The sequence below is a fragment of the Branchiostoma belcheri genome, unplaced genomic scaffold (assembly GCF_001625305.1).
Source record: "Branchiostoma belcheri isolate BF01 breed outbred unplaced genomic scaffold, Haploidv18h27 scaffold19, whole genome shotgun sequence".
NCBI lineage: Eukaryota > Metazoa > Chordata > Leptocardii > Amphioxiformes > Branchiostomatidae > Branchiostoma > Branchiostoma belcheri.
The window spans coordinates 2,302,549-2,446,727 of NW_017803379.1; the positions used below are offsets into that span (position 1 = coordinate 2,302,549).

The 144,179-nt window shown below is 42.6% G+C and overlaps 4 protein-coding genes across 7 annotated transcripts in view; 3 read left to right on the forward strand and 1 right to left on the reverse strand.

The window, feature by feature from the left end:
• Positions 1-16,362, forward strand: part of LOC109468014 (emopamil-binding protein-like) — a 63,765-nt gene extending 47,403 nt beyond the window's left edge. Inside the window, exon 4 of the mRNA XM_019766217.1 lies at positions 15,335-16,362. Coding sequence (XP_019621776.1) covers positions 15,335-15,598 — 264 coding nt within the window. The 3' untranslated portion in view covers positions 15,599-16,362. The remainder of the gene's footprint in view (positions 1-15,334) is intronic.
• A 25,889-nt stretch (positions 16,363-42,251) lies between these two features.
• LOC109467873 (protocadherin Fat 1-like) lies at positions 42,252-104,705 on the forward strand. 3 transcript variants are annotated; one of them, XM_019765980.1, is made up of 28 exons: positions 42,252-42,544; positions 44,787-48,139; positions 51,658-51,972; positions 62,244-62,305; positions 70,579-70,893; positions 71,295-71,514; positions 71,798-71,934; positions 74,027-74,237; positions 74,367-74,642; positions 79,293-80,788; positions 80,963-81,140; positions 86,193-86,414; positions 86,822-87,760; positions 87,875-88,089; positions 88,207-88,354; positions 88,479-89,554; positions 90,065-90,218; positions 90,524-90,757; positions 91,672-92,058; positions 93,829-94,043; positions 94,351-94,488; positions 94,674-94,817; positions 95,847-97,008; positions 97,281-97,441; positions 97,597-99,010; positions 99,311-99,454; positions 101,401-101,489; positions 102,553-102,652. In XM_019765980.1, exons 2-27 carry the CDS (start codon positions 44,830-44,832, stop codon positions 101,475-101,477), a joined length of 13,350 nt encoding a protein of 4,449 aa, XP_019621539.1. In that variant the 5' UTR covers positions 42,252-42,544; positions 44,787-44,829; the 3' UTR covers positions 101,478-101,489; positions 102,553-102,652. The 3 variants fall into 3 exon arrangements, with proteins under 3 accessions (XP_019621539.1, XP_019621538.1, XP_019621537.1); XM_019765978.1 differs by lacking the exon at positions 101,401-101,489 and having other exon boundaries at positions 42,253-42,544; positions 102,553-104,705; XM_019765979.1 differs by lacking the exons at positions 99,311-99,454; positions 101,401-101,489 and having other exon boundaries at positions 102,553-104,705.
• Positions 104,706-115,934: 11,229 nt separating this feature from the next.
• LOC109467987 (transcription initiation factor TFIID subunit 1-like) lies at positions 115,935-135,838 on the reverse strand. Of its 2 annotated transcripts, XM_019766172.1 has the most exons (40): positions 135,536-135,838; positions 135,237-135,360; positions 134,617-134,724; positions 133,964-134,412; positions 133,556-133,738; positions 133,054-133,233; positions 132,370-132,718; positions 132,097-132,162; positions 131,871-131,971; positions 131,476-131,661; positions 131,002-131,034; positions 129,994-130,116; positions 129,508-129,681; positions 128,783-128,956; positions 128,430-128,620; positions 127,927-128,041; positions 127,494-127,635; positions 127,161-127,291; positions 126,815-126,895; positions 126,550-126,672; positions 126,132-126,302; positions 125,436-125,587; positions 125,059-125,182; positions 124,710-124,786; positions 124,480-124,585; positions 123,937-124,073; positions 123,662-123,721; positions 123,366-123,468; positions 122,954-123,162; positions 122,452-122,569; positions 121,916-122,107; positions 121,096-121,180; positions 120,590-120,780; positions 120,179-120,271; positions 119,694-119,846; positions 119,165-119,290; positions 118,514-118,721; positions 118,059-118,175; positions 117,698-117,787; positions 115,936-117,386 (listed from the first exon to the last, which is right to left on the reverse strand). In XM_019766172.1, exons 1-40 carry the CDS (start codon positions 135,650-135,652, stop codon positions 117,025-117,027), a joined length of 6,024 nt encoding a protein of 2,007 aa, XP_019621731.1. In that variant the 5' UTR covers positions 135,653-135,838; the 3' UTR covers positions 115,936-117,024. The 2 variants fall into 2 exon arrangements, with proteins under 2 accessions (XP_019621732.1, XP_019621731.1); XM_019766173.1 differs by lacking the exon at positions 131,002-131,034 and having other exon boundaries at positions 115,935-117,386.
• Positions 135,839-136,056: 218 nt separating this feature from the next.
• Positions 136,057-137,548, forward strand: LOC109468032 (anaphase-promoting complex subunit 15-like). Its single transcript, XM_019766243.1, has 3 exons — positions 136,057-136,455; positions 136,712-136,771; positions 137,039-137,548. Exons 1-3 carry the CDS (start codon positions 136,336-136,338, stop codon positions 137,189-137,191), a joined length of 333 nt encoding a protein of 110 aa, XP_019621802.1. The 5' UTR covers positions 136,057-136,335; the 3' UTR covers positions 137,192-137,548.
• Positions 137,549-144,179: the final 6,631 nt, after the last annotated feature.

A 144,179-nucleotide genomic window follows, 5' to 3' on the forward strand; every position in this document is an offset into this window, starting at 1 on the left:
TCTGAGAATAATACAGTAGAAGTAATACAGGTCTACTTGCATATTGTACTTGTCATTGATCATGAGATGTTAGGAGAATTATCTTTTTCTGACCTTTTTCTTACTTGGGATTCTTTGGAATTTTCTGAGGTTGTTGTTGCTCATTGCAAGCCCTCTCAGGTATTATACTAGTTGTCTTGTGGATTAACCTTGTAACGTTATATAATGAGCAAGAGAGACTCTGCTATGTGAAGGTCTACCATAGCTGTCAAGTAACTTTCAATACAGACATATCTTGCACAACCATTTTACTTACCTGGAGTCATGCATAGCTCAGACTAGAATCCAGTGACAATGCCAACTATAGGGTATAAATGTCAACTGATAACTCTGGTTCCTGTGAATGTTTTCAAGATTCCTCTGGGGGCACTGAGGACTGATCCTTTGGTATGGACATTGGCCTGAGCTTGGCAGCTACCAATATCCACCATCGGAATTCTGCAATTTTCAATTAGTCTATTTTTCTGGGTGTTTGCTTTGGGATTTAGGTATAATCCCATGCCAAGGGTTATTAAATGAGCGGATGTATGAGCACCAAAGGTTATCAGAACTCCTCATCTCAAAAGTCAGTTTGGATTCCATCTGTTCTTAAGTCACAGATTAACCGATGTGCACCTGATACAGGTACAGCTTTCTCCACCATCTGTGTTTTGAAGCTGAGGTCTGTTAACGAACTGTGTAAAAGACAACAAAATGGTTTATGTGAATCATGTATAGACTCTTGGGATCTTGGGCTAGCTCATTACTGAATTTTAACAGGATTAGTGCCACACAAATATTTGGCTGAGTACGGGACCACCCAACAGAGATCCTATTATCATCAGTGGCTTAAAAATTGGTGCATTTTTCCTCCATATAATACGATATGACTTGTTAGATATTGGTGATAGGTTAATGTTACCTAATGTTAACACATACTACATCAATATCCACTTGTGATCTACTGGACATGGGATAATAGCAACAAGGTTTGAATGTCAAAACACAAAAACAGTGAAAGTTTATTTACAGATGACATTAAGAGTGTGTTCTGGCCTGTTTAACCTTTATATGACCTTTCTCTGATACGTTTCCAACAGACTCTGAGGAGCACGTTCTTGTAGGTTGCCATAGTTCATGACCTTGGCATTTTCAAGGTCGGCATCTGGTGTATGGAACATTTGTTTTTACGATGTCACCATCTTTCCCTTGAGAAAAAGACTGTTGAGTCCCTCAAGTCCTGACCTGTTTTTAGTGTGCTGCAAGATAACAATGTACAAACTGTAACCCCCTCCCTACCTCTGTTTGGTATCAGTCTTCTAGAAGATAATCTACATGTTAAGTTTTACCAGTAGAATTGTAAAACTATAAGACGCAACAACAACATAAACCAATATGAGATAACATCAAGTAATTTCATGTACTCTGTTCCAAAAATATTTTGGTAAGATGAAACTCAACAAATTTTGGAAGATTTCTAAATGTAGGGCAAGTAAATTTAAGAGGAGATTTCCTGGGAATCCCAGGATTTTGCCAGACTAAGCCATGTGGAGGCCCAATTATCATCCCATCAGCCCCTATCAGCCTGAGCCTGCTGCATGTTTGCTTTGCCACTGGTTGTTGTTGTAACCTGGGTGGAGAAGTCCCAGCTCACCCCAGCTTTCAATTAAACCATGTCAAGCCTCCTCTGGAACAACCCTCCTGGACAAAATGCTGGGAGTGGGTAAACTGTTCTGCTGTAAAATAGAATTGGGAAAGAATTTACTGTGAGGTATGAATGAGTTACTATAGCAATGATTTTGATAGCCTACAAGACAGTTAGTTTAGAATGGTCTTAATTGCAGTCAAAATGCATCTGTTCGCAAGAACCCATTAAGCATAAACTATCAACCCACAGAACTCAATGAAGTCTCTTCCAAAGTTTCTCAGCTTGTAATTTTCATGAATTTGCAACTTTACTCTCAATTTTTTCTTCTGAAATTGCACTATACTATGTTCATATTAAAAACGATTACAGCAAAGCCTTCAAGGATATGGAAATTCAATTAAGAAACCCCCAGAGGAGGATGTAAAGCCACTTGAGACATGGTAGGAGGCCTGTAGTGTGTAGAACAGGTGTAATATGTACTCCAGGCCAGGTAAAGTCTTCTCTCTGTCCATTTCAAGGAGTCTCAATGAGCTTGTCAACCTTGGATAAGGAACTGTTTTCTTTGGAAATTAGACAGCCCATTGAAATTTGATCCACACCAAGGACTTACTGAAGCAGTTTGTCTGTGTGAAGTAGACTTGTAAATCAAGTTAAGATTGTAACATACTGTACTCTACTGAATGCATTCAATTATTGGAAACCATATACTTCTACTGTGTGCACTTAAGCTTGTCAATGGTAGCCACATGCTGTATTTGTTGTAGACCATTGAAACTAATGCTCACACATGTAGCATGATCATGACAAAACATACTTCTAAGTTGATACTTCGATATTCGGATGTATTTTCCCTAGCTCCCTCCCTGTTAATTTAACCAGACTGCTACCATTTGTCTAGTTATGGATTACCCATTACAGTTTTACCTTGACATTTTAAAAGGGGAATCTCCAAAACGTGATAGGTTTTTTCCAACCCCCAGGGCTCATCACAGACCAATAGCATGACAGTGAGTGGGATGATATACTTGGCAGAAAACCAGCAAAGCATATACAGAAACAAAGGCAGGCTTGTGCCAAGTCTTTACAGAGGTTGTGATCGGTTCATAAACACCCTTTGTTCAAAGTTACAGGTGGAAATCCCATTCCAGTTAAGTGCAAAATTCAAAAGGTACAATGATATGACTTCTTTTAACATACATTGCCGGAGGGGTTTATTGACAACATGCAGCTACATCCTATGAGACATAATAGATTTGCCTGTTGAAGGTTTTCAGGTCTGTGACTCTGAAAAGTCCAAGGTTTTCTGTTTTTTCCGCATCAGGTGAAGGCCATTGAGCTAAGTTCATTGGAGTTGAAAGGATTTTGGAAAATCGGGTTCGTTAGAAGTTGGAGGCCATTTACAGGAAGCTTTGTCTGCAGTTTAAAATAGGTTCTGTATGTTTTTTACAGTTCAGTAGTGTTTACTAAATAGTGTGACGGTCGTGTGTTTTTCAGAGTGATGTTACTGTTCTCAGAAATTAGAGCTGTGAGAGTTTCAATAATGTTTTTGTCCTTATTTTCTGATGAAAAAAGATTTGAAAGATAGTGAACCAAATTTAAGACAACTTTTGATAAGACATTTTTAGTTTTTTTCGACTATGTACATTGTACATTGTACATAGTCGAAGGAACTAAAACATTTCAATATACCAACATCTATCCCATGGATGAACAGTCCTTAAAAAATTAAGACTTTATCCAAGTTAATTTTGTGTAAGGAATTTTGAAAGGCCTTTTTGTAATTAACTGATTCCTCAGATGAAATTATCATGTTCACCTGAGTGACCTAGTCACATGGGTGGTCCAGTTGTTTGACGAAAGGTGTAACTGTGTCTCTGAGACCATCTTCTCATACCTCTTTCTATCATAAGTAGTAAGGATAGAAACTTTTGAGAAAAACAATTGCACACATTTTTCTCTAGTATGCTTAAATGTTAGTATGTTTTCATCTCTTTGTAGCTTTTATTGCAGATTTTCTTTGGCCTACACTTGTTAAGCAGTAAGTAAGGTGGTAAAAAAGCATTTTATTGAAAGAAGTTCTCCCCCTTCTCTACCCCTTTTTCTGAGATGCTTGGTTCACCAGAGCCTTGCCTGTCTCTCAACAGTCACACCTCTACCATTAGCACACTGTTTTTCTTTCCATCCAATTAGATAACAATACATTTCAGGTGGACAATGACAGTCTTTAGCCACAGTAAGGCCACCATTCTTACCTGTTTAGACTATCCTTGTCTATGTGTAATTTGGATGAAAAGATTTTGACAAGTTGTTCAATGATCCACGGAGCAACAAGACAACACGGTACTTTCCTTAAAACAACTTTCCTTGAGAAAAGACGTCATCCTTACTTTCAGTACCATAGTATCTGTGTGAAACATTGTGCAGGCAAGACAAAACTGTCATGAAAGTCAGAGAAAAATTGCAAACATGAATTCAAATAACGAAATATCCTAGTAGTATATATAATGTTATATAAGTTACAATTGCATCTGTGGGCCATGGGGTGGGGGACATTTGGTACACGTCAGTTTTTGTCATTCTGTTTGTATTTACATACATATTTGTTTGCTGTCAAGTGGTGCTGGCAAAATAAGTTGGTCAACTTAAGTACAGTGCTGCTTGTATGGTTGCTATTTTGAAAAAAAAATCTGTTATATTCTTTTGTACTAGCAAGGCCTAGTGATGCCTTCACATCCTTTTACTTCCAACAGCCCAAACTTTCCTTTTCCCATCTCGTAATCTTCGCCAAAGATCAGCACAATCACCAGATGGTCTCAGCCCATTGGTCAGAGCTGTCCACCTGTGCTGAGATTAATGACTCAGGTGATCCATGATACCCCATTCTTCTCTCGGCACCTACACGCTGCCTTTGTGCCCAGTCTACCTGTGTGGAAAACCTTCACAACCATGGCTGTCCCTAATCAGTGTCCCTATCTCTGTACAAACACAGTTTGAAAAGTTGTCACAGTCTGGGTGGGCTGGTGCTTTATTGTAAGAACTACGGTGAGGCAGTAGTTGCCAAGCAAGCATCAAGCAGTCTTCCAGTGAGGAAAAGATTAACATTTTGGAAGAGTAGATGATTGTTGAGGGTGTAAAACAGAAGTTTGGGGTTGATTGTGCAAATGTTTAGTTTGATTTATGTCCGTTTTGTTTGTTTATCTGTTGATGCTCTGTCTGTACCTGTTTGTTTATTATGTGTGTAGCTCAAACTGAATGTAAGTAGTTCTCCCATTACGCATTTGTCATCCATTTTGGTATGTAACAATATAGTACTAGAGTATTCAAGGTCATTTAGGAAATTATCTATATGGAAACTTACATGTAGCTACAGAGTATTACAAGTAATACTTGTATTCTTTTTATTCTGCTGTTTTTCTTGTCCAATGTGGGCTGCTGCTAATAAAGCTATAACAGTAAGCAGCCTGAGTAATTTTGATGATCCTGTTTTCTATCATAGCGCCCAGTGTAATCCCAGTGCTATTATGTAAAATGACTGATGGTGTGTGCGTATGGAGGTCAAATGTCATGCCCGGTATCGACGCATACATTTAACCACTTAATTTGTTTCTCCCTCAGAAACATTCAATATTTATCCAGTAATATTAATAGCATCATCATCCAATTCCTCGGGGACCTTTGATTCGATGTTGGCGATCAAGCCTTTCAAAGCCTCACACTACATGACAAATGCATTTCACTCAGGCACATTAGGGCCTGCCTCTCTGCACCTTGTCAAAAGGGGGCGGACTGAATATTACATCTCATGGCCTAATTCCACCAGCCATTTCAATGGGAAGGAAGCCCGGGCAGATTTTGTATCGGGGTGGACACGGTCAATCTGTAAAACACGCAGGTTTCCACGGTAACGGCACCTTTAGGAGTGATTTGTGTAATCCACCTGGCTTCCATCTCGGGATTAGACTATTAATGGTCCTCCTGAGGAAAGTGGTGAACCCTTGATGTGTACATGTGTGTTAGAGGTTAGGTGTATTAGGGCACTTCCCAAATACGGCTCAAAATAACCACCTGCTATTTGCAGGATAAAAAAATTCAGATTGCAGAAACACTAGAAATTGCAATTTGACATTTAATACAAATGTAAATACAGGCTCAATGTTATGAAGCACTTATTGCAGAATATCATTTAGTACTTACAATAGCTCATCAGTATATAACTATTACTGTTTATAAATGTGTTGTATTGTAAACCACTGCATAGACAAGGATTTTCAATTCACCTTGTTGGAAAGATTATTTTTACTTTCACTTGTATTTTATTGAGCTGTAGGTGCCCTATCAAAAGTGACTCTATCTATCTACTGGTGAAAAACTGGCATTGTCTTAGTCTGAGAAAGGAATTTAAAGCTCAGTGGTCTGAGACAACATTATCTATCAATGGTATAGATAATAGATGTTAGCGTCTTGCATGTAATATCATCTGTTAGAAAGTCCTTCTGGTAGCAAGTAAAGTTAGGCAGAGTTAGCTTTCTAAGAGCTGTGTGTGTTTTATGACATCATTGTAGATGGGAAGGGAAGGGAAGGGTAGTGTTAGAAATATCTCCCCAAGCATTAGCATGCCAATTTAAAATCATTCACCACTTCTCACAAATATCTTCACGATTCTGTGAAATGCAAGTCTCAATCCCAATATATTTTGGGCCTGCAGCCAGATCAAAAGTACAATGTCGTCATCTGTTATGATTTATCAACAACAATCTTGTTACAGTTGTCAGTATAGATGAGACATGTAAGATTATGCTGCACAAATCATGCCCATGTATCAAGAATTTTGGAAGGCCTGTACCATATAATCCACAGCGACTGACTTTTCAATAGCTGTATGACGTTAGACTCTCGCTTTGGCAAGCTTTCCTTGAATGTGAATGATATCATCATGGAAAATCTCCTGCTCGTGCAGTTACGTTGTCAGTGAATGATGTATTGCTGTATCAGGCAGTGTTAAAGAGAAGCTGTCATCTGCCTGTATTTGGGCTCTGCAGTATCCTGAATTCTGGTGATAGTAAAAGTGTGCACTGGAAGGTCATAAGTAAATCAGCTATTCAACTCATAGTTTGAAATATTAGTCACTGGCAACACTGTCAATTTAAAATGGGAAAACTTGTGAGTGGGCGTGTCAGCAAAAGAGATGTTGCAATATCAAAATACATGTGGCTGAAGTTTTTTGCAGACCATATACACATTTGATAAGTGTTGATAGTTCTTGATTCTGTTTTGGGGAAGGATATATTCATGTTTGACTTTCTTACTAAGTGTTGTAAAAGATTATCTTTCAAAACAAATGAATATTAAAGTGGGATGTATTATTAAACATTTATATTTTCTATATATGCCACCATACTACTCCATTGATATTCTATACACCAAACACACACATGTTCACTCATGTAAAGCTGCTACATACTTGCTTGTGTACTTTCTTATACAATCATAGTCAGTAAATTTCCCTAGTTGGACAGATAGATTGCGCACATCCATGTCCAATGGCCCCTGCAATACTTGTAGGTCACCAAGTTAATTTGATCACAGTCCATTGTCTTGATATACTCCCTGATAATGACTAGTTTAAAAATTAGACTATTTCACCAAAGTTGACAAGCAATAGATAACGACCACCTCCACCCAATCTTCTAAATCAAGTGGCTATAGAATTTGGCCATAGCTGATCGATTCAAATGACCATAGGGGTCAAAAGAACTGGGAGAAAACCATTAACCATTGCAAAGGTCAGCTCTTATAGACACTGAAGTATAGGGCACTTCATCACAAGGTGGTGATGGCCTATTTTTAGCTGTGCCCTCCACCTGTAAGCACATGTAACACAAACGCTACAAATTTACCTTGAATTCATGGCAGTCATGCAGCTACTGTATGGTTCATGATTGATTGTTTATATCGTAACAGACTTCAGATCTGTTTCCTGGTTCAGCCAGCCTCAAAGTGTTGTACATATGTACATCACCACAACAGGTAACATGTGTACTCAGCTACTGTGCAATAAACTCTTTTGACAGGTGACTGGGCTTTTTCAATTGAATAACTTGTTTGATAAATGTTGAAATGAAGCGATCGGTAACAGTACTATATCTGAGACATGTACACAAAAAGGTTGCTAAAAAATCATTTTCATAAAAAGAAATTTAACTCAAAAAGCAAACTAGGAAAAGAATTGGAACAATCTGTTGACCTTTTATGGAGAAAAGATTCAACCCATTTTTATTCTCCGCCCCAGATCTTTTTGGTCTGTTCCTAATATAATGTATCATGAGCAGACACCTGTTAGTATAATATTAGAGATACTTGCTTCGTATCGCAGATGCATCCTTGCAGGTTGCAACCAACACTTAAACAATTTATCCTCATGCTCACTTAGCTTGTTTCCATCTGTTTTTCTAAAAAATACAAAATTTTGCTCTAACAACCTATCTTTAGACTCATCCTCCCAGCCATCCTGACCTTTGAAAAACCCTCTGTAAGGGGGATCTCTCTCAAACATATGCTCTGCGCCGCCCTCTCCTGTTTCACACAAACTTCCACCGAGCTCCCTTCATGGAGATATCCAATATAAAAGTTGATGGACTTCCTGCGGCCGTTGTTACCGCGCCGACCCCGTGACCCCACGGGCCACGGGCAGTTGCTCCAAGATGGAGCTGCAAACACAATGGCGATGTGCTATTGATTGGACGGCGCAGCCCCTTGTTTGCCAGGATTAACTCCAACCAGGAATCCAATAATTGGAATGATGCTATATCGGCATGCCCAGGAAGTGGTATTGCCACCCATATTGATATTGAGACGGCCCATGTTGTCGGGATAGATCACCACTGAGGAGGGATTAGCTCCGGTGTTGACAGTCGACTGTCAGGCCTTGATACATCGCAACTGTATTTGTCAAGTTTTGCAAAACTACAAAACATCAGTAATTGCTGAGTCAGACATTGACAGGGAAAGCCTGCCCATCAGATAGGCCCGTCCTACTGACATCTCTGATTATGTGCATGTACTAATGTACTAGTACTCTGAAAGTACATTAGGACACATGTTGATGTACAATGTACTAGTACTGCACTGTGTGGGTATGAAATGTAGGTAAACATTGATTTTGGGTGTGGAAGGGGGAGGCTGCCCACCATCCATCCATACTATGGTACATAATACTATGTGTCAGAAGAAGTCAGACCAAAGGACAAACAGTACCCAGTATAGGGGGTCCTCAACTCTCTTCTAGATATGCCTTAGCCTGTGTACCATACATGTAGGCATACATGTATGGTACACAGCATAATATCCAGCCTAGTTAATGTGGTCCTGGTCCTCTACTCAATGGTTGCTACCCTGACACCTGTTAAACACAAGGGAGTACAGAAGCGTAAACCGGAGGGTACCCTGGCTGATTTATGCTCATGTTATTAATGAGGAAAAAAATGTTATTTTTCATGCAGATTTGAATGGAGTCTACAAATGAATGTGTTAGGTACAAAAGTCACCAATCCAGTCTTCAGTGTTGTGAGGGATTGATGTCATCCATTACATGTCCTAGGCTCAGAAACTTAAGATGTATCTTCCACATGCTGTATAGAATACTGATGATACTGGTATGAAAAAGAAAACATACAGGGTTGCCAGGAGAGTTTAGCCTAGTACTATCAATATAACTCACACCTGCTAAAGTCCTGCCACAAGCACTCTATATACCAGTTAACTTTGTACCGTAAGTAATCCCCGATCTGAGGGAAGGAAACGTTGGCTTACTTTGTTGGGGCTTGACAAATGGACCAGTAACACCACGTATCTATTACCTATGTCTCACTAGATGAGGACCCGGAGCTGTGCCATATATCTCTTTCAGCGCCTTTTGACCTTCAGAGCTTGTGGTGTTCAAACAGATGACATTATGTATGTAACCTGACCTAACGTCGTGTTTGACGTCTCGGGTTTGTGTCAGAGATTCATGGCTCGTCCTCCATCTTTTCTCTACCCTTTCTTGAAGAAGTGAAGTTGGACCTGTGTGTTGTTACAGCATAAATAGTGTACCTGAGCCTATAACCATCAGAAACTTCAAGGCCAGATGCAAAAATAAACACCTGTTGTCCTGATTGTTAAAAACAGAAAACCCAACAGACTTTCCGACTGTCTCATTTCTACTTTTCTTTATTTTGTCTATTGTATTGCTATTGTATAGATAGACATGTTATGATAAACAGCGAGCAGATTATTATTGGAATGAGCAGAGCACTTTGGACTAATCTCTCTGGCTGTTCACAGCTTAGAGGTACATATCCAATATTTTGTCAAAAACTTCTCTGTTACATAGCGGATCATAATGACCCCCAGCGGGGGTCTTCACGCTTCGTTAGAAATGGAAAAATCTCAGGATTTATTCCAAAGATCTCAATATTTTAGACAAAATCTTGAGATCTTATGAGACAATCTTGAGATTTTTCATGACAATCTCAAAATCTTTCAGAAAATCTTAAGATGAAAATGAAAGGTCTCAAGATCTTTCCAAGTTGTTTTCAAAGCATCTTGAGATTTTTTCATAGCATCTCGAGATGCTTTAAAAATCTCAAGATTACTTAATAAATCATGAGATCTTTAAAAAAATCTTGATATTTTTTAAAGCATCTCGAGATGCTATGGAAAAATCTCAAGATGGTTTTAAAATATCTTGGAAGATCTTGAGACCATTCGTTTTCATCTTAAGATTTTCTGAAAGATCTTGAGATTGTCTCATAAGATCTCAAGATTTTGTCTAAAGTATTGAGATCTTTGGAATAAATCCTGAGATTTTTCCATTTTTAACGAAGCGTGAAGACCCCCGCTGGGGGTCATTATGATCCGCTATGTAACAGAGAAGTTTTTGACAAAATATTGGATATGTACCTCTAAGCTGTGAACAGCCAGAGAGATTAGTCCAAAGTGCTCTGCTCATTCCAATAATAATCTGCTCGCTGTTGATAGTTTGTATATGTTTTTCGTGTCAGTGGCCCTAGTAGCCGTTGCCAGCCTTGTTGCTGCCTGGCTGCTGGCTATGTTATGCCTTGTTGCATCTTCAATAAAGTAAAGTTAAGTAAAGCGATGATTTTTAATCTCCTTGAGTAAAGCAATCCTGTTTAAAACTTCCATGCCGTTTTGTAGATTGTCACCTTTCCCCCAAACTTGGCTGAGTGGCTGACGTTGGCCAAGTTGTACCTCTAAGAAGTTTCTGTCCGACTGCGACAGAGTGTAATCTTGAAGTGGAAGTATTGAATGGACTGTCCTTGGGAATACACGTGAAAGTAATGCTGTCCTTGGATAGGCTTTCTGCAGGGAAACGGAATTAAGCGCATGCAATCCGGCAGAAGCGCCTGGAAGTGTTAGCGGGGGAAGGTCAAGTTGCTGAATTTGACAGGTGTGCACTCAGTGATTGCTCACTTGACCTTTCCCTTCATCCTGCTTCCCAGGCGTCTTTCACACAAGTAGGTGGGCAGGGAAGCTGTCAGAGTTATCCCCATATCCTGGCTATGATCACTGATATACTGTATATTATGGGTACGACATAAGTCCTCAGAGACTCTGATTGCAGGCAGCTTCAATCTGATGACTGATTTTCATCTCAGGAATCTTTCAGAAAAATAGTTTGCAGAAAAGTTGATGAAACTTTTTATCTTGCACAAGCAGTATGTGTGGGGCAGGGAATGCTGTTGCTAAGATCTGATAAATTATGTATAATGACACGAAAGTTTCAAGAAAATTCCATAAAACTCATTGCAGGTAGTTTATGATGTGTAAAATACCAGAAGATATAACCTTGATTATACGTTCTGCTATACCAAGAATAAATTGACAGAATATATGCACGTAGAAGATCCTGGGAGACATGTAATTATTGTAATGTAACCATTAGTTGTATCAAAGTGCATCTGTGATGATGTTTATTAATACACAACACAGGTTCTGAAGACAATAACAAGTTTATGGCAGCAGCAATAAAAAGGTGGAAGGAAACAAACAATGTTCACCTGTACATCACTCAAACATAAATGCTCCCAACAGGAATATTGCCATCTGTTACACCATGCACTGCTAAACACGTTTCACTCCAATTTGCGCTGTTTATCTCGGTTCAATTTATGCCATTTATGAGCTCTATTCTAAGCAGCAGTACTTCAGAGCTTGTCAGCCTCTACTTTTCAAAGTGCCATCACGGCGGCTTCGGATTGACGTCTTCACAATTATCAGCTTTTCGGCTTACCGCCACATGTGTGTGTCTGCTAATGACATGGAATATGTCAGTCAGCAGGAGAGAATCCTCTCATCATCAGATCAGAACTTCCGTTTGTTAACCACGTAGGCACACATCCTCTGTATGGGGGTAGACCGTTTGATGAGGGGAGAGGAGATGGATTATGAAACTTGACCCAAGTCTCCTTGTAGGCAATATGTCAGCTGACGAAAAGTAGTGGATGCTACTAGAAACGTCTGACAGTTTTCAAAAGCCTATTCAGTTGCTCAAGTAACAATTTCCTTGTGAAAAGTAGGGGATGCAACTTGAAACGTGACAGTTTTCAAAAACTATCCAGTTGCTTGAGTAACAATTTCCTTGTGTATCTCATTACCTGGATGTCTAATATTCATTGACCAATACGTCAGCTGTTCTGAGTTTACACTGGTAAATCTGTCACTAAATATGAGAATGTTAGCCTGTGATAGTAACTGGTATGTACAGGCCTCCTGTATGGTGACAAATGGTGATTCCCCTAGATCAAACGTAAGGGCATGCCATCACTGGGATATTCAAGTTGAAAATGACAGCAATGTTGGTTTCACTTTGGTCGTAAATTGACACGCACCAGCTTCAATTACCTCTGATAAACTGTATAATCAACCTGAATACTGAAGACTCGTTGGGGTTTCGAGTTCTAAAGGCTGCTGGCCACATTCCAAAAGCAGTTTGCATCCGAAAGTGTCTCGCTTTGTAGCCACCTGCAGGAAAATGGGAAATAGGAAAACGTCGCAACAGGCGGTGAATTGAAAGTGTTCAGAATCTTGCAGCGGAATTTGTTTGCCAACTTTTTTTGACTGAAATCTGAAGAGACACTGGGTGATGCTTAAACATGCATAGAATGTTTGAAGACCCCAGTCGTAAGCTGTGCACTAAGCCCTATATTTAAGAGTCACGCAAGGCTGCCAGCTCTAACACTGTTGTGTCTGGGGACATCACTCTTTGAGGAAATGCTGATCGCTGATGGAATTGTTGTCCGCATTATAGTGAAGGGATGAATGGAGACATTTTGAACTAATGGGTAATTTCCTTTTAATATTGCATGGCCTGGTAACCCTGCCTAGACCTTTGCCAGCTAAGCAATAATTCCTATTCCTTAACTTCTTACAGGTTCTTAGATCTAAAGATACCACAGAAACGTGTTCAGAAATTTATCTTTAAGACTGTTTCAATGCAGATGGATATCTCTTGTGATATGCAGTTACATCATGTAGCACATTCGTTTGGGGAGCAAATTGCATTTTGAGCCATTGGGCATGAATCATTCACCGATTGAATGTCACACAAGTGTACAGCATCAATTTATAACAAGAGATAATGGCAGATTCTGACATCTATGACAAAGACAGGACCTTAACCTGTGAGGTCTACTGAAACAATAGGCCATCGGTAAGGGATGGGAACAGATGGCTCATTTGGTAGCTAATTTGGCAGGCGGTCAGTTGGGAGGGGGGCAGGCTAATTACATTGGGTCCACTCCAATTGCACAGACCGACTTGTCAATATTACCATCCCACAAACATTGATTTTGGGTAAATACCAGAACTTTATCCAGATTGTAATACGCTCCAAGAACTTCTATACGATTTGATATCATCATGTTATCAAATCATAGGTGAGCGAATCTGCTTATCTCTAGTTTCTTGAATACCATATGCATTTAATATTGATTGCCCAAAAATATGACATTATTGGGAGTGGATGTCATAAAGTTTATGCTTTTCCTATTGTTAAGTTAATAAGAAAAAAAGGAAAATGCTGATGCCTCGACTTTAACTTCCTAAAGCACAGCTGATGTGACTTTTGGCAGCAGTTTTGCATTTACATTACGTTTACATTTGTCTTAAAACATACTAGTAATAATTTTTAACATTGTCCATTGTATTTTCATTGTATCGGAATTCAGCAGGGAATTTCTAAATTATACGTGCCACTGTTTTGATTCCCATGTATTCTTGTGGGAGGACATTCAAATAAATGAAAGTTATTGAAAGAAATTGCTCTTAATAAAGTTTCCTGGGTGACGAAACAACAGGTTTGTCTCATCTCCTTTTCCCATCTGGGATGAAAAGTACCCCTCTATGCAGGCGGGATAAAAATCAATATCTAAACACAGGTTTGTTGGAGGGGAGAGACAGAATCAGGCCATGTACCACTCCCCGCCCCACACTTCATTTACCCCAGTCCTCCTCATTATCATTGGTCACCTGGAGCAGGGCTGGAAATACTCAAAGACTTAGAGGTTTAAAAGCTCTCTTCAACCTTGCATATGTCCTTAGCGACAATTGAGGCCGTGCAGCTATTTCTGATGGCTACCTGCATCTTACGTGCACTGGTCCAAGAGTATATGTGGATTTTTATTTACTGCATGGGCTGCTAACACATTTGTAGTTTAAAGAAATAAAGGCAATGGTTTCTGTATTTGATATGATGCATACTTCTTAAAGTCTGAATGGTGCAGGTAAAATTTGTCTGGTGCAGGTAATTGCGAATATTACCTGCACCAGTGCATGTATGCAGAAAAAGTATTTTGAGCCCATTGGACGGAATATGATTGTCCAATATGAGATATGTTTCCTGGATTTTGATAGCAACAAGCACATCATATATCAGCACAGGTTGTCTCTGCTGTCAATATTCTTGTAGAGGCAGGATTTTGCCACCAGAAGTTGCTTGTTGTCTTCTGGGAGGTGCTTCTTATAATAGTGATGGATGCAACTGTAGGCTTCTTTCTTTCTTATTCTAATCCATACTGAGAAATATCAGCATAGTCTTTACATGTGTTGTGAAGTTGATGTAATAAGAAGCTATGTTGTGAAATTGCTGTAAGAAGAATAATTAGAAGTGAGAAAAATCCATCTCTAACGACTACATGAGGTGGTATGATAAATGGACAGCCTTTACCGGAAGGAAGAAAGCTGCTGAGCTGGACAATTCTCCAGACAATGCCTGCAAGATTGCCTCCTGTCATACCGACCCTCACTAAATCAATAAGGAATGACGGATGACTGTTGTGATGCCACTGATTTCCTACTGGTGTCCATCTATCAGTGTTTATAACCAGAATCAGACGTTCCATCTTGCTCATCTGTCAGGAGATTTCCACATGCTTGGTGGCATTTTGGTTCTTCCGGTTAAACCATGGGTTGGTATAGGAATTTAGGGAGTTTTTTTTTAAGCTTTGATGTGTTTTGTTAAAATAAGCTTTTATTACATATCGGTTCTTCTCATTCATATTGCAAGTGACAAAAAAAATATATTTCATTACGAAATCTCAAGATTTATTGTCAAGTCATGAAAATTTTATTGATTATATAATCGTTTTCCCTTCACTCTGTCTTCTGCAGAATTCCAAGTCATCCAGCCGCACCGTCCTGGCTACTCTGGTGGTTCAAACCATGACGTTCTGGAAGACGGTTCTATACCTGCTCATGTACGTCCCCCCTATGAGCGATGTCGCCATGTTAGGGACCACCAACTGGCTGGAGCTGGTTTTCCTCTTCATCATTCCCAATGGCCTCTGGGTGCTCATCCCGGGAGCTACCATGTGGGAGATGTGGGGGAGGGTAGCATCACAGGGAAAAACCTCCCAAGGAAAGAAAGGGAAATAGTATAAACAAGGAGGTTCCTGGTACAAAACTCATCATTTTTACATCTTTTACCTTTGAGAAAAATTTAATCACATGATTGTTTTTAAACAGGTTATCATCATGTTTTGGTAAACTGTGTATCAGTAAAGCTACTGGTAATCCTGTAATACACCACACATAAAATTTGGTTTTAGATTACCACTGGTAAATATCTTTTGCAACTTGTTTGAAATACTTGCCTAGTAGATAAATTTCAGTGTGACTTTTGCAATACTATAAGAAAAGTATGCTTTAAATTTTTCATACCTGGGATAAAATGAAATAAATAGAAATGCAGCTTACGAAAATTCTTTGAAAACATTCCATTGCATAATAGATCAGGTATTACTATCAGGGCAGCAGGACAATCCATTTTGTTGATGAAATATTTTATGAGTGAAAATTTATAATACCAGGAAATTGCAGACAGTTGGCATGCCACCAGCCTTTGGCTTTATTACTTACATTTCACATCTCAACTGATGCCAAATATTTCTAGTGCCAATCTAGATTTATATATAAGAGTAATAATAAAACTATATATATAATACACTACATCAAGGACTTAAATTTTTCCTGTACAAGTTAATGACACTTTTAAGAGGGACAGTGTGATTTGCAGTGATACAAACGTCAGTTGGCACACTAGTTATATTAATCATAGACAGGTGCACTGTAGATGTCATTATCAAATCCTCCAGCAAGGTGGACGTGAATAATTCAATAAATGACAGTACAGGACTACAGCTTTGTCTCCAATCAATTCCTGTGAAAGACCAAAGTCAGTGGCAGTTCAGACTAATGAAAATGTGGCAAGGGACATCTGAGGTATATTCAAGGCCAAGCAGTGTATCTGAAGAATCCTCTTGATTTTCCATGAAATGTCTTAATTCAGATCCGAAGCCTCATGTAAAGTGTACACGGAATGTTTTTATATCATTTTAAATTGATATAGCGAAATTTGTGCAAGATGAGTTATATTTTCCATTCTTCCAGAACTCTTATAAACAAATGTAAAGTTAAACATGTGTTTTGTGTATGCACTATGCACTGACTTTTCACAATTTCCGGTCATTGCCTCAGAGCCCCTCCCACAAAACTGTGGTTAGAAATAAAAATGATGACCAAAGGCAATCTATTTTAAGCAGCTTACCTTTTATTGCCAAGAGTTAGCCCTGGCGGGTGTGTATGAGTTACAACCTTTGAGGCCATTGCTGAACTTCTATTTGCCAATCAATAATTCACAAGGATCAGACTGGGACTAATAATTGATGTTATAAGCTATAACAATAAAGATCAAGTGTCGCAAAGGATTGGAAATGTTTGGTCATCAAATATTCCATCACAGATTTTATAACTCGGCATTTGATACCGAGGGATATGGGGACATGGACATTTAGGCCGATTGGTCATTGCCATGGCAGAAGGACAGGGTACCTGGAGTCAAGGAATGGTCCATTTGAACTGGGGGGATTTCATGAAAACTAACATTTTTCCTAAGTCATGTTATGCATGATGAACATGATGAAGAAATTTTAGTGCTTCTTGAAGTAACTTCAAGAATAATTTGGTTTTCCCAGTTGATATGGTACCACACAGTTTATAAGCCATTTTCCACGCACAATATACTGATGATTTTGCATTGGGATCCTATCAGTTTCTTAAAGGTACACTGTAATTATCTAACACATTCTGGTCTACACATGTGACTAGATATATATTCCATTGAGCCAATACATATGTACCTGTTAACTGCGGCCATGTTATGTTTCTCTCCATAAATGTTTGGTTTGCTCAAGGAGGTTTAAAAGAGAACCTCCTTGGTTTGCTGGAATCCCTGTCACTGATCAGGTCCCTCCCACCCTTTCATTCACAAGTTCAGGGTGGGCTGAAACATTCCATCACACCGCCAGTCATGAAAAATAGATGGGGCTGGGCATGAATTTTTCAGGCCACACCATGCATGGTGGGATAGCTGACCTGAATGTCAGGGTGCTCTAAATGATGATGGAGGGTGATTTACATCCGACCATCTGTCTGTCTCTTGACCAGTCAAATGGATTGCGGAAAGACGCAAAAGCCCCCACCGCGGCCTTGTCCAATCAGCACTGTCCATATTGCATGCCTTCGAATTCTCTGAAGGCAGGGAACAGGATGCTGGTCTAAAAATAGCAATCTTTACTTCAAACATGTTGGAATTTTTCCATTTGTAGGTGTGTGCGTCAATCAGCAAAATCAGCTGTCCAATATGTCAATTTCTTTTCCAGGAAGAAGACTCTTTTTCCACGAAACACTTAGAAAATTGGCAGGTGTTGGTAATGGCTAAGTCAGTGCTGCTGTAGTTAAATTCCTACCTGTCGCTCACTATGCGCATTTGTTACACCTGTGGTCATACCTGCTGTGAATGTGCTTCTAGCTTCTGTTCACGGCATTACTGTATCCTGGGTATTCCCTGTTCAGTCTTGCTATTTAATATAGGCTTCATTACATCAATAATATGCGGATGTTGCATTCTGCTTGTGTCTCTTATGGTTCTTGTACAAGTTGTTAAGTGAAAATATAATCCCTTCAGTTGACATGACGGTTACATAACATTTTCAAGAGGACTTGATAAACAAATTGAAGTACAGAAGCAAGCAATAACTTCTGCAAATCTCAGTCTGAAGGAGGTTACTGTATGTATCCCGAAAGGGGTAGAGTCAAAACAGTGGCACCTGTTGTTTACTTATAAACAGATTGGTGTAACAATTTGCATGATTGCTTCCTGCTGTCATGGCTAGCAAAAGGACTTACCATTTCTCCTACCACTCCAAATAAAACTAAAATCGTATTTCATAATAAAATGATGAATTGGTGACATTGAGGAAACTGTGACCCCATTCTTTATACCTTAGTTGTTGGCATGATTATAAGTTTTGTCGGTGGGAGTAATTATATTCTCATCAATATCCCAGGGAAAATGCAGTGACACGAGGGAGCACTATGACGTGACTCCCCGCTTCCAAATTATTTCCTAGTGCAGCTAATCAAGCAGGTATTATTTTCCTCAATCATGCTTTAGATTAATTGGATTTTGATGGCAGAAATCCCCAATTTTGCCAAGTTGATTCCATTTTGATTTTCCGACCACGCCATGTGCATCCAGGCTGCTAATGAAAATATCATTGTGTAATGATTAGTTTCAGAAGCAATTTATTATTAGGCAATCCATGCGGATTTATCCAACTACTAACCACTGAGTGGCAGTTGCATTTCAACCTGCACTCTGTCCTTAGGAATTTTCCATCTGTCTGTCTAGTTCCAGACGTGTTTGTTGTCCAAAGTGCAGTATGTTGCATATTTCTGTGAATAATGAATGTAGTCAACAAAAGCGTCAGCTCCCCATGGTTTTATTTTCCAGACTGGTTTATAGGAGTACTTTTACAACTGCTTGCCATAAACGATGTTACTGCAAAATGTCAGCAGCTAGAAGTAGTGTGTCTCTACATGTGGCATAAACATAAAGTGACTTTCTGATTGTAAAAGTTGCTTGCTGGCAATAAAATTGTGAGTTAGTCAGAGCGTTGTGTTGCAAGATTTGGTCATGCAGGTCTCATGTATGTAGTATTTGCTATGTAGCTGCCAAAATGATAAATCGCTCCTTCCTCTGAGACCTCAGAACTTGATGTTGAAATTGCCGTTGTTGCTCCGTCATAGTTGAATTCCCGTTTGTTAATCATACCCTTGAGAGAGGCTTAACCTACAAAAGACCTCCTTCAATTGAAAGTTGCTGGTTTGGGGCATGGCTGTGTTGCCTGTTGGGACTCTATAGAAGATCAATTATGTTTCTCCAAACTTAGAGGGTGATTTTTGAAAATCCTTGACCCAGATCAAAGTCTGATTGCACAGGACTCGACATGAAATAGCGTTTTCTAAGTGTGTTAAATGTTGCAGCATGCGAATCAGAAACCAATCTCGACCCTTCCAAGGATATAAATGGCACACAGAAGTGCAGTATTAATCAGGCAATGCCAAGTTAACTAAATGTCGGGAGTGTTGCTTAACATGGTGAATAGGGAAGTAACGAGGGTCAAATTGAACGGTGGAGGGTAGAATTGATGAATTCAGCTGACGTCATGTGATAATCCGCGCAACATTCACCAATCGATTCTCCTCCACACCATGTTCAAAATGGCGGAAAATAGGATTGTGACGTCATTCACCCTGTGCCCTCCATCTTGACCAAACATCCTGTTGAATATCACCATCTTTTTACCTCCATGATATCACCTCGCATTTTTTTGGTGGGAAAAGTTCATGTCTTGCCAGTTAGTGTTCGATTTCTTTTACATTTCTGTCATTGGATTTCTGTCATTGGCAAGGCCGTTTTCTATACCTATGTCTGCTAATCAGAACTCTGACATGATGAAGTTAAGGGTCAGTCAATTTCATAAACAAATGAACATTTCAATGCTCTTAGAAGCAGACTATAGGGTCGAGATCTCAAGGGATTCTGATGTTGCTTCTTCTATAAGAACGTCAGGAAAAAATCATTCAAAACTGGCGTGAAAACGATACTTATCTGTTGTTTTGTTGGGGTCTCAAATCGACAAGACTTTGGCACTCTGGAGATCAAACTGTGCCCGGATCCTGCTTGCCAACCAAGTCATGAATCACCCTGATTGTTGCTGATTGTGATAACAAATTTGTTAGAAGCTGCCGGTAACGTTGACTCTTATCTATTAGACCGGAGTCTACCGTTAATCATGACCAAAGAAGACGTAATTGCTTACATTGAGCCCGGATTAGGATCACACGTTCTTAAAACTCTGAAAACAGATGAACGCTGTCTTGAATACCAATCCATTTCGGTAGTCCTTCCGTCGGGTGAATCTTCTGAACAGCTTCTTGTGTTAGTGAGGAAATTTATCACCCATATGCCTCTTTATAGGTTATACACCCCCTGGCCTCCACCTCCCCGTCTCTATTTTGGTTTCTCCCTGAATTACCGCAAAAATTGAGATGTATAAAAGAATTCTGAATGGTGTCTATAGTGATGAAAAGAGCGGCCTTGCTTGTATGATAAGTCAATTGTTATTCTAACAACGGAAATGTTGAGAAGATAAGCATTGATCGTGTTATACATCTAACTAGATTTGTACAAAGAAACTGTCATTTCCTCGGATGCCTTTACGGATAACAAAGTTCAAGTGCAATGCCGTTTTTATTGATTTCACGCAGACGCGTCTGCTTCGCAATCAAAATCTTGTCACTCTTCCCTCTCACCAGCCAGACCTCATCGTGTATCCATTCCACATTTTATTGCGAACAAAGTTTTACTATCATGTAGTTTTGCACAGTAAAAGCTGGAGGCTTGAGTCGTGTTTCAAACCTCCGCCCACACACCGATGCGGGCCCACGGGCACAGCGGGCAACTATCCCGCACAGCATCTGTTGATCCGCGGTTTGTCGTGTGTCTCCTCCCACTAACAGCGAGCGCTAAACGGTGTGAATCCACACACCAGGCCTAACAAGTATTCATTAGACAACCTCTCCAAGACGATAGCGACTGGGGCAGCGATGTGTACCGACTTGCGCCTTTGATTGCACAGCAGTCGTGTCAGTCCCAAGAAAGTAGCCATCCGTTTTCAGCCCAGCCTTCCGGGCTGCCCATTTGTTGCTTATTTCAGCAATGCTTCCGAGAGTCAGGGACACCCAAAAAGCAAGCGTGGGCCGTCAGACCCGGCAGATAGGGACTGTTCGTCGGTACTCTACGTCTTTTGGGACATGTCTATATACCGTTAATGTGCTTCGTATCAGTACATTAAAAAGGGCGGTATTGCGGTAAATTACGGTGCATGGCTTTTCGTCACACACAATCCGAGGCGGAGTGACGATTTGCCGAACCTCTTTGGTTTCGTAGTTCTGCCATAAAATGATTGAGGATGGAGAGGCCGTATCTCCATCAACTTTTGGCATTTTGCTTACCCAGAACTTGTCTTATCTTTCGATTCTTCATGGCCGCGAAAATGATGTCACGCAGAAATTTAAACCCTTTGGGGTGGCCATTGGACACGCTCTGCACGGTACAGATAAACCCGCACCCAAGGCTATCGCCACGGTCCAGGCATATCAATGAACGGTTCGTTCGTCCGTTGGAAACGTTTTTTTCCTTGTTATGCAATCCTCTCATCACGTCTTAGTTTCCCGAATCCACCCGGACCATTCCACAAGGGCTATAATTTCATACATTTGATTGGAAACAGTCCAGGATGGCCATTGATGAGATTTGCTGACCTATAGCCCGACACTATCAGAATCGCATGCATCACAAACCAGTTTATTGGTCCACGGTAGCTTATCGATGCCTTGGTCTGGGTCCGCTTGATGGAGACGGTGGGTTCTGAGTGGAGACAAATGCTGGCCGTATCGTGGGAATGGGAGGGCATCGGGAAGGTCCTGATGAAATGAAAGTTCTTGTAGGGCCATTAGGTTGAATTCAGAGAGAGCGCGCCTAGCGCGATGCTGACTGATATGAGCATTAGTTTATATCTATCCAATATACAATTCTCACTCTGCAGGCGCCCTTTGTTTCTCCCGGTTCTCTGTCTTCCTCACATGCCGTAAACTCGTGGCGCGCAGTTCATTTGCCCCTACTGCACTGCTGGGTCTCCATTAGGATTTTCCCTGTAGAACATCAGAGGAAATGCCGTTTTAACCGTCCGCCAAGTCAACATCACGTCCACCGGCAGCGTGCGGGTTTTGGTCAGGGAGGAGGGCCCAGGCGTCCGCCTGCAAATTGGATTGAGTGGATTTAATCAATCCTGGCCGTTCAAGCAAGAAATTGGGATAAGATACTCGCGTTGCTACCCGTGAATACAGATAGGTAAAAGACCGTGGTGTGCCTGGCCGCTGTCCGGGTGTGTACACACGGGATGAGGTGTGTGGGCTGCACGGTTGTCATATGGTGTTTAGCACGGGGTGACAAAGAACTAATGGTCACGTACATGTATTAAGCGCGTAGCGGAGGAGCAGAGAAGACGCGGGCTACAAGACGTTCGGCAAGAACCTTTCAGTCAAGAAACTAAATGTGATCGTCTTATGTGATTGCACATTCAGTGTGGGAGGAGGTAGCATAACCACCAGCAGTGTCGCAGTGTGTCGCCCTGCTATATGTAGTTGTACCCACTCAAAAGAAATTTGTCGTCTGGTAGTCAGCTTGAAATACATTAGGATAGCCCCTATTACAGCCACGGTGTTACAGCATAACTTTCGAAGGGTTTCCACCGCCCAGCTGCGCGTGGTGACCATGCTCGCCCTGTGGTTAACAAGCTTACCTTCCGGGCAAAAGGGTTACATTCGGGTCTTAGGCTAAGCCTGCATAATTCGTACGTTAATGTCAGCGATCGCAGGTCTGTTCTGAAGGTCTGATACGTGATCGGCTTCCTGTTTAAGGTAATATTTCACCGTCTGAGTAGCCTCCAGATAGCAGGCTTCTGGACGGCTGGCAGATACCCGATGGAACCATAAAATAGCACGTGATAAACCAATGAAACTGCCAGTCATGAAGCCTGATATGGAGGCTACGTTCAGTGCGGGTGCCCTATGTTTGGTGTAGTGTACTGTAAGCGGCAGACTTTAGGGCCAAACCTGGGCATTCCAGTCGTATTGAAACAACCCAAGTCTCCAACACACCTGCCTAGTAAGTTTTATTTTGCTTGCCATCTTCGGCGCTGCCCAACGAATGTATAAAACTTCTTAATCAATACTCGCCAGTCAGCGAACTTAATTGCCTTATTAGAAGGCCAAATCACGCATTTCACTGTCTTTCAGAACTTCCTCTGAGTTGAAAACATCATTTAGCGCTTTGAAGTGGAACATGGCTGGCAAAGCCCGCGGGGACCCCCAAGCATCACACCTATCTGGCGTCACAAACTACTTGAATTAGTCATACCACCTGTAGGGTTCACTCTCTGCAGCTGCTTCTTCATCTCAGCAATGGGCAGACTCGCCAAAGACATTGGTCATTCCGACAGCATTTCGTCGGCAGTAGTAACAAATGACTATTACAGACAGTAGGTACTGTTGGATGTATCCATTACCTCAGAGCAATTGTAGTTCGTCGACACGTTTATCTTCACTTTCATTTTTCTGCAGAAACTCCTGACAGTACTAGATGAGGTGTTGGGTGATATTGATGAACACCGCAGATGGATCATTGTAGTAAAGAGTGGTAGTGTTGGTTGCCATATGGCCGGTGAAATGTAATCACTCCATAAAAACTTCACCAACTCAGCCTGAAACGTTCGTATTGGTGCAGACAGCAACATTTTCTCCTATTTTCTACGGATCAGTGTCGAATGTCACTTCTTTGTTCCGCAATGTAATGCTTCAAAATGCTCTTACAGGCAGCTTTTACGGCCGATTCGGGCTGACTCTATAATTCTAGTCCTTCTTACGTTGGGATTCCACGTTTCGCCGGTCTGTATTAACCCTACCTTTCCTTAGATTCCTCATCATTTTGATATTATGCCGGGAATCTCCCTGCACTTCATTAACTTCTATCCATAAACTTTAACTCAAAACCAATAAAAAGCTGAGCCGCTCCTAAGCCTGGAGGTGATGCACCGGTGAGCAGCAGACAATGGCGCCACTCCGTACTGCGGCAGTCTGCGGCGTACCTTAATTGCGTCTTGTTGTTCCGCTAGCCTGGCTCACAGGCTTTAGGAGCCGCGTGGAAGGGAGTACTGATAGCCAGGTGAGGTAGCCTCCAGGAGCAGGCTTTGGGAAGGCTATATGCTAGGCACACCTAGGTAGTTATCTCCCCCCCCCCAAAAAAAAAAGACATAGGAGATGATTTCTTCTCACCGCCAGGTAGCCTGCTTAGGACTTCGTGAGCGACACGTAGGGGTTTGTTGGCAGGCTTTGGGAGGGTTTTCAGAAAGCAGGGTAGTTTGCCTCAGCTGGCTTTAGAAGCGGTACAGGAGGGTTTTCCCTGATATCCTAGTCGTCTCCCGAACCCGAGCAGGCGGGTGGAAGGGCTTTTCTGATAGCAGACAACCTCCCGAGCAGCATTAGGAGCAGGTGAGTGGGTTTGTGGTGCTTTCGTTAAGCCTAAGCAGAGCAGTTTGCGCGGCGGTCAGGTAGAAAAGTTTCCACGTGATGTTGTATTGGAATGTTTATCTCTGAGGACTTGAGTTGAAGGATTTCTCCACTAAACTTCATCTTGAAACCTACACGTACGCTATTAGACGCACTCTGCCTTACAATTGCTCGTAAAACTGCAGTAGAAGGCAGAATTGGAAAAGGGATGTACTGTGCAAATGACGTCAGATCGATGCTTTCTTTAGATATAGATGATTATGTATTTGAATCCGTATAAATCAGTGCGTATAACCGCCCCTCGGCGTATTACACCGGCTTATGTTGCTGATCACACCCCCACAAATGCTGCTGAGTTATGGGAGCTGCAAACGTGGAATGATGGGTTGTCATAGCCTAAAACGGAGTAAAAGGCTCTGAAGGATGGTGATGTTTTTATGGGGTATAATGATTGATAATTGATATCATCCATAACCCTTTAGTTACAAACCGTCATCCATCTCTGACTTTGCCCGCTCTACGATACGTTTGCGATGGAATACGTGCTAATAAATTTGAAAGCGATAGTAACTACATCTTTTCTTACGGGAGTCAAATACGGAACCTTCCGAGTTTACAGTTCTACATCTGATGATTTTTGAGGATGACCAATGCGTGGCTTTTGGTCTTGAATCCTTTCGGTAATCCAGGTTTCTCTCCCGTTACTTATGAGACCCATGCCTGCTTTGCTGAACCTGCATGGCAATGGAGATAATACACGTCTGTCTTCTAGCGCATTAAAGTGCCATCCTCGTGATGTATGACATTGCTTCTTGCTTCAGATACCGCCGCTGTGACAAATGGAGCCTTGTCGGTAGCGCGCACCAAGACCCATTCACTTGCAATAGATATGTGTGGCGGGCTCCTTGTAACGGGGCTGTTACCTCCAAAGCACCTTAAGATGGAAGTCAGGAAGAAGGATGTCTCGCCTGGGGGAGACAAAGAAGAGGAGAGATGAATATTCCGCATGTGAAATGGACATGAACGTCGCTCCATGTGTAGTTCTATTCTTCAACTCACACATCTTATAAGTCAGTAGTTACGGTGTGGTCGCTGAAAAAAGTTGTCTCCTGGATGTCTGATTGTGTTTTCTGTTTTTTTTACTAGACTTGCAGTGTTCTGTAAGTATTTAGGGGTGAATTTGCCAATCAATTATAGAAATTATAGATAGATATAGATTCCTTATCGACTAGACAAAAGTACAGAGACTTGCGTTTGGCATACTAGAACTAAGATCGAACAAAGCTAAATGCATTACGAGTGGTTGAAGAAAATGTCGTTCAAGTTGCCACCAGATTTATAACGTCACCCCCCCCCCTCCATCTCCCTTACATGTACATTAGCTGTATATGCTGTGGGCCTGTCGACATTCCTCATGTTTAGAAAAGGAGTGAGATAAACAAACTTTTATATTCATGGGGCAGAGACAATAAGACCATCGTCAGGTGTTATCACAAAATAACCTTCACATCCAACCCACGATGTGCTCCCAATTATTCCCTGATTACTCCATGTGGGGAGATAAGATAGGGCATACATTAAAATTAGCTGACTAGTCTCTGTTCATATCAACCCCGCCCAGTAACACTCAACGCACTTGGACGTTTCCCCCCTGTTGAGATGTGTAATGGTGCCCTGGGGACAAGAGCTTGATGACTGGGAACGACGGACGGACCGTGTCATTGGGACTGCTTTCTGTAAGCGCCATGCAGGATGGTCCGTGTTACAATTTTATTGACTCTGTCAGTCCCAAACACCATTAGGCTGTCGCTGCCAATTACCAAAGTCCCTTCGTTTGTGTTACAGCACGGAGAATGTCACATTTTTGCCTGTGACTGTGCCCTTTGAGAGCCTTTTTAGTGATTTGGTACTCAGTCACTGACGTAGGGGTCGGGGTCCCTTGGGAGTAAAATTTAACCACAGACTTGGAAAGGGCCCACAGGTATTGATTAGTTGCATTAATGTAGGACCATTAAAAGCAACGAACGTCAATTTGGTGCCAATAGCTTTATTGTGGATGTCCCAGAGAGACGGGCAATTATGTTTGTTGTAATCGCCTTTGTGAAGAGAAGACAGTTCAAATCTGCATTACCGTGTAATGTAACAGTTGTAAACGTTACAATTGAAATTTCACAAGCCAGAAACTTTTTTGTGTATAATACTTTTCTTATCATAACCATATAAATAATGACCAAAATATTTAGAATGTTACTCCGTACGTTACTTACATGTGAACATCTTAGTGGTAGAAAGAACTTTAATATTTGAAAACAAATTGAAAGGTTCAAAGTTTGCATGGTCAGAAAACTGGGGTGTGGGGGGTACAGAGGTGGCACATAAATGTGATTGGTTGTTTCGAAAAATAGTCTTCTGCCTAATAGCAAGCGATAAATCCCTTGATTTGATCATGGATCATTTGATGCTGATGAAGTAAGGGCCATTAAGCCCCGGTACAGCTCCTGTAGTAAGTAACTCTGCACCCGTCTCCTCGCGGGAGTTTGATGGCAGTCGTTACACCACCTGACGATGGAGCAATGTTGTGAAGCAAACAAATCGCAGTGCCAAGTTTACAGACCTCCACGGGCCGTTAAAAGGGGTTTTGAGTAGGAAGTTCGTCCGTGTCGAAATTTCTTTCCTTTTTGTATCTCATCCAGAGAGACGGAATGGTTTTTGGTGTGCAGGTTATCTTCTATCAGTCATGAGTCCGGAACCGTCTGCCCAGACAGTGACGAGTCCAGGGATATTAGTCATTCTGGACCGCGAGGGACGAACAACAAGAAGAAGAATCTTGCATCTGTTCCACGGATTGCGTGTCTGGAATTGACGTAAGTAGTAAGAAGTAAGTATACACCGGCCTCTCAGTCCAGCAACGCTTTGACGATACCTTTATTGTTGAGAGACAAGGTCGATACAAGTGTATTTTAGATAAGATCTGCATCAATAATAATGCACTGACGTCTGAAATCCAAATGGCTACACAGCAGTTTTCTGATAGACCTGAGATGTACACTTGTACATGTACATCATCTCTGGGCAGAGGAACTTTCCGTTTGTGCTGAAGTCAGCCTGGTCATTTATATGGGGGCTTCGGGTAAATTCATCAACTTTAGCATAATACATTTGATTGGCATAGGATGGCGAACAACATGTAAGTTGCGATAACATGGCGGGAAGCCATTTGTTTCAATGAGCAAGAAGAGTCTTTGAAACAATCTGGTTTTTGTGACATGGCCGCCACCACACACTATTCATTACTATGACTTTCCGTGCCTGTGGTTCAAACGTCTGGCTTAAGGCACTGGGAGGTTACAGAGAGTGACATACTAGTATTTGCTACGCTCTGTCTCCTGTCACGTCCGTAATACACGCACGGTGGTGCAAAGTTTGTGGACGTTTTTCACGCATGCGTAGACAACCATGACCACCTGTTCCGGCTCTCACAAACATGTACAAGGCCGCTGCGATAAGGTCCGTCATACACGGCCGTTCTACCGGAACCTAACACGACGCTTGTTTGCAGTCCTGTACCCTAACTACATATGCTTCTGCTCAAAGTTCAGCACTGCCAACCATGCCCTGAACCTAACAATATCATGTAGATGACATGTTTAGTTGTGTCGAATCAATGATCAGCAACTTGAATGCTACACAACAACATGTGAGAATGAGCCATCAACGTCTTGTAGAAAGCTTCATCAAAATTAAGTCAATAAAGTTTGCTGAGATACGTCGTCTGATCTGACATAATGCCAGCAGTTGTCAGTTGCGTTCACTACCGAAGTGACAAACACCAATTTCTCGAAGTCCTTCGGAGAGTCAAAATATTGACAGTGAAGAGAGCCTGACGAGGTGGTCTTCATGCCAGGACGGCCGTCTTGCCCTGGGGCCGCCAGGACTTTAAGATATTTGTTCTCCTGTTTTGATGGATGGATGAGTGGACTTGGCTTGCTCGGGGTGGTCCGAGTGCCAGCAGATCTGTGCACAAACAAGTACTGATAACGACAGGGAAACTGCAACGGGACGTGGCCGTGAAAAGTGACCTTTAAAATCCACCCTGATTCTGCATGTGATCACCTAAAAAGGAACGATTGCCTGGCAAAGCCTCATCAGATATTCTTACTGCACCATTTGAAGGACAAGAACTTGACAAGATATCTGCATTTCTCCCAGCATGCAATACGCGCCATCCGCTGTGGCGCCAGGCGTATTTAAAAACCTCTGGTTCAAAGCTTTCACAGTTTCAGTCTGAACTTTATATCCTTGACGCCAATTTTTCAGCCCAACCACACTGGAGTATTGATATTCCCAGCATGCAACGAGTCTTCTGTCAGAAATGGCTAAATCTCATACTGGGGATTTCATTCAAGACCTCTACATGTGCGCATGACCCAAACGTTGACGAAAACTGGTACACGCCACAAAGAATGATATAACACAAAAGAGCACTGCAAAGTGATAGGCGGAGTAATAATACACACGAACCATAGAGTGCGATAAGTATTGGATGCACAGCATTCTAGGTAACAATTGCGCTTATCGCGAAAAGTCGACTCCACAAAATAACAGCACTTAAACAGCAGTAAAATCTTGGAACAGCTCGCCGTTAGACCTCCACCCATTCCATCCCGTTCCACTTCATATGGAAAACGTCTTACTAGTACCTTTTTATGCTTCTGCCAAGAGCCAGACTTTATCTAAAACCGCCATCACAGGTATGTGCCACAACCCTTTTCTTTCAATATCTTTCCAAACGTGGGAACGAGACATTTTGAGATATGCAGCTTGAAAGGCCAAGTGCATATTGTGACCTTTCCCCTTCCACGTGATGATAGATTAGACCTGGCTAATAACGACGAGAAATATATGACGTCCATAAATTATTTAGAGGTGCCAATATCCTCCCTGGGCCTTCTCAGGCGTGTCATATGGGCGTGTGGAACACACGTCGCCGTCACATGTTGCCGAGAACGGCCATTTGTATCGTCTGATGTAGCGCAGAACGTTCCCTGGCTAGCGGGACGGTTATTACAGCTTTGGCGATCGATAGACATTTTATTATAACATCTCAACACCTGCCGTCGCGTTTAGTGTGTCGCTGTTTTAGTGGGTCTGTTCAAAATAACGTTTTCGTTTTAACGTCTTGTAAACGTAACGTTACTTCGTTTAACACTGCTGGCGTCTTAGATTCAGCCAGATAAGCCTTCAGAAGCCGTGGGTCCGTTTTAGTATTCACGGCACTGCCCGGTTGTCTGCACAACACTTATCACACAGCAGAAGTACTGACGGGTTGTACGATGGAGAGTCGCTCAGGTATTTGACGCAGCTGAAGTTTCACATTCGAGATACGCAGTCGGGATTACGGTAACATCAGCGTTAATAAGAACGGCGTCTAGTCGCATAATTTTCCGTCGAAATAAGAAATGCTGCCAGACATCAAGGCCAAGGAATCACGCTGTTTATACTCCTCTGGAAGTAATTTGCCGTCTTCGCGGAATTGGCCTTGAAATGTCGGTCTCGTTGTGAATTTGTAATCGCTGAGAGCAAGTTTTAATCTCTAGTGTAAGATGAAGGTACATTTTTTCCAGATTCCTCCGCAACTCAGCTGCGTTTCAGCGCCACGTCATCTAGAACAGAGTCAATTAGAGGAGCTAAGCAGTTTTGATTTTCCTATAGAGTCTCGTCTTTTACTTACATCGCCCGAAATTACATTTCTGTCCGTCTCCAACCTTCCGTGACTCTCGAGTATATTTATTCTGTCAATGCTACACAGCCCAGCATGTTAAAAACCCTTCGTCTGGCACTCCGCCCGTACAGTGACAAAACCGCGCCCTTGGCGTGTGAAACTTCAATCCTTCACTCCCCCCGAGCGCGCCACGCTGAATATTAACACTTCCATCTGGCAACTGAATTGTTGATTTCATTTGCTAAAAGCTCGGACGCTTGGGTCCGCGGGCCGTTTTCCTTTTTGCCAACTTGAGCTGTGCCCTGTGGTCATCGTGATGCACATTGCATTCGGCGGCTACCAGATGAAATAAATCGGCAGACTTTCTTGGTAGCCGACTGGACGAAATGATGGCACTGTGACCAGAATGTGGAATGATCACCATTAGTTTGAACGGTCTTCTCTCTCACGACAGACGCGATTCTCTGTCTTTTCCACTCTTACGGCAACCTGTTACGCCTCCTTCCCAGCGGCAAATTATCGAGGATTGTTATGAAGGAATAAACGTGAATAACATGAGTGAAAGCAAATTCATCTCACACTCTTACGTCCGCCTTATCTCAAGAGGATACTGGCGCACATTGTGACGTCACTATTTCCCCGTTCGCGCCAAGTGCAGCCGTCCCTGTCCTTACTTAAAACCACTTTCATTGCTTTTACAACCGTGGAGAAGTCTCGACCCTGAGATTTCCACTAGAACTTGGCTTTTACACAACCACTTGTAGGAGCAACAGCGTCATTCGCCCATCTACGACCTTAAAAGGTGGATAACCGAGTTATGTCCTGTGGTTAAGTTCCCAAAATGGCGCGCGTCACTCAGGGGAGAGCAAATCTCTGACTCGCGTGCGAGTGGGGATTTCTGGGATACGTGACCTCACGTCACCTCTGACCTTACCTGCCACGGAGATGAAGGATGAGCTGAAATCGATGGTTCTTATTGTGTGACATTTTGATCCTACATCGCCGGAGTGGGTCTCATTGTAGATTTCTTTTTCGTTCGGGATGATAGCAATTGGCTTTTTTTGAATTCACTTTCCTTGCCAAGTTTCTTGGCTTTGACAGCCAGTAGAGGTTCGAAGTATACCAGGGATATGGTAGTGTAATGTTGTAAACTTGAAAAAGACGGATAAACATACTGAAAATACTTGTATAATAGTTTCATGGCTGGCATCATGAGATGGCCCATTGTTTGATTACGACTTATATGGGATATATCTTTATCTATGGCTCGTGAACATATCTTTATCCCTTGTGAAACTTGTGGCTTTGTACAGTAATTCGCCTTTAAAATATCGTTCCCATTCTAATGGTCCTTGTGACATAGGAACAACTCTGTAGCAATGGCGCCCACGCTGGATTGATAAGGCGGCGGGCTTACATGGCGAACTACGGCTACTTCGCCCGGCTTCCTCGTTAAGGACCCCATTGTTCAACGGCAACGTTAGCGGGCGTTTAGGGGTGACGAGAAGTCAGGATAAGCCCGGTTATTCATCACTGGAAGGAACTGCTAGGAAACTTTTTTGTCCTTTTAGTCCACCTTCTTTTGGATCCTCCAGAGGAGCGCTTCTAATGCATCTATAAACCAGGACCCTGTCGGAATCACTCAGCGTACAGTGTCTGCGTGCGTTCCCACAGCCGTCATAGCTGGCTCCGTCCTTAGTTCTGCATTCAGGGTGCGTTTTCATTCAATACTTTGTCCTTTTGCTCTGCGATATAGAAGCAGATATTGTGAGTACGTTTTCACGTTTTCCCAAAGCTAAGAAATGACAAACTGTTTTCTCAAGTTATTCCAAAGCGATAAGTAACACAACATAATAAACAGGTATGTCACCTCTAAAGTCTTCAAAAGGAACTGCATGTAGAATGCAGCCGCGTGAGCGGGTGTGCGGATGTTTCGTCGAAGATCTTGAGCTTGAAACATTTCCTTTCCAATGACTATATGTGACGTACGTAAGAGCCAATTTAACGTTAATTGCGTGCCTTATTGAATAACTGTAGTGATAAGTGGGCTAGAGTGAGATCTCGTACGGGAAATTCTTCTTAATGGCACTGAGTCAAAGTCATGAAAAATTGTAATTACAATAAATATGTGTAACTAACACGTGTATGTATAGAAGATATGTGGATGTACGTTGATACACGTGTATAAATGGTCTACGAAAACGTGCGGATTGTCCATGCATGCGTGTGAGGACATTCCGCGAGTGTATCTAGGTGTTAATTGTGTGTGTAGGCTACACATAAGTCACTTAACTGGATGACGTAAGAATGTACGTCATGATAACGCAGAGAAATGTGTGCCTAGATGTCTGCTGATGACAAGCGAACATACTGAACCTCCTTCTGTCTCTCTTGGTACCTCTGTCGGAAATTGCCAATCCCGGTCTTTCCTGTACAGTGTAGTTATGCATTCTCTCTGGGCTTTGAGGAGAAACCTTCTACATCCGCCATTTACTTTAATTATGGAAGAGAGTTACTTGATACCTGGTGGTCATCGTAGAATTGTAATCGTTTCGTTAATTTTGGATATCATATTTTACGGATTACAACTAGAGGCAAAAAGTGACTTGATTATCCTTTTCAACATTTGGCGATGAAGACACAACAATGTTCCCGCTAGGTTTTTAGCGACGAGATATTGATAACACACAGGACATCCCAGTCTGCTTCTGACGTTCACGACAAGAAAACGATTTACCTGTCCTGGTGAGAAAACCTGCTTAGATGCAGGAAATATGAAAGTCATCTTTCCGAGGAATACTATCTTTAAGCGGGAACTCATTATATCGTCATCAATCATCCACGCTTCATAACCAAACCATATTAAAAATGGGAAATTTCAATTTTTGACTATTCTACGGACATTCGCTATCATGTATACCTTCGCAGAAGTAAAAAATATTGTTTAGCTCTATTTCTTCTTCCTCTTCTTTTTCTCCAAACAAATAAAGCCAATGATCTGGACCAGACGTCTGTCACCATGGTAACTGATGCTGTAGCATACACCCTGTGGTATTGAGTTACATTATGTAGCAGGACAGAGCTGGAGGGGCTGCTCATCATATAGATTTATTATATATGAATGTATTTGAGTAACAATTAACAGAGCAGTACTTTGTTAGGCTAGACCATGTTATGGTAAACATTATGTATTTGCATTGCAAATATTACCTTTCTGGTTGTCATTAGTTTTTTTTGCTACAACTACCACCCAGGAGCGCCCATTCAAACAGACATGGCGCCAGCACCAGCCAGCCCCGCAAGGGATGTCGGGCTGCGCAGATGTCGCGTCTGTCCCGGAAAATGCAAGACGAGGAATGGATCGATGCGACAAACTTTCCGCGCGGCAATCGGACTGGCCTGTTCCTGTGCAATTTCCCGGAACCAACTAGCAGTTCCGCTGTCTCCAAGCTATCTGAATAACTACAGTATGACTCGTCTCCTAGCTATAAGGAGTCTATACATGTATACATGTAACGTTATGTATTCATGTATACATGTACATAATTCGTCTCTAAGGATTATAGTATATACATATGTGTATGTCTACATCTCTATTTTATACCTATATACATTATGTGATTCGTCTCGCATCTCTAAGGATTATAATATATACATATATGTATACATCTCTAAGGATTATATACCTATACTGAGTGACATGTATATATTATGATTCGTCTCCCATCTCTAATGATTGTATACATATATACATGTATCATACTTTAGTTATTCTGATAGCTTCGAGACAACAGAACTTTCGCATTCGCACTGAATTTGTATTTAGCATTCAGTGTAGGTTACCGATTCTTGTTTTCGTTTCCAGGCACACCCCACCCTGCCGATCACATATCCGTTCCTGTTTCAGGTTCGGTTAGTTATTTGGCCGGTGTCCACGGGAGAGTTAATTTACAAATGGATATAATCCCCGCACTTTGGCGATACACACCCACTCACGTCTCGTGATAAATTTCGGCGTTTCCATCCTCTCTAGAGTTCCGTTACTCCGCAGTTTTCCTGACCCGTGTCGGTTTACAATCCTCCTTCCTCCACAAGCATCAATCATACCCTGCGCCAGTTCGACGCAATTTGCCTAATTTGTGATCTCTCCCTTGGATATCAGTGCAGACAGAGGATTCACAACACAGCTTTACGATCGACGCGTTGGAGGAATGTGTTTGGAGATTTTCAGTTCTTTGCCACCAGCGGCAAACATGGCAGGTTATTTACGTCACAGCTTCTTTAATCACCACTCAATCTTTCTACGAATCCTTCATTTATTAAGACTGCCATGTAATTTTCTTACTACCAAACAAGCAATGTTTGCAACACGTATATAGCGCTCAGTGATGATTTTCTTTGAACACGCACACAAAAATGCCTAAATAGTCCATGCTGGCGCTGCACAAGTTTATGGGGATTTCTGGAACTGCCTATTTTGTAATCTCGTCAGGTCGTTTCCAATACAATCGCTTGAGAAAACTAATCGGCAGCTCGTTTGGCAAAAATTACCTTGCAGGGCGCTTGGCCAATTAGGTATCGAAGGGAACTGCTTTGGTAGTCGTTTGGTTGTACGATAAGATGCATGTATGGGGGAAGCTTACCTCTGTTCTGACGATTGCATGTTTTTTTTTCTCTATCAACTGTGTACTTACTTCATGTGAAGCTCCGGCGTCAGGATGAAGAAAGGAGTGTGTAATTGCAATGATGAACGATAATGCAGTTCTTTAGACTACGCCGGGGTATCAGAGTGACTGACTGTGTTGTAATTAAGGTTGCTGCGCCCGAGGATTGTGTGGGTTAGAAATCTGCTAGGTGATATGGTGAACAAATTGTATAAGAAAGTTAATAGATCGTAACGAGAAAATTCTAACGCTCCAGTCTGATTACTTATATTTGTTTCATATATTCTCTAATTTTCTATCTCCGCCTGTTTGCAATTATGTACGTTTTGCTTACTTCAATATGTCCATAAGGAGACACTCGGGAAAACGTTAGATTACGATTTTTTATACGCCACCTGCTTGAATTACAACGCGGTTTCACTCGCCATAAACATCAGCTTAATTACCTTCAATTTCTTCATAAATGTTTTCCAATCGCAAAATTCTTACGCTTTATCGTAAATTTTTATGACTATGCTGAGGCTGCTACGGTTTTGAGTTGTAGTTTACCTGTAAAAAAAACTTGACAAACCTATATTGGCACCTTTGGTTGGTTTTTATTGTCTTTAAACGAGTTTTATTTGCCTTCTTGCTCCCATAGAAATTTTATGGCGCCGTGTAAAATGTTTGAACGCGGGAAGGTATCCCCGCGCAGCCGCACTGCACGGCTCCTTACCAAGGCTCCTTACGTGCCTGCGATGGGGGTCGGCCACCTCTCGCCGCGCGGGTGGTCGTGCGGGAACGAAAAGCTAACGAGATACGTGAACTTGAAAACGTCTCGAATTCCCGGAAGAAACCCTCGCGTGAGGGCAGAGTCACGCCTGGGGTAACCTTGGAGCTGGGTGGAGGCAGAAGTTATGGTCACGATTCGACCGATTCTAATCAAAACGCTCGGCGCTCCATCCGTCTTCGTACGCACACGAACTTGACGTGAGGTTTATTAGAAATCAAGTATCATCACCATTGACAAAATGCCATTACCGTCCCTCCAGTACAGATATCACTGCCATGTAGTTTGCACCGCCACCCCATGCAATCAATGGTCTAAAGGGAGAAACAGTTTACCGGACGAACTTGTAAATGAAAGTGCGCCGGGTGATATGAAAATGACAAGTAGTTTTTTGTTGATTCACGGCGCGTGCTTTGGTATGATGGGTTGGGCCAATCCAGCGAAGCGCACTTGATTAAGAGTTCCCGTCAGAAGTAGTGGGTGTTTAGGGTTCATAAATTGTTGGCACACCGGGGAAGAAGGATTTACAGGTTTTGAGTGGAAATGTAGGCTGGATAATGATAACGGAGGGTGTGGAGATGCAAGTGTGTCATCTGTAATGCGGTTGGAAATAACCGATGATGTCGCCAAACAAAATTAGCATGTTTTTCCTTCTTTCGGCGACACAAGATGCAAAAATTCGTCGCTATGAACACGCATTACATGGTCCCATTATCAGAACTGCAAATCTAATATCCCACAAAAGGTGTATTTATTGTCAGCATAAAACACTAGCTATTTTGTTTTTATACATGTACTATACATTGTGGCGTTACCGAACAATTTAGTCATAATCATGCTTGTCTGTTGTGCTTTGACTGGACAACACCGAAAAATATGCAAAGTTTGCATGATTTACAGCAGCCGCACCCATCACTTCATTAGGAGGAAGAAAGCCGAATAAGATTACAGGTGAACGCAAAAGAGCTATGCATCAACGGGGGATAGAACAGGTTCCGGATTTCCCGCCTTTTCCTCACCCGTCCTAACCCTTCAATATCAGACGACGTTCGTGCGAAACGAGCCCAGCTTACCGCTGGCTTTCTCCGATTCATTTTGGAGATAGAAATCTACCTCCTCCCTAAAACGTGATATTTCTTTTTATAAAAAAACATCGGTGAAAGGTAAAAATACCCGTTCCTGTGCGCGGCAGGTGGAGGAAACGTAGACGGCCGTGACGTATGTACGCAGAGCAATATCTGCGCACACGCTGCCGGCTCAGAGCCACTGAGCTGTGCCGTTACTTGTGGGTATATCAGTATCGAGCCAGTGTATTTTCTCATTTTGCTACCACACTCGGCATCTATTGACCAGCCTTGTGAGGTGTGTCTCGTTGCATACAGATTAGAGAGAGCGCAAGCCCGGACAGGCACCCACACCGGGAGAGAGAGAGAGAATGCTTTTCCGTCTGCTGGTTGCTGATGTTCACTGAGCAAGATGCGGAGGAAGGCTCACGTAGCTCTACCTGCACTCTCCGGCACTCTCTAGCGGAGTGATACGCTAGGGTTGTACGAGTCGTTTGGACTGTTCTGGGAAGTGGGTGTACGTTTTCGTTTTCACACACCGAACGCTGAAACGCCGGGTAGCAGCAGAAGGGACAGACTGTAGCGTAGTGTGAGTCATGTTCTGGCGTTTCTAAATTCCGCTTGGAGGTGGTCCAGCCGCTAACACTGCGATTCTTGTGTAACGGTCGTGGTGCGGGCTCCTTTTCAAAGGTAAGGCGTTTAGTTCCTTGGGAACGCCTTGTAATTCTTTCAATTTTCTCGCAGCCACGAAGAGATATTCATAATTTGGTTAGGCTCGGGGATAGATTTATGGTCCGCAGAGCGACGATTGTAACGGGATGGATGTAATACAGGTAAGGGCCTCCTAAAGTCCATCCCCAACCAGAACCTGGGCTTCCACTTGCAATTTGGTTGATGAAAAAAGGTCCTCTGGGTGCGTGTTGGGCTGATGAAGTGAGATTGGAACCCACAGTATTCGACAGAAGGGATCAGCGAGGGTTTCAGTTATTGAGAAGCCATCGCTGTGAGTTGTGTGTGCTTACTTCGCATAGATGTCACTCACAGGAAAATCTCTCACCTAACTAATTATGTAAGATTGGAAATACCAACTCTGAAGTTCATTCCAGTTACTGAGTGTATTGTAATAATTTAATGGGGCAAAAACCAAGATTGTTATGCGTAAGGTGTAGAGGATTTAGTTGGGTATCGTCCTACGATTTGATTTCGTTTCTTAATTGCTTGGTTGTTTCGTTCAGACAACGTGATACTGTATCAATCAGACGGAAACATACCTGCTACGTGACCTGTTGGTTTCTCCGAAGTGCGCAGACTCGGTCCCTGTGTGTATATATACACTGTATTAGATCAGCGCAGGAAGTAGCGATGCCCCGCCTTTTGAGCAAACAAAAAGCACACGGATACCTGACCGCAGGTAAACGTACCCGCACACCTTTGTTGTGCAGGTAGGTGACGCATTGTAATGTTTACAAGACAGGTGTCCCATCTTGTGCTAATTTTTTCCACAGGAAATAAAGAATTAGCAAACAATTGGAGTGGTAAACTTATGTTTATTTGTGCGGAAAAGTGACTCACATAACTAAGTTTAAGTGGCCATGGCAAACAAAAGGAAATTTGGTTCGCACAATCGCAGAAAATTCGTAATCCGGATGTTGCTTTCCGAAAAGGCCCATGACGGATTCAAGTGTTTAGGAAACAACCTCTAGGCAAGCTAGCATTTCTAATTCAAGTACAATCGTACGTTACCGCTGCCCATGCGTAACTAGTCAAACAAACGTACACTAATTAATTCTTTTCTTCTTCAAGTTTGGACGAAGCCCCGTGCTGAAATTAAGGACTGGTAGCAAATTAGGGGATACATCGGTTGATCTGGAGCTTGGTAACTTGAAAGACTTACAAGCGCTGGCGCTGGTCTAAATCTTCCGTTGTTTGGTAGGTGCTGTCTGTTTAATGTCTTCAGCATCTATATTCTTAGGGTGGCAGATTTTGGTCCTTTATACGGTTAAATCGCACGACGACTGAGTCAGCAATTCGTGGAAATATATGAACCAGTGGTTCGAACAGTCTGATCAATAGGCCAGTTTGTTATGGGTACCACTATGACTCATTCAGGTATTTATGGCCCAGGTAGCTACGCAGGAAAGTTGCCAGGAGACAGACGTTAAATTCTGGCGAAACCCCGCCAGTCATCACGGTCTTCCATCCTTAGAGAGACGGCCTAGCGGCGATCGGTACGCCTGTCTTTCTCCGTTCTCCCAGAAGGGGAAAAGACAGATGTTTCGTGTGAAAGATGGAAAATGGCCTTGAGGGAAAGTCATTACTAGATCGTTGCCGACCGTGGCCGTGAAGACGCGGGAAAATCATTCCCTCTAACTCTGCGATGCGGGCCCGCCAATAAAGTCAATGCACACCTGGTATCGGTTTTATTAGAGCTCGACCTGCACCAGACAAGATTGCCGGCCAGCGTAAGCACCGCCATTCTTACGACGTGCAGGGGCCGAAGGTCAACACGTTGTAATATTTTCACAAACTAATTTTACGTTTCTGCGTCATTTGCACTGTCCAATTTCGAAGGGGGCTCTCCGAGAGAGAAAAACGATGAAATTTTGCCGCACATCGAATACACAAGCCGGACGCGCGTAAGCGGAACGGAGCCGCCATGGCGGGTAATAAATTCTTCCCCGAGACGATTTCTCGTGTTCAATCCATAACTCATTGAAATGGTTGAGCTCTCCGGTTCCTGAACCGCTGCCAGACCCGATAAGGAACAGAGATGGGCTCACGTGTAGCCCGTCCCTCATGCGGCTCCAGGCAACGCTCCGTCTGTCAGCACCAAATAAGGATCAATAAAAACAAAACCGCCGTCATGATTTCAAAGGTAGATGACATTGCGGACTGCATGAGAACGATCCAGAAATGTCAGCGAAACTGATAAGGAAACATGAGAGAGTGAATCATAATATGGAGCTAGGAGGATTGTTTTCTTGCTTCTACCAGGAAAAAACGGTGACTAAACCCCCGTTTCTATGGAGACCAAGCACTGTTGCCATGGCGACGTATTTAATATTGGGATTCCCAGGTCAATTTATCATTTGGCGTAAAATTTGAAAACCCAGTTTCTAGTCTCGGGATTTAGTTTCTCTTTTAACAATGACATAACGTGTGACACCAGAGGTAGTCGTCATGGTTTCGCTGGTGAATTTCTTTCACTTTCCAGAAAAATCGACGAGTAGTCTCACCAGTACCAGTATATCAAATGCTCCCTCTGTAGATCCTAGCGCTTGGGGCCAGTACTGCATGAAATCATTGGGTACCGTGTATGTGTGTCATAGTTGTTATGATGGCACCAGTAATGATCACAAGAAAGAAAATGTAGTTATCATCAATTTTTCTATTTCAATCACAATGTAATCAAACGATACATCAATTACATGAAGAAGACAAATGTAAGTTGTTGATCACTAACAAGGCAAATCTTTGACGTCATCGGTGTGTAAATATTTCACTAGTTAGGTGTACGTGACACGCCCGATGTCGTCTCCATTGCTGTATCGCTCACCTCTGACTTCTGTATGCTTTTCAAAACAGACATCCCCAATGGTTTTGTTCCATTTGTATCAACTATCGTTGGAGGTAAACAATTTCCATTGTACCGCACTACTTGGTGACACTGTATGTAACGATTATATAACAGGTTTTCTTAACGGTAAAAAAAGAACAAACAGGAAGAAAATATTGATTTGGATAGACGCATTAGAATAGATTATTTAATAAAAATCAGATTTTGAAGGCCTCGGTTATTCGTATTAATCACGATGGTCTGTACCATGCAAGCGTGGCATTGGCAGCTGCTGGAAGTAAATGGGCACTTTTGAATACACCGAGTATCTAACGGCACCGACCGTATCGGGCACTGCCCTGGTTGTTTTCAACGTAGGGAAATTTAAAACCCCGCTAGACTTTTGGTCATAATCGACCAAGGAGTCTTATATGGGTTCTTTCCTCAAGTAAAGGAGCACCTTACGTTTGCCTCGTGGAACAATGGAGACTCTGTTCGGGCGTACCGGGTCGGCTTCCGTGCGCACAACTCGAAACCTGCCCGAGCACGGGTTTTACCTTACACATGACGTAACGGGTAGTGTCTTCCGTTCAGTTCACCTGCAACAAGAACGGTAATGACAGAGCGACTTATCTGGGTCATTCAGCGGAGAATACGTCTAGTGATGCATTAATGATTAGACTTTTACACGTGGGACGCGGGAGCAGGGAATTACAAGGGGCGGTGTTCTGCCCCGTGAAAAGGCGAGCTGTCTCACCTGTATGTATAATGGGAAGCTATCCCGGACTTTGTACCGCCGCCGAGGTGAGCTTTCTGTGAAGACTGGATCACCGGCGGGGCATAATCGTCCACTGTCTTGAGCAATTATTTGAAAACCGATTGATCTCTATTCAGAATTTCTCCGCTAGCTAGGACAAATATGCTCCTTGTTCGTCGCTCACGGCGGCTTGCGTGCTCGTATTTGATTTAGACGTGACATGTACATAAGTAGTGCGCGGTTCAAGGTTTATAGGCTCTTGCGTGTGTGTTTTTTTTAAAGAAAGGGGTAGATTATTCAGCACCGTGCACGCTCCGCCGGTGTTAACAAGGATAGAGGTCGACAATTTAGCATACTTTCCCGGGTTGTCGACCCTTATCGCAGTTCCATCTGTCATTGGGTACATTTACGTGCAAGCGGCATACTCTTTGATGTGCCGGATTTTTACCAATGGCGATTTCTGGGCCCTGTTATTTGGCCGAGGCAGGTCGAAATGAAATCTAGTCCATCAAAACTCAGACACGTATTATTAGGTAGTTGCCGATCCATCGGTTACGAAAATTTAGGACATTTTTTGCTAGTTAAAACAAAGAGGACGTTATTTATTACTCGGTCGTGTTTTTATTCTATTTCTAAAACCAGAAAATGAACAAAGAAAGCGAAAGGCCATTTCTCACCTGTACTATTTACGTGTTGTTCTTTTTGCGTGTTTTCAATCGGAAAATCAATATAACTCCCGTCATAACTGTAACCAAAGTAAACAAAGGTGCAGCCAGCAAACAAAGTTTCAGCAGGCGGTCCTTTTTCCGGGCCATCGTTCCTAACTAAACAGTCTAAACTGTGCTATTGACGTTGTGGTTGTGAGAAATTTTCCTTGAGACGAGTCATCGGCTTCTGAGAGGTCTAGAGAAACCCGACACTTGATTGACGGTCTTATTTCAACGTGTGCTCGTGGGCGGAGTTATGTCCCCCACCTCCAGCTGACGTTCATATCAATACGCCAAAGCCAGCGCCCTGGAAGAGAACTCCCCCCCAAAACCCCCTTTCCTCAGATTTCAGTCACAAAATTGGAAATACGCACATTATTCTGAACATAACGTGATCTTTATTTGGGCATTTTTGGTGTTTTGGAGATTAGGACTGGTCAGTTTGGTACTTTTGAGTGACGCGAAGTAGTGCGGAGCGGATGTAGATCCCCGTTGTTTGTCAAGCAGGCCCAGGGGACGGATTTTCCAGCATGGCGAGACCGAGAAGAACACGTCTTGAGCCGCCGCAAGAGTACAGGGCCCGTATTTCCCGATCGGGATGAATCCAGGTTCGTGTGGGTACATAGATATATCAACCAGTGTCTGATCTTTCTCTGTGGTTAGTCAGATTTTCCCGTAAATGGCCGTGATTAGAGTAAAAATGGGTTTGCGTGCAACAGCCATTCCAAATCTGGGGCTCATGGGAGCTTGGAGTGTTTTGAGTGCTCGACACTGTAGAGCGTCGTCTGGCCTCGAGTAGCGGTCCTTGTTGCGCATATTTACAACGATTTTCCGTCGGATTATTTATGGAAATGATGGAAAAGTAAGAATCCTTGTTTGATCAGCTTGTGTGATGCTTTTGGGGGTTATTTTGTAGGTAATATTTGAGTGGGATGTTGTTCTACGAAAGGCTCGTAGCCCAAGTTTCGTCTGGCCCATGATTTCGGTGGTCCGAGCCTGAGTAAGGCCCCTTGCCCGATCAGTTCTAACCCAGTTCTCTCGGCAAAAACTCCCCCAGGGACACGGCAAACCCTGCCAATAACCCGCTCAAATCGACACTACAGGTACGCCAAAGCTTCCTTTATTCCTCTTTTAAAACTGGTTCGATTTTTATTCCCGTTGTAGTTTGATGCGATTTGTCTTCATTTGGGGGATTCGTATTGGGCAAACAGCGTGCGCCGTTGGTGGACCGTGAAGCCGCAAATTTTCTTGGCCACAAATTTACGGTTCAGAAGCTCCCCCCAGATTATCTTCAATTTGAAGATCAGGTGTACCCCGTATCTGTCCAGCACGGGATGTGTATTGGAGATGATTTTAAGATGGTAGTCTGCTCAACTGTCTGGAATTTTGAGCTATCGTTTGCCGAGGAAAATTGATCGTGGACACCCGTAGGTTGTAGTCTGTGCCTCGGGGCAGACGCGGGGTTATCCCCGCCGAGGATTTTCCGAGCTTACGCTCACGACCGCGACCCGTTCGGAGGTGTTACATGGTATAAAATGGTTTACGCCGAGGCAAAAAAGAGCCACATGTTTTGTATTATCCGTGGAAAGTCCAAGCCAGTGTTATCTGTCTGTAGCCAAGAATGGACCTGGTAAATACGCCTACAGTTTAGGCTGCTGGCGAAAGAATGCGAGTGTTTTGCTTGGACACCACTCGCCTATAATTGGAGGGTCTTTAGTCCGGCTACGACTTGTCTACATCTTTCCCCATTGCCTAAAACATTTCCGATATCCAAAAATGACCTTAGTTACAGGAAATCCTGCACAAGTGTATCCTTCTGGGCTTAAATCGGCTCCTTTGTTGAAATTTTATCACTGAAATTGCTTTAGGGGTTACTATTATGTAGGCAATTCATGTTGCCTTTCACTTGTGAGTAGATGCAACAGGAGATATTTTTATATCTCTAGATATATCTAGACAGGTTGAATTCTGAGTATTGCTATCCTTTTGTGCTTTGTGTTGTAGTGGTAACGGTGGCTTGGATTTCCCCGTGTTTGCTGTGTGGGGTTCCAGGGTTTTTGTTTTGGAAATGGCAACCATGCATCCCTTAGAAGTTGCACTAGACGGCATTGTAGTTTTAGAAAAACAGTTACCACACATGAGGTCTCTTCAAGGTTTTTGTTTAGGTTTGATGTTCGTGCACTCTAGGATAATTTTACTTAGTCGTCCTGAAGGCCCTGTCTTTGTGCAAGATCCTTAAGTAAACCCGGCTTATTTTTTTGGAACAAGGGCCCACATATTTCTTTTTCACTGGGCTTGCAAGAAAAGGGCTTCGTGTGCCAAATCTAGGCCAGTAAGAAAACGTTATGCCATGTTGTTTTGTGTCGTGCCCCCGTTTTTTCTTTTCAGAAGGAGTAACTGAACATCAGGCTTTTTCAAACATAAACAATGTGATTGTGTGCCCTTGCCCAATACTCCCTCGCATCAGAGAGGGATCTGTTGCTTGGAAAAAGGCAAGGCGGGCAATCCTTTTGAATCAAAGAAGTAGGAATGCCGTGTCTGGCTTGGATGAGAGTTTTGCATTGAAAGGGCCAGATCCCAAGTCCGTTAACAGCGGTTATAGAGCTGACTTGAAATGCTGTTGATAGGACTGGCGTGAGGCCACCCTTCTTTCTTTGATTACAATGACCCTCAAGGCTGCATGCAAATGAGGCCCCCTTTTACCAGGCACAAGCGGTTTCAGCTTACAGGACGGGTAACAAATGCTGTGTACATATATTGTTGTTTCTTCTTCTGCAGTTTTCTAGATTAGACTGATTGCCGATTAGTATTCGCGATTCTTAGCAAGTGTATTTCTTTTGTTTCTTCCAGATTTTACAGAGTGCTGTAGCTGGGCCAGACTAAACAACTCAGGATGGAGGGGAACACAGGAGTACTGAGAATATGTGCCATAGTTTTCGTCACCGTGCTGTGCAGACCAGCAGTCTGTCAGCGGACGCAATCTCCAGTGGGAGACTTCCGATTCACACGGAAGGAGTACAATGCCACGATCATGGAGAACTCACAGGCAAAGACCTACGTAAAGAGCCGTCAGAAAATGGGAATCTACATCACTTCAGATCTGTCGGCCAGCGTCAAGTATTCCATTGTTGATGGAGACCCACTCCAGTTGTTCAAGGCAGAGCAGCATCTAGTGGGGGATTTTTACTTTCTCAGAATAAGGACCAAAGGGGGTAACACATACGTACTTAACAGAGAGGTCACAGATAGTTATAAGCTCCGTGTCAAAGCGGAAGTAAGGAAAAGCGACAGTAGGAAACTAGAGTTCTGGGCGGACGTATTTCTAGCAGTACAAGATATGAACGACCTAAGACCACTGTTTTCACCAACATCCTACTACATCTCGGTTAGTGAAGATACCCCAATCCGATCCAGCATCGCTCAGGTAACGGCCACGGATGCGGACATCGGCACCAACGGAGAATTCTACTACAGTTTTAGCCAAGAGACTGACACGTTTGCGATTCATCCGGCAAGTGGAGTCGTGTCTCTAACAAGACAACTTGACTACAACCAGACCCCCAGATACGAGCTGACAATCATAGCTGAAGACAGAGGGCTCCATCCGGGCGGGTCAGGGTTCTCCAGTACGTCTAGACTTCAGATAACTGTAGTACAGGACAACGTACACGCTCCTGACATCCTGGTGAGAACTTTGCCAATGGTTGTTGAGCACAATGCCGAGCCGCTAACGTACGCCATCATAACTGTCACGGATAAGGACAGTGGGAGGAATGGAAACATTCAGGGCTTGGAGATCATCAAGGGAAATGAAGATGGAAAGTTCCAGATTCAGCCAGGCAGCTCACAGAATGAGTATGCTATCAAAGTGCTGCAGACACTGGACAGGGAGACAACTCCCAATGGGTACAACTTGACTCTGAGGGCTTCGGATAAAGGCCAGCCTCCAAAGTTCTCAGAGAAAGTTGTATTTGTGCAACTCATGGACACGAATGACCATGCACCAGTGTTCAGTCAGACCAGGTATGAGGTAACAGTGAGTGAGTTTGCACCTGTAAACACACCTGTGGTGATGGTTCAAGCCACTGACCCAGACACAGGCAGGAACGCCGAAATCGTATACGACATCCAGAGGGGGAACAACAAACTGAGGTTTGGCATCAACTCAATAACTGGTCTCATTTACACAAAGGGAGAGCTGCACAGGGAAGAGAGGGCCAGCTACGAGCTGACCGTTGTGGCCACTGATCGTGCAAACCCCAGCAACAGGAAGAAAAACAACGCAGTGGTCGTGATAAATATCGAGGATGCCAACGACCATGATCCTGTCTTCAACGACTCAAAACTGTCTGCCAACATCAATGAGAATGAGAAGGCAGGAACTTGGGTCCTGGAGGTGTCAGCGTACGATCTTGACTCAGGAGAGAATGGCTATCTCACCTACAGTTTGGCCAATGTCAACCCTGTCCCGTTTGAGATTGACCACTTCAATGGCTGGATCACGACGACAAAGGAACTGGATTACGAGATGATGCCACAGAAGTACATGCTGAGAGTTCGTGCTTCAGACTGGGGCTCGCCCTACAGGAGAGAAACGGAGATGACCATTCCTGTGAAACTACAGAACATGAACGACAACATCCCTCAGTTTGAAAAGGTAAAGTGTGAGGGGACACTCTCACGCGATGCCCCCATCGGCCAGAGAGTGCACACCCTGTCCGCCATTGACGACGATCCTGCCGATTACGTACGCTACGAAATCTTGTCAGGCAATGACAATGGTTTGTTTGAGTTAAACCCAACATCCGGAGACCTGACTCTCGCTCGTAAGATCGGTCAGTTTGAACCGTCGTTCATCAGTCTGAAGGTGACCGCCACTGATGGAGATAACCAAGCTTCGCCTGTGTACCTCAACATGACTGTTACCAACAACATGCAAGGAAATGACTACATAAACCTCCAGTGTCAGAGCACAGGTGTAGCACAGGAGCACATGCGCAAAGTCCAGCAGAAAAGTCGCATCAACGCTCTCGAAGAGGACGAGACAATGCACTTCTCCGACATCCACACTGTGAACCTGCATTCACCTGAGATTGATTCTGGAATCCCGAGGGAGATCGATATAGGAGAGGACAGTTCGGTTGGAACTGTGTTGGCTACTGTGAACGCTCGGGACAGTGACACAGGGTATAATGGCATGGTGGTGTATGTGATAGCAGAGGGAAATACAGACAGCTGCTTCACAATAGGGATGCAGAGTGGAAAGCTGAGTATTCTCAGCCCTTTGGACAGGGAGAGAACTGAGAGTTACATCCTCAACATCACTGCAACAGACCTTGGCAACCCTCGCAAAGGGGCATGGAAGCAGATCACCATCAATGTAATGGATGCAAACGACAACAAGCCAAGGTTTAGCCAAGACAAGTACGAAAAAACTGTAGACGAGAACATTGATATCGGGTCAACCATACTGCAGGTGTACGCGTCCGATCCCGACAGCGGACCGGCCGGCACGGTCAGGTACTCCCTGCTCACCGGAACGGAAAAGTTTTCGATCAACGAGAAGTCAGGTGTTATCAAAACAACAGCTGCACTAGACAGAGAGGAGGCAGCCGTGCACTCTCTGAGAATTCAGGCAAGCGACCAAGACGAGAGTTACCCATTGTCGTCTGTTGTCACGGTAACCGTGACCCTGCAGGACCTCAATGATAACGCACCCAAGTTCATCCCGGAAAACTACAAGGTCAAAGTCCGAGAGGATCTACCGAAAGGAGCGGTTATCCTGATGCTGGAGGCTCAGGATCCGGACGAGGGGCGCGGAGGAGAGATTCGCTATTCCCTGCAAGACGGGGACGAAGGAAAGTTCGACGTGGATAGGTTGACGGGCGTCATTCGGTTGGTCGGGATGCTGGATTTCGAGGATCGACAAGTGTACAACATCACGGCTCGTGCCAAGGACAAGGGCTCACCACAGCTCACGTCCACGTGTAAGATTGAAGTGGAGGTGATCGACATTAATGAGAATCTGTACGCGCCGGAATTTCCGAGCTTCGTCGACAACGGCACTGTGTATGAGAATGAGGAGGTCGGAACAGAAGTCTTACAGGTTGTTGCTACGGACTTGGACAGCGGGAACGACGGGAAGGTGGTGTATTCCATTCGGGACGGAAGTGGGCTCGGACGGTTCGTGATCGACGACGAAGGTAGGTCAAAGGTTCTTCCGACAATTTTGCGGTAGGCTAGGTGTGACAGTGGATACCGACAAATTCCTCATGCGTGTCTTTTGTAAACCTTTTTGCCTTTAGTCTTCAATCTCTTTTATTCCGTGTCATTAAATCCATGATAATTATACACTGCTGACTTCCTTTCTAGTCCAATTTGGCATTTGCATAACACAGGCACACCCACGTGTTAATTGTGGTCTGTCACAATTGTCGCTCGCGTGATCCAATCAGATATCAGGCGGTTTACCTTAGGCCTGCCGCCAACAAAACGTCCCCTGACCTGTGAAATGTCCCGAGGTGGGTCTGAAAAGCCAGGTTGGCAACAATTAGCGAACTCTCCTAGCATAAATAATTGTCGGAGGGATGGTCTAAAATCAGTCGTCCGCTTGTGACGAAGCTCCACCCTTCTTCAAGTGTATAGGGAGAGTGAAAGTTTTAATGGAAGGATGTGGGCTCTCCCGCACCCCTAGGCAACATTCCTGTCGTCTGCCAGTCAGCTGACTGGGGCATAGCGACACAAGTTGCCAGGGCCCCATGCTGGCCCGGGAATGATGACCATAGCCTGCACTAACACCCTCCGCACTGACCACACATTTTCAGAGCACTTGCCCGCATCAATCAGACATTATCTCTCCTCAAATGTACGGCCAATAACTGGATTGTGTTTGCAGGGGCTGTAAAAACGGAATGATTCCCCAATAGCCGGCGGGGTCAGAAAGAGGTAGCCCTGTGGAAATGGGTTGTGTTGGCGATAGCGCCCCAGCAGTGACATGAGGAATGCAGTTTATATGCACGCAGGCAGCCAAGAATGCCAGAGGGAGACATAGCACATCCCTGCACTGTTTGAAGCAGCCTCACAACTTGTTGAAAAATTCTTCCCCTTTGACTTGCATCCCCCCATCTGCCCCGTTCATTTAGATCTTGGCTTTTTGAACTAGGACATGCTTCAGTCGACCGTTCCACAACAGAAAATCTGGCACCCACTCAAAGGCAGCCATTGGCGGACTTCTAGTTAGTGTGTAAACCAAATTTTATTTGTATTGGATGACATCAATGGCAATCCAACCCCTCTCTGGTCTGTGGGTCATCCTTTAGTCATGGCAGGGAAGGATCAAATGCCACTTGCAACCAGAGAGCAGTGTTGGTTCATCCATGTTGTTGAACATTTACATCTTATTCTGAGAAAACGTTGATGTCTTGATCTTGGTTCTGAAATAAAGAGGTTTAGAATTTTCCCTCCCACCATCATAAAAGGACAGTGGAGTCCCAAACCCCATATAAAGTAGTGTTGTAATATGGGGACGTGGTGTTTGCTTGTAGTGCCCGAAAGGTCGTGCTCTGATGAATGAACCCCTTGCTGGATCCTCTCTGAGAAATTCCTCATAAGCAGTTGTTCACATTTGGTATAAATCCCTGTATGCCACCCAGCTTGTCTGCTTGGGGCTTTGGATTGGTGGGCCATTGTTCCAATTTGGTAAATTTAAGGTCACATAAATTTTGTGAAGGAATCGTGTAAAAATTTACCTCCTGAAGGAAATATATAAAACAAATTGTGAGGAAGCTCAAGTCACCAGTTTCCATAAAAGTTACTGCTGGCATTTTGAAGTTTATGTAGACTGAAGCAAACTAGTTCCACAAAATGCAATACAGATCTGTGTGTTCATTAACCCACTTCTGAGGACAGTGAGAAGTTGGTTTTACTGCTCAAACAGCCAATCTTGTAAAGGTAATCTTCTGAAGAAAGCAGGTGCTCCTAACAGCTGGGTGCAAACTTGCCGTCGGGGTACACACGGTCTGTTATCATCGACGTTATCGGTCCACAAATTGCATTCTCCTGAATTACCATGGCTGGGAGCCTTTTGATGTTCGCAGCCAGCACGACAAGAGTTCCCATCTGAATTGGCTAACAGCGTCTACCCTATTTCATCAGTTTGAAGTGAAAGAGTTCCATTTGCACAGTTTGCAAAAACCAATTGTCGAGAGTACCGTGCCGTAGTCTCAAAGTATGTTGGCAGGTTGAATCTATGAGTGATAGGGGAGATACGGTTAGGAAAATGCATACAGGCTTCCGTTTCAAAGATTGAAACCTATCAGTTTTCCTGGAGGTATTACCCCTGACCATCCTTTTGAATACGAATACAAAGCTATCTGTTTCTGACTGAGAAATTTGAAAGAATCCTTGCATACAACTAACACAGTACATCAGATATTCTGGTTGTCTGTTCCAAAATACTCCCCTGTTCTAGCCTGCCCTAGAGAAGATTGAAACAAAAGTAGGCAATCTAATTTAACGGGCTTTCTGCACCAGGTATTGATCAGCACAATTACCCAGTAATGTAGCTCAGTTCCAATTTCTCAGCTGCGACTAGTGCTAGGTTTAATCTAGATACATTGATTATTATAAAACACAAACATTGTGATCCAATCTGGCCATGCTGTAAATGAAAGGCTGTTGGATGTTTCATCATATCTCGCCAAACCAGAGTTGCTTTTACTTTAAATTTTGTAATTGCCCTTTCTTTACAATTGGACGAATCCATGGTTAAAGGTAGTTGGCAACAAAATTGGAGCAACATGCCCCAGGAAATATGAGCCTTCCTCATACATACATGTATGCACCTGTATGAAATACACTTCTGTGCTTTCCCCACTCCCTATAGTACTAAGTGTATCTTTAATCAATACAATGCATTATGTGTATGAGAATGTGAACATTGGTTATATGATTCCATCTTGGATATCGCTGGTAAGTTGCCTTTTGTCCCGGGGTAATGAATTGAAAGCCCAGTCTGTCCCATTTAGTTTTCTCTCCCCAATACAAGAATACAATGTTTAGAGTTGCGCTCTAATTCATCAGGTGTCAAGTTTCTGAACAATACCGATCCTGTATAAGAACACACTGACGATAACGATAAGGCTCATTAATATAGATACTGGAATTGATGACTATTCAGGAAAAACTTGCAGCATCTTATATCTCATTATTCTATGAGTCTTGCCTTTGTTCTCAGTTCCCATATTTCATGCATGGCAGCATTACTTATGTATTTGTCTTTTGTTGCCTAATAAAAAAGACACAGTATACACCCTTTGCCCCTGGGATGTTGCTCCATAATTACAAGTATGATGATGTCAATAAATTAAAGAAATGTAAACCGAGTTTTCGGTCCTCAGAAGTGGTGTATGGAACCTCCCCAAAGGAAAACAGCAGGCAAATGATTTATTGTAAAAGCCTAGAAAGTAATCCTGTGATCTGTCAAGCTTACAGGTAAAGTAACCAGTAAACTGCAGTTTAGACCCATATTAAACTACAGATGCCATTTCATTTGTCTGGAGAGGAGCACACTAATAACTTCATCACTCTTTGTAGGAATACCAAGTTGTCCACTTTTTGACGGTTTTACATGTCGTATGGGTAAAGTATTGTAACTGTGTAGGCTTGAAGATATTGGAAGAAAAGAGGGTGATTAATACTGAAAATTTCTTTTACTTTGCAGGTATTATCCGCACTGCGGAGGTCCTTGACAGAGAAACGGAGTCCCACTATTGGCTGACAGTTTACGCCCAAGACCGCGCCGCTGTCCCGCTGTACAACATCATCGAGGTTTACATCGAGGTGCTGGACGTGAACGACAACGCACCTCTGACGGAGTTCCCCATCTACTACCCCTCTGTGGACGAGGGGAGTGGGTCGGGCAAGTCCGTGGCACAAGTCAGCGCGTCTGATCCCGACGAAGACGGGACTCAGAAACTGACGTTCAAGATCACATCAGGCAACCCGCAAGGCTTCTTCCAGATCAATCAAAACACAGGTTAGTAGGCGTGAAATATACACGGTCTTCAAGTTTATATCTTTCATACCAAATAATATTTGGGAAAAGTGTAAAACCAGGTACCCAATGCTGGTTTTACTATCCCGGGTGTGATTGCATTTCGGTCATAAACAGGAATCCACTTAGGCCCAGGCAGATTAAATGCAGGATGGTTGCCGGACTCAACTTGGTGTTTTCTCCTTATATGGTCTGTGTAACATAAGAGGAATGCTTTTAACTAGTTTTTTCCTCTGCCCCTCTGAGCTCGCTTGTGGAAAGAACCAGCTGTTGCCGTGTTGTAGCTAAATAATTGGAGTCCTCGAATGTTGGCTAAATTAAACACACATCACTTCAGGACTTGACCTTGTGTTGGAGTTTCCACATTTGTCAAAATTTGATGCTGATATCTGATGCCTCGTAATTACATGTCTGTAAATTTTGCTGGCCAGCATTAATGTGTACTGTAAATACTTTCGGAGTCTGGGAGGCCCGGAAAAGGCTTGTAAATATCTGTGCAAGACTGTTCTTAGGTCGACTTTAGACTGACGACGGTATACGATCGCACGACAATCGTTGTGTGCGACGGCTGACTTTAGACACATGACCAGGAAGTGTGACGGACACCCGCAGCGCAGGAGGGCACGCCGCGCGCCAATTCAAAATGGCGAGAGAACCCCTTTTTTCGGCATGCTGCAGAAGATTGTTTTTATTCTGCTTTTAACTCGTTGTTCTGTGGATGAGACTCCTAGTTTGTGCCTAGCAAAGAAGGGGTATGAGGCACATGTACCAAGCGGGGCAATATACAGGGTTGAACCCGGCGTTCAGTGCTGCCGTCGGCCTGGCTATATTGGCCGGGAAATGTGGATCGGCGGATCGGTTCGTACCGGAGAAGTAGCGATTGGTTGCTGGGGATTGTACTAGACACGTATGACGATATAAAGTCTTTGGTTTGACGGCATTTAATGATACTGGCGATGTGCTTGGACAGGAAATAGCGCTTGCAGGCTTATTTGCATAAGGCCAATGACCCCCCACTTCCTTCGCCGGCGACGGTTCACTTTAGACGGTGGAAAATCCTCCTCGGACCCCCCGCTGAAGGATCGCACGATAGGGTCCGAGGTGGTAGTGACGACGATTCGAGGATTACCGTCGTGCGACTATTTTGATCGTCTTTAGACGGTGGTAAAATACCGTCGCCGGCAACATCGTGACGATAAACATTCGTACGACTATCGAACCGTCGTCAGTCTAAAGTGCCCCTAAGTTGAATTGTTTGTTTGTTCTCCAGTGGAAATGCTTCCTGCGTTACCAAGGAGGACTGGTGTACAGTAAAGTCTTTCATACTACGCTAAAATGGTTATTGTGCTTGCCAATTGTATCATGTATGCAAAGGAGAACACCCCAGGAAAGGTGTCATTAGCTTCAAACATGACAGTGTAGGTAGTTTTTTTATTTGTCAGCACCAGTGCGGCATACTCAATCATACATAATACTGATCATGTATTCCAGGCGGTACTTATGTCCTCTGCAGTATTGGATGGTACAGTACTTACATCAGGATTGCAGAGTAATCTGACAGGGGAATTTGTTCATCGCGTTACCATCCATTTAGCTGCTGCTGATTGTCTGCCACTGTGCAGTTTTCCTTACATGTGTCATTGTGTGAAGTGCCAGCCTTCAGATGTGCCAATCTTGTCAAATCATAGAAAACTCCTCCGCATATCCGCAGAAGGTCACCTAATCCATACTAACAACATATCATCAAAGTGCTCTCATCTCGGTATCACCCTGAGTATTAGGAGCAAAATCAAGGCTGAACTTTTTATAGAAAACTTCAGAGAAAGGGATTGTGACAGTTATTCTGTACCTTTGTGTCTCTTGTGCTAGGACTGGTTTGTCCTGTTTTGTAGAGATGTTCGGATTTGCTTTGAAGAATCACTGAACAGCCATTCTTGATATGTAATGTCATTCATGTAAAGATATAGGCTTCTATATTCTGAACTGCTAGCCAGGCAGATATAAACAACTGAGGGAATGTTTTACCTTGATCTGTATTCATGGGACAGTAGGGGTATACCTTCCACTGCAAGGTCTGAAGGCAAATCTGACCCCTCTGGCCAGCCTTGTACATTACTCTCAGGGCTACATGTAAGTTTGCTAGCACTGGAATCTGGACTTGTTTGCACAGGAAGCCTTCTATCTCCTTTGTATGTCTGAAGGCAGACCTGTATTTGCTTTCCCAGTACATGCCTTATTAGGCAGCGAAGGAAGACAGGTGTATGAGGTTGCTGACCCCATGTAAGTGGAGGAATGCGAAATCTTGATGAGATCGGAAGACAAGAGGATTTCCAGTCGTCTTTCTCTAGTGAATGAGATTTCCTTCATCCTAGGAAAAAAGAAAAGGAGTTTAGCTGCGGTTGTTAATTTTCTGTACAGCTCTAATTAGCCATGGAATGGGCTTCCTTCCTGTAACCAAAAATGTAAACGAAAACTTGATCACAAAAGTTGATCAGAGAGGTGTTACAATATCATTAGTGTAGTCTGCTAGCATCCTGTAGAATTCAGAGAACTCGGGTTGATAAAGGGTAATGTTGCATTGTGAATCACCACAACAATACGCTTTAAGACGGCATAATCTAGCCTGAGGTAAACATCAATCTCCCCTACTGCACTGTGCAAATGTGGTCTCCCTGGGGCGGGGAGGGGGGCATTGATGAAGGCTTCCCTGACAGGGAATGACCTGTGACAAATGCTTGCCCTGGGCAAAAAGAATCCCTCAATTGTTTTAGAGGATGCCATGAATGCCCCATTGTAGCAACGAATGGAGTCTAGGGAGCCGTAAAGAAGATATAACTTTAATGGGTTCGGGATTGTGGGGTTTATGAAATTAGCCGCTTTCATATTTATGTTATAAAAGTTGTAAATTAGTCGAACTGCGTTCAGTTCCCGTGCTGTTTTAGAGGTGAAAAGGGCACAAATTGTTCAGAACAAACAGGAGATGTGCAATTGCATATCTTACATTGTCTTGCACACCAGAACTTAAAATAATTGGGTTTTAGTATTTGATTGACGCATGGTAAAAGATGCTTCCTGAAGCATGCTTATAAGCACTGAATAATCTAGATGCATTTTCTACCAATTCTGATTCTATCTAATCAAGAAATATCTCTCTATTTTATCCCTCCTCATGGGATGCCCTGAAGTAATGCATTAGGCTTCAGTGCAATCTTGAAATGAAAGACTGGACAAGAAAAATGACCTAATCAGAAACATAATCCTGGCATTCCTTTGTTTAGTACGAGAAGTCGTGGACTGAATACAAAAGAAGGGAAAGGAGCATACACCTGCCTCATCAGCTAAAGTCAGTCTGTCAAGATGCGCTTGTGCTTTGTGCATTGCCTCATCCATTTCTTGCAGAATATGTTACTACTGACAACCATGAAAATCAAAAACATTTAGTATATATCTAATTATTTGAATAGGAGCTGAATATAAGATGGGAAAGTGAAAGACTGGTAGAGATAAAATTATGACTGGTTTTATGAAATCAAACTCTTGAGTGCATTAGAAACCGGTTCCCAGTGTATTTTTACTATTTTGAGGTCGAGATCTAAAAACAAGACTCAATAGATCAATAGCTGAATCTGTTCTTTCTTTAGAAACCTAAAGACCTTGAATTGGGATGTGGATAGAAGGTAATTGCTGGGGTTTGAAAGGCGATAGTGGGAAGGTGGCTTGTACAAGCTGTGGGGGAGAGAGTGCACATAAATATATATGTCTCCCAGTCAGTTGGACATTACCCTGAAAGGCAGTGTTTACTTTGGTCTGACCCCCTGCCCTTGAACGTCAGTGGGTGGGGGGTAGAGTTGATGGGACAAACCAAATCGTGGTCGGGGAAAGGGCAGGTGCACAGATTGACTTTTCTTTATTGTTGTGCAACTGTGCAGATTTTATTTCCTCATCAAATTTACGATCTTATGCGTTATTAAAGATTTTTATAAGTATTCCTGGGAGGTGCCTATTTTATTTTATTTTTTTATTCTTTTGTTTCTGTCTGTACTATTGATGGATGGTGTAGTTCTTGGAAATTGTGGACTAAATATTTTCAATATTTCAACTTTGTTTTCAGCTTATTTTTATGTTTTGATTTTGACAAGGAGAAATCTGATTCTGTCTGTATAACAGTTCTTTATTGAACCTGGAATGGCATGTCACAGAACTTAAGAAGTAGACATATTTTTCCTACGAATTTTACTCCTGGGTAGTCTTGTTTCCTCACAACACAAATGCGCTTTGTGGGAGTCCCAAATGTTTTCCCTTGCAAAGAAAGTGCTTTTGTGGAAAACACTGTGCAATCTACACCTAAACCTTGGGGACTATTGATTGACAGCGGAGCAGGGACCTTGTTTTCTGCAAAGGAACCATGACAGGGCGTTTGTCATTCAATCCCCCCTGCACCCTTGCCCTTCTAGAGGAAGGGGGGAGCAATAGGTGTGGGTGCAAACCATTGACGTACAAGCTCTGGGTGGCACCCTGTGTACATGTATGCCTCATACATCCCCAGCTAACTAACACCTTCAAAGGTACAATTTGAATTCTCTAAATGAAAGAGCCGGAGGCAGATCCTGCAGATACCCTTCCCCAAGATCTGCGGAGCTTTGATGTTTTCATTGATACACACTTCTGATGCCACACCCTTCCACTCTGACCATGGTTGTTGTCCATGCCTATCCATACAGAAGAGGGGGGAGACAAAGGCACCTTTGAGTTTTACCTGGTCTTGCCTCATACCTTTGAAATGTTTGACAAGCTGCTGAAATATTGGCTGTTGGTGATATGAGAACCTGCCTGCACGGTTATCTTGGGTTCTGAAAGTTAACAGTGTAATACCGTGTCGACCACCATTACAGTATAAGGACGCCGCTCGATAAGGGTCGCCACAGCTACACAAACAGGCGCCTGTGAGATGGCTGTATTGCCAAGAAGCACAAAACCTTCTCTGATGGATGGTGCTTTCTCCTGTCACCCTCAGATGGGGCTCTAACAAGCAGGAATGCCGGCGGGAGGCTGGAAATGTTGTTAAAACGGAACCGACCTGGGCAGTGTACACAGACTAACAACAGGCAGTAAACACGCCTGACCTCCGTTTTACCCCTCTTCTACCCTCCTTGTCTTCTTCACCAGTAATGAGGTGGAACCTTGTTGGGGCGTCCGGATTTGTGAGCCATAATTCTGTTCCCTCTGACAGGACGTATAACTCTCCATAACCCGCGGCAGCCTTGTAGTCCAACTTGCTATCTTAAATTACATTTTGTGAAATATATATCACCTGGAGGTTCATGTCTTATCCATTTGCGGTCCAAATTCCTCTCGCCTACCATTTGCGGCTCCATTTACCACTTTGTTTCCTAGGTGCTAGAGGCATGCCGGACTGAACTTAAGTTGAACATGATCCCTCCTACTCTTGCTTCACACCGTGACCTCTCGGTGTTTACAAAATTCCAGAAAAATGCAAAAGATTCTACCCTTTCATGCCTATTCAAAGACGCTTTACCTATCAGCTTTTGCAGTACTGAAAGAGTGGGAAGAAGCACTGCTGTTTGCTGGCAGATTTCTGTCCCCTAATCTATCCCACACATGGGTAGAAAGAATGTCCAAACAGTTTAACTGTCTGGAGAATTCTTGGCTCCAATACTAGAAATGTTCTGGTAGTGATGTCTTGTTGCATGTAGTGTCGTAGGCGTGGGTGGGGATAGTAACAGGAAAAGTTGCTTGCTTAGCAACTAATTCAAAACACAGTTGTGGTTGCAGAATACTGTAGTCATTGCTTTATGATTCACTTCACGATTAGAGCTTGCAGCTTTGGATATTTGCCAAAAGAAAAAGGGCTCACCTGTGCTAGATATTGATTATTATTGAATCTTGACAAGTCAATATATCAATTATAGTGTTTACCCTCGATTTTTCCCAGGTGAAATTGATTGCAATATCCTCCTGTTACAGCTTTTCTCCAATGCTCATCCAGAGAAAAATAAACCTTTTTTTAAACATGCTTGAAAGCAAAATAGTCAGCTTTACCTGACTGATTGGACTACTGAAAAAGCAATGGTAGGGAAATCTCAGTATATTTGTACCTGAGGCACTCCAGCTCTGAGTGAGATATCTCCCTGTTATTTGTTATGCTTATCTCTCTCTGCACACGTTTTCTGATCATTGAAGGAGAATCCAGCGGACTCAGGGCCTGTCTTTGAACACAGGGCAGCGGAGTGTGCTCCGCATCACTGCCAGCATCACAGAGAAGGAGAATTTCCAATTTGTATGCCTGCACACGGGGAGGGGATGGATAGGAATATGTATAGTCCCTCAGCAAATCTACCTGTGTTAATGCACTGGTTTATCTGCAGAGCACATCATATGTCAACTACCCCTGTAATAACCAATTTGCACCTCAGTTGGCCGGAAATGTTCAGTGTGTGACTTTCATGTCTCAGGTTGGCTGTGTGTATGCTGCATTACAATCTGACCCCTACATGTCAGTTTGAATAATTCAGCAGTTTTCTTGGCCCTTTCGATCGGCAGGTTCGCCAAGATCGCCCCGTAGTTCTTGGCCTCTTCTGAAAGATTTTAAAAGGCAAAAGCCCTTTCGCAAGTGGAACAAACCTTGCCTTGCATGTGCATTCCCCCTTATTACCGAACATCTGGGAAAGTAACAATTGATGCAGGGTCGTGCCTCCAATTTCTGGAATGGCTTTTATGGCTAGAGATGTTCCAGTGCACGTTGCTGGGAGGGAGAGGATTGTGAAAAATGGGGTCACCTTATTCCTGGCATATTCCTTGCACCAAGTGTGATGGGTGTGGGCCTGGAAACGGAGATGTTAAGGCTAGGTCTGGGTTTTCCATATGTTACACCTGTGCACGCATGATTGTCCAAGGATGTTGAGTACTTGATACCTCATTACGTTCATGAATCTGAAATGGCCTCTTTCGCCAAGCTTAGGAGTGGAGGTGAAGGGAAATGCGTGTCCTTGGCAGCAGGAAAGCTAACAAGATTCACCTGATGTTGGCCCCCCTCCCCCATTCCTGAAATGCTTTTCCTTCCACACATCCTGGCTTGTGTCAAATTATTGAACAAAGAGCACCAGTCTGCCTGGTGGCAGTACAGGTACTAATGTTGCATGTCTTTGATATACGAGCGCTGCCACCCTAAAAGGGTATAAGTTATTCTGTTGGCACAGGATCTTGCTTCTTTGAATGCTTGGTGCCACTTGGAATATATCTTCCCGCAATTCCGAGTGTTTGAAGACAATACAGGTGGGGGCAGGCAGTTGGCTGCTGCGTGGACTTGGAGTGTGTAGGATGCTGGGGAATTTCTAGGTCCTGTGTGGGATGCTGGGGAATTTCTGGGCCCTTCGGCTGACAGGAAGCATTTGGCTCATCCGTTTTGTCCTTCAGAGGGCCTTTTGTCAAATTCTGGCTCATTGAATCCTTAATGAATTCCTTTCTGTGGCGATGATCACTGGGGACAGAGCAGACATGAACTGGATCATTACTCACAAAGTCACCTGGGTCACTTGCAGTGCACAACAGAGAAATGGGCAGTTACCATGGTAACCGCTCTGGTCTGATTACATCACTTCTCGGCGGTGACCTCTGGTGACCCCTGTGGCTTTGTGGCCGTGCCAAAGTAACCACAACAATCTTCAACTGTCCTGGTGATTAAAAACGGTTGGAGAGTTATATAGGAGGTTCTAACAATAAGTTTGCAAAATTGATCTTCCATAACAGATATGAAGTTTCAAATTTCCATATTTGTCCCTCCTTCCGCTACTGTTCAGACGTGTCCCATGGGAGAATCACTTGTCCAGGAATTCATGATTAAACTCCAGCACCCATCCCCCCAGTCACCCCTAATTCTGTTAGATCTTGCATATTTATCGCGTCCGCTTTCATATGGATGGATTGGTGTTTGATGTTGTCATTTTTGTGGTTACTCTTGTTACTACAGCGGACCTTTGTGACCATGGGGGGTGCTAATGAGGTGATAGTCCCTTGTGAGATCCCCCATAGAGCTGATCAGTGATAAGATAATTCTGTTGTACCTTTTGTCTGGGTGCCTGGTTAAGTACAGCAAAATGTTTCCTGCTAAAACCCTGGCATCTGAACTTACCAGGGCTAATCTGTGTTTGTGTGTTGTAACCAGAGCTATGTTTTCCCATGAAAACACCATTAAAGCCCCCCTCCCCATCTGGCTACTCCTTAGACTCCATCACTTATAGATTCTACATCCAGCAATGTTCATGTTGCTTCTACCTTGCACCTAATTTTGCTCACCAAGGCTATTAACTAATCAGAAATATGAAAATTGTAAGCCACGTTCCTCGGGGATCCGAAAGGAACTCAGGTATGCATTAGATTCAACATGAAATTGATATTTTGCAAATCTATAGGGAGGGAGGCGGGAGAATGAATCAATCTTCCTCAGTTCCTGCTTAGTTAATTGCAGGCAGCACAAAAATCCCCCCTCAACTTTACATTCCTTCAGTTCCGAGCTTGTCCCTTCAGATTTCTCGGTGCAGCTTCTGTAGTAAGAGCCAGTGTCTGTGGGTGTCTTCAAGCCAAGGGATGCCATTTGCATCTTTTCAATTAGGTCCCTTGGTTTGACCTATTGTCCCTTCCAGGAGGATATTCTCATGCAAACCTGGTGTCAAAAGGCTGGGAGCCATTCATCAGGGGGGTGCTTTTGAATGCCTTACTATTCCATCTTCAGTGGCGGCTGCATTTTCCTTGTACCGCATTGATGAAATGTGTAAAGACTATTGTCCGCTGGTTCTTGAAGGTGTTGTCCGACAAGTAAAACAGGCTCCACTCCGGGTTTAGGACCTTTATTGAATGCATACTGTGGGCAGTAAAAAGAAAGGGGGAAAATCCTGTGGGGTACATGTATTTACAGTTCATCTGTTCATGTAAGGTTGAATTACTTTTGGAGCTTTTGTGCTAGTAGACATGTAGCATATCTTGCTACAGGTAAGAAAATGATACTGAAATCGCCATAAAAACTACAGTTTTCCCCTCCAATGGTTTGTTGTTTGAAATGGATTTTGTTGTGATAGCCAGAGTTCATAATGTGGGTGGTAATCATCCCGGTAATAAAAGGGTTTACCGCACACATGTAATAAAATGTGACGAATGTCGCACCCCAATTTCACCTCACGGCTTATCAAGTCCATTGGAATGTGTTTTCTATGCATAGCTTGTATATTATCACCGAGATGCAAACTGCAGCAAAGCCCATGCCACCGTGTGCCTAAACCACTCTCTGCTTTGCAGTATCAATATTGGCCTTCAAGTTCAGGCTTCAAGATAAACTTTAATGAATTCTTTGTCATCAGGTTGATTTATTGGATTGTATAAGAGAACAGAAACAGCTGTTGGAATGCCTAACCAGAAAGTAGGATGAAAGCCTATCTCTAACCAAGAAGATGACATTTGCCAAAATTAATTTAATACCGGCTGGTTGAACTTGTAATATAAAATGCAAAGTATGCAATGTCTAATGAATAAAACATGGTGTATTGTGTTTACTTTGATTAAGAACTGCTATGAGCAACTGCGCTGTGTAATTAATGTTATTTGTTGGTGGTAATTTGTCGGCAGGGTGGCGCAGCAAACGTTAATTCCACCGGAAGAAAACAGAGGAATTTGGCGTTCCCTAACCTATTTATTCTGGCAACAGGCCAGGCATGCCAAATTGGTGCTTGTATAAAGTCATCGACAGGCACAAGTCGTTATAAAACTATGCCTGTCTAACGACTGGTTATAACACTTGAGATGCACAGGATTCTTCTGATACATTGATAAGTGCATGCAATAGTAAATTAAAGCCTGGCATTCCTGTGATATGAAAATTGTGCAGATATTTCCATTAGACTACAATGTTCATTTATACATGTAGGTAGCATCCGTTCTTACTCTCCAAGCAGAAGGTTGGGTTATTTTTTGGCGTGTTTTTAGACTTTTTTATCAGGGTTTCTTTTTTGCACTTTTTCTTTTTGGGTTGGGTGAAAGAAAAATTCCAGTGCAAAAAAGAAACCCCGATAAAAAAGTGTAAAAGCATGCCAAAAATAACCCCAAACCCAAACTTCTGTTTGGAGAGTAACCCATATTTACCTGAACACAAATGGTATACAAATAGTGTTGCAATGTAAGAATGACTGTATGGAGTAAAAGTAATAAAGATATTAATATGTATTGTTGTTGTGTCCTCTGTGCAGGTCTGATCACGACAACAAGCCGGAGATTAGACAGAGAGCAGCAGGCCGAGCACATACTGGAGGTATGTCCATGTTTACACTTGTCCCCTGCCATCTTCTCTGTTTGGCGAGGAAGAGCGTTGTTGACCAACATTACCATATTCACGTGCTCCCAGTTGGCAAGCAAATACCATCCCTTGACTGGACACTGGCAAGCCGAGACATGTCCCCAGGCTTGTCAATGTACCTTCTCAATTGTTAAATAGGAAAATTACCATATAAGAGACTGTTGTCTACTCGGCTACCTGTGTGAAAACAAAGGGAGGGGCCATCTGTTATCTTACTTCCTAGCAGGTTATAAATACCTGATACAGATAAGCCGAGTACAATATGCAGCAATTTGTGAAAGATTCCTAACAATAATATAATGTAAATTTCACGCCCTTTGTTCTCTGGGAGGTTGGGCCTCGGTCGTTATGCGATCAGCAAGCTGGCTTTGAATCATGGAAGAGGTTTTTCATTATTTATAGAAGGTGGCGTCCGCTTGTTTCCATGCGGAAGCAGGGTGTGTACGTACCACAAAAGGCTTTTCACGTCAAGTACACTTCAAAGAGTAGGACTGGCTCAAGCTGGTAACTGTTCCCCTTTGTTCGCAGGCTATACTTTTGTTGGAACAGTTAACAGGTTCAGGATCAAACAAAACACAGCCCTTCCAGTCATGACACGTCGATAGCTGCAGTAGAGATACTGCTTTTATTGTCTTCGTAAATTCTTGTCAAAGCTAAAGGTATTGATGATAGACTTTGCTCACATCCTCCCTGCCCTTCGACGAAAAGGTTTTGCCGGCGATTTTTCGCAGAGGGAAGGGCGGCAAAACTCCCGGTCAATAGCCGGGATTTCCCATTGATTTTTACCGGGCCCAATGTCACATGATAATTTTATACTTCACTTCACTTTGAGCTTTTCATTGCTCTGACAAAAATTGGGGCCATGGTGCCTTCCTCCCCAGTCCTGGTTGATAATTTGCAGAAATTCTTGTGTTCGGTTTTGCCAAGTAAGGTTAAGATTCACCCTTTGATTCAACATCATAGGCTAAACGCATGGCTAAAATGTTATCGAAGATTAGAAGTAAAGGCGTAGCCTCTCTGAGTCCTGCATGATTGAACGGGCATTCGGCACCCTGGCTAAATTGATGGGGGCGCCCTGACCTTCCTCGCTCACTGGGCTTGGGGAGAGGCAGGCATTTCCAGAGATGATTTGGTGGAAGGATGGAGCAAAATTAAAGGCCTGCCAATCAATGGACGTAAACTCCACGAGCTGATCCCCCACTCAGTCATGGCACACGAAGGATCTACAGCTAGTTTGGGCATTATGTACCCTCCAACTTGCCTGTCACAACTCTCTGCTCTCCAAACTTATGATGGATGGGGAGGATGAAAGGTATCAAGCACCCATTCCCAGTTACAAGTGAATCCCATTTCTGAACCTAATTTCCAACCAGGACTGTTGAAAGCCGGGAGAAGAATAAAAACGGAAGGGGAGCCAAGGTTACCAAGGTTAGATTTAATGAATACGCTGGTCATACAAAGGCCACTGCAAACAAGCTTTCAACAAAGTAACATTGACAGACTATACTGGTGGGAAGAGGGTTGTTAGTATGACCCCTGAACCTCAGTGCTTTGCCCAAAACAGGTTATTTTGAATTTTGTGATGTATCTTTTCTTCTGTATTGTATCTCGTAAAATAGCTGTAACGGTTAAACCTTGCTAATTGGGAGCAATCTAGACAAAAGCCATAATTCCCTGCATTTAAAGTGGAGACACAAGACTGAACAAATACAGTCAACCATGGCCATAAACATGACATACAATCTCAGTTGTCAACTTTATAGTGGGCTGGATTCATTAACAGTTAAACTCTAGGCATGGCCCAAGGGGGGACGCAACATGTCGAATAGTTACATGTGTCAGTTTAGTATTCCGTTACATTGTTCACTTGTCAAAGACAATAACTTTTCCCACCTCTCCAAACAAAGTGAATAAGGGACTGTTCTTCTGAACATTCACAGCCTCTGAAAACGTAATAAGATTTCTGATCATGATTCATAGGTATCCAGATTTAGTTACAGATTTGATTGGTAAAATTCTTGTTATCACAATTGACCCCAGCAGTCTATTTTGTCTGCCATATGATCAGATTGTTTTGATTCTTCAATCAGTTCAGTCCAGTTCAGACTCATGACCTATGATTCTTCTATATTTCTTTAGGAAGTCAATCTCTCACATAGATTGAATATGGTAAAGTATTCAGCACTCAGTTTGAATGGCCCACAGGAGAGAGCTCAGACCCTGATCTCCAGTAGTGTGGGGCAGCACACTTGATATTGGATTGGCTGGCAGGTGTGTAAATGGTCCCAAAAGGTGACATTGGTAGAACAATGAGGCTGCACCAGTTATGTAGGTCACAGCCGTAAATACCCCCCTCCCCACCCCACCATCAGAATTAATTTCAGCAACCTGTGCCCGAATCCACTTACTGCAAAATGTGAAAATGCTCTTAACATTTCAAGAAGAGTGGAACAGAAATGAGGGGTGGTGCAGGGTCTGGAGAGTTGGCCGGCTTTCAGTCACAGAGCGAATTTGATTTAAATGACGCGATGATTGCGTGGCATTTGTATCGTAGATATGCAGGCGGCGTTCTTCATGTCAATAAGTAAGATAAAAGGACACCCCGCTCATTAACAGCACTTAGTATGTAGCACGCTGCTCGGAAATGATTCTCAGCTCAGTGGTTCCGTTATTTTCTGGCATGAATATTTGTTGCCCAGCCATCTGTTGCCCGAAATTCTAATAAAGTTTCTGCCCCGCCATTCACGGTGCCGGATTGTCTAATAAGCGCCAAGTCCAAACGGTTGGCGCCCTTCAGCCTAACACCTGACCTTCAGGATATAAATCCCTTGTGGAAAAAAGTGTAATGCTCTTATCAGGATTCATTGTTGCACCTCCATCTGCCCAAGCGCGTGTGCAACGGAAGCATGTGCCGAAAGCCGGCGTAACCACAAATGTGCCCTGTGTTGTCAGCCTCCTGCCTTGAGGTAAAAAAGCTTGACCCTGGAAAGCCCCTCCTATTGGTGAGAACAAAGGCCAGCCCTGTTACCGGTGTCCCCACTTGTTCCCAGAACGCTCGGGTCCCCAGAAGCTGATTGCCATTCGTCCAGTATTGACTTTTTTACTGCCCGCTCGTTTCAGGATGGTTTGAATCAATGAAACTGTCTCAGTTGGAAGTACCGTCCTCTTCAGGGAAAGATAGATGTATCGATTGCCACCTTTCACAAGAATTAACACCCAGGGAAATCTATAAATACAGCTGATCTCATGCAGAAAAAATTCCTGTATTAAAAGGAATCATCTTACTGTAGTGTGTTATTAGCATAGAGCTAGAGCACAGAACACTTTCTAAATGGCAGCCCTTATTGTGGATTAAATGTATCTTCTGCAGTCTAAACCATACAAATTTCCTGGAAATGTGATCACCTGTTAGACCCCACACTGAAATCACAGTGGTGTATCAGTGAGATATTCAATTGAGCTGGTTTCTTTCTCTGTCTGAGGGGCTTACACCGTTCGCTTTGAATAACATCTCAAAATATGCATAATAAGTTATTTCCTAATGAGGATTTGGCGGTGCAGAGCTGGAGACATGCTTTCAGAGCTGCAGACTGTGAAATCTGTGGACAATGGAGCCTCTTAACTTTGTTTAAACCGAAATTCTGCAAGATACAAACAGTGTAAGGGAGGATCTGCTCAGACTCTCCATCCCCTTTCTGGACAAACAAAGGAGCATTAGTCGGAACCGTTAGCAGAATTTCATGCTCCCAGTTGGAGGTCAGAAAATAGGAGAGAAATTTGAAATGTATTCGGCGACACACAGACTGGAGTGCCAGGTTTGATGTGTCTGGAATTGTTCAGACTCCATCCTCGAATCCCTGCAGATCTAAGATTTAAACGGGGAGGGGAGGAGCGACCAGGAATTTCTGGCAGTCGGAAGCTCCAGTCTCCTGGAAACCAATCCCATGTTATTGCTAGAATTTCCCAGGTATGGGACAGGTCTGGAGCTAATTCCCCACTTTTCACAGCCTACTGCGTTCTGTATTTTAACAAGGTCAGGAGCGCCATTATCTCCACAGTCACTGGCAGGAGCCCATTAGAGTTTGGAGCGCTGTGGAAGAGATATCCTGCTATATTAGTTATTCCTACGTAAACATGGCAGGAAGGCAGGCAGACTGCAGGGATTTGGCAAGTTATTTTGTACATGCACGGCTTGTGCAGGGGCCCAGCAAGGCTGTAAAGACTCCAGCCTACCCCGAACACACAATAAAGGAACGCAAATGTCGCCCTCTTCTCTTAACCCTCCCCCTCATCTGAGCCCAGCTGCACGGCGATTGGTTAGAACAGAAATTAGCAGGGAGATGGTTAAAGGTGTTTCAGCTTTATAGACTGCAAAGTTCCGCCACACACATCTCTATGAGCAGTGTGATTGTCGTTTTTATCCCCCTCTGCCTGGATCCCGGATGAAGCAGGAATTAAGCCTGCGGGTAGCTTTTAACAGTTATTACTGTGGGTACCTCGCCTGATAAATCCTGAGATGCCAGGATAATAAGCAACTCATCTTGTTGTGGATTACTGAGTGTCTATCCTCATATATGACTGTAATTACGTAGACTGATAATGTAGTTACCTTACGTGTAGAAGGAAAATGAAGACAGTAAAATCTGTATGTTTTTCAAGAGCTGAATCTCTGCTAGGTACCGCAAGATGGTTAAAACCTACCCCTACGAAATTTCAAACATTTTACTGTAAGATTTGCAAGCATTTTATGTTGCTGTTATGAGTGCTTTGTCACAGAACAAGTAATGAGATATATGCAAACTGTGCTGCCTGGGTAGCCAGTATATTGCTCTGTTGCAGTTTCAAGAAATAAATGCAAAGTTGATGATGATGGATAACTTATAGTCGGGTACTATTTTTGGCTTGATACATTTGCAAGAACAGTTCAAATGACAATGTAAAATGGTGGTTGAATTTCATGTGTCTTCAGAAAGTCTGATATGAGACGTTAATGATATAGATTTCATGTTGGTAATAAGGATTTTTGCGTAAGAATGGAAATACTGGTTACTACTGCTACTATGGCATTTCATATTCATATCATGAACCTGTCATATAAAGACACCTATCTGGCATTATATGTCTTTTATGCTTTTATTCAGCCACAGCGTACAATAAGTCAAGTTCATAGCTATATTTCCATCCACCAGAGAGTGTCTAGAATTTTAAGAAATGGAGACAAAACTTGGCTGAAGATAGGGCTTTATTTCTGTATTTCCAGGCTATCCCTGGAGACTGTATTTTTAAGTGCCGTTATCACTGGAGGATGGCATCGTTCTGCTCTCCTGCCCTCGTGATGGATACGTTGTCAGGGTGCAATGGTGGGAGGAGGGGACCTAACAAATGACCCTGCGAGGATGATATAGTTTTAGCACTGAATTTGTTTAATGGAAAAAGTCAAAGCCAGATAAATTACGTAGCATGGAAGGGGATCAGGAGAATTGGTGCTTGTAGTACACCAGTGTGGCCAAATGATAGATGAGGTCTGTTGGGACGAGACAGTAATATACCTTATTGCTGAAGGAATTGGCTGGTTTACTCTTGACAGGGCGTATTTGTTGTAAACGCAGGCCCTCCTGGTAGAGAGCCACTCTTGCGTTGACTTTTGACATTGAGTGCTAAAATCCCACCAAGCGTGTCCCCCACTCACCGCTAGCCCTTCCAAATAAGGAGCTGCCTGCTCCAGAGAGTGGAGATTTTCCCTGGATGTGGGCTTTTTCAGAGGCCAAGAGTAGGTGATGGTTTTCCTCCCGGAATGGGAGGCATCACACTGTGCCCAGAAGGAAGGTCTATAGACAAGTACGCCTGCTGAAGCTGACAAAGCACAGATGCAGTGACCTTTAGAAGTGGGCACTTCCCCCCAACCGTTTTCAGCACAGACCATTGCTCAAGACTGGCTCCATGGCTGAAGATAATGGATTATTAATGCCAAGCCCCAGATAGGCAAAAGTAATAAAAGGAGATAATAGCCAGTTAGCTCTTTTGGCCATATTTTCGGTAACCTTGAACTTTTGAATAATGTATTAGCACTTCCCATGAATGAACGTTTATCCACTACTGTATACCAGCATGCACTAGGGAGGCAGCCATTTTGAAAATAAGCTTGAATTTTCAGTTATAATTGTATTGCCTGTAGCCATATGACAATCAAGTTCTATTTCGGTGGAAATGCTTGATATTGTTGGATGTATGTTTAAGTTTCCAGTGGTATTGCCTTGGTTCAAGGTTAATTCAGTACCATTTCCTGCTGTGTACTGGATAGGGAGGATGGTTTCCTCCCCCTGCAATATGAAGGCTTTGAAGTCCCACTCTTGTTGGCTCCAACTGGTGCCAGCGTTAATTACCTGTAGCGAAAAAAACTTCCAGTTGGGTAGCTTTCACAGACTGAAGTGTGTTTCGCTGTTTGCACTGCCCTTTCCAAATACCAAAGGAAAACACTGAACAGTAGGCAACATACTCCACTTGAATATGTAATAAGATCCGGAGAGCTGAAAATATATGTCAAGAGTTTGCCCGATGTGGTTCGTGTTTGCTGGTGCTTTTGCCATGGCAGTGACTGCCGTTGGTTGCTATAGCAATGACTGTCGAATTTGGTCTGTCAGCAGCCTTGGAAAAATGTTTCACTTTGGTGTTATAGTTACAGCATGGATGCTTGTCACGGTTTGCAGCTGGAGTTGGGAGCCAGCACTAGTTTTGTCTTTGTGCACTTGATATGCAGAGAGACTGGAACATTAACAATTCGTCAAACGTCTGTCAGTTTTGAGATATCAATTTGGCAGACTCTTGAGGGGAGGAGATTAATTACGAGGTATGGCCCAGATGCCTTCTGCTGCCATTAATAGTACATGTGCTGAGGGAAGATTAACAGGCCGCTAGCCCTTTTCTACTGGCATCGGCGGGGATAAGGTTTCGGAAGAAAGTTTTGTGTAATCGTTACTTGTGATTGTTTGCTGAGAGTTTTACCATCACGGCTGGCAGACTTTTAATAAGTTGGAAACAAAACTTGTTAGTCTTGCCCCTCGTGTGCGGGTTAACGGCTGGAAACACGGCCCTCAGACCCAGACCACTCTAACAGTCGCTGTTGAATAAATAAAACGGCTCTCACCCGACCAAATTTCCTGCATGAATGGTCTCCAGGGTCAGTCAAAATGAATTAAACTTTTATTGTAAAGCTAACAAACCTGGTGAACACAAACACCCCGCTTCCTGCCTTCCAAACAACAGAGGCAAACTGACAGATAGCAGTCATCGACACAGGTGCTTCGACAGGTATGCAAGTAGCCAGTTTACCTGTACCGCACCAAAGATAAGGGAATAGAAAAGAATCCTGGTAGGCCATGTTTGAAATAGCATCCTGAAGTGTTGGAATAAAAGAGCCACTGTCTGGTTGCCTGGGTGTTAAGATCGGGCAGATGGGAAAAGTCAGCGCGAGACAGAGAAGGCCCCAGTCTTGTGTATTTGTTTTGGATGGTGAATAAAGGTAGAGAAGGTCGGAGGGACATTTGTGTTTATATGAGAGAAGTCACATGTTTGCATGGGAGAATAATGGCACCATGTGCCCTTCTCTACATGATGAAACGAAGTTCAAGAGTTTTGGAATCACAGTCCTGTTTCTGGGTTACCGGGTCATGGCGATCTGTGGTGCAGAACATATGGAACCCCAGGACTTTGGTACATGCCTCCTGCCCATTTAAATCATGTGGATCGTAACTGTTGACAGGTCTCCAAACAGTTCCTCAACTACTGGGTCTTGTTTATCATCATACACAACAAATCAAACTGTAAAGACCTGAATTGGACTGCATTTCCGGGAGTGATAAAAGTCAAGTACATCATGCATAACACCAACATTGGGGAGCAGTAGACCTCAATAGATATAGTAAGAAATTTGTATTGATTACCTGGAAAAGTTTAGTACTAAGAACAAACCCGAAACCATACTGTGCTAAACCTACATTTTTCTTTCTTGGTTCTTGATTAGTCATTTAATACAAACCCTGCCGTCTTGGGTTGTACTAGCCCCTCCCTGCATATTTCGGTTGGTTGTTTGGGCAGCCGTCCATAAAGTGATTTAATCAGGCTAGTTCTGGGACATATTGGAAATTACAGTATTGTGGTATTCTTGACTTACTCTTATACTGTTTAGCCAAATGAAGCTCAAGTTTGTTCTCTCTGTTGTTGCTGTGCAGGTTTCAGTGTCGGACAATGGCAGCCCTCCCCAGGTCTCGACGGCACACGTGGTTGTTTCGGTCGCGGATGTCAACGACAACAGTCCAGACTTTGGGACCAACACCATCCGGATCCGGGTTCCGGAGCGTAACCGCACCAACGAGAAGGGCGACATCTACCGGGTGGTTGCCAGCGACGATGATGTCGGTTCCAACGGCGACCTTGCCTACAGTTTCAAGGGCGGAAACGATAAGGGGAGGTTTTTCATTGATCCAACCAATGGGATGATTTCGACAAGGAAGGCGTTGATGGAAGGGCAACAGTACACCCTAAAGGTAGGCTATTTTTACTACCAGTTTTAAAGGCACCTGATGCAATTTTTCTGGTCATTCTTGTAATGTTGTAAGTCTAAGGCAAAAGTCTGTAAGGCAAATATGTTTTGTACTGTAGGCAAGTTCTATCTATTTATTGTACCCAAAAATAAAGAGATGTCTCACAAAGCTTGGTTTTTGGGGAGTTTCGAATGCTTCAACTATTAAATGATGACGAAAATGTGCCAAGAAGCAGCAGTTATAATATCCTCACTCCTTAAAGAGATTCACTCCTCATTCAGAATATTTTATTTTGCCGTGCTGAAATTTTATAGGTCCTAGCCTCTAGCTTGGCCTTTTGGATTGGAGATAAACAGAAAGAGCAAAGGTTATGCTAATGAGGCAATCTCCACTCACCTTTCCAGATCCAAGCCACGGATCATGGGCGTCCCCAGCGGAAGTCAAAGGTCAACGTTGTGATCGACGTTGTCAAACCGCCGGTAACGTCCATCGGTCCCAAGCTGAAGAGCCCAGAACCCGAGTTCAACTACAAGATGATCCAGGAGGACTGGCCGGTGAAGGACTGGATCACAGTAGTGGAGGCTGAGGACCCTGACTCTCCAGAACTGTGGTACAACATCATTGGTAAGGCCTGAAATATCTCCTAATTTCCAGACTGGCTACAAATATTCACAAGCAGTGTTTACTAGGTTCAGGGATTAACTGTTCTTAACTGACGATTACTTTTGACAACTGAACTTTCACTTTGAACAGGTTCATTTTCTTGGAACGAAAATTAATCTTCTGTAATTGTTTTGGGGGGCTTATTGAGCTAATGATTAGTTTGACCCTCATCAGTCATTTTTAGACACCTCGGTGTGGCTTGCAGCAATGCCAATTTATCATATGGTCTTCCCACTCATCCCAGGTGGAAATGTTGGAGAAAAGTTCACCATTGGTAATGACGGCATCCTGAAGCTGGCCAAGAAGCTGGACTGGGAAGAGCGCAACAAGTACAACCTCACCGTGGAGGTCACTGATGGACACAAGTCTGCTACTAAACAGGTGCGTATTTGTTGACAACTCTTTCCAGGTGACCGCACCTGTCCTAATGTCTCATTAATCACCTGTCTTGGCATTATTCACCAGTCGGAAGCCAGTCTGAAAAGAACAATTTTCCTCAGTCCTGCAGACTCATGTCAAGGATGGCTTGCAGTTTTACACTTAACGTTTTATTTGTTCCTGCTATTCCCTGTTCGATTCACCAGGCTAATGGTGTATTAGGTTCCAATCAGACAGGAGATCCCAGTATCAGGCTGCCTTTATGATTTGTCCCACTCACTCAGATGTGATGTGAAGACGTATGGCCAATAGCCAGCTCCACTGACAGCCCTGCTGCTTGAAAACGTAATTAAGAAAATTCCCCGTCAGGACGATTAGTCTGACCTTTTTCCCTTCTCCAGTACTGATGCGTCTCTTTATAATCCGTCTCCGTTCCCTTCCTTCCCTCCCCCCCTCTCTCGGTCTGTAATAAATTACCAGCCGGCTTGAGTGCGCCTCAGTAAAGGTTATTTTTAAGGACTGCAAACTTTTCCTAAGGCTTCCTCCCGGCATTGGGTGCATTCTTGTGGAAATAACTCACAGCTGTCAATCCCACTTGTGCCCGGAAATCCCCCCACCCCCTCCCCTCTCCCATCCAGAGGTCTAAATACGGCAGTTCTGTGGTCGGTATCTTGCTCGCGAGACATGCTAGCCAGCAGGCTTTATCATTAGTTTAAAGTAGATTGATAGTGAGTGCAGCTATATTTGGTTACTACCAGAAGCCTTGAAGCGTCAAGTTTAAGACCTGTGTCATGTATAATTAGTGCATTCCTGTTGATAGGCCCACACATCTGCCAAAACAGGGACCACCTCCGGAGGGTCATGACGTCCAAATGTCATGTTTTCCTGCACATACTACGCAATCACATGGCTTCCTTTCAGACTCGGGTGGGGTTTCTTTCAAAGGGCAAAATGTTATAAACCTGACATTTCAACGTCTTGAGTTTTCCATCGGTAACAAGACTGGAAGAGGTAATTTTGTGTGTTTCCATAGAATCCTCTTAGCTTGCAGCCCCCACAAAAACATACTTTTGCCATTGCTGTTTGTCAGATGTTCCCAGACAATTGTTGCTTCCCTGCAACCCTCCCCCGCCATGTAATGTGAAAGGTTGGGGCATTGTGAAGAGATCTGAATGAGGGTAGATGCCATCAGCTCAATCAGTATTTATTCAATTGAGTGGCATGTTGTGGCCATACTGTCCACTTAATCAAATCAATTTGGACGGGGGACTGCTGAAAGGCTGGAGTATTCCTGAAGGCTTTCCTTCATGTGATATCAGTGTAAGTGAATTTGGGGTTGAATTCAATTTGGTCAATTGACTCCAGGAGGTAATTGAGTTTTGCCAAATGAAATTATTGGAAATGTTTTTTATCCTAGAAGAAGGGGTGGCTCTCCTGCGGTTTTAGGGCAAGCACAAGGCAATTTTTGTTGTGGCCTTGGATGAAAGAGAGCTCACAGATAGCATACAGGTTACCTGAGGCTGCTAACCCCACTCAAGGTTTCCACTAAAAGGTGCATACAATGCAATCAGTGAAAGCAAATACTGTTACATCCTTACGATTGGAAAAATTAGTCTGATTGTATTCCTGTTCCCTATCAAATGTCACAAAAATTGCCCAGTCTTCCTGTGGTAATGTAATTGAACAGAATCCTAGTCTGTCTGGCACCATCATGTATTCTCGTCTTATGTTTCCATAATAAACTGTTGCACGTCAATCATGATTCCTACTAGGACCTGATTTCTTATGCAAAGTCAAACTGTCACCAAATGTCTTACCTCTCTTTACCATAAGCCTCTGCAGAATTGGTTTGAGAGATCACCAAAGCAGGGAGAAGCTTAAAATTTTTTTATAATCATTGGGTGGGCCGGCTACTCTCTCCTTGCAGCCAAGGGCTGAATTGCGAGCAGCTTACAATTGGTGGGGCTGGATCTGGAGCGGCTGCCATTCGGCACTGACTGAGATGACCTTAATACGACTCTAGGTGCAGCCATAAAACTGTTAGGTTTGAATTTTCCACACTATAACCTGTTCTCTACATTGTCTCCCTTTCTAGATTCTTCTCTCTGTGATAGACCTGAACGACAACCGACCACAGTTTGCACAGAAGAAGTACGAGGTGGAGATCCCGGAAGAGGCGCCCATCGACACTCTGGTTACCAGGGTAACCGCATCCGACGTCGACGAGAACAGCCGCCTCTTCTACTCCATCGACTCCAGCACCGACCCTGTCAGCATGCAGAAGTTCCGCATCAACCCTCGCACAGGTAGGGAGGAACAGCTATGTGAGACCTTAAAACTGTTTAGTTTTGGCATGTAACAGTCTTTGTCATCACTAAATTCAGGCATAGTTATTAGAGAAACATTTTCAGCATTCTGGCCTTTTTCCCCTCCAGGTGAAATCTACACAGCTTCTCCTTTGGACCATGAGACCAAGGACCAGCACATTCTAACCATCATGGCTAAAGATCAGGATGTCTCAGTCATGCGCAACTTTGTCCGCGTCGTCATCAACGTTAAGGACTCCAACGACCACCGCCCGATATTCAGCGCTCAGGAGTACACCGGCGGTGTGTACGAGACTGCCGCGTACGGCACATCTGTGGTGCAAGTGGTGGCGACCGACCGAGACAGGGGCGCCAACTCCGAGCTGACGTACACCATAGAAACAGGTATGGTTCTCAAACAGTTTAGTAAACATCACAGAACGGAAGGACCGGCGAGTGCTCTGCTTGAAATGGGCCTCCCACGTCATTTGTAGATTGATGCTACTGTTTGTGGAATGTGTGTGCGGTGGCTACACCACATTCTTGACCAGGACTTGTGATGTAGCGGCAACAGCACTGTGGATACAGGTGTGTAGCCGCAACGGAAAGTGGGCTGCCACCATCGAAATAAAAAATCCACATAGGTGTTACAGTTTGGCTTTGCCTAAAAGGCAAAACACATTTGGAAAATACTTTATCAGCATCAAAAAGCCATTGAAGCAGCAGGCTTGAAGAAAAAGCACCCCTCATGGCAACCTTTCCAGCCTTTATTTGATTCTGAAGCACCAAAGTAAATGATGTGCTAAAGGCCTTCCGTTCCAAATGGCGATGACATAAGACAAGCCCTCCTTCCTCAAGCATTAAGAAATAGGGAGAAGCTTACGAGTTGATATTCTTGGAGGAGCCGTGCTATCGTGTCTTACCCAGGTGGAGATGCAGTAAGTTTTAATGGCTGGAAGTGCTGGGAGGTTGGCTTATGTATTCCCATTCAAGATGCCTGGAAGGGACTGACAAGATGCTTTATGTTGCCCGTTCTGACCCCATTCTCAGCTTCCCCTGCCTCTGTATCAGTAACTGTCAATAAGAGCTGCACACGTTTTAAAACCGTAAATCCCACACTTGCCTCAAATGCCTTTTTCTGCTCCATTCTTGTGATGGTGGGCTGTTTTTGGAGATGGGTACGGATTAGGAAAGAGGAGGCAGAACCGATTTTTCTGTCGTTAAGTATTGCAATCCACAGGCAGCGGAAATGGTACACAGTTTATCTCACAGGTGACTAATGGTTTCTTTCATTCATGTCTCAGGAAGGTTAATGAGATTTTAATAAGAGTCCTTCGCTGCTCTACAGGAGTGATCACCATTTTTACCAAACAGAAGATTAGGTTTCCCCTTTCAAGGAATTTATGGTGGGAAAAAGTTAGGGAGCTTCCTCTTCCCTTTGATAGTTAGAAGAAGATGTGTAGTGAGACTAATTCTTTGGTCACTCAAACTCTTTTCAAGGTCTTTTAAAACAGGGGTTGCCCCTTCACATCTGGAGTGCATTGGTCCATATCTGGCCTGGGGTGCTGGCCTACATCAATAAAAGGCCAGTATTGTGTGAGATTTAGGTTTGTATACCTTTTCTTCAGGTGAAAAAACAAGGGTAGCAGTCACCGAAGCAATAGATAACAAATACAAGTTGAGGATGTGGAAGAAGATAATGCATGGGACTGTTTTGTAAACTGAAGTGACTGATATTACGCAGGAAAAAAATTTACGGTGGAAGGAGTATTGTGTTGTTTAACATGATGTGCTAATTGGATATGACATTTCTAGTCCAATGTGTGGTTAAACCTTGTCCCATGGGATGTTGAAAATACTCAGTTTGGCAGCTAAGGAAAATGTTAACTAGCCTTACCAGTCTTTATCAAGGAAGTACAGCTTGCTTTCCCCCAAAGATACAGATCTGTTTATTTTCAGAGTAATTGCATACATGGAGTTTAGACTTCTGTTTTGGTTCCTTAGGGACAAACAAAGAAAAAATCCTGCCAAAATCCACCGTTCAAAGCTACCGCTGCCTTTCTACCTTCATGTCACTCAGCTAAGAAAAGATTTTGTTAAATTTAAAGGATTAAAGAAACGTTTCTTTACATAACGTCTGCTGGAAGTGGAAAGAGTTAGAACCACAGAGATAGTCCCATATATAGAACAGAGAGAAGAAAGAATAAAAACACACCTGTGCTTCTAGTAGTGCAATCATGCATCAGAGGATGTTTACACAGTGGATTGGTAAAAAGACACCTTTTGTTCAGTGAAGATTAGTGGAATTGTTTCCAAATATTGACTCTAAGAAGTAGAGACAATATCTTCAGGCAAAAATGTAACCATTGCTTGAGCTTCTGACTACAGGATCCAAGAGTATATATGCATATCTATTACAGATATAGTCCTTTTGGCAGACGGCCATGCACCACTGGTCTTGTCATCTTGCAGTTTTCATCAGTTGCAGTGGAGATATCATTAGAGGAATAGGGAATCCTTCACAACTGTTCATAATGTCTACCTTGTGATAATGTATGACTGTTATTCAGCAGAGCCCAGTGGTTACCAGACATTGAGTCTTTATGTAGGAGTTATGGCGTTTTATGTAGAATGCTAGCACACACTTATCTATGTAGTTCAGAGATCGGTTGGAATATGTCACCCAGATTAAGGTTGATGTGGCATGTGCTTTCCAGTCCACGTCCTTTGCGGAATTCAGGTACCCCACATCCCTAGGCAATGTGTATCTCTTGATCCGCAGCTGAATTTGTAGTCAGTGCCTTACTGTGTCGGTCTCCCCACTTTCCACCTGTCTTAGACGCAGGCGTTTGTGACTCTATACAGGTGTAAGACATTATCCTGGCGCCAGTGTGTTTGAGCCCTCCTTTGGGGGATGTAGTTTGGTAGCTTAACATAAACACGGGGATGAAGGAAAGGAATACTGAGCATATATTACTGTACCACCTCGCTCTGCTGTACTGAGGTCTTGACCCTTTTTTTATCAGTTTAATCAACCAACAGCTTTATGGACTTGGATGATTTGTGTTATCCCTTTAAATATACCAACACAGTTCTTGGTTTGGTGCCATGCTTCGTGCTTAGTGGTCAGAAGTTTCCATCCACTATTCAAAGTTGACGTGAAAGCGAAGTATTCCAGTCACAGTATTATTAGTATTCCCGCAGTTCGTCAGTTCAGATGGTTGCAGATGAGACATGTAAGCCATCTCGGAACAAATGTTTGGCCATAAAGTCTGCTATTAAAGTCGGCCGAGATGACGTTGATAAAGAGGTTCCATTATGCCTTCTCCCGGCCATATTGCTCCAAGATTATGGGGCTGAAACGTCTTACATTCAGAAGGAACCCCCCTGGTAAATAATGATCTTGGAGCCACATTTCCTAGACCCGCCGTCTGATTATAGTCGCTGCCCCCAGGCATGCAGCATGGATTTTGTTGCAATATTTGGGAGAAAGTAGACCCATTTATCAGCAGAATCATAATAGATATTCCCAGTCAATATTTCAGTGGTGACATGGAAATAAGAAAAGCCATAAAGTGCTTCCATTCCAACGAGATAGAAGTGCGCTTTTGGCTTTGAACCAGAGAAGCCAGGTAATTTGTTGGATGTCATCCCGTAAAATGCAGAGGAAGAATACTTTAAGCTGGTATGAATCTTGCTTTTGTTGTTATGAGGTGTTACAGGACGGGTTATTGCTTGAAGAAGTTCAAACATTTAAAGGTTGTCCTGCAGGGCTCATCCATCTCAAGGCAGACGATGTAATTTGATCCAGCCACAAGCACTGTAAAACCATCTCCATCATGTGTGTACAAACTCTCCCCAGATAATGCACTCATTGATAGATCACCGCCGAACAGACCTTAAAGTTTCTTCCCAAATCATTGCGTGGATTTTGTTGTTGGCGGTCTGTAGATCCCGTCTTTTACTGATGTTATCCTCCGCGGGTTTTCCTAATGCATCCCTGTGCCGAAATTCCATTTAGGTCCAGAAAGGGAGTCATCCTTCATGTGTGGGGGGAGGCAGGGGTGACTCTGCTCGCATATCCCCAGTCTGCATTCAAGTCATCACCATCTGTCTTCCTTACCAGATACATATGCTGTTATTTTGTCCAATACTGTGGCTAGAGTTTTATCTCCCTTTCGCTGATATGTGTCATTATTGGAGCATTAGACCAAATTTTTGCTAGATTTTGGGTCTATGATGAGTCGGATTTTCTCTTGCAGTGTGCCCTGTTGTATTTACATTGTAATGGATATGCATCGTTTCAAGGCACCGCTCATAAAAGTGTGTAATGAAAAAAAATCGCCTGTTTTACGAGGTCTTACCGACATTGATGTTGATCACCAATAATGTATGCTCTCATTGGCATTGTAAAAACAGTACTTGGGAGGCCCTGTAGCTCTTGAATGATAAGCCGGGGTACAGTATGCAAACCTTTTACAAATTGGCATCTTTATTTCATAGAACAGAAGCAAGATGGTTTAGTCGTTCTCTTTTTGGAATATTACCATCTTGTACATCTATGTTTAGAAATGAATATATCAATTAGACAGTAAAGATTTTTATTGCACCTGCTCCTCCAAGCATGTTTTCTATATGAATGGTTTTATGAATACCTACATCTTTGCCAAGCACACTATTGTCCCTGATCAACTTCTGCATTAGCCCCAAGGTCTACACAGCATTAATTTGTCTCCAATGATGAGATTTTGTACAGCATCATCAGTCAAAACCAGCATATTTACTATCCCTGTTCTTCTGAGGCTTACTGAGTTTCATTAGATCACTGTGGGGGGTAAGAAATATGATAATGGCTGTACACTGTGGGAGGTGAAAAATATAATAATGGTAGGCAAGAAGCAGAAGTGATTTCAGTATTGATATTATTATCACCCCAGCAATCATGTTGTGATGTGTAATTTCAGCCTTAGGACTAGGAGATTGCAAAAACGTGCTCAAGTGGCAAATGCAAAATTCTTACGATATGTTTTTTATTCTTATTCCCTTTTCCTGCAGGTAATGTTGGTAATGTGTTTAGCATCGATGAGACGTTAGGGATCATCACGGTCTCCAAGCAGCTGGACCGCAGCGCCCTGAGTCAGTACCACTTGACGGTGAAGGTCCGAGACAATGGCAACCCCCCGCTGAGCTCCACCGTACCCATCCACATTGGCGTCACCATCTCCAACAACGCTCCGCCCAAGTTCGACGCCAAGGAGTACGCCATCGAGGTCAGCGAGAACGCACGGCTCGGATCCCTCATCGTCATGCTCGGTGCGACCAGCCGCTCCTCCGTTACCTACGAGATCATCAGCGGCAACACGGACGGCAGCTTCGACGTGAATCCCAACTCCGGAGTCATCACCTGCAAGAAGCAACTGGACTACGAGAGACAGACGTCGTACAACCTGACAGTCCAGGCCACCAACATGGTCAGTCTGAGTTCAACGGCTACAGTCCTGGTTCACATCGCAGACGAGAACGACAACCCTCCTGTCTTCTCCCAGTCTGAGTACATCGGCAGCATCAGCGAGGCAGCCACCATTGGTAGTGTCGTTCTCGACGTGAACAACATTCCTCTGGTCATCGCCGCAACAGATGCAGACAACGAACTTAACTCCCTTCTTGTGTATGAAATCATTGAGTCTGCGGCTCAGAAATACTTCGCCATCGACTCTAACACTGGTGCTCTGCGCACTATCCGTACACTGGACCATGAAGACATTGCTGAGTTCAGGTTCACTGTGCAGGTCTCTGATACAGGAAACCCACCACTGAAAGCCGAAAATCCTGCAAATGTCACCATCAAGGTCTTGGATGTGAACGACTCTCCGCCCACGTGTACACAAGATATCTATGAAGCCACCCTCTTGCTCCCAACTTACAAAGACGTGGCCATCGTACAGGTCGAGGCAGAAGATGCAGACACTGAAGCAAACACACAGCTCACCTATGTCCTAACCATGGGCAATGAAGACAAGAAATTCAGCATCAACAGAGACACCGGTGTGATAACCATTGTCAACACCACTGGGCTGTATGACCGGTACGAGCTGTCAGTACGTGTTGGAGACGGAAAGTTCCACACTTCATGTATCATCAGGATAGAAGTGAAGAGAACTGTCATGAGCGGTCTGCGGTTCACAGAAGAGTCATACTTCTCCGAGGTGACAGAAAACTCCACAGAGGTGAAAACCGTTGCCATAGTGACTGCCATCGGAAACCTGCTGAACGAACCACTGGAATACAAGATCCTCAACCCCAACAACATGTTCGAAGTCAGCCCCACGTCTGGGGTGCTGCGGACCCGGGGAATTCCCTTCGACAGGGAGGAGAAGGAGAAGTACGAAATTGTCATCGAAGTGCGGGACAAGAGGTCGACCCCCAGAGTGGCGCATGTGGTGGTGTATGTGACCATAGCAGACATCAACGACAACGCTCCTGTCTTTGTCAACCTGCCGTACTACTCTGTGGTGCAGGTGGACGCCGAGCCAGGAACACCAGTCAGAACTGTAAGTGTGGCTTCTGTACAGCATGACACAGACACCTTCTATTCTACACAGTTTATATTGCTAGTATACGTTGCATGTATCAGTAGCCAAAAAAAATGTTGCTCTCAATGCACTGTTTTAGTTAGTAGTTCATGGGTTATAACAATACTACTTCTTTATCTTCTGCAATACCAGGTGACTGCAGTGGACAAGGATGAAGGGAAGAACTCTGAGATCAGGTACTCCCTGGACTCCGGGGCACACCGACGTTTCCGTATCAACAGGAAGACGGGACAGATCATGGTGAAACAACCGCTGGAGGCAGAGGACACCAACAAGGAGTACCGTCTGCTCATCATCGCTGAGGACAAAGGTCAGTAGATTTTATTTCACAAATTCATTGTGTCCCGTTAACAAAAAGAACAGATTTTTACTGCTGCAGCATGATTAAGTGTGCAACAGGATGGTTACCATAATATCCCACGTATCCACCAATGTAAAAAAGTCAAAGGGCTTCTAAGCCATGTTTTGTCTTGGTTAACTTTGCTGTTCAAAACAGCTTGGTATTCATGGTGTCATCGGTAAGGTTACAATACGTATTCAGCAGCATGCGCTGACTGTGGCCGACATTGAAGTGTCGGTGGCAGAACCAAGCAAAGATGTCCTGATATTAGGACTAGCTTAACCCTACTGTAGGCCCTCATCCATCAAAGGCACAGGTGTTTTCACAGGTGAGATAACCAAGGACAAACTTCAGGAGGCATCACATCCATCCATTCATGTACATTAGACTGTGGAAGGGTTTACCTAAGCCCCGAAAAATAGAGACAACGTGGCTTACCCTCCTGACATTTAATACAATGTCTTCTAGACTTCTACGGTCTAAATTCATGGAAAAGTTTCATGTATTCAATGCAAATCCCTTCCTTGGAGTATTTGTAAAATAACAGCATTTAGATGAGGGATTGTGCTTTTTTGCTTCAAGGTAAGACACATCTAACTTGCTGACATACAATGTTGAAACCATAGCCAAATGTACTTTAATTTGGGCACGCTTTTAAATGTTACTGGCACCTTTTGGCTTGACACCTAAGTGGCACCAAGCTACCTGGCATCCATCATTGTGTCAGAGTGTTTGTAAAGCGCCCATGTCCAATCCCATACCTGTTTGGCAAGGACTTCCCTCCCATTTCACCATGGCCTTGCACGGTGGTCTGCACACTGTCCCTAGAAGTTTACTCTGTTGTCCACACAGCTGATGACAGTTCAGGAGAAATCTCCAGTCCAAAAGTTTTCTGTCCTTGGAGGGAATTTGTGGCTTATTTGCTTTCTTTCCGGATTGGAGAACTGCCAAGTTAAAGGCCACACTCCAACACACAGAAGTGTTTTCTTGTTTTATACAAAAGCCTTGACGAATATTGTCTGGTCCTTGCTTTTTACATGAGGGCTATTCTTTTGTATGTGTCTGAGGAAATGCAAGAAAGGTTTTTCAAAACGAAACTTCTAATCGATCAAGAACAATTTGGTAGATGGAGAGACAGTAATTCAAACAAAAGTGGGGCAAAGACATTTTTCACTGTCTTTTCAGTGTATGAACGAATGTAAATTTTAATCCCCTTAGACATTAATTTTCCACAAATGAAATTGACTGCACCCTTTGCTACCTTTCCATACAGAGAGAGCTGTGTTATTCTTTGTGAATTGTATTATGACACGTAGCTCACAGTATCTTAGACAAATCTGGAGTGTCAAGGAGAAACATGATACCTTGAGTAACTGTGTTTAAAAGTGTGAGGTGATCTAGGGTGAGGCCAGGAGAGATCGCCAAGTCAAAAGGTTCACGATCCCCCATCCATCTACATGGCTCCAAGAATCAATATTTAGAAAAAAGGACGGCATATTTTAATCCCAGTATTTAAACCTTTGACCCACCGCAGGCTTTGTAGGCTAGTCAGTCGGGGAACACTTTGGGAAAATTTAATCACAGGGGCAGACTGTACGCTGTTGGATCAATACAACATCAAGCTGTCAATGGTGGGCATTGTATTTGCAAGACAGGGTCAACAGCAGTGTAAAAATTTACAGCCCCAGGCTTAGCTGTAAAAGGGAAGGAACCATTGGTGTTCCATAAGGTGCTGAGGCATGCAGTTCTGCCGTTATAAACAACCCAAGCTGGGCAGGCTGGTTGGAATAAAAATTGCTTTCTTTTTCCCGGGCCTCACCTGTTGTTTGGCACCCAGGGTGATGAGACATCCAGGTAGACTTGGGACTAGGTCTGTCCACACTACCCGCAAATTAGCCCCCTTCGCTAACAAGATAACAAATGGAAAGCACCTGCACGTGTTTCGGATCTCCACAGGTTGCTAACTCCTGTAGACAGTGTCTGCAGCTCTAGAGGCATCAGCAGTTTCATCAATCACAGGCTCTGGAAAATGGAGCTGGAAGGAATATGTGAATGTACAAGATCCAACAGGCTAGCACACTACGGTAGTGTGTAGTTCAGCATACATATATGATCTATCCCTTCACTGTTTGCATAGAAAATTCTGGAAATGCTACCTTGAAGGAAACATGGTATGCCTGTCAGAAGGCTGAGGTATGTAAATGTTTTTAGCAATTAAAGATTTTATTGAACCTAGAGCTGTTGGCAGCATCTGCCGTCTCTCTTGCTTCGATCGTTTAAAAACGATCCGCGGTGAGAGCCAGGATGAATCTAACAGTTCACCAAAAGTGGCAGCCTCTGTCTCACCTGGTTACAACAAGTGTTGTTTAAACCACTCTCAAGTCAGCTCTCTAGCTCTACGCACATCCCTATCAATTGGCAATGGCAGACTGATTAACCAACGTCCTTTTACAATTACAATATTGAGCAAGTCCCTAGATGGCATCCTGTAAAGAGCGAGTAGGTTAAGCCGTCCTCTCTCGATGTGCAGAGTGATCTTATCATGTCTTTGACGCAGCCAAAATTAAAATCATTAGAAATGTGTCCAGATGCCACCAGTCCAAAATGCATCACCAACATCTGCCAAAATTAGGTCCATAGATCGTGTGGGACACCTGCCCTGAGCGAACGTAGAAGTCCCGCGCTATAGATATGGACGTCGTGAATCGAATTACAATATTCATAAGTGGCCTTTACACAAATGTATCACAGGACCTGCCACGACGTGTTTCTTGGGTTACAGGCGGACACAGTGCTTTGATGATACGCCTCTTGGGAGATGTGTGATGATGAGCCGTAACATTCGGCCATAGTTGTACCAATGAACACGACTTTTCAGTCTCGAATCATCACCTGCCCTTGATTACCAACTTAAATGTCACCCGCAAAGGGCCAATAAGGACCAAAAGCAATTGAAAACCCAAAAATTGGCATTTTGTGCAGAATGCGGAAAGACAAAATGTGTTTGTGCATGGTATTTTCCCCTCTGTGGTGTTTGAAATTGTTCGGGTCAATTGACGGCTGTTTTATGGTGCAGAAAGTTTCAAGTGTGTTTTCTGGTATTGGGGCCTACAAACAGGGTATTAGCAGTGGACACATTTTCCCACAACATTCTGTCTGGGTGGTACCTCTGTAAGTAACCATTGCTTTCCACTGCATCTGCGGCTAGCTAATACACATCCTTTGATACAATAATAACATGCAATTCACCTTGGATGGGAACAGTGACAATTTGTCAGTTTCTGCAGCCCCCCACTTAACATACCAGCGTTCACCACACTCGTGTCCTCCTTTCCATGCCACTTGTTTTTCTGCAAAGCGGAGATCTGTACATAGATCTGGTGCAGCATGGTTGCAAACATCCTTTGATCAATTTATGGCTTTTCCTGCGCGGAGCTTAAAGCCCCATCGTACCGAACCACTGCCTCTTAAGCCTCCCCAGCACTTTGAAGATAACATGCAAAAACCAGCCGTAATCTGCACCACCCACCTGTTAGCCCACCTGGGGCGAAAGCCTATCTCCACAGAACCTTTGCTTCACTGAACCGCTCTTCCTACAGTAATGGCTACACCATCAAGTTGATTTTTGGTGCAGTCGTGACTGATTGCGATGCGTAGATCATTCAGAGTTTTCTAATAACATTTTGTTTAAAGCAGGATTTTTTCATTACCAAGTGTCAGTTGTGAAGGTGATCATATTCGTTACTGATCACAGATCTGTTGGTTGTGATTCTTGTGATTATATATCAGTATATGTCTTCTCATCTTCAACATTCATGATAACACTTAGTAGTATTTTCCACTTTGTTACCAGCCTGTGAAATATAAGTAGCAAATAAACATTATCAGTGGATAGAATTCAACCCCCCTTACCTTCTGAAGAAAAGCAACATTGCATTGATCAATAGGATATTAAATGAGGAAATAATATATGACCAAAGATCTCCTGCTATAATGCTTGTCTTGGAAAAATCTATATTTATGCATCAGTAACTCCACAAAAGTAATGTCTGCAGTTCAGTTAAGAACCATTAAGGGTTTCTTGTAATCTCTGATGGGATATTGTAATGTTCCGCTGTCAGAATGAAAAATATGGACCAATAGAGAACATTACAGAATTCCCTTCAAGTGTCTGCTTGGGGATTATGTTTGATGTACAATGCACATTTCCCAGTTGAAAGTTGTAACTTCTCAAAGGCATCTGAATGGAAAGGTATTTGGAATAAAGTCTTTATGCCCCAGACATGGAAAGATCCGTCAATAACCTCTGCACTTGAGGGTAACATTATAAGCTTTGTTCAATGCGCATCTGTTGCTCCCTTCACTTATCAGGCTTTCAGAAAGCCGGGCATTTGCTAGGTTATGAGGAAAAGCTTTCTGTATCACCTAAGGTCAGTGAAGGAGAAAGTTTAGCCATGATACGCTTGCACCTGATTAGAGGGCCTGTAATGGTCATGGATGCGGAAGGTAGGGATGATAAAAGGCAGTCTTATCTCCATCATTCATGTCTGCAAACTTTTAATGGAAGTAGAGCGGTACTTTGGAAACTTGGGTAAAGTGAAGGCTTCCTAGGAACACTAAAGTCAAGGCCTGATAATGCCTAATAACTGCCCTGAAGTGGGGGTTGTTTCAAGCTTCCATTTATGGTTATCAGAAAGTCTTACTGGTACTCTGCTGATCTGTAATTCTATTTGGTCTTGCTGTGTCCAATAATGATAGCTGTCAATTCTTTATTTCAGTTGGAAAAGCAAACACTAGTAGATCTAACGGTATCAGAGATCCAAAATATGAAATTGCAGATTTAATTTATATGACTCATCACGTTTATGGAAGACATTTGAAGGAGAAAAATCACAATGACAGAGAATTTATTTACCAGTAGCTCTTAAACACTAGAGGTTTATGAATGAAATGTCAAATGAATCACTGGGTAACACTTGAAAGCCTGTTGTGTAACCAAGTTTTCTTGCTGTCTGTACTCAGGCAACCCACCGCTGAGTGCCAGGATCGAAGTGCCTGTGACTGTGATGAACAAAGCCATGCCTGTGTTTGAGAAGCCGTTCTACGCAGTCAGCATCCCCGAGAACGTGCAGCTGCACACCCCTGTCATCAACATCAAGGCGGCCAGCCCTGATGGGCTCAAACTCATCTATTCTATAACCGACGGGGATCCCTTCAATCAATTCAACATCGATTTCGACACTGGTGAGTGCAGGCTTTCATGAGTAATGTACCTGCATTGATCATGCACATCGTTAGCTTTTCCTTCCTTTCAGTTGTTTTCCCACGTTTTGTGTATTGGAGAGATTGATTGTAGCAGTGAAGGTTAAAAGGTTATTTTACTCTCCAAGGTTCTTAAATACAGGTAACGACATAAGCAGATTCACAATTTTGTAAAAATTCTAAATACATCAGTTTGTGCATATTATTTTGCTGATAATATCATGTAGGGAGCTTCCATGTTGTATGATCATTATCCGACATGCATGAAAGTGATAAATACTGAATTATTGGTAGCATTTCTGACACAGCTTTGTTGTGTACTGTGACAGTTATACATATGCAACTTTTTTCTTCATTTCTCTGATGTTCCACCTTAATTTATCTTTTAGGAGTCATAAATGTCGTTGGCTCACTGGACTACGAAACCAAGCAAAACTTCCGCCTTACCGTCCGTGCGACTGACTCACGCAGCGGAGTCGATGCGGAGGTGGTGGTCGACATTACTGTCCAGGATATCAACGATGTCGCTCCCGTCTTCGAAAAGCCGTCCTACGAAGCCACCCTGTCTGAAGCTGCCGCAATCGGCACGACAGTGATCAAAGTCAGTGCCACCGACCTGGACTCTGGTGTGAACCAGCTCATGTATTACCAGATCCTGCAGGATGAAACCAACTCTACAGACTACTTCCACATCGACACCTCCAGCGGGCTGATCCTGACGGCACGTAACCTTGACCACGAGAAGGTTGCTAAGCACGATTTCACCGTACAGGTCTCAGATGGCGGCATGCCTTCACTCAGCAGTGAAGTCCATGTAACCGTCACTGTGCTGGACCTGAACGATAACGCTCCACAGTTTGACCAGCCGTCCTACGACTGCATGATCAGCGAGCTGGCCCCCAGAGGGCACTTTGTCACCAAAGTCTCGGCGTCGGACGCAGACAGCACCGACAACAACCGCCTGGTGTACGCCATCGTGTCCGGGAACGAGCAGATGAACTTTGTCATCGACCAGAAGACGGGCATCATCGCCATGTCCAACCTGAGGAAGCGAGAGCTGGACCCGACGTACACCCTCAACGTCTCTGTGTCGGACGGAGTCTTCACCAGTTCGGCCCGCGTGGCTGTGATGGTTCAGAGTGCCAACACCCACTCCCCCGTCTTCAGCCAGCTGAATTATGCTGTCTCCTTCGATGAAAACAATCCGAGAGGCACGTTTGTAGTCACGGTAACAGCAACAGATGAGGATGCAGGTCCATATGGAGACATCTCCTACTCCATTGCCAGCGAGAAGATCAGCCAGCTCTTTGAGATCGATGCTGATACAGGTAAGCTACTATGCAGATGTTCTTGAAATAAAAAGTCCTTGTCCAGCTTTCACTGTATACATCAGTTTTTATTCGATACCAAGTGTTTCATGATTCTTATTCCTTGTTTTAAAGGTAAAATGTACAGCAGGATGGAGTTAGATCGTGAGGATGAGAATCAGCGCATGATCATCGTCCCTGTGGTGGCCAGTGACCAGGGTGGGCGTGTGTCATTCTGTAACGTCACAGTCACCCTAACGGACAAGAACGACAACACGCCGCAGTTTGAGCTGGCTTCTTACCAAGCCAACATCCCCACAGATGCAGATGAAGGTGCTGAAGTCATCCAGGTAGGAGCTTGTATCATTTTCAGGTGTCTCTTGAAGTAGTAACAAACGCATCATAAACTACTTTCTATTATCTATTTCTTTGCATTTACAAAATTATCTCTTTTTTTTTCATCACAGGTCCATGCCATTGATCAAGATATTGGCACAAACTCTGACATTGCATACTCCCTCTACGATGATTCTGACACCACTGAGGTTGTGAAGTTGTTCAGAGTCCACTCCGAGACAGGCATAATCACTACAAGGCGGAAGCTAACTGGAAAAGGTGAGCACTAAACTAATTTGTTTTGAGATATAATGTACATGTAGTTTTCAAAATTTGGTTTTGCATAGGTTTGTCTGTGTAGAATGAGCTCTTACTGAAGACATTTGCATTTTTGTTGTCACAGAAGGAAAAGCCTTCCAGTTCTTTGTACAAGCCACCGACGGAGGCAACCCAACAATGACATCCAGCGCTCCTGTGGAAATCCTCATCCTCGGCCCAGACGACATCCCTCCCTACTTCGACCCAACAGTTCAGCATCTCTACTTTGTCAGTGAAGAGATGCCAGTTGACAGTGAGGTGGCCACCGTTGTCGCAGACACCAACGATACCGTGAAGTACAGCATTGTAGAAGCCGATGGACCCAATAGTAACAAGGATAACACTTTCAGAATCGATTCAGAGAACGGTGTCATCTATGTGAACAAGGAGCTGGACACGGAGACCACTGCATGGTACTCGTTAAAGGTTCAGGCAGAGACCCTAAGCTCACCTCCACTGTTAGCTTTTGCTGATGTCAGCATTCAGGTCAAAGATGCGAACGATAATAAACCCAAGTTCGATTCCAAGCCCTACAAGATCACTCTCCCAGAGAATGCTTCTGTTGGTACGAGCGTCATTCAAGTTCACGCCTTTGATCCAGACCAGGGAGCTAATGGAGAGATTGTCTACGGTTTTGCATCAGACTCCAATGCAGACGAGATGTCAGACTTCTTCACCATCGACAGTGAGTCTGGATGGGTCACCACGTTGGTTCCCCTCGACCGCGAGTTGATGTCGTCCTACGCTTTCGGCGTCACAGCAACAGACAAGGGCGAGCCCAAGCAGCTGAAGGACACCACCCTGGTACACGTCACAGTCGCAGATGTCAACGACTCACCCCCGACGTTCCGATCATCCACCTACCACGGCCAGGTGCGTGAGGATGCCCTCCCAGGCACCATTGTCATCACGGTCAGCACTCGAGATGCCGACATCGGCGACAACACCATTCCCACCTACTACATCACAGGCGGGGATCCCCAAGGACAGTTCAACATCGAGCGCAAGACTGGGAAGGTCTATGTGAACGGGCCGCTGGATCGGGAGACCAAACAGCTGTACGTGTTGAACATCACAGCCACCGACGGAGCCTTCACAGCGATGGCAACAGTCAACATCGATGTTCAGGATGTCAACGACAACAGCCCCATCTGTGAACAGGTATGGTGTTTACCCAAAGTTACAGCTGAACTGCTGAATTTTTGTTTGGCCTTTTCAGATCATTCGTCAAATTGTATGGCTTTCTGAAACCTCAACACAATGCTTTTATTTTTATAAACACAAAGCCCTCCAACAGACTCAGTCCTGGATACCAGGTTAAGAAGGTACTAAGGGTCGTGTTTGCCTCTTGTTGGCTTCTCCGATCAATTCTTTTATAGCTAGTTCTCATGACTCGTTATTCTAACAGCTGTACCATTTACCCAATCCTCATGCATAGCCAATAAACGTATGGACACTGCCTCAGGTTTGTATGAATGGGATCCTTTGTGATATGACAATCTGTGAAACGTGGTGTCACTGTGGATGGTATGGCTGTGTCCTGGTCTGTTGTTAGTAATGGTAGCATCAACAGCAAAAGATGGATGTCAAGTGTTGACTGATTTGTAGCTAGGTCAATTTGGTTACCTGTAGTCTGTCCAGGGTCTCATTTCTTCAACCTTTGCTCTTCAGTCAAGGTACACAGCCAGTATCTCAGAAGACATCACACCGCAGACGTTTGTGATGGAAGTGCTGGCACGTGATCCAGACCAGGGGATCCACTCACAGATCACATACTCTCTGAATGGTACCGGTGCAGACAAATTCCTCTTGGACAAGGATACAGGTAGGAAACAAAAACTGCAAAGTGTGATACATGCACTTACCTCTTAGCTTCCTTGTGCAAACCACAAGGAGGAAATACAGTGAAAACAGGTTTCAAGCTTGTTTCATATGCCATCTGAATGATAATATGAGCAATCACTGTTTTTTTTACATCATGTTCATGTGCATGCAAATTACTATTATCAAATGTTACCCCCATTTTGCCTACCACTTGCTGGCCGTGACGTCACGGTGAGAGAAGACATTTGAAGTTTAGGTTCTTAAGATGTTGAGAAAAGAAAAAGTGAGACATTCCCTGCCCCACAGGTGTCCTGATGACGGGAGCGCCGCTGGACCGTGAGGAGACACCCGTCTACACGCTGGGCGTCCTTGCCAAGGACGGTGGCGGGAAGTCCTGCTTCACGGAACTCACCATCAACCTGATCGACGTGAACGACAACCCGCCCAAGTTCGAAAAGCAGCAGTACCTGGTCCCCGTGTACGAGAACACGGCTGTGGGCACGTTGTTGACAAGGGTACAAGCCACCGACCCTGACATGGGTATGTATGCCTGCCAACGTGATTCTCATCAAAGTCTGATTACAGGAAGTTGAGAAAACAGGAATGCTGAGTGTTTCTGCTCAGAAACCAGGCAAAAGAAAGTTCATTAGGAACAAGAAAATGTCACACAGATGGAACTAATATCAGGGTTCTCACCAGGATTTTTTCACAGCGTAGGGGTCGGGTATAGGAGGGCAACTTTCTGCGGCGCGAGTCGCGCATTGAGTCCCAAAAAGAAGGGGTCTGATATTTTCCCTGAAAAATTTTGAAACTCATAACCCCTTGAGACACTTTTTCTTGCTTACTGGGGGACAGATTTTGTTTTCCCTTTGTTATAGCTTCATTCCAAAGTTACATTTTCATTTTTTAAAAGATTTATGAAGCTTCTGCACCAAAAAAACACCCCTACTCTGGTTGAAAGACAGTGTAGGGGGCTAAATTACAGCGTAGGGGGTCCAAGTCACAGCTTAGGGGGCCCCTACGCTCAAACAGCCTGGTGAGAACTATGAATATAATCGCTTTGCATGCCGTTCAATGCACGTCTTATAGTAGTATGGCAGCACTAGAGTAGATAGTTTGGTTGATATCAATCAACAGCGCATGTTTAACATTATTAACCAGGTTTTGTTTTTCTACTGCTGACTCCCACTCAGGAATGCAAGACGTTAGTGGAATAAGTATGTTATTATTTTGTGTGACCCTTCTAACCAGTGTGTCTAACTGTCCTGAAAGTGGTGTGGACGTGTGTTAAGCATGTAGCCGTACATGTTTGTATGTTTAGAGGTGTTGTGCTGTGAACAGTATCTGTGTGTAATGTATTGTTTGTACATAGAATTATAGTCTCATATTACAGAATTGTTATCTGTCGTTTTTGCTATGGGATGGTAATCTTTGGCCTTTTTTTTGGGTTCCAGGTTTGAACCGAAAGGTGATGTACTCCTTCGTGGACTCGGCCAGTGGTCAGTTCCAAGTGGACGAAAACTCAGGCATTGTGAGTCTGGCCCGGACGCTGGACCGCGAGGCACAAGCGTCCTTTAACCTGACCATCCGTGCGACAGACGAGGGAGCGCCGCGTCGCTCCTCCACTTCCTTCCTCATCATCTCCGTCCTGGACATCAATGACAACCCGCCAGAGTTTGAGTTTGCGGAATACGCCAAGAACGTGTCGGAGAGCACTCCGTCAGGGACCCAGATCTTAAGCGTGTATGCGGTGTCGAAAGACGTAGGGCCCAACGCGGAGATCACGTATGAGATCATTAGCGGTAACGAGCACGGCAAATTTGAAATCGACAAGAAAACAGGTGACCATCTTGGTGTTGACTGGCTTTGTCCTACAGTGAGCCTTGCAAAGTGATGACCTTCAGCATGACCTTGTTCTCTTACCCAGGCCTATAGTTAGCTCTTATGTTCAACACCGACACTGCATGAACAGATTCAAACAACCCCACTCATTACCACTATGCATGATCTGGTAATCTTGATGTCTTCTGTTACCTGTCAGGAATATGTTGTTTTTTTTAAAGATTTTTTAAAAGTCGTATGTGGTCTAATGCACTATTTTATAGGGTTGCACAAGTTAGTTTTTTTACTTGCTTGCATGAACCACAAATTTTAGATACAACAGAAGCTGAATCATTTGCAGAAGACTAGGCACCTGTTCTATATTATTTATAGTGCTCCTGGCCGTAAGAGAACAAGTGTGTTTGCCTGCTACCCCATCACTTTGTATGGTTCATGTCGGTGTGAGAAAACCGCTTGTGATCGCGTGCACTCCGCCGGTACTGAGACCCCATCCTATGTGGGCTCCAACCGGCGAACTAACAGCTTGCAGATCCTTGTCTGTGGTCCTAACATTTAAGTCCTCTCACACTGTAATATTGTATTAGCCTCACCACAATGTATTGATTGATATTATTATCATGCATGGTATGATCATAACTGCTTGTCAAGAAATGTTATATAATCCAGCAGATCATTCAATTCATTATCACAATTCCCAGTGCACTGATTTGCTAACATGATTATAACAAGCTTAAGCTAACAAAATTCATCATTAAGTCAAATTCCACACACCTACTTTCCATACAAGCTGACACTTTCTGTTTGAAGCATGCGTCTGTCGTCTACTTTCTTTCTTTTTCTTCCCACTTGACTTTTACAGTTCTGTTGTTGTGTACAGTCATATAGGTTGACAGTACTTCATCCTATAGGTGGATAGAGCTGGAATGCATTAGTCTTATAATTTTTGTCCCATACGTCAGAATGATAATAGTGTTATTTATGTAGTGCATGCTGACTTATCATAGCATTAGGTATTACCAGACAAGGCCCTGTTTGCTGCTGAAGTTCACATTGAGTGGTCATGTGTGATGGGGTCTTGTGCTGCTGGATAATTGTACGATGCCCTTTGCTTGAAGATCCCACCCAATTCCAATTACGTCGGCAAGCTTCTTTAAAAGAAGTTATTATAACTTGCTGGCCATGAATGACTGCATCGCTGTGGGCTCAAAGACAGCTCTCAACTCTGAACATCCCTCTCCTATGCTTCATTAGACTCTTACAAAGAAGGCTGGTCATGATTCCGTGAAATGAATGGTAGTCTGTGAAGGGCTTTTTGTTTCCCTGTAAAGATATGTCAGGCATCCTACTCAAGTTCTGCTTGTTCCCATACTTACATGTGGTCGCCAAAGTTCACTGAAGGGTTAACAAGTTAGGGAGGCTCATAGATAATTGAGAGGAACAAAGGGGACTAAGTTTTGATCACAGCTTGTGTTCAGAAGCAAGGCACTTAGTCAGCCAAACTCCCTAAGAGCTTTCTTTAGTTAGAATATCTCGGCCATGTGTGTAGGGAGTCTGCAGTAATTGTCTTGAATCCCTCCAGATCAGTCCCTTGGTGTTACACACTAATGGCAACATGTAACTTTGTCTCCCATGCTTACTAGGAAGGAAGTAAGGACAAGTCTTTCCAACCTGTGATTCTTCATTCTGTTCAGCACTTTCTTTTTCTTATCCTGTGACTAGCAAAACACAAGTTAAAGCTGACCATTTCTTGACTCTGCTTCAATCTGCAGGAAAGATCTCGATCGTGAAGACTCTGGATTACGAGGCGTCGCAAGGCTACTACCTGACGGTGAAGGCGAGCGACGGCGGCATGCCCACACTCAGCGACATTACAACCGTTAGCATCAACGTCACTGATGTCAACGACAATGCTCCTGAGTTCAGCATGAAAATGTACAGCGCTTCTATCAGTGAAGATGCCCACACGGGAGACAGTGTTATCCAGGTAAGATACTCAATAAGAAATCAGATCCGGTACATAGACATGTCGATGAAGGTTAGACATCCAGGTAATGAGATACACAAGGAAATTGTTCTTCAAGCAACTAGATAGATTTTGAAAACTGTCAGATGTTTCAAGAAGCAGCAACTGCTTTTCATCAGTCATTGACGAAAAGTAGTCGATGCTACTTAAAACGTCTTCCAAGTGGATGCTGTTGATCCAAGTTGTTTGAGTTTCCTTGTGCAGTACATGGACACAATTTGAAAGAAAGTAACTTTTGCCAATTGAATAACTATATATTCTCTCACAGGTGATGGCTACAGACAGAGACAGTGCACCGAATGCCCAAGTGACCTACACCATTGTCCGCGGTGATCCCAAGGGCCAGTTTGACATCGCACCCAAGCTTGGCATTATTACTGTCAGAGGAGCTCTGGACAGGGAGGAGGTACATATCATTAACATACTTCATGAAGTGGATCGAGATTTCAAATTGTAAAACAAAGACAGAATGCAGCTGTAGGACATTTTATGACTGCAGATGCTGAACACAAGAGAGAGAGGTTGAGTGAATGTGTGCTAGCTCTGCAACTTTGTTCTGGACTTGGCTAAGACAAATCTTTGTTGTTCCAGGTTCAGGCTTACTCGCTCACAGTACGTGCAAAGGACAGCGGCACCCCTGTAAACGCCACTGAAGTGGTGGTAAATGTTGACATCTTGGACATCAATGACAGCCCACCACAGTTTGCACAGGGCAACTACAGTGTATTTGTGCAGGTTAGTAGCAAACATAACAGGATACATTTTCAGCTCTTCACAACACCTACACACCTATTCCTCATGTCCATCATTGTGCTTGTGTTGTTTTTACTACTTTCTGTCCACGCGAAAGCTGAATATCATGTTTACTCTCGAGCTTTCTCCAACGTTTTTTGTGTGAATCATTATATTTTGTAATTCTTTGTTATCGTTTGTGACCATCATCAACTTGTCTGCTTTACTGTGTCTCTGTGTCTGCTTTAAAATCTTTGCTGTCTTGTTTCAGAGAAAGACCTTGTTTTTATCCATGCTTCTCTCAAGCTTTTCTCTTCACTTTTCTGATGCCTCTTTGTTCTGCCCCCTCAAAAGCCTTTGTAAAAAAATATTCATCATATTTAGATATTTTCTTTTGAGTTTGGATTCCCTTCAACTTGAAGTGCAGAACAGACAGGAACATGCCCCATGTGATTTCTTACAACTCATGCACCCATTCCTTCTTCACTTTCCCTGTCCCTGTGCCATGGACAGACCTGTGCTAAGGGATTGCAGTGCCAGTTCCCCCAGGGTGGAATGGTTAGTAAGGGAATAATAGACGTGTGACTAAATGTAGCCACAGATCGTCACCTACACAACAAAACTAAGGGAAGGGTCAGATGGTGCATGGTAGAGGGATGTTTACCTGCACAGGAGGCTCTGTCATCATAGGTCTGACATTTTGTTGGAGTGAGTCCTGCTATGTGAGATTAGGATGTGCTACTGCATGTGATTTGGATTTGCATGTCACTCAGTTGGCTGGCAACTTATCACTGCAGTGTATCACCTCACCAGAACCACTTTGGTCATTATTAGATTCAGTTGAAAGACAGGAGCAAGTTGAAAACAAACATGCACTGTACTGGCACCTTGGACTTGCAAGACTTGACAGCATAGTGTATGGAAATTTTACAGATGTAGGCTAGGACTGAATGATAGGTTTGAATTACAGGTAATATATTGGATATTCATAATGCCACGTTATTCATGACACATTTTTGTCATTGTTTGCAGGAGAGCAAGCCTATCGGTACAAGCATCCTCATGTTCACTGTCAAAGACTTTGATGCCCCCCAGAACGGACCCCCGTACACCTTCAGCATCATCAGTGGTAACCAAGGCAACGAGTTCCACATCGACCGCAGTGGCATCCTTCGCACATCGGTTGTCTTTCAGTCGGACATGCGGCGTACATACAACCTGCAGGTCAGGGTGGCGGACGCAGGAACGCCATCTCTGTACGGTTACACCAACGTGGTGGTGGAGGTGATCGAGGAGAGTATGTACCCGCCAGTCGTGACTGGCCACCAGATCTCCATCAGCTCCTTCCAGGATAACTTCCCCGGAGGCGTCATCGGCAAGCTCCACGCCACCGACAACGACATGTACGACAAACTCACCTACAGCCTGGTCTCCAACAACAAGCGGCTGTTCGGCGTGAACCCCAACGACGGAAAAATCATCGCCCAGCCCGGGTTGGATGTCGGCGAATACACTCTCAACATCAGCGTCAGCGACGGCAAGTTCATCACGGCTGGAGAGGTCAGCGTGACAGTGAAACTTGTGACCGACGAAATGCTTCGGAACAGCGTGACGATAAGGTTCGCCAACATCCAACCCGAGGAGTTCCTGTCCTCGTACCAGAAGGAGTTCTTCCGCACGCTGCGCAGGCTGCTCAAGGTGAAGAACAAGAACATCATAGTTGTCAGCATGCAGCCTCTCGACGGCAACCTAGATGTTCTCTTCTGTATCGAAACCACAACTAAAGGCTCGCAGAAGGAAGACTACTACAAAGCCACAGCCTTGAGGCGCGAACTCAACCAGACGGTGATGGACATTCAGCAGAACGTCGGCCTTATGGTACTCCAGATCATCAGCGACTCCTGCTCGCATAACAAGTGCCCTGAGGGAGCTTGTCGAGACATCCTGAATTTGGACATCCACGCCATCGCCGCCATTAGTACAGCGAAGATCAGCTTCGTGTCGCCGCGCCACATGAGGGACTACGAGTGCAAGTGTCCTGGCGGGTTGATCGGGAAGGACTGTAACCCATGTAACAGCAACCCCTGCCCGAGGTATAAGATGTGCCTGCAAGATCCCAAGTCCATCGAGGGTTACGAGTGCGTCTGCCCTGACGGCACCTCGCCACCAAACTGCAACCAGCTGCCGTTTGATGGTAAGTTTCTGTAGATGTTTTTGGCTTTCTAAAGTGCCAAGTCATAGCAAACACATAAAAATGGTTCATAATACTTTCACTAGTGATTGTACAACTGTGTGACCCAAGGGCTACAGAAACAGAGATGGGCACAGATCTATGCACCACAGGTGCTGGAAGGATATTAACTTAAGTTTTAACTTAATAGTATATTGATGTATATGTGTCTTTATGATTTAAACTTGTAGAATTGAAATCTCAAGTCTCACTTTTATTCTCGTTTCCTCTCACAGACAAGGGCCCGATGACATTCGGCGGGAACAGCTACATCAGGTACACCCTGGCCAACAGTGTGGACCAGATGTCCACCCACTTGTCCCTGGCTATTCTTCCCAGAAGTCCCAATGGAAAGATCATGTATGCTCGGGGAGAGTATGACTACAGTATTCTTGAGGTATGTTTATGATCTATTTCAGAAAGATTCATAGTTCTTTGTACAGTATAAAGTATAATCTGAGAAAAGTTTATGGTGCTGTGATGGCATGACTGATGAAAATCAAATGAAAATGGAGCTGCACAAAATGATGGTTTGTTTTGTTTTTGTTCCAGTTGATCAATGGGTATCTGCAGTACAGGTTCAACTGTGGCAGTGGTGAAGGCAAGGTCACCATGGAATTTGGCAGCGGGTCGGAGGTCACTGATGGCAAGTGGCACTATGTCGAGGTTTCTCGCAACGGCGCTTACGCCGAACTGAAACTTGATCACAAGTACATAGCAAGAGGCAGTGCTGCTGGCGAGAACAAAATTCTTAACCTGGATGACAACGATATCTACTTTGGTGCAGAGGTGTCCAACGGTCGTCGGAAGAAGCGTGCAGCAGTTGTGAGCAACGGATACCTTGGCTGTATGGACGACATGATGTTGAATGGGGAAAGGTTGCCACGTGCAGGGGCAAACAGAGTCGCAACTCTGAGGGACATGACTGACGTTGATTTTAATTGTAATGACGGGATGGAGACTCTTGGCGTGTGCGGTAGCAACCCGTGCATGAATGGTGGGAGTTGTGCAGTGGTTAGTCCGTCCAATAGGTACATCTGCAACTGTCTTCCACGATTCAGTGGCGACAACTGCCAGATCGACACTCAACCATGCAACTCCAACCCATGTAAGAACGGGGCCCGCTGTAAGAACTTGTTGAACGACTTCGAGTGTGCGTGCCCACGAGAATGGTACGGCAAGCGTTGCGAACACTCTACCTCATGTAACTGCTTCAACGGGGCGACCTGCTCGGACACACCAAGCGGCAAGACCTGCAACTGCCCGGAAAACTTCACGGGCGAGAAATGCCAGGAGGACGTCAACGAGTGTTCGCGGAACCCGTGCCAAAATGGTGCCACTTGCCACAACACCGAGGGGTCCTATTTCTGCAACTGCACTGCTAACACCAACGGCCTTCACTGTGAGAACATCATTGAGATGATCATGCCCAAGATTGAGTCCAACAGCATCAACATCGGCCTGGAGGAGATAATCGGCATCATCTGCTGCATCATCTTCCTCCTTCTGCTCGTCATCATCTTCGTCATGGTGCGCAGGTGCAGGCAGAGGAGGAAGCGCAACCCTCACATGAGCGACATCGTCGCCACCGGCGGCGACCCAAACGGGATAATGATGACCGAAAAAAGAGATGACTTCCACCGCGACGCCAAGATGGTACACATCGACACCAACCTGGACGACTACAGGCCGCCGCTGCCGGCCAGACCCATCTCCTACACACCTAGCCTTTGTGGGAACTCACTGAACAATCTGAGTGACGGGGCGATGGGCGCTGAGGTGGAGCCCGTCTTCTCCTCGAGCACAGACATGCTCGCCGTCAGAAATAAGAACCCTGCCATCGTGTGCAGCGTCGCGCCAACGTTACCGCCACCACCGCCTTCCAACTCAGCATCAGACAGTGACTCCATTCAAAAGCCAGCTTGGGAGTTTGAGTGTCCCAACGTTGTTGAAGGATATGTAGAAAGTAAGTAACAACCTGTATGTGAACACCTCACTGTCGTCACCTCATGTCATATACACCTGTCCTGTGCACCTTTGTCTTGTATCCAAAAGCAGGAGTACCTTTAAAATGTGAGTAGGACTAGACTGGAAAATTTTAGCACTTCTAGTAGGTGTTAGCACGAGGCACTCACACTCAGACAAGGTGTAGGTGGAAGCCGAAAGCAAGCCGTAGTCTTAGCTACTACTAACACTGCAGTTGTGGTAGCACGGAAAAAGACGATAAGAGGGCGGCACATTTTTGAGTGTACTCCTCCTTTTGCAGGTAAAGTGAATGATGCGGATGCAGTGATGAACAACATAGCAAATGATGAGATGCAGGTCTACAGGAATGAAGGAGGCAGTATGACTGACATGGTCTCCCTAAGTTCACTGCCCTCTGAATCATGTGATGAGGATAATATGCCAGGTACGTCCTAGGGGAGGCCGTCGGTGGAGCCTTCTCGGTAGCAGGGGGAGAACCACTTCTTCTGTGTAGTCTGAGCACTCTTCAAGACTAATAATCCATTTCACTTGTTCATCACTGTTCATCACTGCACGATGTGTGTGTCATGCAAACTATCTTCATATCTCTCTCTTAAATCATTTTTGAGGTGTATGTTGTTATCTACTATCTTTATCTACTATGGTGAAACTCTTGATGTGTATCTAATACTTTGGTGATACATGTAGTTATATATCTGATTGTCATGTCATGCCATCCTCCATGCCTGACTACCCTGTATTCTTCCCTCTCCATCGACAACCCTAACTACCCTTGCTATCTTCTTTAACTAGTTCGTGAATGAAGTAACGTCATAGGCAAAGGAATGTTAGAGGAAGAAGAGTCCGTGTGTTTACCTTTCTACCAATCGTTTGACATGTATGGAGTCAAATTAACGTAACATGACATAAAGGTTAAGAAGTATGTAATTGTTGCCTGATGTTAGACATTATTTTGACTTGTCTTTCTTGTACTACTTGAAAAGGACAGCTGTAAGTACAAACAGGCAACTAACCGATCATTCCCTCTCTCCATTCCACCCTCCGCTGTTTGCCCCCACTGCCCAGATAACTTCAACAATCTTGACAAACCTGGAGGTACTGCTATAGTTTTAGTGTTGCTCTCCTTATGGTTATCCTTCCAGTCCAACCCAGGCAAAAACAGAGGCCACCTTTTCTTTTTTTTATTTCTCTTTTTTAGGACCAAAAAATTGCTGCTTTCTGGCTCAATGTTTATGTGTTTGGGCGTGTCTGGGCTTTGCAATGGAGCCTCAGTTTTGCCTGTCTAAGTGTAGTAAGACTGAAGAAAAGAAAGTTGACTGTCCTGCTAAGCCTACCACCTTTCACTCCTTTCTCTCCTCCCGCCTCTCTTGTGCACATCTGTAGGCAGAAAGCATGCAAAGTTGAAAACGTTCCAATCGGGATATACGTAAGTATGTGCACAAATTCCATCGAGGAGTTAAAGTTTGGCCCCAGGCCTCCATGAATGATCCCACATTCTCATGCATACAAAACTTGTTGTCACTTTACAGTGTGATGTGTCTCTTGAGATTTCTTGACGTTTGCGACTGTACCCATCCAAGCTTGTATCTCTCTCTCACTACAGAGGAGAAGAAATCGTACTATAAAAAATTCAGCTTGTACGGTATGGTTACAGAAGAGGACTCACCACTTCATTCGGTGGTTTAGATGTATGTCCCACCTTTTGCTTCTTCCAGAATATCAAATTTTTCGTTGGTTTCTGTACCTCTTTTTTTAACCAGAAAAAAGGAGTAGCAAAGTAAAAAAAAAGCTGGATTTTAACTCCTTCGTGGAACTTGCGTATGTACTGTGGCTTACTGTTTTGTGTCTTTAAGTAGTTCTCAGTGTGTGGAAGTTCAACCATACCCATGCACTGTGGACTGAAAGGTATTGTGTATCGTGGCAACTCTAATGCACGCTGGCAATGCAACAATTTGCTGCAAGTGAAAAACCTTAGTACTACACATTACCTGTATTTAATGCATGACAGAATGATACACAATGATGAAAACCGAATAACGCAACGCTGAAAACGAATATTTCCAGTAGAGTTATACTTGTCTATTTTGGACGACTTTGTCTTTTTCTCCTGTCTCTTTACTGACTTTTCTGGTCACAATTCTTCCCCCATTCTGTGTTCAAGATGTCTACTAATAAACCCTCTTTCACTGTCCTTTCACATGCTGTCCGTATATGTAGAAAAAGTCAACAACTTACAGCAAGCCAAAGGTATCTTTACAGTCATTTGCAGTAACATTTTATATATATATATAGCAATGTTATGGAATCTTTACATTGGTATAGAGAGCTTCTTGTGTGTAATTATTATGTTTCACACTTTCATGCCTATAGACTATGATGTACATGTGTACGAGACGGATGGGAAACATGCGGATATGTTTAGAAGGCAGCTATACAGATTGATCTAGACACACCGGCAGGTAGAGTACAGTTCACCCAGCAGTGTTCATTATGGGTGAGGGGGAGGCTTCCTCAGACCTGTTAAGGCTGCCATAATTTTGCACACAAATCACTCACAAACACTACTAGAAAGGTCACATACAGTCATTTTAAGGAAGTTACTTTAATAAAGACATACACAACATGAGCAGAAATCCTTGACAGGTCTGTAATTCTAAGGCTGGGTGGCACTGGCTTATCAATACCTTCTCCTTACGCTGTCTGTGGTGATTGGCATACTCTTTGGGAGCAAGGTTACCTGGCTGCTTCTCTGGGTTTTCTTTTTACTCCACTGGTGGTTGTCAAGGCACTCCTCACTATCTTCTTTGATAAATCAGCATAAGCAAGTTGAAAAGGTGATTGATTAGGATGGATTGTGGAGTAGGTTATTGAAACTATTTTCTGCATCAAGGAGGAAAAAAATTCTTGTAACTACTTGAATTTTCTATAAATTGTAATTACAAGTAGCTGGAAAGCAGCCAAAATTACCATCCAAAATAAGCCCATAAGTGCCTGCTGTGTGTGTGGGTAGACTGAAGCGTGGCCCCACATTGAACCCTACTTCACTTTACCTGTCTTGGGCGCTGCATGAGTGCTGAAGGCATGCTCCCCTTCATACACTTTATAAATCATTGGGTCCCAGGAGGAACCCAAACAATTTCCTGTGCCATATCGCCAATGGATGTAATAAAGCCCCCAGTGTGTAGTTGGGAAAACCACTCTCCTAAATTGAGCTTGGCTGGGGCGAAATTGCGTTCAGGTTTTTAGAAGACGTGCTTCTTGTCTGGGCCACAGGTTCCTCTGGAACATATTGATTTTTTTGTGTCAGCCTCAGCCTCTCCTTGGAACATGGCAAATATGTCTAGACATGACATCTGCATAACACACTGTCAAGTAATCTAGCTCAGGCGAAATGGTAGACACCAGGTCTGCAAAATGCCTCTTCCTTTGCAGCTCATTGCATAGGGTGATGTATAAGAGACAACTTTTTCTGGAATGTTAATAATTGTAATGTCTAACCATTGTTCCCCCCTCCTCTTCCAGGGTACCACTGGGACTGTTCTGATTGGATGCCCAGCAGTAACCTGCCCAATATCACAGAAGTGCCAATGTGTGAGATGCCAGACTCCTCCTCCTCCTCCAACAACCACAGCCTTCCCCACCAGCCACACCCCCACAACCTCCAGTACGACCCCAACGTCTACAGCGACGGTTACCAAGGCGACCCCAGCGACTACACCGACCACGAGTACGTCACCCAGTATCCGGACGATGAGTATGGCGCCGGGGAGAGCGACTTCCCTCCGCCGCCGCCAGATGAAAGCTATCTACAGTACCCCGACGACTATCAGGACGGGTTTGCGCCGATCCAGCCTCCCTCCAACATGCCCGTCCCCGAAGGCGACCACATGTACCGACCGCAGCACTACCACCCCAACCAGTACCTCCCCGCACACCACCTCTCCGACGACCAGCTGCCCATGACGGAGCAGGAAGAGCACGATTACGTCTACCCGCCCAGCTACCAGGAATCCATGAGCCAGCTGCCGCCCGGGTACGAGGATTACGGCAACGGGAGCGAGTATAACGCGGACTATGAACAATCCAACATCGACGACGTTTCAGTCTCCATGTACACCACGTCCAACGCGTCCGTGTCGGACCTATCCGGGGCTGACATGGACGAGAGCGAGGTGGCGTTGAGCGACTACGAGAGCGGCGGGGAGGGAGACAACGAGGGAAGCCAGGGTAACCCACGAAGCATGCCCCAAAACGACTTGCACACGGAAGTCTGACACTCACAGAAAGTTGCTTAGCTACACCAGACTGGTGTATCATGGTGTAAATGTAGCTTTGGACAAGTGCCTGTACTGTATATTTGTAGTTTGTGATTAAATAATGTATGTACAGTTTTTGGACTTCAAAAGTCACCTATAATGTGTAAAGATGCTGAAGAGATGGTAGTGATGTTTCTTCAGCAGTCCGTATTTTCTTATGGCAATCATATCATATAAAGACTTTTAGGAAAATCCAGCATTTGAAAAAATATGTGTACGTACCAATGTTTTACTAGAAAGTTGTACCAAAGATTTCCTTGTAGTGGAATGGTAGTTTGATTGATTGTGAGTCAGAAAATAAGAAGTTTTAAGATGTCTCTTACAAGGAAGCCTTCATTAACCGAGGTACACAAAACTATTTAAATAAATAATGCGGCTTTACTGTTGGTATTGTAGATTGTAAGTAGACGCAATTTGTTCCCAGTCTGCCAACAGACTAGACAGTGAACAGTGTAACAAGTATTGTTTCTTATCTGTGTTCGTAAGTTGGACAAGTTGTTCTCTCCAGTTGGTCGGGTGCTTTTACTAGATAGTCGACACCCCCAGCTCTTTATATGGTGCTGCATTTCAGTATTGTAATGTTGATTGTGAGCTCTCGAACCACCAGCTTCCCCAAGGTCTGGACTGTACGAAATCATTCTATTTTCAGCAATAAATATTTTATACCATTGATGGGAAACGAGACATCCTACGTAGCCCAGCTTTGTAAAGTGACGTACATGTAGTTAATTTGAAGTAGTTTTTAGACTGTGTGCAGCTTTTATATGATTTTTATGTTGTTGTCCCTTTTGTGTTTGCATCGTTTAAAGTCAACACAGTGGAGGTGCTTTGAGGCCTCTGGAGGGATGTGCAAGTTGTTGGCAATGATTTGGATTTTGAGTTGCAAGATTGAATGTTGGCAGAATTTTTTCTCCTTCCAAGTGAAGATGAGTGTTATCAAATGGTTATGATGTGTATATTTTTCCACATTTTGGAATGGTAAAAAAAACTACATCCATCCATAGAACATAGTACTACTTGTATCATAAACTCTGGCTTCTTTACAGTCTGCTCTCTTTTATCATATTGCCAAATGTAACTAGTATTGCTTGCAGAGAAACCTTCAAATTAGAATCCGCTGTCCATTTTCGTAGTAATTTACAAATGAAGTCACAAATTTTGATGTATATTTTGTCCTGAAAACCACAAGTGTAGTTCTCACTGTAAAATACTGGTCCTGGCTGAGTTTTCCTGGAGGTCATTTCGATGTAAGTGACTTGTAAGAAGGGCAGAACACACTATTTGTAAATTCAAAATAAAACATCTTCAGATCAGAGTATTACGACTTTTGTATTTTCTACATTAAAACTGTTGAAAAGATGTGTTCATCTCTCCCCTGTACTGTGTTGTCCTTTTGTTGTGTGTCTATCAATAATTTTGATGGATAAATGATATACACATCTTATAAACATCGCCTTTTGGATAGGGGAGCTAATGAAAAATTTGAGCTTCTGGGTTCAAGTTCATTCTGATTATAAAAGCAACCTACATGTACAGGTACTTACAATGCCGGCAGATATGCAAGCAGATGTTGGGAGGCAAAATTGAAATATTTACCTAGCTGGCCTTTCTGTTACAAACCACCTCCCTGTTCTAATGACAGGAACGGGAGCCTAGGACTTGAATGTGATCTAGTAAAGGGAAACATGATTTAGCCTCCCAACATCTGCTTGGAGGTAAGAGAACCAAGGTTGAACATGGTGGGGATAAAAGGTGTAACAACAGTCACTTTTGAGCAGAGGAGAGCACATCAAGGTTATTCCATAGGATAGTGGTAATGTGGAGTATCAGACATGACTTGGTAAACTGTCTCATAAGTCACACAGATATGCCTGTCTGTCTCCATACTGAAACAACAATATACAGCAGTTGAAGAGACTCATATTTACAACATAAACAAGTGTTCTTAGGCGACAATTCTCCGTGAAGTTTTATATTTTGCAGATTGAGAACAGTATAGAGTATGTAAAAAGTGTGTGATCACTTTATTTAACAACTGGTAACAACGTATCGTAAAAATGGCTAAATCCCTGGTCTAATAATCTAGCCTGACTATAGATCGCGCTCCTGGTGGCCACCTGCCCAGAGGTTTGCTTCCCCCCTTGTGGAAACAGTGTAATCACAGGCTACATAAAATCAACAACACGACGATCTAAATAGATGAACAAAGTCAGTTTTCATAACAATATCTTTCATTTACTACATATTATTCATTTCACAAGGTATCGCAGTAGGTGCAAACCACAATCCCAAAAGATACTCGCGACCATTATGCACAACAGCCACCTACATGTAATATCTGCTTAGAGAACCTCTGCTACCAGATAACTACCTAAACCTACGGCCTATTCCACAGGATTGTAAAAGTCGGGATGCTTCTAAAATGTGCATTTACTTCAATATCAAAACTGCTACGGTGAAAATAAAAAGACGTGCATCATCACGGACATATTTTAAATGGCGCGATACTTGGGGCGGTAGAAGAAGTTTTCCGCCGCCCGGCTTCAACCAGGTAACCGGTCGCTGTAGGCACCTGTTGGTGCGTTTTGCGCGGTGAGAATTGTACAGTCAGGGGTCCCAAAGAATTAATCAGAATTTTACGGAAATACGATCCTTACTAGAAACATACGAAGTTTACGGAATACATACTATCCATTACGCGGAAACATACGATCCTTACTAATAATTTTGGGGTCATTTGGTGACTTGCCGCAGCGATCACCGGTTCCACCATTTCCCAGCATCGCCCTGCCGTTTGATCTAAAATAAAGGCGCCTACTATGTCGTGAAAGAAGTCCGCATAAGTGCTGTTTGAGATTTAGTAGGGCAGGACAAGCCCTTAAAAGTCTTTGAAACCAAGGTATTGTAGGGATAACATCGCTATAATAGTTCGCCATCTTGCTGCCGATGTCGCGAAATTAGTAAGGATCGTATGTATTCCGCGTAATCGATCGTATGTATTCCGTAAAATTCGTATGTTTCTAGTAAGGATTTTATGTATTCCGTAAACTTCGTATGTTTCCTAGTAAGGATCGTATGAATTCAATAAAATTCTGATAAATGTTTTGGCACCCCTGATCGTAACCGCGCAAAACTCCTACCGAGACATAGGTAAGTCAGGCAGCGGGGAGCATACTAGTCTAAATTGACCACAGAGCCTCGAAGAGAGCCCGCCCTATCTACGATAGGACACAGGATACGTTGCGAACACGTTACGAAAGTAAAGTGCAGTACATGGATCAAAAGCGGCTCCTAGCAGTCCTGCAGCAATACATTGGCTCAGTTGCTCCTATTACTGCAGTGATGTTGTGGGGGCGCTTTTGATCCATAGGCATAGCGCTTTTGATCCATTTTAACGTGTCAGAACTATAGAAGCAGGGTTTCTTTCTGAATAGAAAGGTAAAGTGATAAGGCAGCCGTTTGATTATTCTTCAATCCTCATTGATTCAAATAGACTAGCACTAAATTAAAGAAAATAAGGAAAGATTGTAGCTTTCTGAAAGAAATTGATGGAAGGGGAGGGTGCCAGGAAAGGCGTTAGCTACACAGAGGGCGAAAAAAACACAAAATTTACCGAATACTAGTAGTTGATCGATCCAAAATTTTATGTTTGCATTATAAGGCATATTGTAAGGCATGTCAAACTGAGAAACACTCGAGACAATATTTTGATCAAAGCATAACAAATTGCAATTCGGGACTGTGTAAAGTAAAGGTGCATTGTGTTAAAAACCCGTTAAAACCAACTGTAATGCTGTCATCTATTGAAATAAAGATTAAAGGAATATCTTTAAGGTCGAATGATATATTTGTAAGGCAAATAATGATATGATAATGGTGTTGGTCTGTTACGTTCTTAAGGTTAGCAAAGAAATGCAAATTATGATGATTCAATAACAAATGAAGATCACACCTGTGTGTAAACTAAGTTGATTTAATCATTTAATTGAGAATATGCAAATTTTGGTGCTCTCTTATCAGGTGCTAAGACCACGCTTCGCCTTGGGGAAGACGGCGTGCATGGCAGGGAAAGAGCTCCCGGTAAATTTCGTCTGGGAAGACGCGTTACGCACGTTTTCGGTGGTGAGTCGCACTTAACATTGTCCTTTATATAGTGGTTACTATTTAAACCAAACGTATTGTAATGAAGTGAAGCTAAAACACAGAATGGTGTGAAGTATTTGTGGCGCCCGGGTTCCCTGGGTTTAAGCCTGCACTTAATAAAACGGCCGTTAAGGGGCGCTTTTTCAGAGCCGCTTTTTTCAAAGCCTTTTACTGCCTTATTTTATCAATGAGCTGTGCTTAAATGTTGTTTAACTGATGTTTGAAATGCATTTCATGTGTTGTGACGGTAACTGTTAAGAAGTAATGTATTTCATGTCTGATTCAATTTGCCATTGGCTATATCATAATGATACATGTAGTATGGTGTTTCTTCAGAGTGAGTGTCAACTTGTCATATAAATTGCTTTGATGTGCTATATTATGTGATATGTATTATGTGTAATTTTCTGTGGTAATGATATTCTATGTGTGCCTTTTCTTGAATGTTTTATTAAACAACTCAAACCCCAACCCAAATCAGGTTTTCAGAACTTTTACCAAATGATGTGACTTATGTTACACACAGTAAACCGTTCTGAAATGAGGTATTTCATGTCTGAGTCAATTTACCATTGGCTATGATTGTATGGTGTTTCTTCTGTCAACATTTGTGCTAATATTTTATGTGTTATGTATTATATGTGATTTTCTATGTTCATGATATTCTATGTGTACCTTTTCTTTCAATGTTCTATAAAACAAAGCATAAAGCTCAACTGAAACCCCAACCCAAATCAGGTTTTCAGAACTTTAACAATGTATGATGCTCTGTGAGTAGTCATATTTAGCCTGTGATCTTTCTTTACACCTTAGGCTTGACATTGTGGGACTTGTCAGCTAGCCTGTGTTCCTGTCCATATTCTGCCTGTGTTTCTGAGGGACCTGTCATCTATCTGAGGGACCTGTCACCTATCTGAGGGACCTGTCACCTATCCATGAGACAAGAGAACATCGGACTTGACTGTGAGTCTCACTTTCATTTATGAACTCTTTCAAAAATGGGGTCTGCATGCCGCGATGCGTAATCAGCCGTTTTAGTTTTGCACAACGGGGCGCTGGGTCTTTCTATTCACCATTAAACATAATGTGTGTAATAAAACATCCAGCCTGTACAATTAAGTGAAGCGTAATACGGGGTCGTTGCTCTGCAGAATTTTGCACCTTGCTATTTGCATAATTTAAAGTCGAACAACTCTGATTTAATGTCAAGTGAAAATCGTGGGCGCTGCCTTACAAAAGTTAGCGTGCTAAGCATGATCGGGACCTGCCATGCAGACCCTTAAAAATGACAATGAAAGATGTTGGGAAAGGGCATGTTTGCGATCCTCTGAATTTTTTGTTCTAAATGCCATTATTTGTTAAAACTGAGCTATGCCTGGCCCTCCCTGCTATTTGTTGTCATTTCTGAGAGTTCACATTCCTAACTAATACCTAGCTTAAGTTGTGACTAATATTTTATTGCAAATATGATGGAGAACACAGTACATTTTCCTATTGAGGAGAGCACTTTTAATAATTGTTGTTTCATTCTGTATAGCAATGGGATATGTTTTCAACAGCATTTGTGATCAAACTGTATTCCCTGATATCTTCATTATGATCCACATCCATCCTTTTAAAAAACATTAAATTTTCTATTATGACAATTGTCCTTCATGTGAAGAAAAAAATCTATATAGTGACATGAAACAATCGATAAGGCAACAATTAACAATGCTAAGGCAAATAAAAGCATTCAAAATGGAAAATTATGATAAAATGAAGAGACATTTTATAATCATAAATTCTAGCTGTAATGTTTACTGGTGAAGATACATGCACAGTGAAGATTTGGCATTTGTTGGTATCTGACAAAATTGTTTTTTGATTTTTCAATGTATGACAGTGCAAATGCAAGGTTTGTAACTTTCAAGGAAGATCCAGAATATAATCTGTTAAAAACAACCACAAAACTTTATTTTGATTCCCTCTTTTTAAAGTCCTTTCAAGATTGTGGAAAAAATCCTTTGTGTGAAGAAATGACAATCCACATGATGAAGCAAGCAATTACTAATTTAAAAGCAAAACAATGCAACATTCAAAGATGAATGATGCCATTTTTAAGCACTCAAACACGGTCAAACATGGTTAAAAATTAGACGAAACAAAGACACTTTTGTGATGATCATGATGAAATGAACAATTCTTTGATGAATCATAATATCCACTCTGACGTGGAGTGCTCTAAATCTCTAAAATATGTATAAACATGTGATCTTACATACTTTGCTATATATTTCCACTGTAACGTGCTTGCAATTATGAATTTGCAAAAGGCACACAAAAAAACATACAAATCTAGACTCTGATTTACCTAAAATTCTATGTGTTTGTCTCTGGTTGTCAAATAACAAGCAGGATTATTCATAATTAACAAAATATACAAAAACACATTATAGGTGTTCCACAAACTCTTTTGAAGCAATGATGGAGTCGATTTCTGGGGAAATACGTTTGGTCCCATAATGACTGTTGGAAATACAGTGTATGTCCTATTTCTTTACAGAAAATAGAAAAGGCAATGTTGTGCTTTCTTTCTGTAGAGTGAAATGTACTACAGGTAAGCTGTGTGTGATGTTTGAAACGGAGGAATTGAGTTACGGAATCAGCAAAACAAAACTCTTTTTGCAAGGATTAATAATTACTCTGTAGCTGCTTTCTACATTTTTGTAACTTTTAATGTAGCCAAGTCACAGATAGTTTAGGTAGTATATTAACTAAACATTACTTAAGTAAAGCGATAGGTTGATAAAAGTCCAGTGACCAGCAAGTATGGTCTTGACAGTGGGTCAGGATCTCTTTTCCTGGTCCCGATGGTCTCTGCAACAGATAGAACATTAATACGAGGATCACATACTCTCAAGTGACTTTCTAAGTTAAAAGTAGTCATTTCACAGCAGGTAGACAGGCTGTTGAGGCTTTAGATGTTAGTCAAGTCACAGTGAGAGGTCCAGTGACCAGCAGGTATGGCCTTGACAGTGGGTGAGGATCTATTTTCCTGGTCCCAGTGGTCTCTGCAAAAGATCAACATTAATACGAAGATCATATACTCTCAAGTGACTTTCTGAGTTAAAAGTAGTGTGTTGCTTTAGAGAATGAACACAAATGACCACTCTGGGACCATCCTTGTTGTACGAATCTGATTTTTTTTGCTGTGTTCATGTCCAGACTGTGCTCCCATTTATTATTCCTAAGTTTGAAGAGGATGCCTCAATCTGAAGTTACATAAATCAAAGTTGACAGTTTTACTTCAATCCAAATGACCACCTAAATGCCCTGCAAAATATTGGCCCTTGCGCTAAAAATTCTGACCATCACAAACAAGTTCAAACAGGTGTCTCCTGAATTTCTGCAAAGTTTCCGTGTCATACACGGTTTTAAACTAGTCCATTTTTGGCAAAATATCGCGAGGTATATTTTGCCCAACAAGGGTACATAAAAAGCGTGTACAGCACGGAGACACCGGTCCTATTTGTACTTGTTTGTTGTGGTGGACTTTTAGCCAGTTGCGCAAGAGCCAATATTTTGCGGGGTGTTAAGTTGTCACTCGCTTAAAAAGGCGGATCTGAAGTAAAACTGGCCACTTTGATTTGTAAAACATCAGATTGATGAATTCAGAACTCAGGATTTAATAATAAGTATAATCTGAACATGACCACAGCAAAGATTTGTGCGGCAAAGACGGCCCCAGAGTTGCAGGTAAAAAGATACATAACTGCATGTAGATAGCCTGTTGAGTGAGAGATAGTTGACATGTTATGTAAAAAAGCGTCCTATTTGTAATGTAGCCTGTGTGTTAAGGTACAGAATCAGGCAGTCAGTTGACAGTTTTCAGTGTTAAAGTGTGAAAATTGGGAAAGTAGTCTGAAAGAACTTTGGGTAAATGGCTTTTGTTTTTGCTGATTCCTTGTGAAGTCTTTTCCTGCCAAAAAAAACCACAGCTAATTGGCACCCTCACCTGGCTAATTAATTGGATTAAGTTTTCCCGCCAAAAAACTTATATAGTATATAGAGCACTCTAACCTTGAACTTGTGCCCCACTCTTCCTGCCCACAACTCAGAGTATGTTAGTTACACTGTTCTCTGAACTTCTTTGCACATGTAGTCACCACTCTGCTACACAAACACTTGGTTTATCGAGTGCAGTTTTTCCACCACTTTGACTTTAGAATAATCTCCAGCTCCCCTGGTCAGTCAATTGCACTGGTATACTGATGTGTCGAAGCATCAATGTCTCCGAAAAGACATCCCCCGGGGAGTACACGTAGTGCATTGACTGACCAGGAGATTGAGAGATTATTCTAAAGTCAAAGTGGTGGAAAAACTGCACTCGATAAACCAAGTGTTTGTGTAGCAGAGTGCATGTGCAAAGAAGTTCAGAGAACAGTGTAACTAACATACTCTGAGTTGTGGGCAGGAAGAGTGGGGAGGGGGGCACAAGTTCAAGGTTAGAGTGCTCTATATACTAAGTTTTTTGGCGGGAAAACTTAATCCAATTAATTAACCAGGTGAGGGTGCCAATTAGTTTTTTTTTGGCGGGAAAATGGACTTTTAACAAGGGATTAGTGTGCACTGCGAGACAATTAAGTGCAAACAAAGGTCCAAAATCAACAATTTTTTAGAGGACAGCTTTTTTAGAGAATGTGGCTGCAGGCTTTACTTTTTGGGCAATTTGGCTAAACAATATGAAAAATTCTTCCTTGACACTAAAAACAGATAACAACGTGGCATTGAAAAGGCCGACTAAGATACAAAGTTTTTTGGCACGAGAATTTAGTAGTGTATGGGTCGAAAGCAACAATTTTGGGGCAATTTTGCATTCCACTATACGATACAAAGAGGATAACACCGTGAGTTAATTCAAAGCTTTTTGGCGGGAGAATTTAAGTGTGTATAGGTCCAAAGTGACAATTTTGGGGCAATTTGGCATATTCAACTAAATATGAAAAATTTTTCAGCTGCAGCAGCAGCTAGTGATGCTTAACATGAATTCAGGATAAAAACGTGGAATTGAAGTGGCCGACTAAGATACTTTTGTTATAGAAGTGACAATTTTTGGGCAATTTGCCATTCAACTAATAATAATATACGATACAAAGAATTTTTCAGTGTCCTTTGTCATGGAATTAAAGATGATTAACGTCAAATGCCTCCTTACCTAAAAAAGGCTTGCCGACCCTCAGAGTAGAGTGAACTGGGCAAAAGAGAGAACTGTGAGTGCAAGCGTGTGCATATGGAGTGTTGTCTTGTGTTAATAAGGAAACATACTCACGCCTCCCTATCTTTTACACACTCAGGTTGAGATCTGTCAACAAAAGTCTGGTCCTTCATTCTGCTACAGTCCAGTCTCCGGATCATCCACAATGTCATCTTGAAAACAGAAAAACAAAATTTAAGTCAGCAATTGGCCTTCCTAAGAAAATGTTTACAATGATCACACCAATTTTATCACACATTTTTGCAGAAAATCAATAAAGTAAAGCACTCTGGGGAAAATTTTTTAATTAGTCTGCCTAGCATCCTTTCATACTCCAAATACATAGTGGTATGGTAGGAGCCACAAACTTCAAAATGCTGGGCTGGTTTATAACTCGAACAATGAATTTTTATCTTTAAATCTTATCACTGCATGGATAAATGGAAAAATTGTGACGGTAACAACAAGGGCAAGGGCTTTCTTTATGTGCCAAAATGTGAGCATATTTTTTTTGGAAATCATTGAAAAAATCAAGCAGGCAAATCTGAGAACCAAGAAAGACCATTAAATTGGTGTGGTCTAAGATTCACTGTAAAATACCTGGTTGCTCAGTTGCCCTGGGCAACCAAATTTTACCATCTTTGTAACATGTCAACCTTTCAAATGTATGTTTGGAAATACAAACTTACCAGTTCAACGTCTTGGGCTTCTTCTGTGCTGTGTCTAAAATGTTCTGTGTCTTCAAGTCAACTGGTTTGCTAAGCTCTCATTTGGTCTGCATTGGACAGGAGTCGCCGGTCATCACAGGTTTCTCCCCGGTCAGCATAGGAACGTCAGGACACACCTACATGTAATAATGAAAGGATAATTACTGTGTGATGCAAAAACATCTCCCATTGAACACTGAATGGCCATTAAATGATAGATAAGAAACTTGAACAATTGAACTATCCCTTTGCTTATTAATAAATCTGATGTAGAAAAATGAAAAATGTTGTAACATTGATTAAAAAATCCAGGCTGTGTGTTATTTAAATTACAGTGACTGTCATTCTGACATATTAGCAACAGAAAGAAGTACTATATACAGACATAACAAGTTACACACTTTCCTCAAATACACCAAGTGGAATTTTCAAAATGCACAATTAAGATTTTTCTCACCTGATATTCTTCTAGGGTCCTCTGGGGTCGCCTGGTCTGGTCTGGTCCAATCCAGTCTTGTCAGGTTCAGACAGGAATCTTCACTACTGCATCAGTCAGCAGCCACCTAACTATGCAGAGATACCAAGTTACACACTTGTCTCAAATAATCAAGTAAATGGTGTGCAAAAATGCAGAGTTCCAATTTTCCTCACCTGGTCTGATACTGTATCCAATCACCTGGTGCCTCTGCCATCACAAGTCTGATCTCATCTGGACAGGAACACTTGCAGAGCTGGCAGACCCTCAGCACACAGCTAACTACAGAATCACATGAAAACAAGGTCAAGTTACAAGGTGTTATCAGCCCTGTCATACACAGACAAAAGCTTTAATAACAGCTACTAGTAGACCAGAAACTTTTGATGCCATTCTTAAAGAGCTTAAAAGTCATGTTCAAAACATACAGCGAACACTCATTCACCTAACTGTATAAAGAATAATCAATTTGGGGTATTGTTGCAAAAAATTGTACCCAGGAGACTTGTCATATGACGTTAACAAGTTTTAGACTTGCTATGCATTTGTAGACACTCAATGATACTCTGTACAGTTGGTTTAATTTTTTTTAACACAATGTCATGTATGTGAATATTACTGCACTAACTTTACACATGTACTTAAAATTTAGAGATTTTTTATTTCATAAACTACGATTAAACAAAAAACGAAATCAGATGCATGTAACAACATTACAGAATTCCTATCCAATACCTAAAATTCTTGAAGTTTAAAAAATAGACTTAATAGGGCAAAAAATGAGGATTTTGGGTTGATACAGAAGAACCTGAATGTTACATGTTTTTTTAATCAGGAAAAAAGGCTGGCAAATCCAAGAAACAAGTTAAAGTGGTGTTTCTTTGTCATTTTATCCCAGTCTGAAATACTTAGCCAAATGAAATCTTGCATGCAAATAGATAGGCAAAATTTCTGGTGTTTTCCATGAGGGAAATTCCCACAAATATTCTACCCATGTTTCCTTTCTGTTTCACAGACAAGGGGCAAAATTATTAGACCAGGTATACAGAAACAAATGTCCATTTCTTTCTCTTGAAAATTTAACTTAAGAGTAGCAATACCTAACTGTGATATTCTGGGAGAAGACGTGAATACCACATGTAACGTTATATTGAAACAAGGACCTAAAACTACACAAACTATCGTGTTGCATTCTCAAAATCACACAAATTTACCACGAACATACCGAAACGTGTCAGTTTGTGGGAAGTAAATTCTACGGCACGGCTAGTTGCCTTACCTTGTGAAAACTCTGCCCGGCCCACGACCACGCCGTCATCCTTCGGGCGCCATTTTCTCGTCTTCTCCAAAATCCACCACGTCAGGAAATCCGCAATTTCTTCTACCAAAATCCAGAAAACGGCACAATTCCGCCGTAGAAACATCCCTGAAGATTTCTTCTACAAGTTAGAATGAATATTTTTCTAATTGGAAGCCGAAAATTTACCAAAAGGTTGACAAATAATTCCTGGTCTTCCCCGCGTGGCTCCGACAGACGCAGACCGTACCACGTGTGACTTTTACGCAGCTGTGTACAACAGCTGGTCTAATTTACCCTGATAACCATAACTACTTCACCGCCACAAATCAATCCCCACAAAAAATTTATGGCTCTCTGCTCAAAATTTCGGACTAGTTTGTGTCAAAATAACACACAGGCAGTGTCAGCAGCAATAAGTATTCAATTTGGTCAAAGTATAGTAGCCGGAATTTGCTAATTCAATCAGCCTCGGCAACAAATGTTTCTAATGCAAACGGTACCTGTCCTTGGTGCTGAACGCCAGCCTCATAGTAAAACACACAGTATGTATGGTGAAAACCACACGCGCGCGCTCGCTTTTTGAGCGTCCGTAAAGTATAGGGACTTGTTAAAGCTGGCCAAACTTTACAGAAAAAAATGGCATGCACTTGAGGAAGGTAGGAGTGGAACTGTCACGGTCTACGATAAATTCACAATGGCAAAGGGCGCATACTGTGCAAACGTACCTGTCCTTGGTGCTGAATGCCATCCTCATGTATGCGCCCTCGCTTTTTGAGCGCTTTTGTTCATGCTGATTCCGCCTACATGAAAATCCAGGCACTAATATAGCTAATTTTACGCTTTTCATAGACTGCACCCATTACATACGCTGTATGCTGTTGTATATGAACCATTTAGTTGTCTGGCTAGGAATTATGTGATATCAAAATGGCCTATTCCACAGGATTGTAAAAGTAGGGATGCTTCTAAAATATGCATGTACTTCAATATAAAAACTGCTATGGTGAAAATAAAAAGAAGTGCATCACCATGGACACCACATGTCAATTACACAGTAATACTCTGTACAGAACAATGCGTTTTTACTGTGAACATCTTCCAAAAATGGCCCCATATCTTATACAAGGGCCGAAACATCTGGTACTACTTATCGACCCCTCCCCATATCTGCCTGAAGCCACCCCCCCCCCATTCAAAACAACGGGTTTTCTGGACCATTCCAATTTGCTTCATAAATGTAGGGGTGCATTGTAAATATTACATTGACGGCAAAAACAGCAACGGTAAATATAAAGACACGTGCATCGACACGGGCATGCCTGCAGATGACGTATGAAATTGCATGCCGATTAAACAAAGGGAACCCAGTGTTTTGACTTTGAAGACGAAAAACCGTCTACCCACGATACTCCACCAGGAGGTATACCTTCTTCACAGAGTAACAAAAGTATTTATGTACAGGTACAGTCTTATGCCTTCTTCCATATGCTTGAAATTTCCATCCGAAAGATGCATCTTTATATTTCAGTTATATCTGGCATTCTATTTTCCTGTACAAGCTTTACATTTGGTAACAAAGAAAAATCCATGTCTTACTTCTCTTTTCTATACAAAAAGCATTTTAAACAGTTTTGTGTCAAGTTTAACACCAAAACACCGTGGTGTGGGTTAACTATTTACTTAGTTCTCTTCATGAGAAAACAATACTTCAATGGGTTAGCAGCCGTTAGCTGTTGCTATATGTTTCTACTGATTTCTATATAAGAGTTTGATAATGATGGACACTTCTCTCATCTGAACATCAATCTGGTACATTATTACACATCTGGATCTGAGCTCTCCTCACTAAGATCTCCTCCCACAGACACAAAGTCTTCTCCGTCACTTTCTTTGTTGTCGATTTCCGCCATGGCCTGAGCGACCAGATCCCTGGTGTCCAGCCCCTCCGCTGCCTGTAGGGAATCCCCTCCGGCCGCCTGGTTCACCTCCTCGAAGAACTGGTCGCTGAACTGCAGCGAGCGCTGTGCTGGTGGCTGCTGCTGCGTGAAATATGGGTTGCTGATGTCAGGGAACTGGGCGTTGTCGTCCGCGTAACGAGAATCTTCCTCGTCGTCATCCTCAGACAGGTTCAGGTCGGTCGGGAGGTTGGAGTCTTCATCAGGGAGACGGCTGTCTTCATCTGAAGAGCAACAGAGTTTGTCAATATTTATACAGAAAAAGAAATGGGTTAAATGCAAAGAATTTATATGAGGTTCTATTCTACGTTATTTTAAGTAACGAGATGTAAAGAGGGTTGGTTTCCAAAAGTTTCCACCACATGTCACATGTCCAGCAAGTTACAGAAAAACGTGTGCTGGCTAGAGCCTTACAGCAATAGATTTTGTCAATACTGATTCACAAAAAGAAATGGGTTTAACACCTAGAATTTAGCAGAAAAGAGGTTTCATGTGTTATTTTTTACCAGTAACAGATCTAAAGAGAGAAGCTAACCTTCCACATCATAGCTGTAGTCAAAGTTGGAGTCCTCATTCTGGTAGCTGTCAAAGGCAGCAGACACAGGCCGGCTGCTACCATTGTCTCCTTGGGGGAGGGTAAGAAATGATGTAGTGTTTACAAATGTATAAACCATGGCAACTTCCCACCATACATAATTTGTAAAATTGTCTCATTTTGTACATACACATGTCATGTGAAGTGTGGGAATGCAGCTAAATTACTCCGATTGTAAGAACTTTCAAAGTATTCCTTCTCTTGACCATAGCTCCTCTAAGCTACAAGTTAAAAAGCATTGATCTGCATTTTAAGATTATCAACTACAAAATAACACAGACTATACTAGACGATGCCCCACCTTGGTCATAGTAGTCGGAGAGATCGCTGTCCTGTCTGGTGTAGGGAAGGTCACTCTCCGCATCACTCTCACTCTCCGACACCAGCAGGTCCTCCATCAACGTGTCCTCATGCTTACCTGCACAACAGGACAATAAAATATTTCAACCATAGTTAAATCTTTCTAGTGGTTTAAGAGCTATGTAAGAGTTTGATGATGACAGACACTCTCACTTGAAGATCAATCCTGGTACAATCTCCTACAGACACAAAGTCTTCTCTGTCACTTTCTTTGTTCTCTCAGCAAAACAAGTCGAACCCAATAGCTTACAATTAAGTGTCAAAATTTTACTAGAGTAGACACATATTATACTGTTATGCATTGTCCATCCTTTCATTTTATTTTCATGTTAGTGCTATTAGCATCCGGGCAAGAACTTTCTTTCTTCGGTATAAAGAGTAACACCAGTGTTGTACCTGTACCCTCCTCCCCCCTCACACGTTTGGACCGGTCCATCTCCATGGCTTCCTCGTCTCCCACCACGTCGATGAAGTCCGAGTCTCCGACCGACTCGCGTGACGGGCCGGGCTGCGGCTCTGTGGGCGGGGCACTCTCCCAGCTCTCATCATGAGCCGTGGTGGTGTTGTCCATCAGACTGTCCTCCTCCATGTCAGCGTCACCGGGCTGGGGAGAACACATGGGGAGACATTACATTTCATTTATTATTTGTCATGATAAAATGGGGAAACATGTCATAAGCCATGGTGGTGGTGTTTATTGTAATCTACATTTTTACATAAGCAGAAGGTAAACTTTAAGCAAGACAGACACCATACACTGTGAATCCTTGTATTGGTGTAAATGAAAAACATTGTCAGCTGATCAGACCTTGAAACATTGAGTCATGTTCATCTCACTGTTATATGCTGTGATTTTAAGTCTGAGTATTTGGACACGAATTCAAATCATAAGATGCACAAAGCCAACCTCCTAACCTCACGTGACTCAGAATTTCTGTTGCACGAACATCTAGCTGTTAGTGGTGGAGTTCCCTTGGGCACATCTGAACAATAAACTTTATCAAGCCCACTCTGAGAGTGCAGATAATGTGTAAAAACTCTGTATACCTGAGGACTGTTAGGGTTGGAGGGCAGGTTGCTGCCGTCCTGATCCTCGTCCTGCATGGCGGCAGCGATGGCCGCCTCCTGGGCATGGCAGATGTCATTCTCCAGCTGCGTCAGGTGCTCATCGTACTGGACAAAACAGAAGGATGAGTTACCTTCAATACAAATACTGGTGGTGGTATCACTTGAGGGAGACCTAGGGTTAACTTCATTGACAACCTCAGATCTGACACCAGCCTTACAGATGTAAAGGAAATCCAGTTTCTGGTGGAGGATAGAGTGTAGGAGCTTAACCAAAGTAAAGTAGACGGAATAACAAAGAGTTGGAAGAAAAGACCACCTTCTTCTGTGTTATAATAGTTGGATGAGCAGAAACTTCAAGCACTATTGTCCAAGTTTAATGTAGGAATATTAAAACAATCGCTAACACTATACTATCATAAGACAAAGTAAACATTTAAATCAAACAATACATATAAAGTTCACTTTCATTCACAGACATCACAACAAAGTCATGAGAGCTTAACTTTACCTCATCAAGAGTTTCCTTACATGACCTGACGACCTCGTCAGCGGTACATGTGAAGGGGCTGTCTGCTCCGTTGTACTTCACACTGTTCCTGTGGATCAGGTCCACGTCCTTCATAAACGCCTCACGGTTTCGGTACTTGTGTGATTGGACATTCTATATATGTGCACAGAAAACACATATACATTTCTTGGGAGATTTGGAACACGTGTAATACTATGACTCTCATAGATGAATAATAATCACTCTCACTCTTACAGATGGAAATCCCATATTAAGAGGAATCAGTGACGAAATATGACATTCTAAAATAAGAGACTCCTTCTGATCTATTTGCCAGCTGACTTATGAAATTAAACATCAGTTTTCAAGATCTGAATACAGATTCTCAAATTACAAGTCGGAGCTTGGAGCTTACTAAACCTTATACACTATCTATAATGGTAACTTTCTTCCATGTTCTTGATTTTTCATGCATCTTCAGTTACCTTTTTGAGTGTCTCCAGGTCCATGGGTTGTGAGATGACCTTGAAGTAGTCTGGTACAAACTTCTTGTTGACTGGCTGGTGGAAGGGCCAAGACTGGAGAAAACAGAATTTAGAAACACATTGGGTCTAATTTTATAAGAATCCCCCTATACATTTAGTTTATCATATTGGCATTACAACTTTTTACAAACATAAACTGTTGATAACACTATGTCTTTCGTACTGCTCCTGTAGTTTTTGCTTTCTGCAAAGTACATAGTGACTAGTTGCACTTACATAGTGTATACTGACTTCGTTAGTAATTGTTACTCAAGCAACTGGATAAATTTTGAAAACTGTCAGACAATACTCTTAGTTGTCACCCTGAGGTGTCGCACAATAAAAGAAAAATCAACACAAGAGAAGCCTTACGTTGGGCACGTTCATCATCTTCTGAGTGATGATGTTCTCCAGGATGAAGGAGAAGGCCACCTGGTCGTCATCGTCCAGGAGAGGGTTGATGGCCTTCTCCAGACGGGTGATCTTGTCCTCCTTCTCCGCTACTCTCTTCTCACACACACCCAGCATGTCCTGCGCTATCTGGGTCAGAGGGCTCTTTGCACCTGGGGTGGATCATGAACATCTACACTGAAACTTCTGCTTATGGGTTAACACATGGGATGGACACTTGGATAGTGCCAAAAAAAATGGCACTGACACATTATCCAGTAGTAGAGTGAATTTTCTATGAGAATCCTATTCAACTATATCCATTGAGATTTGCCTCATCTGTGACAGGATTGACAGAACAGGTAAATATCACCTTTTCAAGATGTTAACCCTGAGACCAGATCTCCTAATCTTGAATAATAACTAAAACGATAGGTGACAATGATTACAACTCTGTATTTCTGAGGAGGGCAGAGTAAAGGACTCACCATTGTACAGTGTGCTGTTGTGAACAATCAGTTTAACGTCTTCCACAAAGTCCAAACGAGAGTGGTACTGTCTCTGTCGCAGTTTCTGTGGGACAGAATAGACATATGAACCACTGCCTGTACAGCTGAAAAACTACACCTTCACATTATGGATCATGAGGCCACACCAATTTAATTTGTTGGTTCTTGGATTTTTTCAGAAAAAATATGAAGCGACAGGGCGAAAAAATAAAAAATAAAAACAGGTCTAGGCATCCTATTATAGGCTTAAATGCTACAAAATAAGCCATGAAGTCAACACAAAAGGCTGGGTTAAAATTTAAACATTGAATTTTGAACTTTTAATCAAACCACTGCAATGATAGATGGGGAAACTGTAACAACTAGGAAGAAAAGGACTTTCCTCAACTGTTGGGGGGCAAAACATGAGCATTTTTCAGTTGATTCAGGACCAGAATCAATTTTTTCTTTTTTGCAAATCAGAAAAAAACAAAGAGGCAAATCTGAGAACCAACAAATTAAATTGGTGTGGCCTGAGATATCTTTCTTGGTTCGTACCACCTTGCAAAGTGCACCACCTAGCAATCCACAAGGGAAATACAACATGAGAAACTCCTAGAGAAATTTCCAGGTACCGGTTTTCACAGTCACTTCTGTACCGTGAATTTATCATTACTGCTAACAAATCAATCTTAGACTCTTTTTCCTGCACCTGCCACCACTGTTAACATGTAGTTCTGTAAACACCTCCATTTTTCTCAGACCGAGAAATTTTTCTACCGTGAACATAAAGTGAATTACAGTGTATTGTGTAACTGACCTCTCTCATAGTTTGCAGGTCCATGGGTCTGTGTACTATTTTGTAATAGTCCACCACCATGCGAGGGTTGACGGGTTGGTGGAAGGGGTACGTGTTCGGCAGGTCTCGCATCTCGTTCAGGAAGTTCTCCAGGATGGATGACAGCGTCACCACAGGATCCGTACGGCGCCGATTCGCCGACTTCTTGGGTCTCTGAAATAAATAATTTGAAAGCACTTTGAGATACGCAGTAAAGAATGTTACAACCCATCACAAATTGAGGATACGGTTCTCACTAAAACATTTACCTGCCTGCCTGTTATTTTACTTGGAGAAAATGTTTTAGCCTTGACTAAAACTATTTCTCCAAGTAAAATAACAGTGTAATATCATATGTAGATTTTAAATCAAGAAATAGCAACATAAAAAGGACAATGTGAGATAACAATTACTAAACATGGATTATCAAAACTTCGTACTGTGTTTCAACCATAATGTAATCCAAAGATGTACCCTGAAAGGAAACTTGAGCAGACAGTATGTAAAGGGTTGCCCACCTTGAGGTAATCACAGTGTGTGACTGTCCCCACTCGTCTCTTCTTCTTCTCATCCTTCTTTGGCTGCATGGCCTTGGGGAATTTGAGAATCAGGGACTCACGACGAACTGCAGCAGCCCTGTGTGTGCACAGTTCACATGTCAGATATACATTCTTCACAATGTACACAAGTCCTTGGGTGATAAACCATACAAAATAAGTATGTGATACATGTTGTAACACCTCTGTTCAAGGTGTGTTTTTGCATCCAAGGTGAGTGGATGGATGGATGGATGGATGGATGGATGGATGGATGGATGGATGGATGGATGGATGGATGGATGGATGGATGGATGGATGGATGGACGGATGGATGACAAAGTACCTGTGAATGACTGAGTAAAAGAATTAACAGAAGGAAAGTCGATGAATGAATGAGTAAAAGAATTAACAGAAGGAAAGTCGATGAATGAATGAGTAAACAAAGACCTGACTTCTTGGTCAGTTGTAGAGCAGTACTTACTGGTCCACGAGTGACTTGCCGAGGATGAGTTTGGTGCCCTCCACCTTGATGAGGTTCTCATCCTCCTTGATGGTACATCTCTCCACCTCCTCCTCCTGCTCCTCTGTCATCGCAACGGGATGGGAGGGAGGGGCGTGGCTCCGCTCGTACAGCGGACACTCCTTATTGGTCCTCATGTGGCCGATCTGTCCGCAGGCACCGCACTTCAACTGTGGAGGGGATGGAGGAAGAAGTTTCAAATCAAGCATCTTCAGTCTCATGACCCCAGTGAATAGCAGCTTGTATGTCAATTTGAGCATCTCATGAATAAGCTGCACTTAACTGCATATACAGGTGGGATTTTGAGCCTTAACTTCTTAACTCTATCATCTTAGGCTCATCATCTTTTCTCAGGCATGCTAGTTTCATTTACCTTGAGTGGAGGTTGGTCTGGCTTCTTCTTTTTCTTCTTGGGGGGAGGAGCCATCTTCTCCTTCTCCTGGTTCCTTTTGATGCGTCTTAGCTGCTCTTGAATTCTATAGAAGGAAAATACAGAATTTAAACAATATACTTATCCTCAATAGGTTCTGCTGTTAGCACTTTGAACATGGAACCCTCTATAACCACTCTATGACCACAGCCAAATTGGACTGACAAAATGCAGAGAAACATCTGTATATATTGTATTTTATTTGTTCTGCTTGACACAAACATATATACCAAACCAACCTTCTTCTCTCTCTTCTCATCTCCTCCTTGTGTTGTTCATCCTGGGCCAGCCAGTTCTTACTGCAAAGGGAATAAATAGTACACATATGAGGTTCAGCTCAAATTCCAAATCAGTTGTACACCACTGTGTGTACAGGTCAATACTAACAGACTGCCTGTTAAACATGTGATTTGATTTGTTCATTTCATATCACAATGCCCTCTAAAGAAGAGAAATTACAAGACATTTTTCTTGAGCTTATCAAATGTAGAAGGGTAGGACAAGCCAGACTTACATGAAGTTCTCATCTTTGGTGGTCCTGATGCGGACGTAAGTGTCAATGACAGAGGGCTTACGGACCGTCTCTGTTCTGACATATTCCTTCCCATCCTCATCCTTAAAGGTCCTGTAGATCTTCAGTCTGCGACCAGTCTGGAAAACAAAGACTTCTTTAACAACATGTAATGTTTACTGCTTTCTGGGCATAGATAATATTGAAGTAAAAGTCAGCTGACTATGAGACATGTACATATAAAATCATTATTTTTCTTTCTTGTCAATGATCACATCAAGCATGCATAGTCCAGTGGTTAGCAACCCTGCCTCTGGACCAAGAGGATGGGAGATTGCTTCCCGGCTGTTGGCCCTCAGCCAACATGCATGCTACTGTAAAGGGTCACAGGCCTTAGGATGGGGCATTAAGCTGTGTCCACTGTTCATTCTGCTTGTTGAAAGCTGTAAATACTGTACATAGTGTCTGTCATGACCAGTGGGAGGTTAGCATTAAAGTGAGATAAAACTGTATCGAGATCACTTCTCCTTTCCTAAACGGACTTACGAAGGATGAGCCTATGCTCTCCAAGTCATCATCCTGACCACGTGCTCCAGGGATGGGGGTGCCGGTAGACGAAGAACGCTTACTTTCCCTCTTATCATCCTTGTCTCTGTAGGGACAAGATATCAATACAAACTGTAAACACATGTACATTTGAAAATGAAGTCTTAAACTAGAACACATCTGCTGAGATCCCAGAGTGTGTTGTGTTGGTAAGAAAATACTGTATTCACCTATCTTTGCTGGTATCCTCCCCCATAATCATCCTCTGTAGCTCCTTCCTCTCAGCCTCCTCTCTCTCACGAGTGATCTGGAAAGGTACAGAAATTTAGAGACACTCTGGCAGACAGAATATTTGTCAGCATAAGGCAGTAACATTATACCTGGAATACCAACTCCTGGCAATTCAAAGAAGCCATTTGAATAAACTGCACAAAAGCAAAGGATCTCTACCACACAACTAAATTTAAACTTTCTACCTAACTTGCAGTCATAGAAAAACACGGCTACTGCCCCTTTTTTTATCAAATTAGGTTAAGTTCAGGCATTTATGAATCCCAGGTGCTAGTCGTGAAAACAGACCTGTTGGCTTGTTTTCTTGTTGGCCAGCATGTTCTCAATGTTTTTGCCCATTTCCTCAAAGTCACTGTCATCTGCAGAGCTGCTCTCTTCATCAGTGGATAGGACCTCGGCTGAGGAAAGGACCCTGGAAAAAAGAAGAAAAAAATTTAGATTTCCAAAACTTCAACATAAACTGGCCTGACATAACCTTCAGCATTTTGTAAAATTGGGGCTACAGTTAATTAAAACAGAACTTCTTTTGAGTATAGACTATTGCTTCATATCTGTAGTTACACTTATCAAAAGACATTTGGATCATTGGTCTTGACAGCTTACAAAATCATTGTAGTATCTCAATGGGGAAACATTTCGACAAGTTTTGAGCCAGTTTTCCATACTTGTTCTGAAGGTCAAATATGCGTTGACACTCCTCTTTGTACTTCTCCTGGTGCTCGGCTACGGAGAAGCGAGTCCCGCGGGCAAACTTACTCATCCCCGCCTCGCCTGACCTGGCCTGCTCTGTGGACATGGTTCTCACCACGTCTATCACCTGGGGACAAGGTGGCAACAGTTAGCTCGTGAAACTTTTTTTTCTGTTTTCTTTAATACACAGGGTAGAATACACTCAGTGCCTCCCACAGCTTTACAAGCAAGTTCTGTACAGATAACAGCAACAGAGTAACATAAACCAGAAAATAAGAGAACTAATGAACAAAAAATGAAAAAAAAGAAAGATTTACACCCACTATCAAAAATCAGGCAACTCAAAGACATACACATGTAGTTTGAATCATTACTATTTATTTCCATATTTGCCATCAATGAAATCTTGAATACTGAAGAAAAGAAAGATGATGCTGGGTATGAATGAAATCCCATATTTTTGGATTGACAGTGTTGTCATCAAACATTCATGCCTTGTTTGTATGTGCCTCAAAAAATGCTCTATTTGTCCATCAAGTTGGAGCTTGAGTTGAGAGGACTGTCAAGTGGCATTAGGATAAGACCTGAAGCTTTAAGAACTCAGCTGAGGTTATAACAAGATTGCAAGCAGGGGTCTCAACCTTCTGTTGAACAAAAGCATAGTTACTTACTTCCCATCTTGACAGCTTCTTAATCTCCTCCTCAGACACACCAAACTTCCTCAGCAGCTGTTTGGCGTTCTTCAGTGAGAGCCTGCGCAAATCTGCGTCCGTTCCCGTCACCGTTCTCTTCACGGGCTGGGGCGAGTTGTCGTCCTTGGAGGACTGGGGCTTGTTGGGAACCTGTGGGAATCATTCATTACAACATCAAATCATACTTTGGCTCATTTTCTAAACGTGTTCTCCTTTTGAAACATCAAAGCATGTATCAAAGCAGGTGACTGAACACAGCCTGGTACATTTCTTCCATCAAATCTTCCTACATTTATCAATTTATCAGTGTCCTTCTATCAATTCTTCAACTCCTTCAACTAATTAATTAATTAATTCACTCCTTTCTTCACTCTGTCCTTGAAACCCTAAGGCCCACCTTGATATAAGAGAACCCCTCTCCACAGCCGGTAGGGTCTGCCACACCCATCACAGCCAGCAGGCACTTCCCCTTCATGGCGGAGATGAAGGCTCGAGTCGTGTTCCACGGAGCCGTGCGCACCTGGAGGGGGAGGAGCAACATTAAATCCACAAGCACTCCTCCTCTTCTTGTTATCAAGTATCTGCAGTATCACATGAGCTCCCAAGATAAAGGAAAGGTGGTTGGCACGATAGGAAAATTTCAAGGTGACTAAATTATTTACCTCATCATCTATGTTTCTCTGAAACTCCTCTTCATTTTCTTCCTCTGGAGCGAAAAGAGACTTCTCACCATAACCAGCATCCTGCAGACAGGAGAATAAAACAACATACATGTGGGCCTTACACAATACGCAAGGATTATGGCAATACTTACACACAACAAATTGCAATAAACCATCTACAATCTACTTCCAGCTATATATCTTATAAAACAATAAAATGTCAGAAATACTCATGATTCATGAACATTCTTGATTACTCGTGTACATGACATGCATTGCTGAGGATAATAGAAAGGGGGCACTGTTACTACATGTATATGCAAGTGAGAAGAAATGCTGCATGTACCTTGAGCCTCTGTTCAGCCTCCAGCATGCTGTAGTAAGCACAGCACTGTTCAGGGGACACCATGGCTCTGATCTCTTCCTCAGAAGGCAGTCGGAACTCTGGCTTCAGTACCCACCAGTTGGAGTCCATCCCTACATAAGAAACGTGTTATGATTTCTGTCCTTAACAAGCTAGTTCACCAGAAGTAAGTAGGGTTCAAAACAATAAGGATACCATACCAATCCAACAAAACTCTTTCACGCCTATAATATATTGGTTTTTATTGCAAGGTCTATGAATAACAATGGACAAGCAATTAAATGAAACATGGCAATAGGTACTTGAGAATCTTACCAGTCCTCTTGAAGTCAGCACACAGTTTCAGCCGTTTGCGGATGCTGCTCTCTGAGTGTGTTGGGAAGGCCTTACGGATGTCCTCCATCTTAATTCTGCGTGGCTTGTCCTTACTCTTCCAGAACAGTCTGTAGATGAAAACCTACGGGAAAACCCTCACAATAAATATATATTGCTCAAAGATGGGTTAACAATTATACAACAATGTAGAAAAATATATCTACACAGTCGTACAAGCTAACCAACATCTCACACATGGCAGTCGTCCCTTAGTAAGACATTTAGAACTTTTATTCAGCCCATCACATTTCTGAGGCTGAATAAAAGTTCTAAATGGGAACTATGGAATCCACTGTACTATATATCAATCAAGTAACCTACAAATGTACTTATTATTAACAAGAAGGACTACCTGTTACAGGTGAGCCCTTACCTGGAGGAAGTCCCTGACATGGTTGTTGGCTCTCTTGGAGTTAGGACCAGGCACCTCATACAGGGGACATTCTTGTCCCACACAGAAAAGACCTTGGAATTCACGGATGTAATAACTGAAACACAGAGAAAGAAATATTTACATGAACTTAGTACAGGAATACATCATAAAACCATAAAGACTATTGCATTGTTTTATATCCATTACCAAGAATTTTTTCTTCAGAAAAGTCGTAAGATCCCTCTCCTACAACATGGCAAAGGTTTTTCTGCATTATCTCAAGTCTCAAGGCGCATTAATTTTAGAAACCTGAGAAAGACAGTGACTGGAACTAGACAGCTTACAATGGTATGCAGCCGTAAACTTTTGCTAAATACATTGCGGGTGCCACAGACTATACACACACTTAACAAATATCATTATCACCATCAGAAAACTCGTCATATCTTACAACATTACACGTCATACACTTCTATACAAGCATTTATGACAGGGCAACTCACTGCATCCTTGTGCGAATGACGAGGAAGTCAGTTTCAGGGATCTTGTGTTGGTAGATGGGTGCGCGGAAAAGGTTGTTCTCAAAGGCCTGGAGGGCCTGTCCGGGGTGCAGGGGGCCCAAGAACGGGGAGGTGTGTGCGTACACCGTCTCACCGTACTGGAACTTAGGCGGACCCGTGGTGTGGCCTGCTTTCTGTGGGGTTCAAAAAAAGAATAAAATATTCAGCACAGAAATGTTGTTTTACTAGTACTTCTAACTAGTTAATGTCTCCAAGGTGAATATCTTTCATGATTTTCTAGTCCACATCACTAGGAAAATGATGAATGATCACTAGGAAAATGAAAGGCAACTGACCCTCTTGTAGAAGTTCTTGATCTTGGTTGCCATGCCGACCTGGCTGACCAGGGGAGGGTACTCCTCGCTGTACTCTGCCAGCAGGATCTCCCCGTCCATCCCCGTCAGGTCCTGGGGAGTCCTCATGAAGAACACCTCCCCACCTCCAGACGCCTGTCTCTCCTGTTCTCTCATCTACGGGGAGGATATGTGTTTAGAGTTAAAACTTGTTCCAACACGAGGGATCTTTCTCACCTATTGCTTTCGCCCAGTTACTCTGGTCTTCACCAATAGACTGACCCAGTGAGACTTGTCATGTGGCTTCTCTGAAGTGTGTCATCAACACTGAGTCAGAGGTATTTGGTAAACGCTAAGATACATTACAGCAGCATGCAAACATTTTCTGCAATGTCTGACTTTTTGTTGCCATTTGATGTACCATATATACTTGCCTTTATACTCACTAGAAAATGACCACTGCAGTTAATGCATTATATGGAAAAATTGTGAGTCCAATTGTGCTTCCAAAACATATGCACTTGGAATGTTGTTCTTCAAAAGTTTTACATAAATTCTGTTACTAGAATATGAGACCCCAAACAAAGGCAAACACACCAAACACTGGGACAAAAAAAATCTGCTAAACCATGATAGTGAGTGAGTGTGAGTGAAAGTTTTCTTGTATTCGACCAAACAATCAAATCATAACCATACAGTCAGACACCTGTAATATAAACCATCCTTACCTTAGCTTTCTTCTTGATCTGTTTGAGGAGAGGTAGGACACTGTGAGGGCCGGGCTGGGCCATGGGGCCGTGGGAGAACTTCCTGAGGGGGGGTCTGTGGAGCTGTCTCAGCTTGATGGGGCCCATGTGTGTGGGGAAGAACGGCTGCCGCAGCTCAATAGCAGGGATGGAGTGCTACATGTACATGGGACAAATACACTAACATTACTTCATGTACATGTATGCCAAAATGTAGGAACTAAAAACAAGTTGCCTGGATGTCTAACCTTCACTGATGAAATACCACATGTACCACCTTAATATACAAATGTCAATTTTAAAATGATTCCAATAATACTCAAAAAAGTTACTCAAAAAGCAACTGGATAGATGCTTTAGTAACTTATTTCTTGAGTATTTCATTACATGGATGTCTGCCATTAACTAGAGCTTTTGCTAGTTTTAATAACTTGCTGAAGGAATGAGTAGAAAGGTGTGACAGGTCACCTGTACTAGGTTCCCCCCCATGCTGGCCCTCAGTGTTGTCTCCTGCAGACTGTGTTTGGGGTCGTAGTATTCATCATTGGACAGATTCCAGGGGTCTTTCTGCTCATTGTGGGACACGTTGGTCTGCAAAAGAACAGAGTTCTGTTTTGAGCACATAGCTCAATAAATTCAACATAACCCACATATTTCTTGTGGTTTACTTAAGCACAACATGTTCCACTGTTACTCCAATAAGCATAAGCATAGAATAAGAATACATTCTTTGTTGAATTTCAGTTTTTTTCCAGTACTGGGTTGATCCAATTATTGGCGCAAAGCTCAGCCAGTTGAACTGAGTATCAGGTTAAAGGACTTGAATCAAGGAAAATGCTTCTGTTTCATTTTTTCCCAAATCATAAGAATATGATTTTAAATGAAAATGAATAACAATGGAACAGATAAGTTGCTAAGCAAATCAATGTAGCAGTCAACGTTAGATATGAATACCAATTATGAAGGACTATGAACAACCATGGACAATATATTTCAACAGCTTACCTTTTTATAAGATATATGAGATGTGCTTTTTGTCTTATCAAATGTGCCTTTTTCAACTTCAAGAAGGACAAAGCAACAAACAGAACAAACAGAGAAACAAACGTTCCAAATGTTGGTAACATCTCAGTCCATCCTATGGTGAAACCTTTCAGAATCACTGTCGTCTTTTTTTGGTTAATGGAAAATGTTAGATCTGTACGAGTTCTGCACAATACATGATCAGTTGTTGTGTTCACAAAGGATAGCCACATTAAAGAAACACCACAAAATCTATAGTTTCACTAACTTTTCAAATAAACCTTGTTTGGGATAACACATCAATTAACAATTTCTAACAAGTGTTTTTTTTTAGACCTTTCACAATTTCTATGTTAATATGAGAGATGTACAGCAAGGTTAATGAAGTATTTCTGAATGGCAGACAAGGTTTCACACAAGAATGGAACAGATATGTCCTAAACTTCAATTTACCACATTTTTCTTTTTCTTCCTTGGATCCGACAACTGCAGAAAAAACACATGCTTTGTTGGTCCAAATTCCTCACAAAAAATCAAATCAACGGTCACGATGAAATGTACACTCAAATTTGCATACAATTTATAAATGAGCACTAAAACCTCAACTTTGAAAAACACCAGAGCTGAAACTTAGACCTTTTCAGCACAACATCACAAAACATCCTCTGGGTATGTTTCAATGACAGAACATCTTTCAATAATGTGCAACAAGATGAAAAAATTATAATGTAAATGATACATGACATAATGTTCATTCAAAGACATTTTTTCCTATTTTCTTCATCATTGAGCTAACTGACACACACACACACATACTTATGAATGTTTAACAGAAAAAAGTCATGAAGAGACAAATAGTGGAGAAGACGTCCATGTGGTTAAAGCTGTGAAGGTTTCTGACAGTGTTAGTAACAGGAACAACCAAACCTGGTCAGACTCTGGCTTGGTCAAGCCTCTCTTTTTCAGCAGTAAGGTGGACTGGCGGACTTCCTTCTTGTCCTTGGAGGGCGTGTCGTCCGGAAGTGGGTCTGGGTCGTCTGGGATTCCGAAGATGATGTTCTCGTCATTGGGGTCAAGTTTCATGACCTTTGGCTTCGGAATCTCCTTCATATTCTGGAAAAAATATGGAATGATCCAATTTTGCCAATAAGTTTTGCATGACACTGAGTGTGTTTTGGCTTAGACCATGGGTCACAATTGTTACATATATCTACCACCATGGAGGAACCAATCCATATACATGTGTGTTTGTGCTTGTAACATCACGGTAAAAGGGAAGTTAGAGAAACTTGTTGAATCTTGTAACACCACGGTGACCTTACCTGTGGGTCCCAGATGATGTCATCTTCCCAGTTGCCATACACCAGTTCAGGGTTCTCCACAGGGAACAGGGAGTACCACTGCTGGTCATCTCCATCTGGATCTGACATAAGGGGACAAGAAACATGCTGAGAATATATCCATTTCTTAAAGACACCAATCTTAAAGAACGTTTTTTAAAGGCCCAGGGATACCAGTAACACATGGAATGGTCCTTAAGTTGCTTACCTTGCTGGTTCTTTCCTGATGATGTGGAGGGGATGCTGTTTGGAAGGGTCACGCTGATGTTCAAACCTGGGACAACAGTGAAAACAAACATGGAAAATTAACTTACACATAAATCTGACCACTCTTGTCTATTTAATAAAGAGAAACTTATTTGTATCAATATGACAACTTCTATTTATTAGCAGGAAAACAAAACAGTATTTCTTTCATTAGTGTGGGATTATATGATGTTTTGCTGAGAATTGTTTTCTGCCATGTGTTATGGTTGATTACCTTGTTGTGTGCTGAAGGACTGTGCAGTCCTACTGGTACTAGTAGGGATCCATCCTGCCATAGCTGCAGATTTGGACTGCAGCACTTTATCCTTGATCTGTTCCCCATCCCACACAATATCATCCTCCCAGGACCGCTGGGCCACCATGTAAAAGTACTCCTCTTCTGGAAACTCTGACTTAGGGACCTCCTCCGCTTCTTCTGAGGTTTCCATGTCTTCTGTCTGATCTTCTGTCTTCTCGGCAGTGTCATCTTTCTGTGGTTCAGGTTGGGAGGGTTTGGGAGGTTCTTCTTTTGTTGTCTCTTCTCTTTCATCATCCCCTTCATTACCGCTGTCACTGTCAGAATTCTGTAACAGTTACAAAACAAACTTCACCTTTCACACACTTTTCTGTATCACTGCAGAATATTTGGCACACAACAATGCTGAAGTTTAGACATTTGGGCAAAAGAAATTTATAGGATGATTTTAGCTCAAAATGGAAAAATTTCAACAAATAAGATGCTGCATAAGAGGTCTGTATCAATTGATAACAAATAGCTTCCCACCTTTTCATCAAGGAACTAAAACTTCATGTTACACAACGTATGATTAGCAGACCTGAATGTTTTATTGTGAGCTAACTGAGAAAGAACACTATACTATTATTGCTATAATTACTATAAAGAAAAGTAAGAACTTACGTCTGCCAGTTTGAACCCATAGTCGAATCCCTCTCCAGTCTCCGGTACCCCCAGCATGTCGTACCAGTACCTGGCAGGACCAAATCTCCACTCAGGGATCTCTGGTCTGTCCTCATCCTGAGTCGCCTCCTTTCTGGTTCCTGTGTCTGGTAAAGCTTCCATGGGACGCATCATCTTCTCCTGTGTAATAAGAAAGGTCCATTGAAGAAAAGGAAGATCTGAAGCTGTCTTGTACCATAGAAGTATCCTGGTATGCACAGTCTAACAGTGTTTCTTCTCAACCCTCTCAACCTACTCTCTTATCTATCCGGACTTTGATTAAAGATAGCTAGAATTTAGAAAATGCCCTCTGTATACATGTAGCTAGTCAAATTATCTCATGCTACACAGCATATGTCATGCTTTCCCCTGTAAGACTTACATGCTGGTAATCTCTAGGTTTAAATTAAAAGGCAGCTGCAGTTTGAAAGAAAAAAGCTAGGAGGAGCACAGATGTCAGTACCTCATCATCAGACATCCACTGGTCAGGAGGAGGGATGGGGCCGTAGTCAAACTCCCACCCCTGAAACTCCTCGGGTTCTTCTCCCGTCGGCCGCCGACGTTTTCTTCTCCGCTTGGCACCTCTCCAAATCTGTGGCAGTGATGACGGTTTCCCCGGCCCAAACAACTTGTTAAATCTAAGAACCTGTGTATGACATGAGGGGTCCACATACTGTTGGGTCTTCAAATTATAGCTCTAATTCTAGAATCATACAGTATTTAAAAGATGTATAATGGACATTTTTCAGCATAACCATATAGGGATCTGAGGGACCATATAGCAAGAAACAACATAAATCAACAAGGACTTTTATTCACAGTATACTAGTAGTTACTATAATAGATTATTCCAGCTTTCACAAACCCTTACCTTTCCATGTCTGAAATGAGGAAACAGAACTGTCACATCCGGCAGTTCTTTCCCTTTAAACAGAGCATCCTTCAGACTTCCACCACTGGGAGATTTCTCCATGGATCTTCTCCTCTTCCAGTTCAATTCTGGGGAGCTATCAGATGCCCTTCTTTTGCCATCACCCTTCTCGACTAGATTGTCCTCCTCTTTTCTGGTAATTTCTCCATTTGTACTTGTAGGAACCACTGATGGTAAGATGATTCCGGCGTCAGCGAACAGTGAGTTCCCAGCATCCCTTTCATCATGAAGGGATGGTCGACCTTTGAACTCCTCCACAGGAGAGCTTCTGGAGTCCATTTTGGTTGCCTTGGTAACCAGGCTGGAGGCAGGTGGGGGCATGAGCTGCCGGTCTGTTGTCTCCCCCTCATCATCATAGTCATCATCATCATCAGAGGTTGAGTCTGAACCTGAGTATATAGAACATATTTTCAATCACCAAGGTTTACAGAAAGATATTGACAGCATCCAATAAGTTTCATATTATTACTGGCATTAACCTCCTTGCTGACATTAATGCTATAGCATATCCTTGTATAGAAATATTTCTTTTAAAATTTGATATAACATGAAGAGTACTAACACATAGCTGTGCATTGTACATATATGTGTACCTGGCTGAGGAACCCGTAGAGAGCCCATGGACTGTCTAATTTCCTGTTCATCAACCGCTTCATTGATGTCAGAATAGTCCACAGCACTGGGGGAGTTCAGCACCCAACCTGGAAAACATCATGATATGTAATACACCTAATGTCTACAATCAAAGTAAGGAGTGTCAGTGGTGGCCAGCATTGTCAACAGATGTGAGCAGCCACGATGATGATGAAGTAATGCCATTTCCAAATACATGTACTAGTAGCAGTTTTATTCGCTACAGAAAAGGTGATATAATAGTAAGTGCTGGGCCCGGGTAGTTAGCACTCTTGGTAGAACTTTTGACGAATGTGGAATTTTTATTATCAAGACTCATACAAAAAAAAACTTTGATGTTTCTGAATAAACATTTTTTACTGTCAAAATATGTCTGTAACGTTAATGCTACAACACTGAAAACAAAAGTTTATGTAGTACAGAATATGTATCTTTCACACAGATCAAGAACAAACATGCCAAATTAAGAACTGAGGTAAGCTTTGTTCAAATGAAAAATTTGATTTTGATGCACAAACGTTAACAAAGTTTCAGTTCTGAGTGCACATCTTGTACCAGTATTAAGGTAAGAACTTCTTACCACTGGAGCTTGTCTGACTATCCTGTTCATCATCTCCGTTATTGTCTGTATCTGCTGTGATCTCTTGAACCAGACTGCCAAATCCTCCAAGTGAGTTCAACTGATTCAAGTGTCGCTTGGATTCCTGTGGAAATTTATAACATGTCGAATTACAAATTATAGTCAAAACTAGTATTTTAAAACATTTGTTTTGTGCTGTATACATTGCTTTCTGTTTCTGATATTTTGCTATGAGCGAAAAAAACTACTGTAATTTGTTGACATATGAATAACAGAAATCAAATGCACGTCAATCTTACCTGGTCCAAAACATCGTCATCTTCAAGTTGCCCCTTCTGATCGATGTTTCCAAACAGAAACCCGGTCAGAGACAGGGGCGGTTCTGTCTCACGGTCGTCCTCGTCCCCAGAATCCATCTGGAGTGACAAATCCTTCCTTTTAAAGAGTTATAAAAGGTTTTGGCTTCGTTATAAATCGGCCATTTCCTTGTAGGCTTGCAATTACGCCTGTAAATAACGAAAATTCGTCATTTAGCCGCAGACGATTCCTACTTTTTGGCGACTCGCCGCCATGTTGGCTTTTAGAGTGAACAAAAACAGCATACCGTTTGAACATAGCAATATACGTAGGTTTGACTTGAACGTAAAAACACTATATCAGCCTGAATCCTACTAATATACAATCATAAACCATTAAAAAAATTGACTTTTGATATATAAAGTTAAAAAATACGTTTAACTTCATATATCAATACATTTTTCATTCAGATTACCTCTTTGTATCTGCGGTGTAAAACTGCGCACTGTGTTTTCTGGTTCAAATTTGAGAAGAGGGAAAGAGAGACAGGACGTGCTGAAGTTGTTGTCCCAATTTTGAAGATTTTTCGTGGAAATTCTGACGGTAAAAAGCAATATCCACAATCCTTGTCGTACATAAAATACTCCTTGTGTCTATAAGTACTTGTGAAGTGCTGCAAACTGTACACAGGGCGAATTTTCTGGAAAATATTTGCAGCCAAGACGTCAGCAGGACTGGAATCCATTTGGATGTTATGATTTGCACTGCGCAGCCAGGTTTATATTTTTCCTAGCAGGACAAGATGTCCACTCCGTTCCCAAACCTACTGCCTCGTGTCAACGACCCCCTGTGGTTCAACTTGGACAAGCCGTGCGACGATGAGAGTGAACTGCATCATATGGAACAGGCTCACAAATCATGGGTAAATTATAGCACCAGTTATGCATAAATTGTCAACTTATGGTTACTGGTTTACTATGTTCAATGAGGTTAATTTAAATGTCATTTAGATGCCGAAATTTATTTCATACATCATATTTTGGTTATATATGGCTGTTGACAGGATGCTCCTGTCAGTAACTATTGCATATAACTATAGTAGTATAAGAAAATAAATGATGTTGCACAGTTTATTACAAGCTTTGTCATGTGTAATTTGCTTTTTGTATTCTTTACAGTTAGAGAGCATAGCAGAGAAGGACAATGATATAGTTCCTATTGGGAAGACTGCATCAGAGGTAAGACTACTAAGAGTTTGATTTTTTGTCTTTATTAGTTTATATCAATGATCGATAACTAAAAATATGAGTACACATTGCATTTATATAATGCATTTTTATAATAATGTATTGACAAGTCACAGTATTTTAAGACATACAGATACTACTATAGTGCCTCATGGCTACTATCACTTTAGTATGTCATATGAAGGATTTATTTAACTATCTATAATTTACTAATACAGTACCTACTAATCTAATGTTATACGTCCTGTTGTCCTGCAGACCCATGATGATGATGAGGATGATAATGAGGGGGATGATGATGACTATGAAGATTCAGATGACTATGATTCTGTGGATGACTTTGACGGACCGTTAGAAACAGACATGGGAGAGTCAGACTCAGATAACATTGATGGACAAGCTCACAACTGACAGCAGGTGGCTTCTTTGTGTCCAGTTCAGTTCAGTTCAGTTGATGTTCTGTTGTAATTTGGATGGATTATTTTCTTAGTTCACAAGTTTGGTCAAAAGTTATGCTGTTTTCCTCCAACTTTGGTTACTTTATTTTTTCAAGTTGAGTGTTGGAAGGTTGACACTTTTTGCTTTACTCCACATAAGTGACCTATTTATTTGTAATGTTGCAACAGCAATTATGAGGCAATATAACACTAACAGTTACTAATTGTGAAGTCATCCATAATACTTAGTACATGTAACGTTACATGTATGTACATGGACAGGACAGCAAGAAGCAGTGGATTGCAAAAAACGTCAATGAATAAAGAGATATTGTAGATATTGTAAGTGTATGTGCCAAGGATTCTTGTAAACTTATTATGCATGTAATTTGATTGAACTATTAATATTACAAGTAATATTGACATGCAGAAAATTGACCCTGTGTATAGATGGCGTTTACTTTGTATTATTACCCGCCATACCCGTTAATGTCTTCCCATTTGGTCTCCCCCACCTTTTTTCCTCCCCTTTGAGTAAAGTTTGACTTAAATTTGCTTTCTTTAATCATGTTCAAATATAACATGGAAGTATTTTTGTAAAGCTATGTAGTAACTTCCCCCCATCACTACAGTTTGTCAATAAAAAGCAGACTTGGTACATTTATGTAGCTGGAGCCTAAATGAATAACAAGACAGAGGAGCAGGGGTCATAAAACACAATCAAGGACACAAATTACAGAAGCCCATCTAGCTACTTCAGAAGTTATCATTTGAGACAAAATGAAAGCATGGGATGAGATTTAAGGCCATGAATGCAGACATTTCTGTGCTCGTAAAACGTGTCATTTACTGACCTGGCTAGCTCTCCTAATTGGGAGCAATTTTCTACCCTCCTAATAACTATTCTTTTTTACATGTTTCAGCTACTCATAAAGTGCACTCTGGGTTCTTGGCCATGCCATTCTATTTTATGTCCTTGGAGCCACTATGTACTTAAACTGACTTACATCAGAGTGCTCTTGTTGACTGTACATGACTGGAATGAAGAAGTTTAATGCTTCCTTCCTGGTGTAGAAGACTGGAAATTAGGGTGCTAATTTGTATCTTGATGTAAGGCAACAAAATTTAGTTTTGACTGACAGGGTGATATGTTGGATATATTCTTCCATTGACATAACCCAGTCGTTAATGCCAAGTTTTCACATCTACATGTACATTAATGATAATCCTGTCAGTTTGACTGTGATTGACCTCCACTTAAAGGATAACTACCACTACTGTTCCTCCCAGGGTAATTGTGCCTCGCTCGCTCAGGTTCTGCAATTAGGCACACACAAATAGGTCCCTGCTGTCTACGGCTTTTAAGCCCCATTACTGAAGCTTTTCGAGAATTTAGATGTGCAGATAAAAATGTGGAGTTCGTAGTGTCGAGTGCATGTGAAAATCTTCCCAAAAGCTTATTGACAATACCTTAAAATTTGACAGTTTTCAAAACTGCTTTAAACACTAAGTTTAAGATGTAGTCTTCACTTATTTTGCAAAATGATATTAGAATGATGTCCATACCTACTTGTTATGAATTATTTTAAAACAAACTTTTATACATTAAGCAAAAAAATATGCAGTAATTTGCAAACGAAAGACTGAAAGAAGTAAACTCATGTACAGTAGCAACAACTGAACAAATTCTCACTAACATTTTGTTGATACATCAATGTTTTCTGCAAATATTGTATTCTCATTTTCTATTTATAACATACATGTACAATGAGAGGAAAGGAAGTGGGATTAATCAATACAATCCAATGACAAGTTACTTAAATAATCCTGTATTGTCAACAGAGATAAGATTGTTCCCTCATTTGTTCATCCTGATTTATCAGGCACTCTGCATGCGTACCAGGAAGTCATAAATAAAACAGTGTTACTTAAGTCTTGTTTTAATGCCTCTTCCTGGATTTTGGAGAGAGAGGATTACCGGTAGGGATAGAATCCTATGATTAATTAGTGGAAGAGAGTAAATAAGGGTTGTTTCAGATAGAGGATAAGACGATTTCCCAATTTGAGACTATCTAGAGCAGTCACAAACACAAAGAATTTAAGACAGAATAGGGTAAGGCTTGCATGGCTAGAAACACACTTTGTATGCTGAGGAAAGGTTTGAGTTAGTCTGGTCTCATAGCTAGACTACTTTGTCTGAATGCAAATGTCAACCTATACAGGGCCATGGGGCACTGAAGTCATTACATGCAGTTTAAGTTGCTGACACAGTCATGCCTGAAAGTTTGATAGGTTGGAAGCTTCACTTGCTGTTGCAGCTGCAGTACCAGCAATAAGTGCAAGGTGGTTTGTAAAACAGGTAAGTCATCAATTGAAATATATTACCTAGTCTAGGGAAAGTTTCTGCATTACTTAAAGGTTTGTCTAGTTGTAGAAATTTCTTTTCACTGGTATAAGGTTATTTTAGTGATGCTCATAATGATAACCACCCAAGTATTGCATAAATTTGCTTGAACATTGGAGGCTGCAGGTGATCTATTGGCCTTGACACTTTAAGGCTTAAAGGATGGTCAAAGCAACTTTCACAAAATGTTCTCATATAACGTAACATGTCCTTGTAAAAGCTTCCTCGGTCAAATGGTGTGTAATGTATATACAAACCAAGTTGGTATTTTTCTATCAAACCAGTAGTTACAGAGGACTGCACTTTAGTGTGACAGTTATTACAGCAATTCCTCATGTAGATCAGATTTTTCCACCCCATGCAATATATTATCAATCCATTAGCTGAAAGTGGGTGATAACTACTCTAATCTCCTATTTGGCCTGACCGCGTTGGACGCAAATAGAGTCATTATTCAAACATTGCATGCTGTCGTGGCCTTCCCATGCAAATAAAAATACCCAGGGAATTGGGTTTATGAAAGAAAATTAAGGGATAATATATTCCAAATGTGGGATTCTCCTTTGTGTGGGAGCACCCTACCGTCTGGTCCTGCACAATGGGATGAACAGTAAGTAGGCGTGCTGTCCGACTCCATTCTGTCTCATCTATTATTCATGCTCGCTCCTGACCAGACCATCAGAGTGTCGTCCCTCTGTCGTTATAGGGAGGCAGACTGAGGGGTCACGGAGGTGCATTAATAGTGGGACGTTCCAGTGCGTTATACGCGAGAACGAGGGAGTGGTAACGGCAGTATGACGGTGTCGGCTGTGGAACATCTCGCTTGATGCAGGCACAACAACAACGACAAACGATCGGCTGGCAAGTAGCAGATTTCTGAGGTAGGTAGAGAAGTCTACATTCTTTCATCTATTACTTCTTCAAATATATTTACAATATAGAGAGAATTTTTAAATTGTCAGTTGTTTTATTTCAATATTTAGCCACAGCATTTTGCCACTTGAGCAAATATTACACATTTATTTGTTCCCATATTTTTGCATTAAACATTTCTGCATTTAACAATTTTGATATTGCTTCTGATGGTAAATTCATGTTTTGTTTATGTCACACACATTGTTATGGCCCATAGAGACAAAAACATTTAAAGGCTTTTCCCACTTATTGTGTGAGTATATCTATGTCAACTATACATGAAGACGATTGACCTCTTGCCTGATATAGTGAAAGGATTTATATATTCTTTTGTTTGGGAGTGGTCACGCCTGATTCATGTTTTCATTGTTGTAGGCTGGTCCCGACAATTATGAATAAAGAGATTATTCTGCTATACTCTACAGTTAAAAGCTTTCTAGAAATCTAAAAGTTGTGATTCTAGTCATTATTGTTCTATCTAGAGCTACTCTTAGATATTTATGTCAGTTGTGTAATAATTACCTAATTACTTAAAACATCCACGTTCATACGTCTGATTAATTCATAATTTATCTGTCCAATTTTCCAGCAACTGAACGTACTATACATGTACGGTATGTACAGTCAGATGGAAAGAAGTCATTTTCAAATGCCAAATTTTCCCCATTCGAAACCCTAATCTTAGAGGTAGAGTGGTGAGAGTCTAGATGAAAATCATTTTTTATAAATCAACAGAGAACAAGTTGCTTGAATAAGGTGAAACAATATATTTAAGATATGATTGGTGTGACTTTTCCGCTTCCTATATTCATATCCTTCATCTCCATATATAATAATAGTTACCCCCAAGACTGTCATGATAACAGACGTTGAAGGAAAGATAAACAGTACAGTTTGAAAGTCTCCGTTTGCACTGTCTCCAGACCGTAGTAAAAGAGACTTAAAGGAGTCAAGGGTTTCAATAATTTCCCTTGAGCAATACAACACGGGGCTGTAAACCTTCTGTATCTCCACTGCCTCCACAGTTAATTGTAAATTTGCATGACCACCAGGCTGTATAGTGGGAGTGATGTAATGGCTTTTCAATGCGACGTCCCTGTGGAACGCAGCCAATGAATTTCCTCATCGCTCTTGCCGCCAGTCTGCGTATTATTCAAGGCAGCCGAGAGGTAAAGGACTCGATTGTAGAAAGGTCAAGAACATACATGTACAATTTTTTAATGTCATTGTTGGAAGGTTGAAATTGAAAGTCCAGTATTGACTTCCTATTGGTAACTGCCACAGAGAAGGATGGAAATGATGAAGTGATGTTTTCAGTTAAATTTTTGATGTGCCAACTAGACTGGCAACCCACTGTCCTGTATGCATCAATAGCACTGTATAGGAAACCTCATTTTCTACCATACTCTCTTAGGAAATAATAAAGACCAGAAAGTGGCTAAAAGGTGGGTGAATGATTTGCTGGAGGAAGATGTAAGTTAGAGGTGGTCCAGCTTAATTGTCAAAAGGTCCCTTCACAATTTATTACAGTATTTACTGGTACATGTATGCCCCCGGATCAGAGGAGCCTGGTTGTTACTTAGAAATTGCCAGTAAAATCAGTGACACCACAACCAGGGCCAGTTACGATGCAGTAAACCTGCCAACTGTACTAGATACAGTAAAATGTGACTGTTAATCAGTGGGCAAATGGGAAACTTGGGATTTAGTGTAATTGAGGTTTATGTTCCTGTACTGCAGAAGAATCTGCCAGCTGTACTAAAATTGATATTCAAAATCAAATGCTTTTCTACAGTCCGTCAATCAACTGTATTTTCTGAGAATGTATATACTAGTAGCTGACTGCTGCCTACCCTCTAATGTGCCAGGAACCCCCGCAGCAGTATAATCAAAGCCTGGATAGTCAGTCAGTCTGTCAGGATAGTCATATCTGCATCAGAATGCTTTACAATTTGTACCCTATAGATAAGAGCATCTGGCCATGTTTGACTGCAGATGGTGATGGATTTTCCACCCCCAGATTTCTGCTCCAGGGGTTGACTGTGATATGCAATCACAGTATGTTATAAAGCATAGACTTCAGTATAATACATAGGCTTCAGCATGTTTTATGCTTTACAAAGGTTTTCCTTGAGGCATTTGATAATACCTGGTATTAAAGCGCGAATCCTTTTTTACAGTAACATGTGCAAGAGCAAGATGAAATCGATTACATGAAGTAATATCACATAAGAGCAATGGTGTGAAATTGGTTATGCTTAAAGCTTTGTAAAATGGTTTGCTTTTCAACTCTGAATTACACTTATTTTTCAGTATCAAAATCCATCCATTTTGAGTGGGTGTCAACCTTTCTTCCTGGAATCCCATGACAATGTTTCTACCCTGCTCTCTAGAAATGCTGCAAACAGCCTTTCATATCAGAATGAGCACAAATTTCTCTGACTTCACAAGATAAGATAGAAGGCTAAATGGACCAGGCCCCACCATTGATCATGTGGAAAGTGGTGAATGATGTGCATGCAGTTTTACGATTGGATGATATAAAGTGGCCTTTTACGGTTGTTCATTTTAAGCCGCCTCAGCATTATGTGCCATTCCCAGTCCGACTGCGTGTCGCTGTGAATGATCATGTGAGATGTTGTCAGGTCCTGTAAAGTCCAACGAACTGCGCCGTTATCTTCCTACATCTGCAGTAAAACCAGCCACAGAGAAACGTGTCCCGTTCCTCGGTCATGACTGCCCAACTTTGCAGCAGTTTGAAGACCGTGTCCCAGACCAACAAAACTTTTAATGGGAAAATACAGAGATGGATGCTTTCCAAAGTACACAGTACAAAGTTATTGTCCATTCTAAGCACTTTTCAAGCTTTCCAGTCCCTGGAAATATTGATTTTTGCCCTGCTGTACCCTGATGGAATTTCGTTACCCATAACTCAATTCTCTACATTAGCCAATATCACAGGATTCCTATGACCTTGCCCTTGCCTTACATGGCCTTTTGGCAAAAAAAACAATTCTGCAAAGTCAACTGTCTTAAGTTTAGAGTTAAATCATCTCAGCCACAGGCCAAATGACCTCCCTTTACATCTTGTATGTTGCATCTTTTCTTTGCCTAGGGGTATTTCCATTACAGCCAAAGCTTGTTGGCCAAGTGCTTTGCCAAATGGTGCCAAGGGCAATAAATTATGTAAAATGCAAGACTAATGACCACCATTATGCGTGAAAAAGAGTTACCGGTGTGCACCTTATCACTAAGAGAGTCACGTACTCTGCCATAGCCATTGATTTCTTTTATTACTTCTCACAAAGCGTGGCCACCAGTTGCTTTAATACGGGTATTCGGACTTAGCTGCCCTGCCCGTCCACCTAAACCGCTGCCCGGTCCGGTCCGAGGCCGCTAATGGGGGTTTTGCGTATCCAAGCATTTCTCTTTTTCTGAGTGCGGTTGTGCCCCCTAGCGGAAAGCACCGGAAATGCAACAGTACACAAAATAAAATCTACTCCTTGTCAGCATCAAGTGCGTCCCAATTATGTTTTTTTTTTCACCAACTATTTGCAATTACAATTTTGAACCCGTATAATTATATTTACCTCAGTGCCACGTGGTATAAATGTATAATTCTTTTTGCATTGCTTGTAAGACT

Bases quoted from the DNA above. Each gene is read 5' to 3' on its own strand.
- LOC109467873 (XM_019765978.1), top strand. From the start codon at position 44,830: ATGGAGGGGAACACAGGAGTACTGAGAATATGTGCCATAGTTTTCGTC. The intron at 62,306-70,578 runs GTATGTCCATGT...GTTGCTGTGCAG, and splicing joins AGGCCGAGCACATACTGGAG to GTTTCAGTGTCGGACAATGG. The intron at 86,415-86,821 runs GTGAGTGCAGGC...TTTATCTTTTAG, and splicing joins CAACATCGATTTCGACACTG to GAGTCATAAATGTCGTTGGC.
- LOC109467987 (XM_019766172.1), bottom strand. From the start codon at position 135,652: ATGGATTCTGGGGACGAGGACGACCGTGAGACAGAACCGCCCCTGTCT. The intron at 126,303-126,549 runs GTGGGCCTTAGG...TGATTCCCACAG, and splicing joins AGGGGTTCTCTTATATCAAG to GTTCCCAACAAGCCCCAGTC. The intron at 123,469-123,661 runs GTTGGTTTGGTA...TTCCTTCTATAG, and splicing joins ATGAGAAGAGAGAGAAGAAG to AATTCAAGAGCAGCTAAGAC.
- LOC109468032 (XM_019766243.1), top strand. From the start codon at position 136,336: ATGTCCACTCCGTTCCCAAACCTACTGCCTCGTGTCAACGACCCCCTG. The intron at 136,456-136,711 runs GTAAATTATAGC...TATTCTTTACAG, and splicing joins AACAGGCTCACAAATCATGG to TTAGAGAGCATAGCAGAGAA. The intron at 136,772-137,038 runs GTAAGACTACTA...GTTGTCCTGCAG, and splicing joins TTGGGAAGACTGCATCAGAG to ACCCATGATGATGATGAGGA.